The 144,179-nt window shown below is 43.5% G+C and overlaps 8 protein-coding genes across 9 annotated transcripts; 3 read left to right on the forward strand and 5 right to left on the reverse strand.

Moving 5' to 3' along the window:
- The first annotated feature begins 15,037 nt into the window (after window positions 1-15,037).
- Window positions 15,038-19,043, forward strand: LOC136472817 (uncharacterized). The gene is made up of 11 exons (XM_066470522.1): window positions 15,038-15,332; window positions 15,444-15,611; window positions 15,725-15,799; window positions 15,895-15,947; window positions 16,076-16,226; window positions 16,486-16,596; window positions 17,027-17,153; window positions 17,296-17,396; window positions 17,703-17,841; window positions 18,230-18,282; window positions 18,480-19,043. The coding sequence occupies exons 1-11, from the start codon at window positions 15,171-15,173 to the stop codon at window positions 18,555-18,557; spliced, it is 1,218 nt and encodes a 405-aa protein (XP_066326619.1). The 5' UTR covers window positions 15,038-15,170; the 3' UTR covers window positions 18,558-19,043.
- Window positions 19,044-19,601: 558 nt separating this feature from the next.
- On the forward strand, window positions 19,602-21,552 carry LOC136472818 (large ribosomal subunit protein eL31-like). Its single transcript, XM_066470523.1, has 2 exons — window positions 19,602-19,750; window positions 20,988-21,552. The coding sequence occupies exons 1-2, from the start codon at window positions 19,662-19,664 to the stop codon at window positions 21,265-21,267; spliced, it is 369 nt and encodes a 122-aa protein (XP_066326620.1). The 5' UTR covers window positions 19,602-19,661; the 3' UTR covers window positions 21,268-21,552.
- A 478-nt stretch (window positions 21,553-22,030) lies between these two features.
- On the reverse strand, window positions 22,031-26,901 carry LOC136476860 (uncharacterized). 2 transcript variants are annotated; one of them, XM_066474830.1, is made up of 8 exons: window positions 26,658-26,901; window positions 24,357-25,153; window positions 23,971-24,265; window positions 23,582-23,788; window positions 23,317-23,490; window positions 22,938-23,126; window positions 22,724-22,837; window positions 22,031-22,629 (listed from the first exon to the last, which is right to left on the reverse strand). In XM_066474830.1, exons 2-8 carry the CDS (start codon window positions 25,118-25,120, stop codon window positions 22,288-22,290), a joined length of 2,085 nt encoding a protein of 694 aa, XP_066330927.1. In that variant the 5' UTR covers window positions 25,121-25,153; window positions 26,658-26,901; the 3' UTR covers window positions 22,031-22,287. The 2 variants fall into 2 exon arrangements, with proteins under 2 accessions (XP_066330927.1, XP_066330929.1); XM_066474832.1 differs by lacking the exon at window positions 26,658-26,901 and adding an exon at window positions 25,513-25,797.
- Window positions 26,902-39,124: 12,223 nt separating this feature from the next.
- On the reverse strand, window positions 39,125-39,848 carry LOC136472821 (uncharacterized). The gene has a single exon (XM_066470525.1). It carries the CDS (start codon window positions 39,750-39,752, stop codon window positions 39,387-39,389), a length of 366 nt encoding a protein of 121 aa, XP_066326622.1. The 5' UTR covers window positions 39,753-39,848; the 3' UTR covers window positions 39,125-39,386.
- Window positions 39,849-43,265: 3,417 nt separating this feature from the next.
- Window positions 43,266-44,906, reverse strand: LOC136472819 (DNA damage-repair/toleration protein DRT100-like). Its single transcript, XM_066470524.1, has one exon. The coding sequence runs from the start codon at window positions 44,850-44,852 to the stop codon at window positions 43,707-43,709; it is 1,146 nt and encodes a 381-aa protein (XP_066326621.1). The 5' UTR covers window positions 44,853-44,906; the 3' UTR covers window positions 43,266-43,706.
- A 14,040-nt stretch (window positions 44,907-58,946) lies between these two features.
- On the forward strand, window positions 58,947-60,322 carry LOC136472822 (protein ALP1-like). Its single transcript, XM_066470526.1, has one exon. The coding sequence runs from the start codon at window positions 59,160-59,162 to the stop codon at window positions 60,195-60,197; it is 1,038 nt and encodes a 345-aa protein (XP_066326623.1). The 5' UTR covers window positions 58,947-59,159; the 3' UTR covers window positions 60,198-60,322.
- A 1,534-nt stretch (window positions 60,323-61,856) lies between these two features.
- LOC136469509 (uncharacterized) lies at window positions 61,857-73,276 on the reverse strand. The gene is made up of 4 exons (XM_066467677.1): window positions 73,253-73,276; window positions 64,558-65,166; window positions 62,499-62,900; window positions 61,857-62,420 (listed from the first exon to the last, which is right to left on the reverse strand). The coding sequence occupies exons 1-4, from the start codon at window positions 73,274-73,276 to the stop codon at window positions 61,857-61,859; spliced, it is 1,599 nt and encodes a 532-aa protein (XP_066323774.1).
- An 8,556-nt stretch (window positions 73,277-81,832) lies between these two features.
- Window positions 81,833-87,038, reverse strand: LOC136469510 (classical arabinogalactan protein 9-like). The gene is made up of 4 exons (XM_066467678.1): window positions 86,334-87,038; window positions 82,520-82,639; window positions 82,080-82,121; window positions 81,833-81,877 (listed from the first exon to the last, which is right to left on the reverse strand). Exons 1-4 carry the CDS (start codon window positions 87,036-87,038, stop codon window positions 81,833-81,835), a joined length of 912 nt encoding a protein of 303 aa, XP_066323775.1.
- Between the last annotated feature and the right edge of the window lie 57,141 nt (window positions 87,039-144,179).

Below are 144,179 nucleotides of genomic sequence, written 5' to 3' on the forward strand. Positions count from 1 at the left end.
TGCAAGCCAAGCTAGAAGGCATGAAGATCAAGGAAGTAGCTCTCAAGGCCAACAAATTAAGCAATCAAGGCATCTCCAACAAGGTAAAGGGCAGCAAGCAAGCATCAACAAGTCAACCCAAGGAAATCAAGTCAACTCCATAAAATGATGATCCAAGTTCATCCTCAAGTGAAGATGAAGATGATGGGGCTGATTATATGAAGATTGATGACATGGCTTTGTTCATGAAGAGCTATCACAAGGGGTTGAAAAAGAATGGGTACAAAATAGTGCAAAGAAGGTTCCCAAATAAGAAGAAGAGGACTTGCTACAATTGTGGCAGCACAGAGCACTTCATTGCTAAGTGTCCTTATGATAAGAAAGAGAACAAATATAAGAAGGACAACAATGAGGGTAGGCATGAGTACAAAAAGAGATACAAGCAAATGGGAGAGGCACACATTGGGCATGAGTAGGACTCAACTAAAGAGTCAAGTGAAGAGGATGTGAAGATTGCAACCGTGGCTATTCAAAAGTCATCCTCTACATCAAGGCTCTTCAACAACATGTCCGATGATGATGACCACCGCTCCACTCACGTTTGTCTTATGACAAAGGGTGAGAAGGTAAATCGAAAAGCTAAATCTCCTCCACCTCCTAGTGACATCTCTAGTAGTGAACTTAGTGATTCTAGCGATGATGATACTAGTGATGTTGAGAAATATGTTAAGTTGACCAAAAAGTTAGATTCTAAAACCAAGCTCTTCATCATGAATCTAATGGAGGAACTAGAAAGTGTCAAAGTTGAGCTAGCCGATAGAGATGATTATCTTGAGGAAACCGAAAAGATGTATATTGGCTACAAGGAAGCTCTTGAGTTAGAGAGAAGTGAGGTAAACTCTTTGAATAAGGCCTTGGCCAAAGAACAAAGAGAACATGCTCTCACAAAGAAGACAAATATTGCACTCAATGACAAGTATTGTGTCTTAGTTGAAAAGCACAACAAACTTGAGAAGCAATATAACCTTCTATGCGAGAGCACCCTACTTCCCTCCAACACAAATGACATTTCTATTTTCTCCACTAGCTAAGGGTGTGGAAAATGCTATAATCTTGACTTAAAAGTTTATTCCACTAACCTTGCAAACTTGAAGGTCATGAAAAAGGAGATTGCTAGGCTCAATGCTATGTTAGGAAAAAGGGGCATGGAAGGTAAGAAACCTACTGGTGGAAAAGGAGAAAAACCAAAGAAGACACAATACAAAGATGGAAGAAATCCACGCATCAAAGATGGGCTTAGGCATACTCATGGAGGTAAAACTAATGGGAGAAAGGTAATAAATAGATATGAGTGTGTTTAGTTCATGAGCAAAGGGCAGGAAGGTACAGATAGGTCTGCACAGAAGGTGGCACAAGGCCAGCCCAGAGCAGCACCGCGGCCTATGGGCAGCAGTGCTGCTGTGAAGGGCAGCAGTGCCGCTCCCCACAGAAAAGGGAAGACCACCTCCTACTCCTCTGCTCATGACAAGCCCAAGAAGAAGGTGTCACTTCCAGAGCAGGTTGTTCAAAAACCAAAGAAATCTATTTAGGTCACTCCAAATAGATATTCTTATCAACCAAAGGCAAAATCACCTCCTCAATGTTTGGATTCTAACTTTGTTTTGCAGCACAACAGCAAGGGGGAGGTGTTTGCCAAGTTTATTGGCAATGGTCAAAATGTTTATCATAATGCTTCTATTTGGGTTTCTAAAGTTCTTGTGACTAACATGCAAGGCCCCAAGAATATTTGGGGACCTAAGACTAGGAACTAAACTTGTGTTGTAGGAATACTCCTCCAGTGGGTTAAGTTGGGTGCTTGACAGTGGCTATACAAATCATATGACCGGAGAAATGAGTATGTTCTCATCATATTCCCCAACTACAAATTCAGATGAAAATATCATATTTGGTGATAATTCAAAAGGGGTGTGATTGGACTTGGTAAAGTAGTTATTACACTTGATCATTCAATTACAAATGTCTTACATGTTGATTCCTTGAAGTATAATCTATTGTCTGTCTCTCAATTATGTGAGATGGGCTACAATTGTCTCTTCACGGATAAGGGTGTGGAAGTCTCTAAGAGGGAGGATTCCTCAATTGTCTTTACGGGTCACCTTAAGAACAAGCTTTACTTAGTTGATTTCAGCAAAAGTAAAGCTAAGCTTGAGACCTGTTTAGTGGCAAAATCTAGCATAGGTTGGCTATGGCATCACCGACTGGCTCATGTCGGGATGAGGAACTTGGCCAAACTCCTAAAAGATAACCACATTCTTGGACTAACCAATATTCAATTTGAAAAAGACAGGATTTGTAGTGCTTGCCAAGCTAGAAAGCAAGTAGGTGTACCACACCCACCAAAGAGCATCATGACTATCACACAACCACTGGAGTTGATTCACATGGATCTCTTTGGACCGGTCGCCTACATAAGCATCAGGGGGTAACAAATATGGTCTAGTTATTGTTGATGATTATTTCCGTTTCACTTGGGTGTTCTTTGTTTATGATAAGTTCTAGGTGCAAGAAAAAGTCAAAATATTTATGAGAAGGTCACAAAGGGAGTTCAGCCTTTCTATCAAGAAGATAAGAAGTGACAATGGGACCGAATTCAAGAACACTCTAGTTGAAGAGTTTCTTGATGGTGAGGGCATCAAGCATGAGTTTTCAACTCCTTACACCCCTCAACAAAATGGTGTAGTAGAGAGGAAGAACCGTACACTTCTTGATATGTCAAGGACAATGCTAGATGAATACAAGACGTCAGACCTCTTTTGGAGTGATGCCGTCAACACCGCTTGCCATGCCATCAACCGTCTCTACTTACACAAGAAACTCAAGAAGACTTCATATGAGCTTCTAATCGGGAATAAACCAAAGGTGTCATACTTTAGAGTGTTTTGGTGCAAGTGTTTTATACTTAACAAAAGACCAAAAACCTCTAAATTTGCACCTAAAGTTGATGAAGGAATTCTTCTTGGCTATGGATCAAATGAGCATGCCTATCATGTCTTCAACAAAACCATGGGAAGATTTGAAGTCACGGTAGATGTGACATTTGATGAATCTAATGGCTCCCAAGTGGAGCAAGTTGATTCAAGTATTGTAGGAAAAGAGGATCCACCATGTGAGGCAATCAAGCAAATGGCTATCGGCGACATTAGGCCACAAGAAGATTAAGCCACTGATGATGAGGATCCCCAAGCAGTTGCTGCACAAATTTCCACTGATGTACTTCATCGACAAGGGCAGCACTCACCTGCTGAACATCAGTAGGGCAGCAGTGTCACCCCTAAGGGCGGCAGTGCCGCCCCATCCACCATAGTGTGGCAGAACCACCTAACGTAATGCCTTACAGGAGTGCTCGTCTTCCATTAGACACTAAGCACTCGAGGGAGAACACTAAATTACTCGGTTCCGTCGGACACACCCCAGGGGAGAACCCGAAAATCCACATTTTTGCCATCAGGATCACAAATGAGAGAATAAAGCTTACATCATTCGTAACCATTTCTTACATCACTTTTAATACAACGTCAGCGTATAATATCTATTAATATAATAGTGGAATGAAATCATATTATTAGAGTTGTAAACAATTTAATTGAACAGCGGAATATAAACATGTGATCAGAGTTACAGCGGAAATAAACCTCTATTAATGACATGATGAAGTATTGATATATAAACTACGACAATAGATTATTAAACTTCCATTTATAAAAGCATTTGGCGAGAGTTATAAATAAAAACTACGATCGCAGCGTAAAGGAAATCCTCTCTGAGCCCACTAGGAGGAATCCACACACAAGAGTCAGCTTTAGCATCCACCTGTCACCTGCAATAGGGGGAATAAAACCCTGAGTACTCAATTGTACTCAGCAAGACTTACCCGATAGGAGAAAAGAAAAGACTCCAAGTATATGCAAAGCTATTTGGCTTGTGGGTTCATTGCATTTGCAGGAAGCATTACTAAACGTGAGTCCTTATATTCGGTTTTTATTAAAAGCCGCATTGGTTTATTAACTAACCATTCTATGTAAGCACCTGTGCTACTTTCAAGCAGGTGGTAAGCAATCAGATTTCCTTTGTCCATCTTTCATTTTTCATCTTTCAGTTCTTACTACGATGCTAAACCGTAGACAAGCCGTACCGGATAGCCCGGCGATTCGCGAATCAATGCCCCCAGCTGGGTACCCTGAAAACACATACCCCGCTTATACCCTAGGCACAAGCAGGACCAACCCGTCACTCTCCTGTCCCGGGTGTCTAGGTCCCCGTCCAAACTGGGACTCCAAGCCCCCGCCTCTGAGTCCCAGACTCAGTGCGGTGCAAGGACCTCCTCCACCAAAAACAAACCCTGACAGTCGGTCTAGAAAGAGCCAGATCCGCGACAAGAGAGCAACAAGTCTTCCAAGCACCCATACACAAGTATGTGCTCGAGATAATAAGTCTGTGACCTGCCTAGAGTCATATGCACGATCGGTCCTTAATCGACTAGACAGGGAAAACGGTGTAACCAAGCTATGACCCGCCTCCGCAGCGACACAACTTCTTACACCCACCAATACCCAAACCATATCCCTACCCGATCACCATTTTCCTTTCCACCATTTTGTATATTCCAAGTGATAATCATATAGTAACATATTTCCTATATCTCACGAGTGACAGGCAATCACTCAACTTCTGCCGGAGTCCTATAGCATAGCAATCTACACGATCCTGTCATACTAGTAAAACTCATAGGATAAAGATATATATGTAGGTGGGTTTCATTCAACTCCTTAAAACTTAATGCACATATATAATTTAAACTGCAGAAAAGTAGAGGTTGTGCACCGGGGCTTGCCTGGGTAAAATATAATCAGAAGTTAGCTTTCCATCATGGCGACATGATTTCCAAAAGCACCATTCCTCCAGCAACTCCCGACGACTCCATGATCCATCGATGTCCCTATCATGATATGCAATGTAATGAAATGCAAGGGTATGATCAACTGACTGCAATCGTGACTCATATAAATTCGCTCTACGTCTCTCAAGTGAACAAGCTAGTTCTAATGCCGACCGTACTTAGGCTACATATCAATGTTGTCGCATAAGACGTTATTTCTCAACAATTCTTTTAGTTATATAAACCAACGTTGTTTCTTCATTCCTTCTATCTGATATACTATATTCGGATTAGGACCTCATTGTCTATCTAGCAACTAATTATTGCTAGAAATCTACTGTCGAATTTTCAGAGTTAACGCTATTACCAATTTACCTGAGAAATTCCTACAAGTTCATCTTGTACAATATTAAGCATTTTTAAAATAATTATATAGCTCCCAAAAATATTACCAAACTATGTGAACAAAAAATACTAACAGGTAGAGCATGATGTTAGGAGACTAATGACACTGGTTTCATCATTTTTGGACACCCACACAATTTTACATTGATTTTTCCAAGTTTGTTACCGAAATTAATTAACACATGTTTCATAAAACTAAATAGCTAGCGGCCAGCTATTCGGCCCAGCGGTCAAGGTGGCCTAGGTGGCACGGCCTGCGTGGCCCAGGCGTAGCACAGCGGGTGGCCCAGCGCAGGCAGCCCAGCAAGGCGCGGCTCGCTAGCGGCCCAGTAAACCAAGCACGGACGCGCGGCCTAGAAGAAACCAGGCCGGCCCAGGCGCAGGCAACCGGCCGAACGCGTGGTCAGCGGTAAAACCGGCCCAACGCACGGCCTGCCCGATAGTCCTAGCGATTAAGCAGAAACAACCCTGTGCTTCTCCTTATTTAGTACACTACTATTCATATGGGTCACATAATTTGCAAAAAGAACCCTGCAACTACTTGTTTCTTACCCCTGGGTCCCTTTCTTCATCTCCAAAACAGAGCACGGACGGGAATCGATCCGCCGGCCCAATCGGCGGCTCACCGGCGGTGGAGGAGACACGAGGCGGCACGGGGAAATGCCAGCGGCTCCGGCCGTAGTGGGGCAGCGCGGTGAGGTGGAGCTGCGCGGACACCAAGGTGCCGAGCGGGCACGGCATGGCGGCGACTGGCGCATCCAAGGCGGGCACGGCGGAGGAGGAAGAGGAGAGCTATGGCGGTGGTGTGGGGCAACGCGGTCAACAGCAGGAGACCTAGCCGGGGAAGATGTCCGGCCATGGCAGGGCACCCGCGTGAGGCAGCAGCAGCGAGAGGATTGGCGAGGCGGCCAGGTGACGCGGGTGGCCAGATGCAGCACGGCAGCTGCGGGACCGAGGGGCGCCTGGGGGGTGAGCGGTCGAAGGCAGGTGGGGATGGCCTCATGGGCGCGACAGCCGAGGAGCAGAGCGGCAGTTCCAGCGCGGGGAAAGCCGGCACCTGTGCAGAGAGCTCGGGCGTGGACGCTGCAGGGAGGAAGAAGGAGAGGCGCCGATGCCTCATGGGCCCAGGCGCGCAAAGAAAAGGTGCCGTGGTGCTACGGTGACCGCGAGCAGGGAAAAAGGAAGAGGAGCACAGGAGAAACCAACGACGGCGGACTCGGCCAAAGCCGGTGCTGTGGGCACGCGCGTGCGCCCAGGCAGCGAAGAGCGAATCGGCACACGAGGAGGAGGAGCAGCGCTCGCGGCCGGCGCATGGATTTCGCCGTGGAGAGAAAGAGGAGAGGGGGTGGGGAAAAGCAGCGCTCGGCCAAAATCAGAATGACTGGACTGAAGTTCTTGGCTGGGGCGCTCGGCTTGGAAGAGAAGAGTTGAGACCGAGACAGACAGGCACACGAGGCAGGGCGTGGGCTGTCGGGAAAGAAAGGTGGCCATGTATCCGACAACGGAGGCAGGCAGGACTTGGCGCGATGCACATGGAAATGGAGGGGTCAATGCGAGCAGTGCCCTCCGATGGCTCTAGCGGGACAAGCAGGGCAGGGGCATCCCATCGCCATTGATACCGGGCCCCAGGGGCCAAGCGGCTGGAACAGTGACCGACACGATTTTTAAAACGTCGACCAAAGCCAAACAAGTAAGACAACTTATTATATGTTTCCTATTAGGATCTCATTAGCATGTTTTCACCTAACATGAACTCACCTACAATGTTCGTTTAGTTTTTCTTAACCGCAAAAGCGACTCACGTAAGGTTTGTTTTATCATTGCATGTGAGTTTAAAATTTAAAATCCATGGAACTCATGTTGATAATTTCTCTTAAGCCTATATCGCGGTGCTAAGTAAACTCGTAACACCAGAGGTGTTACACATAGCAACAGCTGCTTCAACTCCTACTCCACCACTTCAAGGGCTCAACCTGGAACCTATTTTCGAACAAGAAGAGACTGAAGGTATAGAAGAAGAACAAGGAGGTGTTGAGCATCTAAGGCTACGTCAAACTATACAATGGAATCACCCCGTTGACAACATTCTTGGGAGCATTCGAAAGAGGGTAACAACTCGCTCACATTTAGCAAATTTTTGTCAATATTACTCGTTTGTTTCCTCTTTGGAACCCCTCAAGGTAGAACAAGCACTTGGAGATCTGGATTGGGTCATGGCCATGCAAGAAGAGCTCAACAACTTCGAGAGAAACCAAGTGTGGAACTTGGTGGAAAGGCCCAATACCAATGTCATTGGTACCAAGTGGGTCTTCCGCAACAAGCAAGATGAAAATGGCATGGTGACAAGGAACAAGGCAAGATTGGTGGCCCAAGGCTTCACTCAAGTAGAGGGCTTGGACTTTGAAGAAACATATGCACTGGTGGCAAGACTTGAAGCAATTCGAATGCTTCTAGCCTTTGCTGCCCATCATGACTTTAAGATGTACCAAATAGATGTCAAGAGTGCATTCCTCAATGACCCAATACAAGAGTTGGTGTATGTGGAGCAGCCACCGGGGTTTGAAGATCCTAAGTTCCCAAACCATGTCTATAAACTCCAAAAGGCGCTCTATGGGCTTAAGCAAGCACCAAGAGCATGGTATGAATGCCTTAAGGAATTCTTGCTCAAACAAGGCTTTGAAATAGGCAAAGCCGACCCTACACTCTTTACTCACAAAGTTGAAAATGATATATTTATGTGCCAAATATATGTCAATGACATAATATTTGGTAGTACTAATCATGTGTATTGTGATGAGTTTAGTAGAACTATGACTAAGAGATTTGAGATGTCCATGATGGGTGAGTTGAAGTTCTTCCTTGGATTTCAAATCAAGCAAATGAAGGAAGAGACATTCATTAGCCAAACCAAGTACACCCATGATATGTTTAACAAGTTTGACATGGTGAATGCCAAGCCTATCAAAACTCCCATGCCAATTAATAGACATCTTGATCTAAATGAAGAAGGGAAAGCCATCGACATCAAGGTATGTCGTTCCATGATTGGCTCTTTACTTTACTTATGTGTATCTAGGCCGGACATAATGCTTAGTGTGTGCATGTGTGCTAGATTTCAAGCTAACGTGAAAGAGTGCCATTTAGTGGTTGTTAAGAGAATCTTGAGATATTTAGTACACACTCCTAACCTTGGCTTGTGGTATCCCAAAGGCTCCAAGTTTAATCTACTTGGCTATTCAGATTCCGATTATGTCGGTTGCAAGATAGATAGAAAAAGCACTTTAGGGACATGTCAATTCCTTGGATGGTTCCTAGTGTCTTGGAATTCTAAGAAGCAAAATTGTGTAGCCCTCTCCACCGCTGAGGCCGAGTATGTTGCAGCCAGTGGATGTTGTGCTCAACTACTTTGGATAAAGCAAACCCTTCTTGATTTCGGATGTCAATTTACCAAAATTCCACTCTTGTGTGACAATGAAAGTGCCATAAAGCTTGCAAACAATCTCGTAAGCCACTCAAGAACCAAACACATAGACATCCAACATCATTTCTTGAGAGACCACAAAACCAAAGGAGATATCGAAATTCGTCATGTGAGCATCAAAAAACAACTAGCCGATATCTTCACTAAGCCTCTCGATGAGTCAAGATTTTGTGCTTTGCATAGTGAGCTAAATATACTTGATTCTTATAACATGGTTTGAAATATGGCATACCTCTGTTTGACAACCTAGCAATATAGGAAAATGTTTTAAAAAGATATTACATTGTGTTTCAAAATCACTTTAAAAAGGCCAACTAAGTGTCATGACCATTGTCTATATTGTTGATTGCTTACTGGTCATGATATTTAGAGAATATATATCCATATCTGAGGTTAAGAAGGTCATAAAGTTTTAGCGTAATCCCTGCAAAATTGGTAGGGCGGCAGTGCCGCCTATTATGGCCGGCAGTCCCGCTCTCTGAAAACTGGGCCGTTTTCAGCCAATTTTGGCTGGGTCGCGAGGCTCATTTTCTTCTACTTATTCCTTCTCTAGCCCCCGATGCAACTCTCTCCTTCTCTCCTAGCCGACGCTGACGCCTGTGCTTCTCTCTTCCTCTCTCACAAGCACATGCCGCCGCCGTTCTTCATAGACTGCCACCCTGGTAGTGCCGCCCCTGCAGCCGGCCGAGACTCTTCTTCACTGGTCACTGCAGGAGGCTCCTGGCCGAGCCATTTCTTCTCTTCTCCCTCCACTCCAATGGTTTGGAAGCAAGGTGAAACCCTAACCCCTACTCGATCTATGCAATGTGAAACTTTTGGTCATGGATTTCAGTTTCTAGGGGGAGTATGAAGGATTTAGAAAGGTTTTTGATGGTTAAATCAAGTTGATTTTGGATTTCACCGATTGGATGATTTTGGGGAGAGCGGCAATGCCACCCTTGGGACCATTAATGGCACCCCTCGTAGATTCTAACTGCTATACTCAATTTCATATAGCCGATGAAGTTTAGAATGGATTGGATTCACTTATCAAAAATTGTTTTAAAAGTTTTTCATACTCAATCTTTCAAATCCATGGCTAGGGTTTCATGTGTTCTCTGTTTAGACTGTGGTTCTGAAATTGTGATGATGAATAGACACTGTTGGAAATAGGATTTAACCAGAACGAGAAAATTAAAGATGAAATAGTGAAGCTACTGAGGGCGGCAGTGCCGGCCTCAGGGGGCGGCAGTGCTGCCCTACCATGCTGATTTCAAATCCAGCACAGTTTCCTATGTCATCTTCAAAGTTCTTTTTCTTGTTAAAACCTGCTTGCAGCTATGTCTAACTCATTATCTTATATAGTTTCTTATTAAGTCTCATTTATATTGCATAGATGGATCGAGGTAAAAGGAAGGTGTTGACAACTAAGCAAAAGGTCAAGAGAGGCAGGGGACAGGCGAGTTATACTCCCAGAGACAAAGATCTTGATGAAGACCTTGCTGAAAAGGAAAACATTCAGAGGATAGGAAGAACTATTCGTGCGTGGCCTGATTCTCCTTTGCACATTTCAGAGTTTGATAGCAGCTACATGAGAAATAACACCGATAGGTTCTATCTCATTCCTCCCCAAAACAGTGATGATCATAGAGTTGTTGATTATTCCATGAGTTGGAAGAAGACAGGTGAAGCTAGAGAGATTGATCCCTACTCTTCTGACAGATCAAGTGGTATTGATTATAGATTTTGGAATACTTTCCAATCTGATTTTTATGCTACAGCCATTCTATCTAAGTCCAAGGGCAAGATTAGCAAGATGCAGTACATTGACTTTGGTGACTTAGAGAGCAAGGATGATCATCAGTTTGCTACTGCAATCAAGACCTGTGACCGCTTTGAGATGACAGACATCATGAGTTTCAGGTATGACTAGAACAGGGAGATTCTTGCTCAATTCCATGCTACTTACTATTGGAACAGGGAAGTGGATGAGCTTCATTGGATGACTGATGGGCGACATTATCGTATTGATTTTGTCACCTTCTGTCGAATTCTTGGTTTTAGACACATCCACAGGGCATATGAGAGGATACATAATGAGCATCGTTTTGAGCCAATGGAAGTAAGTTTCATGTGGGAAGATCAAAATCTTGCAGTTCCTGATTGGTCAAGAACAAAGCTCAAGAGTTTTTATTACATCATGAACAATCTCTTTAGGATCACTCTCAACCCTAAAGACAATGCAACAGATTTGAATGGCTATATCACTAATGTGCTATCTAGGTTTCCCAATAGTGAGAAATTTAATGTTTCAAGGTTTATTTGGGTTGAGCTTGCATATGCCATGGATGATGGGAGGAGATCTTTGCCATCCTTACCTCATGTTTATGATTGAGAGAGTGACTGGCATGTGGTTTCCTAAGGATTGTGAGCATACTATTTATAAGATAAAAAAGACCTATGGTGGTTTAGGGAGACTTGGCTCAGCTACTCAGCACACTAGTTCTAGAGGACTTGGAGATAGTGGGGCAGCAGGCGTTTATCCATCTAGAGCTGAACACAGAGATATTTCTGAGCCATCCAAGGCTAGGGAACAAAAGAAGAAGTCAAAGTGGGGAAAGATGAGTGCATAGATGAAAGCAATTTTTGCTCAGTGTATATATGCTTCACAGACTGCTTATGAGGATCGAATGGAGAACAGAGAAGCAGTGAGGCATGCTAGGGAGATGGCAGGGCTGCCACCACTTCCACCAGTGTAGCCACCACCTTAGTTTCCTAACTTGCCTCGCCTTTCTTCTTCTGATGAGGAGCAGGATCAGGTAGATGAGCACCATGATGAGTAGCCAGAAGATCAGCAGTATGGGCACTCATATGAGCCATTTAGTCAGTACTATGGGTACCCACAGGGGCAGCATTTTGAGGAGCTCCCAAGGCAGGAGGACCTTGGTGTAGAGATTCACCCTATAGAGGCCGATCCACAGGTTCAGGCAGCTTTGCTTTGCACTTATTCCAGGAGACTGCGTCCTTCGATGGATCAGCCAGTGCCTTCTACATCAGCTAGGGCAGTACCTCCGTGATGTTCAGCATGCTTCACTTCGCACACCCACGTCGTCGGACATGCCCGCGTCGACTCCGACAGTGATGAGTGATCTCTCTTCTTCTTCTTCTCTTTTTGGTATTTGATGCCAAAGGGGGAGAAAATTAAAGGGATCAATAGTTTTTCGACGCTATATGATTCTTTGCTACTACGCTTATGTTCAGATCCGATGAGAGTAGTTGTCAGGTTGTGAGTTTGAGAGTCGCTCAAAACTCTATTTTATGAAATTATGCTACTTTGTGACTTTATTTGCTTTGGATATGGACATGTATTCATGGTTACTGTTTTTAGCTCATCATATTATGAGATTAAATTGTTTTATATATATATGATCTACTGTAGAAATCTGTTTGCTACCTGACTGACATAGTTAGGACGACAGTGCCGCCCTATTAGGCCGGTAGTGCCGCCCTCTGCGGTATCAGCCAGAATCGTGTGTGCTTAAACTGATATAACCTGTCATATGCATCATGTTTATTCCCGTGACACTTTGTTCAGCACCTCACAGCAAGCATGGATGTAGGGGAAGGTTCCCATCGCACCTAAAATGTGAATCATGGCCTTTTATGTCAGTTTGAGAATTTAAATCTCTATTCATAGATTTAGGGAGAGGCTCCTACATCCATGATTCAAAAATCTTAGTTTAGATTTTATATCATATGTAAGCTCTAACTAGGTTGTCATCAATTACCAAAAAGGGGGAGATTGTAAGTGCAATCAAGCCCTATTGTGGGTTTTGGCATTGATAACGACCAAATTAGAGGACTAATAAGGTTTATCGAGATGACAAGCAGGGAATCAAAGAATGAGGATGATGTACATGTTACAGGTGTCCTAATTAAGAAAGGTGGCTAGACCTAGCTCAAAAGAGGTTTAAATTCTTTTATGTTTTAAATTTGAGTTTAGGAAAAGCCGTACTATTAAGAGGGATTTTAGGACAGTTGGTCAACTGTTGAACCAGATGCTCAAATTCACAGATCTACATCATCTTACCTAGTCAAAACAGCCAACCAAATTTTAGATTATGTTACCTATTTTGGCTAGGGTAGCAGTGCCGCCCTGTTAAGAGCGGTAGTGTCGCCCTTAACCGACCGTTGGGCTCGGGGGGTATTTATACCCCTCAGGCCCGGCCCACAACGGTTATCTTCCTCACTGAGTCACTCTGCTTGAAAATAGATAGAACCAAAGCTCATCCCTCTCCTCTATTGTTGCTCCTCCATCCCTCAAGTAAATCCTTGATTCCAAACATCAAAACTTGAGAGAAAAGGCAGCAAAACTCGATTGGAGAGTAGATCCACTGATTCCCAAAGTCTAAGAGCATTTGGTTCATGTTTGGCCGACGGTTCTAGGGTTTGTTACTCTTCGAGCTTGCTCCTAGCCGGCTAGGCATCGCCCTTGTGCTTGCCAACTTGTGTGGCAGTCTTGGAAGGTTTGTAACCTCATTCGAAAGCTAAGAAATCACCCCTCACTTCAAGAGTTCACTCTCTTGATTTTAGAACAAGGGTAAGGCGAGCCTTTGTGGCAAGCTCAAGCCTTTTGTGGCTTTCTCAATAACGTGGACTTAGACAAACCTTAGTGGTGAGCTGAACCACGGGATAATTCTTGTATCTTGCGTGCTTCATCTTGATTATACTTGCTGTTTACTTTGTTGCTAGCTATTATTAGGGTTTAGTTGCTCGATTTACATTTGTGTGAAGTTTCTGTGGTATCTAGTCTTTGAACTAGATCTTGAAGTTATATTGCAGGATTAAGCAGCTAGTGGGGTCAGGTTTATATCTGTTAAATCTCAACTGTGTTAGATTAATTTCTGTAGAGCGACAGTGCTGCCCTGTAAGGCCGGCAGTGCCGCCCTCTGTTCTAACAGAGTTTTGAGTTAAATTTTTACAGGCCTATTCACCCCCCTCTAGGACTTCTTTGTCTTCCTGTAGATCCTACAATACTAAATCGCCAACAGGCTATTTTCATCAATCTAGAACTACAACAGGTTCTCATTATGCAACGATATATCCAACAGGCTAATTTCAGCAAACAAGACTCTAATGTTACAGAACCTAGTGAACACTTCAGTTGCTACAATAATTCATCGATCTATAACAGAGCATGCAACCCAATTCATGCCTTGAAATCTATAGCAGAGCATCGATCTACAACAGAGCATGCATCCTAAAAACAAAGTAGGCACCATACCTTGGGGGGCCTCTACGGACGGCTGTTGGCGGGCCTCTACGGCCGTCGGTGGGGGGCTGCGACCGGTGGGGGATCTTCGGCGACGTGGGGCAGCGGCCGGCATTGGGGCTTCTGCGGCAGGTGGCGGGACTCGTGCAGACGTGGAGGGAGGCGGAGCTAGGCGGCCGGGCGGGGGATCTCCGGTGTCGGGGCTTCTATGGCCAGCATCGAGGCTTCTGCGGCAGGCGGCGGTCCTCGCACAGACGTGATGGGAGGCGGAGCTTCTGCGGCCGGGTGGGGGACCTCCAGCGTCAGGGCTTCGGCGGCCAGCGTCGGGGCTTCTGCGGCAGGCGGCGGGCCTCGTGCAGACGTGGCGGGAGGCGAAAACCCTAACGGGCGGTCTCGCGAGAAGAGGACAGAGGGAGGCTCGGTACGGGGAAAATGAGATGCGCGGGTGGGGGGGACTTAGAGAATAAAAGTGAAACGTTCTTCTGTATAACCAGTGGCACTGGTGGATAATTACCCACCAACTCTATGAGGAGGTTCAAAAGAGAGGGTTCTGAAGCAACAAAAGAGGTGCTCCAAAACTCCACCTCTATTTGCACTACAGCTCCATAAAAGTTAGCAGCTCCATGGAGTTTTAGAGTTGGGGTATTTGGCTGGATTTTTTGATGGAGTTACTGGAGTTTAGGAGTGGAGCCATGTCAAACAGGGCCTTACTATGCATTTGAACATTGATGTCAGAAAACTCTGGTCTGGGCCTATTTTGGGTTCGGCCCATCCACGTGGGCGGGCGGGCGATCCGTTTGTTTCCTTCCTCAATTCAGCTCTCTTTTTTTTTTTGGCTGACAGCGGCCACCGCCCATCATCGTCCTCTCAATTCTCATCGGTGATCGGCTCATAGCACTCCACTCGACCTTTTTTTTACAAGACCACTCCACTCGACCTTGCATAAATGCATAGCTGCATCGCATTGGATTTGGTTTGGTTTTGAGTGGAGCAAGTTCGTTTTGGCGGGTAGCGTTGCAGTGGCAGGCGAGCACAGAGGGGATCGGAGAGCATCAATTCCATCCACCTTGCCGGGGTGAGTTGGCCAAGAAGGCCGGCAGCAAGAAAGAGGAGGGGAGATGGTGCCCTGCGCCCAGCAGCTGCAGCTGCCCACCGCTCCTCTCCACACTCTCCGTCAAGCGGGCAGGATTCCGCTTCGTCGTCCGCATCGCCGCAGCGGCCGTACCATCGCCGCCATGATCTCCGCCTCCGCCTCCTCCGGCACCCCCAACCCCGTCGTGGTACGGTGCTGATTCCCTTCCCTTCCCATAAGGCTAGGTTCCGTCCTCCTCTTCCTCCGTCTCGGCCTCAGTCCCTCCTGCTCCTCTCCCGTTTGCAATGTGCTTCTGCAGCTCGGGTGCGGCGGCATCTCCGTCGACTACCTGGCCACGGTGGCGTCCTTCCCCAACCCCGACGATAAGATCCGAAGCCTCGCCCTCAAGGTGCAGGGGGGCGGCAACACTGGCAACGCGCTCACTGCAGCTGCACGCCTCGGCCTCCGTCCCAGGATCATCTCCAAGGTTCATTCTTGATTTCCCTCTCCCTTCCCTTCAACTGGATGCAGCTAGTCAACGCATCACCTTGCTCTAATGCATAAAATAACCCATCCATCCATCCATTCCGTCGGGATCAGGTAGCCAACGATGCTCAAGGAAGAAGCATCCTCAACGAGCTCCAATCTGATGGCGTCGACACATCCTACATCCTGGTGCGAATTGCTATCCCTCAACGATTCAGTGCCAATCACTCCGGTGCTAATATCACTGTCCTCAAGAATGCTGCATCCATTCATTTTTTTTTCAGGTGGCAGAGAACGGGAATTCACCATTCAGCTACATAATAGTTGATGAGCAGACGTGAGTTCACTTGACAAGCTCCCTCTCTTGTGAACGTCCCCTACTTTTCATCCTGGAACAGGGATGCCTTTTTATTTAGCCCAATTATCTTACTGAATTATATTCGAACATCCCCTTTTGACTTTCAGGAAAACTCGTACATGTATACACACTCCTGGTTCTCCGCCCATGGTACCAGAAGAGCTCACAAAGGCAAACTTGTCGTCCGCTTTAGATGGCGCGGACATCGTCTACTTCGATGTACGATTGCATGACACTGCTTTGCTTGTTGCAGAAGAGGTAATTTCTTCCAGGCACAATCCCTCTTAGTGCACAAGAACAAAACAAAATATAGTCCCCTATTTCTGTAGTTTTGATTGCAAATAGCTTATAATAAATAGATATGGCTTGGAATAGGAAAGTTGTTTTTATTTTCTCCATGTTGTCAGCCTACAACTTCTGTTGCATTAATGCCATGCATAAGCCTTTTTATGGTTCGTTTTCTCCTTTCTGTACTGCTACTGAGACTGACCTGTGTTTATGGAACAATCCAGTGCAGGCAAGTCAAAGAAAAATCCCTATTTTAGTTGATGCTGAAAGAAAGAGGGAAGGGCTGGACGAGCTTCTTAATTTTGCATCTTATGTTGTATGCTCGGCAAAGTTTCCTCAGGTAAGCTGTTGGATTGCATAAGAGCATAAGTGCATAATCCTGCTCAAGACATGCCCAGTTTACTGTTGTCAAGTTTTACTATAAATACATTGTTTTTTTACTAGCTTCTCCTTGTAGCAATGAAAACCACTTACATTTCCTCTGGCTGAGGCAAGAATTTTCTTTATATACTTCTCATGGTGTATGGCCCGCTTTCATATTATTTATGATGCAAAAGTGTGTTGGCTTTGCTTTACTGTAATCTAGCTTAGAGTGGTAACTGTAGTTGGATTAGCATAATTAAATCAGGTGGTTGGCAACAAAATTTCATTGTGCTGGATATTTTGGAATTCACTAAGGCTTTGGCCTTTGGCATATGTTTACCACTTTCAGTTCTCTGGTATCTTGTTGATTAGTGATTACATTCTTTCCACCTGATCTAAATTTGTAGGCTTGGATAGGAGCCTCATCAACACCTGTTGCTTTAGTATCCATGCTTTCAAGGTTACCAAACATCAAATTTGTTATTGTAACTCTGGGGGAGAAAGGTTGCTTAATGCTTGAGAGAAGCATGACAGGTTAGTTTACCGTAGCTCTATGTGTTAATGTTAGTTAAGTATATTAGATATGACAAGGATACAGGGGATTATGTATTCTATCATCAAAGGATCCAGTGATATTTTTTTTCTTCTTTTTTGGAAAAACACACACATGTTGCAGATGCTTCTGAAGCAGGGGAAATAGATGCAGAGGCTTTATTCGAATCACTAGAGAAGAAAGTTGACCGGAGTTCCAATATACCAAAATGCATTGCTTCCAAGGTATGATGCCTTACAAGTTACAATGCATATGGGCTGGGTGTATTTTTCCACATATAGCTACATTCCTCTATCATCTTGAACTATATCTAGAAATATAATCACAGGGTTGGAGCTGCAATACACTTTTTTGGTTTCAAAATTAAAATTGAAATAAGGGGCATCACCGCATCAAAATCTCTGCTTCTAGACTAGCACATCTTTTGGAGTATATCAGTGGCAATCTGTATGAAATTATTGAGTCATTATGCTCACAATTTTGAATAGTATTTTCCTAATCCATTTCTTTATGCTTCTGTTTGTTTTCAGCCAAACTTGAGAATACGCGCAGATGGAGTAGGCTCGATAAGTGGCAGGTTACTTCTAGGTACTGCTGAAGTTATACCACCTGGTGAACTTGTAGATACAACTGGTGCGGGAGATGCATTCATTGGAGCAGTTCTATATGGTCAGTGTGCGACGTTCCTTTTCGACGCCACATATGACTACAAAAACTGGTTCTTCTGTTTATTGCTTCTATTTTGTTGGTGAAGCTAGTCAACTTCCTTTTTTGAAATCAGTTGTGTCAAGCGAAGCAATTAGTTTCCTTTGTTATGCCGATATAATGGTCTGTACCAAAGTTGTTGAAGTTCTGGTTACATAATGCTCTTTCCATTAACCTAGTAACTACTGATGACTACAATACCAAAACAAATACAGTACACGACCTGCTTGCATCTGATTGTTGTTTCTTTGTGATCTCAACCAGAAGCACTTTGTTTAGTTATAAATTTGATTACTGAGTCAGTTTTGAAATGTTTACTACGTGGACTAATTGTTTTGTTCTTTTGGACTAGGTTTATGCACTGGCATGCCACCAGAGAGGATGCTGCCTTTTGCTGCACAAGTGGTAAGACACTTTTTATTAATGTAGTCTCTGTTGATCAAACTAGTTAAAGAAGGAAGTTGCCACTAGTAATTGCGCATTGCAATGCATGGCTGCTGCTTACTTTGGTCTTGTTGACTCTCAAATTTGATGCCCCCTGGTGATGTGATCATGTCCGAACAATTCTCTTATAAATCAAAGTGTTTGTGCAAAATATGCAGGCTGGTTGCGGTTGCAGAGGTTTGGGGGCTCGAAGCAGCCTTCCCCATCGCACAGATCCGCGCCTGGCTGGCTATTGATCTGAATTCAGCAGGACTGCATCCTGTTTGACCACCTGCCTGCACCCCGTCCAATGGTTCTGAATATTCCAATAGGATCGGATACAATAAGATGCATAGCTTGTAAGAAAGCAGATTGCAGCAGTAGCTATTAGCAGCACATCAAGACTATGTTAAAAGCCCCTGAAAACTAGAGGTTTATTTCCTTTGTTTACCCATATGTTATTATTTTGCGGAAGATTATGTTGTTCCTGAGCCCTGATTTGATTTATAGTCATATATATACTGCCCATTTGGTGGTTAGGATCCTAGTGTGGAGCCATCTGACACAATAGCATGATGGATGCTAGAGTAGTTCGGAAGCTAGTTCACATGTTTCCTAACTTTGATGTATGCCATGTAATGTACTGTCCAAGAGTTAGCATCAACTACATCAGTTTGCCTCAAGGCTGTTGTGTTTGGCTCGAGGATTTTCCATAGCCTGTTTCACATACTGTAACCAACGATTGAGTTGAGCTGGGTTATTGTTGCATCTTCCATTAAGGGCTTGTAAACTGGTAGTGGATCTCATGCATTGAATTGCATTCTCGAGACAAGTTTAACAAATAACTTTGGATATAAATCTCTACAGTTGGGGCTCACCTGCTTTTTTTAAGGTTCAAAAAAAAGGTGAATTGTCAAAAATGATACAAAATTCTGATTGTCACGAGGTCTGCCCTAATAAAAGTTAAAGGTTGAGTTATGAAAATGATACAAAATTGATTGTCACGAGATCTAGAATTTTCAAAAAAAATATATTAAATTTTCTACCAATAAATTTTCCACCCAAATCTTCTTTCGCAAACCCATGTTCAGGCTTTTGCATGGTTGGCCCAGTACCGATAAGGAGGTGGCATTTAAGCCACATACAGCCCACGCGCCCCAATCTTTCACCCGGCCCACGCGGCCCGAGCAATGGACACATGAATGGGCTGGCAGCCTGGCACACCACCCAGCCCATGTAGCCACGTCGTTCTGCGTGCAGCTCATATAAAAGCACCCCCGTATCCGGTAGGGTTTACTTCTCGCGCCGCCGCGGAACACCACCCAGCCGAATCCCCCACCCGTACCCGGAGCAGAGGAGAGATGGCGGAGAGGAAGGGAGGAGCGGCCAGGAAGGAGGAGGTGGTCACCAGGGAGTACACCATCAACCTCCACAAGCGCCTCCACGGCTGGTACCTCTCCTCCCTCTCGCCACCTTGCTGCGCGCTGCACACTGTTCTCGCTGCGAAATCCGGCTCGCTCGCGAGATTTCGTTTCTCTGCAGATAGTATTTATTTTCGTTCTGCTGCAGATAGTATTTAGGTGCGGTAGCAGGTGGTGTTTTTCTATTCGATACTACTCGTAGACAAGATCTCTCGGTTCCGCAGTTCCTGGGGCTCAACTAGTGTATGTTCTATGCGATCAGTTATATTCTCTTCGTACTTTGCATATGACCACGAGGAGATGAAACAATTCGACAACGTTGCCTGCTTGCTTTGTATTTTTTATAGTGGCACTTGTTTGATATTTTCTTCATTTCATTTGCTAATTACTTGAAAGGTAAATGTAATAAGCATCTAGCACCGCCCATTTTTTCCATTAAGAATTGCAAAATTTGCTACCAGTTAGGAATTGATGGACCTGTCTTAAGAAGATATAGCCTGTATATGCTCAATTAACATTCTTATAAGGGGCCGTTTGGATCCTTTCATTTGGAGGAATTGAAATCTACTTAATAAATTAGACTATTTGGCTTGGAATTTGACATTCCACCACTTTCCAAAGTTCACATATAAGCCTATCTTAAATTCATAGGGTGGGAGATGGAAATTGATTCTATAGATCATCATTCTATGTTTCTACTTTGCAACTTTTTGCAACTTATAACACACTCTTCAACTTGCTCCCCTAAGGTAGAAATGCAACACATAAGTATCTCTCTCGTATAGCCAACAATAATACACAAATATAACCATATTAGCTTAATTAATATGTGTCTAAATTATGATTATTAAAATGAATTCAATTCCAAGGATCCTAAGGTAAAATTTTAGTGACTGTTGGGTGCTTCTATACCATGCAAGGCTTAGAAGCCTCAGGAGACTGCATTCATTGATTTTTGGCATTGTCTGCATGAGTATAGACTCAAATAACCAAGCATGAATTGAAAGTTGGCTGCTTTGATTGCTTGTTCAGCTTATTTGTCTAGAATCAAAATCATTTGGATCCAATGTGTCCGTATATTGTTCCATTTCATTTCAGTTGCTGAATGCCTATCCAAGTGTCTTCTTATATCTGAATGGCCTCTTCTTATTTCTGCTTAACCTTGTACTGTTATTGGAACTGAAGGTATTACTGTTATTGGAACTGAACGTTACTGAATGCCATGGTCCCACTTTCTTCTTACCAACATTTTCGTCTGTTTGGCAGCACATTCAAGAAGAAGGCACCCAATGCCGTCAAGGAGATCAGGAAGTTTGCGCAGAAGGCTATGGGCACCACCGACGTCAGGATTGATGTGAAGCTCAACAAGCACATCTGGAGCAGCGGAATCAGGAGCGTGCCACGGAGGGTTCGTGTGAGGATTGCCCGCAAGAGGAACGACGAGGAGGATGCCAAGGAGGAACTCTACTCCCTTGTCACCGTTGCTGAGATCCCTGCCGAGGGCTTGAAAGGACTGGGAACCAAGGTCATTGACGAAGCGGATTAAGCTATCACATTCTCTACATCTTTAGAGAGCTCTTAGTTTGTATTTGCAACAGCAAACCTTTTGTATCCAAAGAAGTTTTGTGCTCTGGTACTGTGATCGACATCACAAAGTTGTCTATTTCCTCAATCGAATTACATGGCTAGTTCTTTCGTTTGTGCTTTACATTCTCAGTTGTGTTCCTTGGATATATGTAAATCGTGAGTATGGTTTAGCAACTTCGTGGCATGGAATCTCCCATTTCAATGACAGGGTGACTTGTAATCTCCCATTTAAATGAAGGGTGAATTCTCTTTTTAGCTGAAACATATGTCCGACAAGCTTGACTAAATTGTTGAGCTTTGTTGTGAAAGATTGAGGAACATTTGTTCACTAGTATTTGTGATGGGAATGCTAACTGATCAGCCATCACAATCCAGGTGGCAGCTGGCTGCAAATGTTGTGGGGTATTGGTTGAGGGAGAAGACACCTGCATTGAGAATTTGATCAGGTCACTATGTATGATCAAACGCCAAGCTCCACATCAAGTTGCATTGAACTTAATGGATCGGCGCAATCCAATCCAAAGTAGCATCTGCAGATGGGGAGTCACCGTCGGCGGCCGCCGTCCGACTGCGATTGGTTTCCGTTGGCCCGTCACCATACACTGATATGTTAAGAATAGTGGAGACAGCTCAAAGGTAAGTGTCTCGAGTGCCCATCAAATTGTTAGGTGAAGAGAATGTCATATATCATTATACAATTGTAGCTCAATACTGCATTAGTATCTTTGCCGACACCCTACAGGCCTACACAACAGTGGCCTGGTAAACATACTTTCATTTCACAAACTTGCACCGTCCATAGTGTTATTCGTATGTATCTGAGTTTTGCTGCTATACTACAAAAGAGCTACATATATAGGATTGTGGGAATGTACTGTACAAGAAAGTGTTGCATTTTACTGTAAAGAATGCTGAAGGGCCTTCTTTTGCTCTCATGGGGCAGCTGTAGAAGAGATTTTAGGTTTTACAGGTTTATCCATCACCGTTGCTCCAACCATACTTCTCTTAGGAGTGTGTATCTTGTATTCTCCATAGAAACTCCTCTCTGAGAACTGAAATGTGCGAAACCATTTGATGGTGAAGGCGGAGCGCTCCTGTCGATTAGGGATGCAAGGGGAGAATCCAGGTCATCAAGGTCGTCATCACTGGTATACCCTCTTCTCTGCACCATTGAGGCTTTCCTGTCCAGCTTTGCACCACCTCCTATGTCTGCCACTTTCTCTGCCGCATCCAACGTTGAAGGTGCACGGTACACTATAGGAGCAGCGATGCATGGAAACACATTGATCACATCTTTGTTGGTGTGACGCTCCAGCAAGCTCTGCATAGCATAAGTATGTATCAATGCATTTGAGTGATATTGTCAGCAAGATAATATGTGTAAGGCTGGAGTTGAAAACGAGAGTGGAACAAACCTCAGAATTCAGCTCTTCTAAGACCGTGCTAGGAACCGCATCAGGGCAAAACTCATCTGGGGTGAAGTTGCACAGGATTCTTGTCACTAATTGAAGGCCAATTGAAGGGCAGACCTAAGAAAGACATTAAAAGGTTAACCACGGCAGAATTGATGGTTACATAACAAGAGGAAACAGTATAATAATTTGCCGGTTGCTATGCACAAACACTGACCTCTTTCCTGATAGATTTTTCAAGAAGCATGTCCTTTGGGAGCATCAGGAGATCACTTAGTTCATTAAGCAGTTGAAATGATTTTGTTTCAGCTCTGCCTCTTCTTTCATCTTCAACATCTCCTATGTCATCAGAATCATCATCATCTATGCCAAGCTTATCTGTCAGCCATCTGGACCAGTTTCCAATCTGCATAGTCACTTTATTTCATATAAATTCGTTGTTTGAGGTGAGATGTAATAGCAAGATCCAATAGCATTTGTATCTAGTATTGTTCCTTAGCAAGCTACATCCTGACAAACAACTCATAACAATTACAAAAAAAGAAAGAAAAGGAAATGGTAGTAACGCACAAAAAGCGAGTGAATCAGGCACGTACAGAGTTCTTCAGCTGCGCGCCTGACCCAAAGCTTAGATCACCAGCTGGAATTGGTAGGACTTTTGGGTCAACAATTGGGTCAGATATAGGGTCTGTTGGTATCTCACTTGCTGATTCACGAAGGATGGCATTAAACATGGCAACATCCAAACGGGCTACACATTGTTCCATCACCTAATAATGAAGAACCCGTTTAGTTCAGAAATATATTTGCAGTAACAAAAAAATGCTTATTCTTTCAAATTAAGGATGTTAAAAAAAATACCAGTTTTGCTAATACTGGTAAACAGCCACACTCATGTCCACCAGCACGAAGGGGGCACATTCTGCTGAATGCATCATGAAATGCAGCTTTCCACAGGTTAACAGAAAAGGTGCCCTGCTGCTGATCACCCAAAGCAGGACCTAACACTCTACCAGCCTTTGGAGTTGATGAGCCTTCCGCCCGTTTTTGCATGTGAGGAGTTAGTGCCTGGAAGAGAAACATCCTTAAGAAAACTGACAGCATGAAGAATGAGAACATATTCAGATAACACGTAGGCCATAAGAGACAGTGACTTTTTTTTTCTTAAAAAAAAACACCAGACTAGGACAGGATGTTCCCAGCTTCATGAAAGTGTCAGTCAGAATGTATTGTCTAAGACAGACACTTACCTGCCACCATACTGTCTCAACAATGCGAGAAAATATCCAAGATTCGATCTTCTCTAATGCAGCCAAAAGTGTACTTGTTTCCTGCCAATCATCTGGCATCTGCATTGCAGCAAGTTTGTCTTGCTTGCCATTGGAGTTGTTTCTCCACAGCGTTGTCATAGATTTCCCATCAAGTTTTTTGGCACCACCATTCATGTTCATAGTCGTCATGGATGGAGTAAATTGATGTGAAATGCCAAAAGTTTGTACAATTATCTCCCTGAGGACAACTGTGTTGGACAGCCAGAATATCAGCCTATAACAAGAGTAGTTTGTTAGTTAGAGGATTTTGTTTGGGTATTGTTGTGCTGGAGCTAAAATTCAGATTAAGTGTAGCTAAGTTATACCTCGAAGCATCATTGCTACTGGACTTTGTAACAAGAACGAGACCAGAAGCAATGCTTTTAGCTACTGAAGCTCTCTTATCTTCAGACCAAAACTTGGATGCATGGATATATAGCCTAGAAAGACGCCGAGCTGGGGTGTGCAACTTATGTGCTGAACTTCCATGCTCGGGCACTACAGAGTACAGGGAAACTTCAAGAGCAGCAATTTCACGAAGTTCCTGTTCCAACTTGTCAATTTTCAACACTAATTCCCCATTGCCTTGACCTACAACTGATTTTCCATGATCAACTACCTTGTCTTCGATATCAGGAATTTCATCATCAGTACCAGTACTCTGATCACAGTGTGGAGCTTCATCTAACACATCGATCTCCTTGGCCTCCTCGGTGCCTTTATCATCAACAGTTCCAGCATCACTGATTATATCATCTGTTTCCTCGGACAATTCTGACGGAGGGCGGGAAGGAATTCTTGTAATTTCTGGTTTTCTAACTTCAACAGCCTTAGCAGCACTAACTGTTTTCTTTTGTTTCTGAGACTTGTTCTGTACATTGTTTAATCCTTTATGTTGCAGCTTGTTTTGAGGTTGACGGCTGGCGCTGCTTTTTGTCGTTCTGGGGCTGTTATCTTTTGTCTCCTTTTTACTGAGCTTCCTTGGAACCCGAGACTCACCTTGTGATGAAAAGGAGTCTCTAGTAGGTACATAATCTGATCCAATCCCCTTCTTCTCATCTCTTCCCTGCCCATTATCTTTTGCGCCCATTTCAGGTACTTCAAATTGTTAGAAACTTGATGCCTACAGAAATAACAAGCACAGATGGTTAAATTGTTCTAGCAACTTTTGCAAACTGATCAGCCTTGCAAGCATGTTCAAATAAATATAATGCTGATGACACTTGGATCAGAATTAAGAAGAAACAGGAGATCCAGAAAAGGTGCTCATGCTAAAAGGAGAAACCTTCATCTCATTAAAGAAAAATGTGACCAACCAAGGAGAATCAGGTGGTTTTTTTATTAAGAAGAAAATAGGTACCTAAATTCTAGTTGAAGAGGACTCAAACCTGGGTGGTTGGGTGCATGACCACACCTCCAACCCAACCAGTTAAGAAGATTGACGATGGACACACTAAGAAGTAAAGAAGTGAGAATGCACACCTTAAAAGCGTGGTTATTAATCGTGAAGTGTGAAGATAACCGATCTGAACTCAGATCAAGCTCACTCTTGCTTCCATAAGATTGAACTCTTGGAACCTTATCAAGGTGCTGACTGCCTAAGGAGGACACGACTGCTAAGAGTTCTATTGGAATCCCATCTATGTAAGGTACTTGAACAAGATTGAGCGGCACTTTGGTGATCCAAGCAGCTCTACAAAATTTAGTGCTAGCTAATGAACAGTAAGATCATCGAATTCAAAAGCTTATCTTAAACATGACTACCAATCAAAATTGCCAAAAGATGGTTACCATAGTAGAGATACGATAAAGTGGAAAGTGATTAAATTCCCACCTAAATAGGAAAACGCACCACCAAACCACTCTAGTAGGAGTAAAGACAGTAGCATCAGAGAAAAATTGCCAAACATGCATCAGAAGCCACTCCCTAGACCTTCTTTCCCACACCAATCATGAAACAATAACAGCTGCCGGAAATCACCAATCACAACCCAAAGCGGGGTAGGCTGGCCCAGGGCAGGGCCTCCTATAGCGGCAAGGAACAGGCAATTCAATACTCCGAGTACACGAGCAACTTAAAAGTAGGAGAACAATCCTTCATAAATGCGGACGGAACAGCATCACCAATCCAACCAGACCGCCGCCACGAAATTCTATGGCCGCAACCACCTTGCCGGTCGTATGGGAGCGGATCCGAAGAAGGGAATAGTAGCAAGGCAACAAGGAAGCACCGAGGCACCTCGGCTAGGCGCCGGGATTCAGAAATGCGGATCGCGGACTAGCGCCCGTCAAGCGTGATCGTGTCCCTACGCGCTTGATCCGTCGCTTGAAAAAAAAAAACTCAGGAGACAAACAGATCATCAATGCTGCTGTCGCGGAACACACAAAGGTCCCCAACTCAGGTGGAGTGGCAGAGCTGCCGGTAGAATCCCTCCCCGGAATCGAGAACCGAAGCAAGGGAAAACTTCGAAACAAGTTCAAATCCAGGGCGAGGCAGTCACCGCGGCGTAACAGAGATCCGGCGGAGGCTTCCGTTCCGCAGGGACAGGGCTCCTCCACACATAACAAGGGAGAACGAAACCGCTGAGGGGAGCAGTGGGGGAGAGAAGCGAAGAGCAGCGCCTCACCGTCTCCGCGTCGGCCGGCTAGGCGCAATCACCAGCAGCAGACACCAACAAGTCGCCAACCGCCGCGTGATCCAATGCGGAAGCGAGGGCGCGCGAGCAGCAGGCCGCCGCCGTGGGAGGCGATGCCGACGCCCGCGGCTGGCCGGCGCGCTTCGGTTCGCGGCTGCCCGTGCGGCGTGCGGAGGGGAGATCGTGGTGGGCGGGGTGGGAGAGCGGGCGGTTGCTCCTCTGCTCTCTGCTCTGCTTAAATCCAGCGTCAGGGAGGCGAGTGCGTTGTGTGTGTATTTTCTTTTTTTCTTTTTTCTTTTTCCGGTTTGGGACTTGGCCTGGTCCGGTCACCGCGTGGTGAGATGCACGCCGGCAAGTGGGCCCTCTATTTTATTTATTTATCTTCAAGTGGACCCTCTTGGCTGTATCGTTGCCCTCTTCGCCGTCCGAATTTGATTTTACATGTAATTCTTTTTCTTTTCAGGTTATTTTTTGAAAGCATCTTTTCAGGTTTTGGCTTTGAGTTTTTGGCAAGTCATATTGTCGTGTGATGGTTTCCGTATGTTTTCTTTCTTAGAATTTCTTTTTTGTCATTTGGCGAAGTGACACGTCCACAACGACATTTACGGCCACGACCATGACCACGCTATGGAATTAGTTATTTTTATATATCCTCTAATTAATTGTGCGCAAGTAATATTTAACATGTGGTAAATCATATTTTGTGTAGAAAACTCCTCATTAGAACTTAGAAGTATGAAAACTTACATTACCACCAATACCATTGCAAAATTTTGTCTTCCTTATCTAGGACCGCTTCAAGTTTTTTTTCCTATCTAGCATTTTTGTCAGATTTTAGAGTATATCCTGTTAGGATTCCGTTAAGTATATATTATTTTGACCAAAATACTCTTATGGTAAGACTCTATCTTAGAAAAGTTAAATCTTTTTTATATAACGCCAGATAAAAATAATTTTTATATGAAAATTATAGCTATCGACGAAATCTACAATAGTTTCGAGTTTTCCATTTGAGGTCATCAAGATGTTCAAAAAATAATATACCTTTTCAATAGCATATTAATCACGTACCAGAGCATGTCGCCTTAGAAAAATTATATCATTCTTGTATGGTGTCGTGTAAAGATATTTTTTATATTAAAATTATAGCTCCTAACGAGATCTATAACTTTTCAGTTTTATTTTTTTATTTGAGGTAATTAAGATGCTAAAAAATTGATATAAATTTTCAGCAGTATATTAATCGACTCGTCTTCTTAGAAAAATAATATCTTTCTTATATAGTGTTAGATAAAGATACTTTTTCTATGAATATTGTAGCTTTCGATAAGATCTATAACTTTCTAGTTTTGAGTTTTTTTATTTAAATTCATTTAAATTTAAAAAAAATGCTATAAACTTTAACTAGCTTTTAATTGTGTAATGGGGCTTGCTATAAGCACTAGTACGCGATGAAAAATTATATTATTTTTTAGCTTCTTAACGATCTCATATGAAAAAACTCAAAAATAAAAAGTATAATTAGTCATACACAGACATAATATTAACAACTCATTAAATTGTTGTTAAGTGTGGAGACAATGCCAAATAACAATATGGGCAAACGTGTTTTTACATGGCGCACTTAACGTTATGATGGACTGAAATGCTAGGTAGGGCACTACAACTTAAAATTCAGTGCTATCGAAGGAAGATGAAGTTTTCATAGTTCTAAGAGAGAATTTTCTCTATTTTTTTTAAAGTTAAATTTTCTCTATTTTGTGTGCACGGCTATCTCCGCCTGCTTGTTCATGTTCTTGTTCCTCTTTTTTTTTCCATTTTCGTTCTCTTAAACTTTTTTCCTCTCTTTGTAGTTTCTCTAGATCAAGTATAAATGCCTCCTCAAACGGATTCATACACCGTCTTTATGGGAGGCACGTGGTACTCATCATCGAATCGGCGTGTCGTTTATATAACTTTTGGCCCCTCCACATTGTCCATGTCTTTGTAAGTGATATCATCTTTAATTTGCCACGGTATTTTAAAAACCAACCTATACAAGATTATTACATAATGAATAACCACAAAAGAACAAAGAAGCTGTCCTTCGTCAATCTCGACTGGGTCCTACACTTCTTTGTCGCCACCTTTGATTATCATATCATCCTCCTCTTTTAAATATTCCTTTGAACCTTTATTCTTCTTCCAAAGTTTCTCAGTCGGGGCATCACTTTCTTCCTGAATCCTTCCTTACACACATGCAACATGCACCAAATATTTCCACTCAAAGCATTCGTTCGTTTATGCTCTGTTGTTGATTACAGATCCTTTTTGTTCAGGGTGTGCGTACGTATATTTGTAGAAATAAATGTACACGCGTGTATGTAAACGTCTACGTTTGTACTTGGTTAAAAAAAACAAGTCGTACTTAGATGATGCACCGGAAGACATTCCCTGCAAACGTGCCCAGCTCTGCTCACCTAATTACCTAAGACGATCTATGTTTCTCTTCTCCCACTTGCTCCTGTCTTGACCTCACGAAACACGACATATTCTCACACCGTCGCACGCCGCTCGTTGTCTTGTCTGGCACGGCGTTGACAATATGACTCACTTGAAAACCTGGGTTTCTTGATCCCTGTAGTATGTGCTGTGCTAGCTGCAGACTTCAGAGATCAACATCTCAGGCCGTGTTTAGTTGAAAAAAAAGTTCCAAAAAAGTGTTACAGTATCCATCACATCGAATCTTGTGATACATGCATGGAGCATTAAATATAGATGAAAAAAAACTAATTACACAGTTTTGTGGAAAATTGCGAGACGAACGTTTTGAACCTAATTAGTCCATGATTGAACACTAATTACCAAATAAAAACAAAAGTGCTATAGTAGCCAAATTCCAACTTTCCCCTGAACTAAACAAGGGCTCAGCACCCCGTAGAAATCTGCATTCTTGATCCACTGTATAAATTGGGAGAAAGTGGAGCTAGCTCTGTTGGTCGAGCGTGTAGATATATACCTAGGTTCAAGTTCTCGCTGAGTGCCTATTTTCTTCTTATTAATAGTAATAATGTTAATTAATATTATAAAATTTCTCATAGGTTGCTCAAGTTTTTTTACAATATAAGTTAGAGGTATCTAGCAAAATATATCATCTCATATAGAAAAAAAGGTTACGTATTATGAGAATGTTTTTATAATTGGGCTTGTTTGGATACATATGGCTAATTACTAGTTGGGGCTAAAAATTAGCCTAAATTAGCTATAACTGGTTAGCTAGTTGGCTAACAATTAGTTGAACATTTGGCTAAAAAATTAGCCCTCCTGATTGATGCACTAGAGCTAATTTTAACTAATTTTTAGCTGACTAGCAATTAGCTCTGATATCCCAATAGGCTCATGGTATTGTGTGTTAGTCTTATATTTTTTTTAAAATATTTTGAAGAGTAGTCGTAGGTAAAATTGTTTGACTTAGGACAGACAATCTAGATGCATTATATTTTTATCTCACAAAATAACTACAATTGTTTGTAGTTCCTAAAAAAACTTTATCGTTTGTACATAATCACTCAGTATGGCGTCTCCGGTCTCCACATGGCAATTGGCATGGCCTCTGTCTCCCTATAAACGCTAGGGGTGGAGCTGGACAACACTAGTACACTATTGTTATCATCACTCACTCCATGTTCCATGCTACCCTTGTGCAGCAAACATGCGTGCTCCATTGGCACCCTATCAAGAACCGAAGATCCCCAATCATGTCGCCGAAAGAAACCAAACAAAAGAACGTATTCTCACTTATGCTGTTGTGCAAATGAAAAAAAAAACAAGAATAAAAAAGCAACCCTTCCCCTTTCCTTCTCCAAGCATCTTTCATTTCATTTTATATATACATTGCATATAATAAAAAGAGTGGTGACCTGACTCCGATGCGACCAAAGTGGCAAAAGTGCCGTGCCGGATGCAACCGGGAGAAGCTGTCGGTGGTGGTACAAGCCACCGGCCACCTCCGGTAGCCGTGGTGCGTATCACAGAATTTGGCTCATGTTCGAGTGCTGAGACCGATCGACCAATCACCATTCTGCCCACGGCGAGCCGCCGGCCGGCCGGCAGCCACGGGCGCAACTGGGACATGGCAAGCCGGCCTTGCCTTGGCCTTGTTCTCTCGTCCAAAGTTGCAACAGCCCGTTCGTTTGGCCGTGGCTTATCGTAAACGATCGTAAATTTCCAGCCGGAACAGTATTTTTCTCTCACACAAACCAGTCAACGGTATTTTTTTACGAACCAGCAACGATACGAACCAGCCAACCGAACAGGCTGTTGAGTTTATGACGAAAACGAGCTCTCGAGAAACAAGTTCATGCCCAATTAAACAAAGCGGCCAAGCCATCGTGTCTCGTTAAGGACGTAAGGTCAGGACGTAAGGTCGCCAGCCACCGGCAATGCTGCTCAGAGTCGACCGGATTGCGCCACGTGGGCCCCTGCAAATAGACCATTTTCTATGCTTCCTGTGCCAACAAACCCCACACGATAGATCGTCTATCGCTGACGGTCGGTGAGAGGGCCTTTTCAGTTCTCATTATCATAGTCTGAAAACATGGCATCCATCCATCCATCCTGACCAAAGATTGAGGCCTTTGGAAAAAGCATTGTTTAGACGCTTGGAATCGTATGTGCACTGAGCAAGCACTGAAATGGTGGTGTCTGGTGAATGGATGCACTTACAAGTTACTACCACAGAAACTTCGTGCCCAAACAGCTCGCCAGTGATGATCAGCCATGTCGCTGGATACAAAGACAGCAACAGGAGTAGGTAACTGGGTACTGACTGACCTGGAGTCACGTTTCAGTAACGTTTGGAAGGTGAAGGCAAACGCACGGGCTGACAAGGCCACCGCACCACACATGACACATGCACCTGCGCAAACGCAACAGCAGAATGATGGTTAGGAAAGCAATGTTTCGTTTACCTCCATCTGGGATGAGCAGAGACGAGCTATAGTACTATACATACCCGCTGGAGCAGCATCATTACAAGATCGAGGAGTGAGTGCTGTAGGATGGGGGGACGAGATTCAAAGGAAAGTGCAACTGTACAAGTAACACGTAAGAAGATGGAACAGCATGACGGATAGTAATGATTCTAACCACCCTTTAGTTTCAAGTATAGGTTACTTTGATAATACATGACCAGCCAACGGTCAAGTGACCCAGTAGCAGTAGGCAGTAAACCGAGAACTGTCATCATATCTGCACCTACGCATGCATTTTGCAGGATACATCGCATCACAGTTGAAACCTGAAAGATTAAGATCATGATCTATTTTGAAAACAACCCTGTAACCTGCATTTAGAGACTGTCCCTGAAGACAACATCGCTTAAACTGAAAGACAATAAACTTCACTTACATCCTGAAAAGGGTAGGAGATTAGCAACCAGTGAAATCAACTCAACTCAGCCTGTAGTTTAGCCTATGTGAACTATCCCTCGACGGCACCATGGCAACTACAGTCCTCCATCCAACTCCATCATTAGGTCATATATTAATGTCCGACACTTCTAAAGCATGGCCAACCATGCGTTAGACCAGCCGCACGGCTGCTCCGGCTTGGCTTGCTCCCTTCTTCCTCCCCGGCGTGTGGCTCTTCCTCCTCGCCTCCGGCTAGCAGCTCCCTCGACCCCGCCCTCCTCCTCGCGTGCGCGGTCGTCGTCTTCTCCCTCTCCGGCGCCCCTCGCCCCCGCCGCTGCCCACCGTCCCACCACGGTGCGCTACGCGGAGCTCCGGCAAAACCTAGTGCGCCCGCAACAACCACCTTCTTCCCCTTCCCCCTCCCGCCGCCACCATGGCCATGAGTGCCCCCGCCCCGACCTAGCCCGCCCGCCTCTCACCGCCGCTAGGACCCTAAAGCCTCCCTCCCGCCGTCCCCACCGCCTGCCCGGCCTACCTCCCCTGAACCCCTTCTCTTCTAAGCCCGCCGGAGTTGGGGAAGAAGGGGGTAGGTCGGGCGCCTGGGTGGACGCCGCCGGAGTTGGGGAAGAAGGGGGCAGGGTGGGCGTTAGGGTTGGAGAAGGGGACATGGGGAGGGAGATGGGGGAGGTGGTCGTACGATGCGCCGAAAAGACGTGCGGCCGGTATGAAGTCTTTACCATTAATATCGCAGCTTGGTTCATTACTTTCGGCTACAAGCAATAAGCTTGTGACATAAGTTGCCCATATCCAAGTTTAGAAATTAGACACCAATGTGCCTTATAATGATGTAACAAATATCTAATAAAAATCTTTTAAAAAAAATAAAGATCTAACAAAGATCTTTTAAAAAAACAAATATCTGATGAAAAAAGAACAACGGCTCTTTATAAAGAGCACATGCCCTAGCTTCCAATATCTCCAAAGGTTAAAATTTGTATCCAACTACTCGCAAGAATATAGATGTGTATAGACCAACAAAAACTTTATCTCATTGAAGCTTTCTAAACATTCACAACGATAAATCTACATCAAAGTGACAAATAAGCCACCCCATAGGCTAAGGTTACTGGGCTGGAACGTTGAGAAAAACATACTAATAAAAGTGACAGGTCTTTATTTGTTAGACCAAACGTATTGTGAAATCAACTCTCAACAGTTACCTAGCAAGTATTGTGGATAAGAACTGCTAATGAGCAATGCGTAAATACAATCACTTAGTATATGACTTAAAAAATTATTGTTATGATAAGCTGCTTGTTACCTAACAGAATGTAAGCAAATAAAAGAGTCCTTATCATCAATTTCATTTAACAATTAGTCACATCTGCATGTTATGCTAAGGAATTCTCCAATACCGAGGCTGTGATTGTATTCGTCACAAACCACCCCAGCCTTCAACCATTTGAGGATAGGATGAAGCAGATGACAATTCTAACAAATATATTAGATCAACTTGTCAGCCTCACGCCTTTTATCAGTTTGAACAATCATATCAAAAGGTTTTTTTTTGAAAGGATTCAAACTCATAGGCCTTTGTTTGAGACTTTCTCATGCAAAGTAGACAAAATAATTGTTTACTATCTCCTCGCCCACATAAGATTTGAAAGTAGTAAGAACCAAACAGTAGTTTTCCTCATCTACATGAATGAAACTGGTGCTATATTTTGTTACCATTATCAAATCAATTGATATGTCAAATGCAACCGTCATAACAGAGCGTGATGCTTTTAAATACAATCCACGATAATCGTCTGCATCCATAATCTAGATATATGTAAACAAACAAATGACAAAATAGATTTAGATAGATACATAAAATAGTAAAATGCAACAATATTAAGAAGTAATAATTAACTTCGGTTATGGTTGTCGTTTGTGAAAGTCGTTGGTGATAGTCTCGGTGATCACCGCTGGTTTTGAAGTCGGTGGTGGTATTGTTTATCACCGTCGGATCAGCGTTCTATCCGGCGGTGTTGTCGTTTATCTTCACCTCTGCGTCGGAGTTCAATCGAGCGACAATCGGTCGCATACCACTGCCGGTTTGGCAAACGATCCGGTGCTGATGACGAAAACATCAATATCGGTTGGGTGTACCATCCAGCGGCGATGAATGAGACATCAACGTCGGTCCAGGTTATGATCCAGTGTAGATGTAAGTACCAGTACCGCTGGTCGGCGTTCGATCCAACGGTGTCGATGGCACTATCAACGTCGGTCTGGCGTACTATCCAGTGGTGATGTCCTGTCCATCACCACCGTGCTTGTGTTTGATCCGTTCTATTGTCTGTCACCGCTGGTGTTACATTTTTTTACGGTGTTGTCACTATCATCACCACCGGTTGTTTTCATATCACCGAAAATTTGGATAGGCCATCAGTGATATTGTATTTTTCATAATACAATTGTAATATATCATAATAGTAACACAAATATTATTCGGATGAGACCAGAGCCAGGTCATATATATACACAATGTATCAAAATATACATCACTGCCAAGACAGTTCCATAAAACAAATCCAACCACAATGACATATGTTTGAGAACACAAACAAAGAAATCGGCATTACAAGGTGAAGAAGATTAGCACCTTCATTAGATAAGGCAATGGTCTCCATTCGGATTCACGACTTGGTCCATAATGAAACTGGCACGGTTCTCTTGCAACTCAGATATATATCTCTCCAAATAATCGGTTAACTCCTGTTGTACTTGACCTTAATTTCTACAACACAAGAAAAAGGTGAAACACAGTTAAGATATGTATTGCTAGCTATACACTCAAAATTAAGTCGCTTGTCAATTGACTATAAAGGGAAACAAGTTGTGGGCCAGAGTAGTCATATCTTGGATGAGGGTGTGCATGTAATTCATGACAAACTGCATTAATTCAGCCCAAGGGCTGCATTGCGATCAAATCGGTCTCAAGTATAGTGAACACAAAATTTCAAAACGGTCGATATTTTCTTGCTCTTTTTATTGTACTTCTCAAAGACATGTGACAAGCACAAGCTCATGAGAGTGACATATAGGTCCGTTCGCTGATCTGAAACTTGGCTGAAACTGGCTAGTTCTGTGAGAGAGAAACACTGTTTGGCTGGTTTGGTGAACAGTAAATTGTGAGGGGGAGCAGCCGGCCGGCTGATCTTTCCAGACCAGCGAACGGCCCCATAATGATCAAAGCTAACAATAATATAATATTTTGCCCAATATGGGAGTAGTAGCTTGTCTTACTTGTTCAGCGTGACAAGTAATGGATATGCTCTAGCGGTCTCCTTCGAGAGTCGAAAACGGTGAGAGTGCATTTCTCTAGGTTGAAGTAAAAAAGGATATAATGGTTGCCACATTCACAACGTCCTGATGAGAATTAGGCTCAACCATTAAATATGTAGTGAACTAGAAAATTAGGCATTTACAACACACTTGGAGCTATAGGCTAGAAGTATGGTGGATTTCGTTTGTTGGGCAAGCAAGCCCTTTCTCAAATCTGTGGCGCTATATATTGTCATGTATTGTCTTCTCATTGTACATCACTGGGTTTAAGAAACCCTTATGTTTAATCCTTCCCAGCCTGCATGTGCATACCTCTATCCAATAAAACAATTGTGTAGTTAGACATTCACCTCCGTGTTGTAAAATAATGCATTTATTAGCGAAACTGACATGGTCCACAATTTGATATGACTGCCAAGGGTGAACTTTTGGTAAAATTGATACAATTCCTTAAACTCAATCGATGACACCAATTGGCTCCACGGGTTGTCCCACATTGTCCTTGACTAACCATTGCCGCCTGCACAACTCAGGCTATAAGATTCTTCCCCAAAAGAGTTGTCTCATCTATGAATATGCCTTGTCTTTTTACTCGAGGTTGAGGAATGATAACAGCAACCCTTAGCCGCTACTATTTCGTTCGAAGTGTCAATCACACCATCATCGTTCCAACCATTTCCTCAATGACGAGAACTGTACCAGGTAAATCATCTCTTTGGCTGTGTTTAGTTCGTGAATTTTGAGAATTTGGCTACTGTAGCACTTTCGTTTTTATTTGGCAATTATTGTTCAATCATGGACTAATTAAGCCCTGTTTGATTTCCATAAGTTAGGTGACTGAAAACCAGTGACTTATAAGTCATGCCTGTTTGGTCGTAGATGACTTATAAGTTCATTAAAGGTGTGGGCCCCATACGAAAAAGGATGACTTATAAGTTTTAAGCAGGGGTGAACCAACTTAAAACTTATAAGCAGGGGTGACTTATAAGTTGGTGATGTTTGGCAAAATAAGTCATTTTTTTCACTTTTTAACTTATAAGTGGTGACTTATTTGGAACCAAACAGGCCCTTAGGCTCAAAACGTTCGTCTCGCAATTTCCAACCAAACTATGCAATTAGTTTTTTTTTCGTCTACATTTAATGTTACATGCACGTATCGCAAGATTCGATGTGATGGCTACTGTAGCACTTTTTGGAAAGTTTTTGGGAACTAAACAAGCACTTTATTTGGTTGTATAAGTCCTAATAAAAAACAGTAAATCATCCCTTTATGTGGTTGTATAAGTCCTAATAAAAAACAATGGTGCGAACTCATTATTCAAACAGAGCTTCATCAATGAATTCAATGGCAACAGTACACACCATTTCCTCCAGAGTAGGAGGCTCCCACGCACAAATTTCAATTTTTTTTTCCAAATGCGGCAACCCTATTTCCATTATAGCATAAGGAAAATTTAAAAGATTGTTCAGATCAGGAAAACAGAAAGAAAGAACCAAAGGAAAAGACTTAAACGAACAAGTACTGCAATGGACCATACAACTCTAGAAAATACCAGCTACATTTACTTTAAGTTTGTGCAACCCAAATTAACAATGCGAGAACATTCACAATATTCCAAAAAGAAATTAAAATCAAATGCACAATGAGCAAACCTAATTTTATTTACATTCAGAGCTCACTGTGCGGGATGGTGAGCGGGTAGCCGGACGCGAGCGGCACGAGGTTGAGCCAGTGGATGGGACGACAGCCAGCAAGAGGGAGGTCGACGGCCATCGCCCGTGATGGCGGGCAGCAAGAGGGAGGGAGACACATAGCGGGTGGGTGTGGTACCTAGCGCGCCTAGCTAGATAGCGATTCAAGCAGGTTAGGAGGCAATTAGATGATAAACATGAGGGTGACACCTAGTGCCCAGGCAAACCTTGCTTCTTTAAACAGTGCAAGTGACATGCTACAGCTCAAATTTAACCTAAGGAGAGGAGGAGGGGGATATAGAGAACAGTTTTCTAAGGTAGCGTTTGGTTGGGAGTCAAGGTGGAATAGGACGGTCCTGTCTCTGATTTCGGGGATGGGATGACTTCATTTTCTGTTTGGTTGACGAGGGACATGATTGACCTATTTTGTGTTTGGTTCAGAGACATAAAAAGTGGGATGAGCTACCGACAAGTGGGACCTATTTGTAAGTTTTTTTTTCTTTTTTTTAATCTTTTTCCTTCTCTTCTCCTTGTCTCTTCCTCTCTCTCTCCTTATCTCTTCCTCCCGCCGCCCGCCCCATGCCTCTTCCGTCCTCCGCCCCGAGCTCGGCCGCCCACCGCCATGGGTCTCCTCTGCCCCGAGCTCGGCAGCGAGCCACTGAGCGCTTCCTCCGCCGGTGAGCTCAGCCACATGGCACAAGGCCGGATCCCGCCCACGCGCTCGCAGGGTTGGCCCACGCGGTGGCGCCGAACCTCGCTCACTCTTCCTCTTCCTCCCCCTGCTCCGCCGGGCCTACGCGCGTCGCCGCCTCTTCCTCGCCCGCGCGGCATGGCTTGCGGCAGAGATGAACCACGCGGCATGGCCGGCGTCGGAGCTCACCCACATGCGCCACCTCTCGCTGCCCACACTCGTCTTCCCCGTCGTGGCTCATCCCAGAGAGGACGACTCCGTCCGTCCAAAAAAACAGGGACGGGAGTCACGGCATCAACTGAGAATATTCCCAAGTGGGACGAAGGTTGGACAACCTCACCTCTCAACCAAACAGCTCCAAAGTAGGATCACCCCACTCCCATCCCACCCCATGCCACCGACCAAACACCACCTAAATTTGTGTATCCCAGTCAAAATTGTTGCCTTTCTTTTAGTGAAGTTATTGCACCTGGTCACCACTCACCAGCAGCTGCATTGCCAGCAACCGAACACACAATGTTCCTGTAAACAAAATCTAACATCAAAACTGGAACTGTTGCTGTAAACTGGCAAGCCCTTGCCCTTTCTTAGTTGCATAGCTTATTTTAAGATCCTCAACCATTCTTGTTCGAATTGGAGAGCCACATTTACCTTGGCCACCTGAAGCCACTTTCCAGTGAGACATGTTTATATCTAGCACTCAAAATCTTCATTCTAAAATAGCATGATTATAAATCCTTGATAATATCACAACATTGAGTCCTAAATTAGGGCATCGTTCCCATAGTTTAACACATGTCCTTTTCACAAATTTTGAGCATATCCAATTTCAGAAAAACACGAGGAAGTAATGCCCTATAGTGAGTTAAAGACCCATACTGAAGTTTAGCATTCGTCATCGACACACCCTAGCGCAATCCAAACTTCCAACTACATCCAGAGCTAAGGCCATATTCAACAGAAGATAGTTCAAACTTCATATGATCGTCTAAATTTGATCATCCATTGTAGAAACTCCTGAGTTTGGAGGATTACATCCATACAAACATGGTTCAAGCACAGCAATAGATTATATTCATTCTAATCACATGTAGTACTGTAGAATTGCATTTCATATCTGCATTTTAACTGCCAATGGCAGATTTTTTTTCATTTTTGAAACGTAGTACATAAACTATGGTACCTTGCTAAGTTGTTAGCATTGCACCTCAGTAACAAAATAACTTTGCCATGTCTCATTAGGAAGAACCAATCCCAAAACATCTCATTTTACCTACTAACAATTCATTCTGTTAAGGAAAGGCGGAAAGCATTTGGACCAAATACTAGGGGGTGCATGATACACCTAAGTATAGCCATGAACAATTTCAGTGCAATAAGCAACACAGGTGCAAACCATCCATAGTGTATAGCATGTTCGCCATCATGCAACAATTAACAAAGATTATACAGTGTAAGTTATCCAGTGAAACAGCAACAAGGATACAGTGTTCAATCTGATGTCCATCAATTTCTGGAATCTCATGACAAACATCTCAGTACAGACTGCCTTATTAAACCGACACAAGCATGAAATCAGAAAAATCTAGAGTTCAGCGTGATCTGACCAGCGGATCACTCGGCATCGGCGTCACCGCCGCCGGGGACAGCGGCGAGCTCCTGCTGCTGAAGGCGCTCGAGCGCCTTCTCGTGCGCCCAGGTCTCGATTGTGAGGTCGGGCTTGGCGTTGAGGCCGACGCCGAGGATGACGACGGTGAGGAAGGAGGTGATGTAGCAGGGCAGCTCCCAGTCCTCCCACTTCCGCGACTCCCCCGGCGGCGGCGGCGGGCGGTTGAAGAGGTACCCCTTGGGCCGCTCCTCGTGGCCCGGCGTCGTCCACCGCCCCGCGCCCTCGCCGCCACCGCGCACGCGGGATGCGGAGCGGAGCCGCGCGCGTAGCATGCCTCCCGCCGCCGCCGCGGCCGTCGAGATCGCCCGCATCGATGCCGCCGGTGGAGCGCGTCGCCTGCGAGATTGGGGAATGGAGAAGCTGTGCTGTGGGAGTGGGAGACGGAGACGGGGGAGGAGAAAGGCTGGAGCTGGACTGGACTGGGCTGCACTGGGAGCTTGAAGACGTGAGCTTTAGGAACGAATTGGGCTGGGCCGATATGAAATGGGCTACCGATTTCAGCATTTCAGTAGAGTTCAGAAGAAAAAAGAAACATGGTCACTCGTTTAAAAATGTTTGTTGTTTTAATTTTCTACAAAAATTGAAATTTTATAACTACGGTAAAATTTGTAAAAAAAATATATTAGTAACATTTCCTTAAAATAAATGCATATCAGGATATATTCCATGATTGATTTAACAAACTAATTTAATGCTATAGTATATAGCTGCGCAGGAGTTATGATGTCTAAAATTTGTAACCTTTGGTCAACTATTTATCTACAAATATTCAGATATACTCATTGGTGATTGGCATTTTAAAGTATTTTTGTAGTTTTGTCTGCAGTAACACGCAGTGTAATTATACTCACGAAATCAGCAGTCAAAGTATAAACCGTTAAAGACCATGCCAAGCTAAACCCCATCTTATACTTGAAATAGAGGGAGTATAGTGTGTGTAATAACTCCGGCAACGGTGGTCCATAGCAAGCATGTCTTGGCTCTACCACTGAAGAGAGTAAATGATGTTACAAAGAAAAAAACTGTCCTGAACCGCAAGAAAGCGGAAGAAAGCAAATGCATGTACCCACGGTGCTACACCGTATTCAGTCTGATGACCGTGCTGTTGGTCGTTGAGACCTGCCTGGAATTGGAGTGTGTTTGATGGGAGGTGATTCCTGATCTTCCGTTGATGATAACTATCGTTTTAGGTGGAGCACGACACACCGATCCGGCTTCAGATCGAAAGACCTGAACCCTGCAATTTTAGTACCATAACTCCTCTGGTTATCAACCGTGTCACCAATCCGGTTGACCTCGCCAGGAAGGCTAATCCCTACCTGCGAAATGAAGAACACAAGCAAGAACTCGAAAGCACGCAGCTCAAAGTATGGGACAACTGCAGATGTATGATTAAGTTCTCAAAGTGGGGTCTCACAAACCGATGAACGGCAATTGTCAATTGATAGAATGATCTAAGCAAAATCCAAAACCTAACGACGGCGGCGACGAATGATTCTAAATGTCTTAGGGTCGTCGTCTACTCTGGACGCACCCCCTTAACGAGCTCAAAGACGATGCACGGCCCATTGGACCAAATACGGTGACGCAGACGTCAACTTGTTTCGACGATTTCCGTTGATTCTGAAGGGATTTTGATGTGGGACCACTTCCATTGGTTTCCGTATCAAATTATCTTTCCATCCATATGTGGATTGTCGAAAACGGAGTCCAGATGTATTCTGGATGACCAGTTTATGGTAGACTGGTACTAGAGGCCGAGGTAGATTCAAAGTCATGTTGGACCGGGTCTCCGGCTTGTGTTGGACGTCCTTGTTGGTCATCTTTGCCTCATCTCTTTCTCCAAGTTTCTCATGATTCTCTCCAATATTCCTAAGAAATATAATATCATTAGGTAGTAGTCTATTCTTAAAAGTATAAAAATGATCATTTAAGAATGAGCTTATCTCTAAATTTAGTTGGCTTATTTGAGCTCGGGCCATTGGACCTTGTATGTTGTTAGAGGATCAGCGGATGTATTCGAAGAAATGATGTCCTTCTCAGTGTTGGTGGAGTAGGTGGCAGCATTTTTGCAATTAATGAGCTGAGCATGTGCTTAATGGCGAGCGGACAAGGGCAGGGCAACGAGGCGGGGGAAAGACTGCCTATGGCTGTGGCCCGGCCCCGAAACAGGGCCTGATAATTGGAGATGAACGTGTAATGACGCACGGACACGACAAACTCTTTTATACCCCCGTAAATTAAGCCGGCACGCAAATTATGCATGACTAGTAGTATTCATCTAAAGGTTATTTTACGATAAAAATCCCTTAGTGCAAATGGTATAAATATTTTGGTCCGTATCCGACTTCTAACTCGTTTGGAGGAGTTACACTTTTATACCTGAGTTCGATTCGGATATACAGAACCCGGCACTAGATACTAGCTCCCGGACATCCACACAAAAGCGTGTATCTGGGCGCCCACGTCATCTTCGTCACGCGCGCTTGCGGAACAGGCTGCGCCTACCGCTCTTTCCCCTGGTCCCCTCCTCTCTCTCCACGGCCGTGAGTCTGGACATCCGTGCGTTCGCTGCTCCTTCCCCTTAACTCCCTCCTCTATCTCTAGGCGGGCGGCACCCGAGAACCAGCATGAGGACAAGCACGGCCGTCCGCAAGATCCTAGGTGTGCTGCTCGCCCTGACCACCAGCCCACGGCTCGCCGCACCCATCCCTCGCCGCCTAGGTTGTGCCCCCCAGGACTCTCTACCTCTAAAACATAAAACACTTGGATGCAAAATACTACTGAAGCAGATGAAACATTTGGAACACACAATTGCAACATGTGTGTGAAACATATGCAACATCTAGATAAAACACTTGCAAATTGCAACATGAAAACACTTATTGCAACATAAGACAGAAACATTTCGAGTAAACTCTTGCAACATAGGTGTGAAACATATGTAATATCTAGATAAAAAACGCTTGCAACATACGTCTGAAACAGATGAAACATCTTGAACAAACTCTAGCAACATGCCTCTAAAACACTTGCAATATATACAACATCCATACGAAACACCTGCAACATACATCTGAAACACTTGAAACATATATTTTTAACATGTGGGAGGGGAGGACGGAGCCGGTTGATTCCGGCCTCGGGGCATGAGCACCACCAACACGCCCTGAGCTCAGGGGCTCCCTTGGCTCGGGCGGGGACCGACATGAGGTGCGCGACGGCACCACGAGCACCAGCAGAGGCAGCGCGACGGCGAGCGGTGCGGGTGGGTGCGCAGCAGGTGGGACTGCAGGAGCAAGGAGCGAGAGGCGCTGGTGGGCGCGCGCGATGGGCAGGAGCGAGAAGTGAACAACACAGGGTGGGCACGTGCGGGGAGATGGCTGTGGCGGCAATGCAGAGTGGGGCGGACGGACAGCAGCATGGCACCGTGAAATGTGCGATGGGTGAGCAAAGTTGTAGACATTTTTGAGATACAGAAGTGGGAGACGTAAAGAGAATGAGGCCAGCATGATGGGCCGTGCAGCCCAGGAAGGCGGCGTCCGATCGGATGGACAACCTCCACCCTAAGCATTACCGTGTTTGTATTCGTTACTCAAATTGAATATATATGATTTCAATATATATTTATTTATATATTTATTCAACTAAGCTAACAGTATATTTATATGCGTATCTAACCGTTTACATCCCACGTGGAATGCATTGCCGCCGCCGGCCCCATTTGATCTCCCAAATCCCAATGCACGTTGCTAGCATGTGCTGATGTCAAGCATAGCACAATCTCACAGACAGTACTTGGTTAATCTACTACTGATGATACTGATAGTTGACAGTTGTCCCATCCACTATTTACAACTCAAAGGCATGCAAATTCAGCTCAGCATTATCCACTCAGCTTCACATACAATTTTTTTTTTGAAACAACCCAAGCTCTTTTTAAAATAAAAGAAAAGAAGATAAGGAAAAAAAGAGGAAGGGATCCGAGGAAAGACAAGCATTCTTCTTTTCCTCACGTCATCACGCACACCACCACAACGCGAAATTATCATCATCTATACCACTACCACCCAAACCTATACGATTAACCTGCAGGAGTGCAGGTTATATTAACGAAGCATCACGTACGTATACATGCGCCCGCGCACGGACGTGCTAGAAAGTTCGTTACGCGTCGTGCATGCACATACGGTACACCACGTACCTCACACACTACTAGCTGTACGTGGGGTAGCACGGTAACAAAGCTAGGGACCGTATGAGCGTCACGTGCACTTGCCGAGCGGGCCGCCGCAGAGGCAGCTGTTGCTGGCGAACGACGCGGCGTCGAGGTGGTCGAACGGCGCGCCGGCGGGGATGGTGCCGCACAGCCGGTTGTGGCTGAGGTCCAGGTGGCCCACGTACGCGGCCGAGGCCAGCGACCGCGGCACGCCGCCGGTGAACCGGTTCCGCGACAGGTCCAGCAGCATGAAGTAGGACTGCGGCGTGAACGCGTCGGGGATGCCGCCGCCCAGCGCGTTCCGGCTCAGGTTCAGCATCCCGAGCCCGCTGTTCGCCAGCAGGCTCGCCCGGACGCCGCCCGACAGCCGGTTCCCGCCGAGGTACAGCGACGTCAGCACGTTGCCGCCATTCCCGGCGGTCCCGGAGCCGCCGCAGCCCAGACCCTCGGGGATCGCACCCGTCAGCTGGTTCTCGGAGAGGTCGAGGTCGGCGAGACGGGGCATCGACGCCACCGACGCCGGCATGGGGCCCGACAGCCGGTTCCGTCCCAGGAGCGCGCGGCTGAGCATCCGGAGCCGCCCGAAGTCCGACGGGAGGCGGCCCGTGAGGCGGTTGATGGAGAGGTCGAGGTGCTTGAGCTCGGCGAGCGACGTGAGGGACGGCGGGATGCCGCCGGAGAGCAGGTTGTCGGCGAGGTTGAGCACGGCGAGGCGCGACAGCCCGCCGACGGGCGGGATGGCGCCCGTGAGGCGGTTCCCGGGGAGCTCGATGATGCGGAGGTACGGGAGCGACGTGGCGACGCAGGCCGGGATGGGCCCCGAGATCTGCTTCCAGTCCGCGAGCACCAGCGACGAGAGGCGGTCCAGGCGGCACACGGCGTCCGAGACGTACCCGGACATGAGCCCCGACGCCGGCCGCCCCGCGGGCGCCATCACCGCGTCGTCGGCCTCCCCGCGGAGGGACAGGTCCGCGACGCGCCCCGTGGTCGGGTCGCACGCCACGCCGTACCAGCCGGCGCAGCAGTCCGTGCCCGTCCACGTCGAGAACACGCCCAGCCGCTCCTCCGACAGCGCCGCGCGGATCGACAGCAGCGCGTCGCGGTCCGACGCCGAGCATGCGGACGCGGCCGCCGGGGCCAGCAAGGCGGCCAGGGCGACTAGAAGCGCCGCGGCGGTGGCCGGAGATGCCATTGCGTGCTTTGCGTTGCTTTGGGCCTTTGGCGGCAGTGGACGACAGTGCTCAGTGACGAGCTTCTCAAAGAGGTTTAGTAAAGGCTGGCAGGTGGCAGAGTGTGGCATCTGGCATGCATTGACGGTTTTGCCCTCCCGTAAGCGCGTTCGTTACCGTTTTGAGCTAGTGGGGGGGGGGGGGGGGGGGGGGCAAGGGTGTCTGCGGGGCACGTGCATGGCAGTGCAGCTACCGCCACCGGCGGCGAGGCGCCTTTACCTCTCGTTGCCAAATTTGTGCCTCTGCGAGGTGCGTCACTGTGCTGGCAGCTCAACGCAGTGGCTTTCTCTCTTCCCGCTGTGGAAGTGAGGAGTGATGAAGACGGGCCCGGGCAAATGATGGCACGATCTGCCCGCACCAAACTTGATTGAATGCTGCAGCCGTCTGGATCTCGACCGGGCGGAGGATCCGTCGCCGGAGCTGATCATGGCGTCCACGCCGCGCCCCCTCCTCCACCCCTCGGGCCTCGGCCGATCAAATCCATCGCGCGTGATGGCGACGAGGCGGCGATGGTGGCGCCCCATGCAGACCAGGATCGCGCCGGCGTCGACCGTGCGTGAGGAGTCCAGGACCACGTGGCCGCCTCGTGGTCCGTAGGCACACCGACTGCTGTGGCGTTTGCCTTGCACCACCAAATTGTTTTTAGATGGTACTCTTAGAAAATCACCTCTATCTATATTTTTTAATATTATTAAAGAGCCAAAATTTCTCTTCACCTATTTTTCATCAACCTCCTCCTACCTACCGGATAGTGGAGAGTTAGATAAAAAAATACTCACGTCTAGCGATGATAAATATAAAGTCAAATTTCAAAATGTATTGAGTTGCAGCATACATATCTCGTATACGTGACCCCGACTCATGATCAGCGCTCATACGAGTTAGAACAACTCGCATCTAGTGATGATACGGAGTCTAATTCCTATGTTAGGGTTCCATTGCAACGTACATGCACGTTTGCTAGTTTAGGACAAAGAGTAACGTAGCTAACGATTTATCTCTAAAAATTCATTTTCTGAGGTGACTCCGTTAAAAAACCGATCATAGAGATACATCTATTTTATGGCCTATTCGGAACGCAGGAATTTCATACGAATTCGATAGGAATTTCACATAAATCAGTTTAATTTTATAAAAAAAAATACATGAACAGAAAAAAAAAAAAAACTCGTGTCCCAAACAGGCCCTAAAGGGCGGTCGTCCAAGAACCATTTTCGAAAACCACATTTTTAGGTACAGTTCTGTTAAGACGACCGCCCATAAAAATATGAGATTTTTACGGGTGGTATTAAGAGAATCTTATTTAAAAATAATTTATATGGATGATTTTCTTAGTGAACCTCCGGTGAAAAATACTCTTCGGTGGATGACTCCATTCTTGAGCTCACTAGGAGGCGAAAAAATTTCAAAATTAGAAGGGACATGTTTTGCCCTTAGAACCTTTAAAGAAGTTAGCTTTAAGACACCATCCCTAATGTCTTTTAAAAGTTTACTCATACATCTCTTTGCTTAATTATGGTTTCCATCTAGAGAGGTATGCTGTTCATTTTCAATTTTGTATTAGTTTGTGCCATTTTTTTGCGCTCAATTTACTTGTATGGAGTAGGCTCAGATGAATCTCTAATTATTTCCAAAGATTCTTTCTTCTTATAGGATTATACAAGATTGTCCATAATGGAGATATTTCTAGATCTAGATCTGCATGTAACCATGCATGGATAGGGGAGAGAGTAAGAGAGATGTGTTTTTTTTTAACGAAAATTAGGTAGCGTGCCCGTGCGTTGCTACGGAACAACTAAATCTTTTGTACTAAAAACACATGGATCGCACGATAAGATAATAATACTGTTAAATTAAATACTGACGTCAAAGTGACATTTAATTCAAAAAGCAAAGTTCGTGAAATTAACACAGTCACGGAGAGTGCGACGTCGCAGGCTCACAAACTCTACTGTATAGATTTTTTTCGTGATACGGCTAAGATAATATTTTATATCAGCAAAAAGAATTCTACGATATTAATTTCTTTCATGCGCTAATAAATCCATGAATAAGTTCCGCTGCATCTCCATATAATCATGTACACATATGTTCGAGTATATATGCAAATAGGTTCGTGCCCGTGCGTTGCTACGGGACAGCTAAACTTTTGTACTTAAAAACACACGGATCGCACGATAAGATAACAATACTGTAAAAGTATATGACCGACGTTAAAGTGACATTTAATCAAAAAGCTAAGTTCGTGAAATTTACACAGTCATAGAGAGTGTGGCGCGTGGCTCACAAACTCTACTATGTAGATCTTTTCGTGATGCGGCTAAGATCATTTTTATACCGGCAGGAAAATATTTTCGATATCCATTTCTTTCATGCGCCAACAAATCCACGAATAAGTTTCACCACATCTCCATATCATCCTGTACACGGCGCTGGCAAGCGAATTAGCCGCAACTTATGTAATTAGTTTTATAGTTAGCTCATGTTTAGTCCTCCTAATTGATATCTAAAAATTCAATGTGACAGGGACTAAAGTTTAGTCCTAGGATCCAAACACCCCTGACTCTCGACTCCTGCTGGCTGCTCACTTGCACTACCATACCTATGTATCTGCATGTATATACTCTAATGCCAGAACGTCTAAGATGGTCTTTATTGTCTACCCTTTAAAAATATCATAACTTTAAGGTTGCCATTTGTGTATGCTGTATGATTGGGATGTTTTACACTAATCCATAAGGGTGTCCATAAGAGTCGAAATTTTTGATGCAATTATGATGTCTAAGCTTATCAATCAGACAGAGAGGAACTTAATTGTTAAAATATTTTTAACACTGCTTTCATATACTTCTTTTGTCCCAAAATAGAATTCATTCTCGCTTCCTGAGAAGTTAACTTTTTTTTTAACTTCGACCAATTATATATAAAAAATATTAATATTTATAATGCATAATTAGTATCATTACATAGAACATTAAATATATTTTTATAATAAACTTATTTAGAGATATAAATGTTGCACGTATTTTTTACAAACCTAGTCAAAGTTGAGAAAGTTTGACCTGCACGCATCCCATAACAACTTATATTTTTGGGTAGAGGAAGTATATGCTAATGGGAGTAGTCAACTGAAAGTGGTGATGAACACAACAATACTTTCATATTATATGCTAATGGGAGCACGAAGAAACGCAGGAGAATGGACCTATATACTAATGGTGGGAATATTCGTTTAGAAAATTATAGAAGGTTCACCAGTCTCACCATGTATAACCAACACATCTTTTATTTGGCACCACTGATGTTTCATTCCATGCATGATTATTGTTTCCTTCCATGCATGATTATTGTTTCCTTCTATGCATGTGGCCTCAGGTGATCGATTTGTTTCCTTCAGAGCAGGCGGGGATCGCAGGGATGACAATTTCTTTTTCTATGCGCCTTTTCTTTTCTTGCTCGCCTGTTGGACAGCGTGGAAGGTGGGATCGATCGCATGGGGTGGCAAACGGACGAACCAAAGCAATTGTCGCACCAAAACGGTGTCCACACTTTGTTCTTTTTAGTTGTAGGAGATAAAGTGTTTGTAAATGTAAATTTATATATAGATCTATATGTCTAGTTAAATGATTTTATAAATCAATTTATGGCCTTAAATTGAAATAATATTTTGATCTAATTATATTTTTTTTATTAAGGCTCACTAATGAATAGATCAAGGATGTACACGAAACGAAGGCATGATGTTTCTTTTATCCAAGAGGTGAACAAATTTCTTGAAGCCGTCAAAAAGCATCCGTTTATTAAGCAGACAAAGGGTATATTTGTCCATGCTATGACTGCCGGAACCACATAGTATAACAAGATTCAAATATGACTACCGGTCCACAATTACTTTAGAGTACTATAGCACATCTCTACTATACTCGGTACCTCAAATTCTTTTGTAGTATATGTTAATATGCTGAAATACATGTTAGATGAGAAAGGCGCTTGAAGATGAGTTCATTGATCTGAGAGAATCAAATGATGGCCATGACACCACACCTATTTGTTATGTTTAGTGTTCTTAGTATATTCATCGGATCGGGATACTTAGCACAGTAATAGAGCATTCGGATTTCACAGAGAGATTGAGAGATGGGTGATAGGTGCCAAACCGTCAAATGCCGTAGTTGTTGAAGCTCCGGCCGGGGTTTCGTTGACGGACGCCATCTGCGCGCCGGCAGCGACGGTCGGTGGAGAGGGAGTCGGCGCTGTGGAGTCCTCGATGGCGGCGTGAGCGTCGGGTGACGTTGCCGGCGTCGGTGGTACTTCCCGTCGCTGGCAGCGCCCCTACTTTCGATCGGGTCTAGGGTTTAGGATGTCGGTGGGGTGACTGGCGGCACGGTGAACCTCGTGTCGCGAGCCCCGGCCCCCACCTTACTTTATAGCGCTGTGCGACGGGGGGCCACCAACCATATAGGGTTGGGCGCCCCCGATCAGGGCGTGAGGACAAGGCAACCGGTGGGAGATCAATACTAACACTATTGTCTCCAAGGCAATCCTGAAGCTTCTGCCGATCCAGACAACACTGCTGATCTTAACTATCATTCATCGGTTCCTGGCTTTTATCGGGACAGTCTGCTTGGTATTCTTCACGTATATGTGTGAGTCGTACTACAATGAATCAGAGGCACCGTGGAGATAGGAACAAATAAAGAGTCACTATTTACTGGTTTGTGTGGAAACAATTAAAGTGTACCAATTGAACTATTCACCTTAGCATCTCATAAACTAATTTCACATATCTGTGCTAGAAATTCCCAACTCTGAATATTATGCCATCTATACTCGATACTCCACCTTGCTAGTGGTTCATCGATAACTAGGAATGAAAATGGATGGAAAACCCTCTTAACCGTTTTTGTTTCCGTATTTGAACCGGAAATCAGGAATATGGATTCATTCTTGATAATCTTCTAGAATAGGGGGTGCTCCACTGTGAATGAGACCATTCATTCTTGACAACCTTCTAGAATATTTTGGACCTAGAAGGAGTCTAATTTTCCATATATCATGGTAAAGTTATGAAATATCATGTACTATATAGTTTTGAATAGTACAACAACATAATACAAGGATAATGAAGAGTCCTAGAATATATTGAAACAACACAAGAGCTATTGAGTTCTATAAATAGGGGGCTCCCCTCACCTTTGTCATATCTTGGCATAGAGTCTCTTATGATCCAAAATCGAGTAGCACATCAAGGCTGCCATGACATATTCCCTTTTCTAAAAAAAGTGTCACCATGCTAAGGTGGCAAGAGTAGTAAGTGGGTCTTAGTGTTACCATGCTAAGGTAGAACAATACTCCAGTAAGTGTGAATATCTTGTTAAAATCATGTTCAGTAGTGAACATAGGGTCGAGTTGTCTTTTAGAAAGTCAATCTCCATATTACTATAGTTAGAAATCATTGGTAACAAGCTAGTTAAAATGTTAGTCATCTTTTGTATAAGAGAACAATAACAAGTTGTTGGTAACAAGTTAATTAAAATGTTAGTAGTCTAGGCATCCTTAGTAGTCTAATTATTTTCAAATTCTAGATTCCAACTATTCTTATACACTCTTGAATACTGATTCTTAGGTTTCAATTATTTTTGCCCGAGTTGGTGACAACGATTCCGGCAAAAGAAAAAATGACAACCAATGCAGAAATCCTACAGTTCCAAGTTATTTTCAGCTGAGACTGCGATGACGATCCAGCCGATAGAGACCACTAATATGTAGAATTCATGACTTAATTAATTATAGTTAGTGAACTCTCTCACATGGGCATTCGAAGAGAAGAGATTTATGAAGAATCAGAAAGTTGTTACGTTAAAACTGTAACTCTAAGTTATTCTAGTGGCTAGTGGGCAAAAATCAGAGCGAGGTCTTGGATGATATGTGAATAAATAGAGATTTATCTTTTATTGTAATCAGCTCTGGACCATTTTGCTCAGATGAGAGGTGTACTAAACTTTGAAAGTCAATGAATTTAATTAGCAATTTTTTTATTAAGGTGATACATATTGGTTTGGGTATTTACCCATTTGGTGTTGACTTGATCCAATATGATACATCCCAAGTTCTCTAGGGTGAACAACCTATAAAAATTCTCTACAAAAACACTAGAGTAAATGGTTAGTGACCTAAATGCCGAAAATCAATTTTGCTCTAGCTCTATAAGGGTTGCAAGCCACCTATACCAACAATTCTAGTTTCTATGATCTCTAGGCACACACAAAGGCTATGTCACTACTCTTACACTAGTTGAGCTAGTTAACAACTAACAAGAGACTAAACAAACTTCTCAACTAACTAGCAATAGAGCTACACTACTCAAACTAACTCTACAACAACTAAGAAAGCAAGTAATGCAAAGGAGAGGTAGGGTGATTATACCGCACGTGGCAAGAGATGATCAATCACAATATGAATGTCAAATGAGCACCGGGAGACACATGATTTTTTATCACGAGGTTCACGTGCTTGCTGGTATGCTAGTCTCCCAGTTGTGTCGACCATACACTTGGTGGTTCACGAGCTATTGACGGTAGTTACCGACCATTATAAACATCAATATAACCTGAGATAATGCATGAAAATGATTACCGACATAGACTTAGGGGTTTAAACTGACAATTTTCCATGAGTTTTGGTGAATCTATGTTTTCAGCAGGGTTTAATCAGAAAACCAACAAGGGGAACTTAAACGTCAAAGGAAAAATCAGAATTCCGCCGTGAAACCAACTCCAGAATGTTCTAGGGACTCTAGAAGCCACGTCACCGAAGCGGAAGCCGAGAGGCTACCAAGTGGGTGAAAGCTCTAGTTTGGTTTTGGTTAATTGATGAAACCCTAAGTGCTAGCCTAGTGTATAAAAGTGATTATGAGATAGGTAGCACTACTCCAAGTGATGAAGCAATGGTGAAGATCATGATGATGGTGATGGCATGGTGATGATCTAATACTTGAACTTGGAAAAGAAGAAAGAGAAAAACAAAAGGCTCAAGGCAAAGGTATAAATAGTAGGAGCCATTTTGTTTTAGTGATCGAGACACTTAGTGAGTGTGATCACATTTAGGATCGATAGCCATACTATTAAGAGGGGTGAAACTCGTATCGAAATGCAATTATCAAAGTGCCACTAGATGTTCTAACTCATTGCATATGCATTTAGGATCTAGTGGAGTGCTAACACCCTTGAAAACACTTGTGAAAATATACTAACACATGTACACATGGTGATACACTTGGTGGTTGGCACATTTGAGGAAGGGTTAGAAACTTCACCGATGGAGTGTCCGCCCGTAGAGTGCGGACAGTCCGAATGGTGCCACCGATGCACTATACAGAAAAGACAGAGGTCACTATAAGTGATCTGGACGCTGGTCTCGGTAGGATCGACGCGTCCAGTCAGTGGAAGCGTGAAGAAGCATGGCGTCGGTCTTCGACCAGACGCTGGGTCACTTAGTGACCGGACACTGATGAGGGTGCGTCCGGTCCTGCTAACATGGCAGCACACAGAGGAGTACATCGAGTGACCTGGACAGCTGGGTGAGTCCGGTCAGGCATCATGATTTTTCGCTTCTAGATGCTTACTAGAAACGACCATACGCTGAGGTCCAGCGTCCGGATCACTTTGAGCAGCGCGTCTGGTCACTACTTAAATGTACTGATGACCATTGAAATCAGGACGACCAGCATTTGAATCAAGGGACACGTGGCGTGCATCGCACGATCCGGACGCTGAGGGCCAGCGTCCGATCACCCCGTGTTCAGTGCAGTGAGGAGCCCAACGGCTCTATTCGTGGGGGCTCCCTATTTAAGCCCCACTGACTAGCTCAAGCTTACTCTCTTGGCTATTTGCATTGACATAGCAACCTTATGAGCTTAGCCAAAGCCCTTCCCACTCATCTTCATCATTGATTCATCATCTTTGTGAGATTGGGAGAGAATCAAGTGCATTGCTTGAGTGATTGCATCTAGAGGCACTTGGTGTTCATGTTTTTCTTGTGGGATTCGCTTGTTGCTCTTGGTGGTTGTCACCACCTAGACTGGCTTGGAAGCAGCGGAGGAGGATTGGCACGAGTTGATGATTGTTCAGTGGCCATCTCTGGTGATTGTGAGGGGATTTGTACCTCCCCCGACGGAGCACCAAAAGGTAACTCTAGTGGATTGCTCGTGTCATTGAGTTATGTCACTTGTGGGTAGGTTCTTGCGGTGTCCAATTGTGTGGATGAGGTTCATGCAACACCTCTTAGCCTGCCGAACCACCAAGTGTTGGTCGACACAATGGAGACTAGCGTGCCAGAAAGCACGTGAACCTCGGGAGAAAAATTGGTTGTCTCTTGCCATTTGGTATTCTCCCAGTGATTGATTTAGTATTGATCTTGTGATTGGTTCACTCCTCTACACGGCAGTATAATCACTCTACTCACTCATTTATATTCTTGCAAACTAGTTATAGCAAGCTCTTTAGTGTAATTAGAATTGAGAGCTTGCTTTGTTGTTTTAAGTTCATCTAGTGGAGCTCTTTAGTGTAGCAAGTGTGAGAGCTCTTAGTGAGTAGTAACATAGTAAATTATGTGTCTAGTGATCATAGCAACTAGAATTATTGGATAGGTGGCTTGCAACCATTGTAGAGCTAGAGCAAGTTTGCATTTCATTATTTGTCATACTAATCAGGGGCCCACCTGTTAGCCTCGTCGCTATGTCGGTTTTCCACCGCCTCCTAGGATGCATCTAAACCATTGCTTAAGTCGGTTTGATCCAAGGGCTCACGTTGTATCCTCAGTGATATATAATCCAGCCCCCTCCCTCCAGGGAGAATCAAGTCATCAGATCATAAGTTAGGGCTAGACAGAAAACTAGGGTTTCCAGAGATTAGAGATTAGAGCTCCTAGTTCTTCAAGTTTCTAGTATAGATTAGCTAGCAAGGTTCAAGAAGAGTGTGGGACTATTGCTCAGGATTTCGGATCTACCATCTAGAGACTAGGTATAGCCATTGTATCTCTATATTTATGACTTTGTGCTACTTTAATATTATTATATTGCTATTTATTATGTTCTTAGTTTGCTCTAGTTGCATGCTTGATATAGTTATGATTAATGATGAGTTTATGCACATGTTCACAAAGCGCTTAGCTCATTATGCATGTGAGTTAAGTGGTCGACACTATGTAAGCATGGTGCTTAGATATTGTTTGCCTACGGATGCCCTCTGCACTCTGGGTCATAGTGGTAGATCGCGGAATGTGACACTCCCATTGAGTCCTTTGTAGTCCACTCCCTATTTGTAGAGCACGTAGAACGTGATTGCGAAGGTAGACAAGCTCTATTCTTGATCTTCCTTAGTAATATTCCTTATGCATAGATCTAGAGTTAGTTATACTATAGATGAGAGTGTATATATTAGGGTGTACAAAAGACTTAGTAGATAAGTAATGACTTAGGAATCTTTTGCTCTTAACGAATCTCCTGCTTAGCTGTACTACATTTTATGAGTCTCTAATTCTATCTCTGGAATACCACTATTACCTTACACTTATTATTTATTTACCCTTTGACTTACCCCTGCCATAGCATGAGAGTGATTATTATCATAAGTATACACATTTGTCAATATCTCTATGCCAACACCACTCCATAAGCTCCTCCCTATGGTAAAAATATAAATAACGATACCTGATATACTTTCGGGTGAAATGCGACAATGGTATATTATCTGTGCGCTTGCGGATACTTTAATATATATATTTTTCTCTGAAGTTTATAAGTGTCATTAATAATTACCAACCACACATTTCTGACATTATGCTAGGGATGACAACCTAGTAACAAGTGATGCTAAGAAATGCCAACATGAGCTAATTGGCACCACGCCAAGCCCTTCACTAGGGCACCGCAAGAACCTACCCAAAGTGAGGGTAACTCAAAGACACGAGCAATCTAATAGAGTACCTTTTGTCTTTCCTCCGGAGAAAGGTCAAGAACCCCTCACAATCATGATCGGGATGGCAAAAACAATCTCCACCTCGTGCCAATCACCGCAAGCTGCTCTAAGCCATCTAGGTGGCGGCAACCACCAAGAGTAATAAGAAAACAACAGCCACAACGATCCCCAAGTGCCACTAGATACAACCACTCAAGCCAATGCACTTTGGATCACTCCCAATCTCACTATGATGATGAATCAATGATGGAGATGAGTGGGAGGTGTTTGTTTTAGCTCACAAGGATGTATTACTAATGAAAATGTGCAAGAGAGTGAGCTAGAGTCGACGCAAGTCGATCTATTTATAGAGCCCTCTTTTCTCAAAGAGCCGTTAGGCTCACGCAGACATGACCGAATGCACTAAACAGACTCTGGCCAGAGTCGGTCGGCTGATGGACGCCACATGTCCCTCCTTTGAACTTCGCACGTTCATCTCCAACGGTCACTTAACGTTCACGCGCAGGGTTAAGTTGTGACCGGACGCGAAACTCAAACGACTGGACTCACCAGCACCTAGCGTCTGACCCAATCCAGAGAGGGTCTAGAGCGCGTTTTTCATGACTGGACGCGTCCAGTCGTAGGTGACCGAACTTGCCACAGTGTCCAGTCCTATCAGTTGTTCGCCCTAGCACCACCACATCATGACTGGACCCGGTGAACAGTTCCACCAGCGGGTCTGGTCACCTTCGCAAGACAGGGATCGATCGAGGACATAGAGCCGTGCCCTCTTTGGATGCCATGACCGGACGCTGCGGCCAGCGACCGGATGCGCCAAGCGCAGAGTCCGGTCCTACACCACAGAGCCGCACCACCCTAGGGTTAGGCACCAGACTCTGACCCTCAGGGTCCAGTCCCTCCTGACCCGGAGTCCGGTCATCTTGAACTCCACCTTCTCAACTCCAAACATTTCACTCTTGCTTCCAAGTTGCTAACCACAAAGTGTCTCACCATAGTGTGCACGTGTGTTAGCATTTTCCAAAGAATTTTTCAAGGGTTAATTTATTAGCACACTAGGTCCTAATGCATATGCAATTATGACTTCACCTAGTGGCACTTGATAACCGCTTAGCCATGATTTTCCCCTCTTCATAGTACGACTATCTATCCTAAACACACTCACACCCTCTATGGTGTCTTGAGTGCCAAAAAACCTATTTGATACATTTTCCTTGATCAACACTTGGTTTTTGTTTTTCTCTTTCTTCTTTTCCAAGTTGGAGCACTTGATAATCTCTTTTGGTCATCACTACCACCTTGATTACCATCATCTAGCTCCATTGCTTGGATGTACCAACCTAGCTCACATTCACACTTAATGACATAGGTTAGTACTTAATTAGGTTTCATCAATTAGCCAAAACCAAACTAGGGCTTTCACTCGTGGACTCTACTTTTCCTTTGAGACCCAAACTTATACATCCATAATATGCAAGTCTCCAAATTCTCTGAGTCTTGTAGACTCTTCTTCTCTCCAAATGCTCCGAGTCCCTCTACTTTTCCTTTGAGACCCAAACTTATACATCCCTAATATGCAAGTCTCCACATTCTCCGAGTCCCGGGGACTCTACTTTTCTTTTTAAGACCCAAACTTTTGTCTGGTGTTCAACATGTTTGAGATGATTTCCTTCGACATACAAATTGGTACGTTTGAGATGATTTCCTTAGCCACCCAAATTGGTTTGGTCTGTTTCTTCTTGTCTTGCTTGTTGACTTTGTGAGCTACCACTTTGTTGGCTTTCTTGTCGAATAGGAATGGAGTGCTCTTCTTGTCAACTTTGATTGTGTTGGAGAGATGACTTGTTTTCTTCTAGAACCCTTTCTTCTTCTCTCCTCCTTACTCACTTTGCACCCACAGTACTTTGTGGCTTCTTGATGACATGAGTTGCAAGTCACGGTTGATCCCTCACCAAGCTTGTTCACCACCTTGGGATGGTTATATTGTTGAGTTTGGACTTGCTTCTTCTAGCCTTTCATTGTGATAAAGTTCACTACCACGGCTTCTTTGCCGAGTGTCCCAGACTTTGCCGAGTGTTTTTTATCGGATACTCGGTAAAGAGGCTGTTTGCCGAGTGCCAGAGAGAAAGCACTCGGCAAACAACTGGCACTCGGTAAAGAGGTGGTTTGCCGAGTGCCGAGCACTCGACAAACAATAACACTCGGCAAAAAAAAGTTGAATCCGGTAGTGGTTCTCGAAGAGACGACCTATTTCTTGCCTTATAGCACCTTATTTTCCATAGAAATAACTTCATCATTGTATGGTTCTATAACCACACTGTTAACACAACACTTGTCGTCGGAGCTGATCATGACGTCCACGGCCCGGCCCTTGCCCGACCGATCAAATCCATTGTGCATGATGGCGACGAGGCGGCGATGGTGGCGCCCCATGCAGCCAGGATCGCTGGTGTCGACCCTACGTGAGGACGACTCCAGGACCACACAGTGACACAGAGCCGTCTCGTCGTCGTCCGTCGGCACACCGACCCGCCGGACACCGCAGTGGCCCTTGGCGAGCGAGGCAGCGGCGGTGCGCTCGGCACACATGCACGGCATGTGGCGTGGGTGTGGCCTTCTCGTCGCTGTGCTGTGCATCAGTGCATGGATAGATGATGACTTGATGCTGCTGCGCGTCGCGTCGGAGGATGGCCAGCCGCCGGGCGCGGGGCGGCACACGTAACCGCGCACATGGATGGGGCTAGGTAGCTCACCGCACGTTGCATGTCCATAACCTTGACGGGAACCCACGGAGCTTTCGGAGGCTCGATCGCTACCTCACACACATGGTGTGGGTCTGTCACGAAAAAATAACACAGCAGAGGAAGATTAGCTAATTGCGTGCCGGGAGCAGGGTCTCCAGCCCACCATGTAAATTGGGCCCCTATATTTTTCATTTGCAGGCTGGTCTGCAAAATATAGGGACCCAAATTTGCTTCCAACTCCAGCCCAAGACCCTACCGCTCCAGCTCCCAAGCAGGCCCCCGCGCCGCGCACCCGCCGCAGGCGGCTGTGCCGCCAGGACCATTGCCTCCATCGTCCTCGACTCCGCCGAGTCCTCCTTCACGGCCTCCTGTGCACGGCAGGACTGCTGCTCTGACAGCCTCTCCACGGCGTCCGAGGCGTCAGCGCTAGCGGCGGCGTGCGACGACGCGGCGGAGGACGCCATCGTCGTGCGGGGCATCCGCTCCGACCGGCTCCTCTTCGACCCAGGTGCGTCGGCCACCAACTCCATCCTCGAAGAGAAGTCCGCCGCCGCCGCCGCCTCGGCCTCGGCGGGCCCGCGCCCCCTCGACCTCCGTTCTCCGTGGCGGCGTGAAGGTCATCCGCCATCTGCCCTCGCCCCTCCCGTCATCGGTGCTGTTCTTGGCTGGCGGCATTTCTTGGCTGGCGGCAGCAGTAGCAGCACATTATGGAGTCGCCCCAGCCCCCAGCCCCTGCTTCACAGTGAGTCAGTGTGAGTGCTTGATTTCTTTGTTGTTTACTTGGATCTTGATTGAAATCAAAAGAAAGGGAATACGCAGAAAGTTTAGTGATGAAGTATAGGCAGAGCTAGCAGATCACTTTATGCAAAAAATTTCATGGACACATTGCCTTCGATGCTCTAATATGATGGACATGTTATATGAAAACTAGTGTATCTGTTTGATTCCTGTAGAGAAGAGAGGATGGCAATCATGCCATGTACCTGTTTCATTCATCGTTTCTAGCATTACATCATGTTTTCTCACATGTATGCTTTATTTGTTTGCTGAGTAGAGCAAGCTCTTTTGGTTTTGATCCAGAAATTGGCCTGAACAAACAGAGCTTGCAAACATCTGCTAATCTTATTCTTTCCTCTAAACTGTACTGCTTGTTGCCGTCTAGGTCCTTTTCTTCTTCATGTTTGCAAACAGAGCTTTAACTATACTACTTAGTTGACAGCCTTGATCCCATTCTTTGTCTAAAAATGTGGATAACATCATTATATCCCTGACATTTTCCCTTTTTTTGTTGCTATGGCAGATGTCAAGGTTTGGAACTAGAGTTCGTCGACGGTGGGATGAAGAGGACGAATCTGATGTTGACGACCTCTTCATCATTGCTGGTCTTCTTGAGGGCTCCAAGAGAAACAAGCGCAAGAAAAAGTTTCGTGGGTCGTTGCTGGGTCGCCGCAAAGTGCCACGGGACATTTCGGGAGGTCACAATCGCATCTACCTGGACTACTTCGTGGACCAGTGTGTATACAGTGAGAGACATTTCAGAAGGAGGTTTCGGATGTCCAGGTCGCTCTTTCTGCGGATAGTGGATGCAGTGAAGTCTCATGATGACTATTTCCGTCAGAAGCCCGATGCCATCGGAACTCTTGGCGCCTCTCCCATACAGAAGGTTGTTGCCGCCGTTCGGATGCTTGCCTACGGTATTTCGGCCGACTTTTTGGATGAGTATGTGAGGATGGGAGAGAGCACCATCATTGAGTGTCTGAAGCATTTTGTGAAGGCTGTCGTCGATGTCTTTGGTGAAGAATACTTGAGGGCCCCCAATGCCCAGGACACAGCCAAGCTGTTGGCAATTAATAGTGCAAGAGGGTTCCCAGGTATGCTTGGTTCCGTTGATTGCATGCATTGGAAATGGGACAAGTGCCCAGTAGGTTGGAGAGGAGCATATGAAGGGAAAGAAGATGGGCCGACCATGATCCTTGAGGCCGTTGCATCACAAGATCTATGGATTTGGCATGCATTCTTCGGCCTTCCAGGTTCACTAAATGATATCAACGTTTTGCGCCGCTCTCCACTCTTCCAAAGTCTGACTTCTGGGACGGCGCCACAAGTGGAATACATGGTCAATGGAAACAAGTACACAATGGGGTACTATCTTGCCGATGGGATATACCCAGCCTGGGCAACGTTTGTCAAAGCTTTTCAAAGACCACAGGGCAACAAGAAAATCCACTTCACAATGGCTCAAGAAGCAGCGAGGAAAGATGTCGAAAGAGCGTTTGGGGTACTCCAAGCTCGATTTGCAATAGTGCGGGGTCCTGCAAGAATGTGGCACAAGGAAGATCTATGGTACATAATGCAAGCTTGTGTAATCTTGCACAACATGATAATTGAGGATGAGCGAGATGAGGAAGATGACTTTAACTACCATCAGGAGGGTATCCCTGTGTTGCAACCTGTGGACTACCAACGCCGTAATCCTCTTGTGCTAGAGGACTTCCTGAAGATACACGACGAGATTGAGGATAGGTCTTCACATGAGCGACTTCGTGATGACCTTGTAGAGCACTTGTGGGCAATTCATAGTTCTAGGTAGTTAGCTGAAATTGTAGAATATATCCACCTATGTGAATTGCACAAGTGTGAATTGTAGAATATATCCACCTATCCATTTTCTCCTGTTCAGTTTGTTTATTTCTGATAATGCAGCTCTGTGCTAGTCTGTTTATTTATTTCTGATAATGCATTAAAATTGAGCCATGGCATGAATCTACAGTGTGATTATGGAGTGTTCTGTTGTCCAGCTTTCTGATAATACAGTTTCACGGGGCGTTGCCGGGTCGCCGCAAAGCGCCACGGGACATTCATAGTTCTAGGTAGTTAGACTAAATTATGTAATATGGAGTGACATTTGGCAATGTCCTTCAAATATCTGGAAAATTATGTAATATGTAGTTTCATATTGTGTTACCATTCATACTTGTATGAAAGAATTATGTCTGTAGTTTCTGGAACTTATTACTGCACGTGTGCTTCTTTTCTGGAACTTATTACTGCAAGTGTACTGTTTAGATAAGCAGCTGCTAATCTCTGAACATGTAATCTGTACTCAAGCTTCTTGACTCATGTAATTTGTGTTTGGTTTCTTGAGAGATTGGCTATCACTCTTGATATGAATTGCAGAAACTGATGAATACTGACCATGTTCTTGTGCCATACTGACTGTATCACTTGGATAGTGCCATACTGATGAGAAGCTGTTATTTCTGAGATGGAATTGGTGTCGAAGACTAATGCATTCTGTGGAGATGAGAAGCTGTTATTTCTGTTGCCGTAGCAAGTAGCAACTAATAAATGGCTATGCTTCTGGACATCTAACGTCTGTTGCTTTCACTGGATGAAACAACAGTGCTCGTGCTCATTTTCTTAAAGAAGTGGTAGTTATAAACTGACTTGGCAGCCTGTAGCACATGTCCACATATCACAAATATGAGTATTTCAAGTACATAAAAAGTAGTTACCTGAAGCTCTGATCAGATATTTGGATATATCAGTGATACAGTAGTAGCGTCTGAAAGCAAAAAAAAAAGAACATATGTTCCAGAGCCTTGGCGCATCGTCACGGTATGCATGATGGATTATCAAATGTGTACAGAACTACAAATATGTTATGTATGCATGTGAGAAATAAAAAAATTCAAACTTAAGCTTATTGAGTTCAAAGACTACTAGAAAAATAAAATACTTAACAAAAGAGTGAGTAAAAATCAATATAAAAAAGGTCCAGAAAAATAAAAAAATAACCAAAGAAAGAAAATATCAGAAAAGAAAATCCAACATCTGTAATTCTAAAAACCCTGCTTTGAAATTAAAAAAGAAAACACGAGAGCAGAATTTCACATAGAAAATAGAGAAATTAACATGCATGCGCATGGCTGAACATATTACACATTCATGAAATATTTATAAGTGAACTAGAATCATTGATTCAACACTGACCATCCAAGTAAAAACAGCACACACCAGACTTCGCTCAATCCCACTAACAGAAACAAATCCCACTAACAGAAACCAAATCTTTGAAGGAACTAACATTTCCTGATTGCAGTGCATATAGCATCTCTGATAACACATATAGCATCTCTGATAGCATAGCATATACTGAACAATACTGATTGCAGTGCCATTGATAATGATAACAGTAGCATAAGAAAACTACCACTACCAGATATAAGTGACTCCACTCTCACCAAACCTACACTCCACTCTCACCACTAGCTGTCTCGCCTACACTAGCACTCATCGCCTTCACAATCTTCGCTCTCTTCGCCTTCACGTATGCCCTTTGATCATCGTCCATGGTGGTCAAATCACAAAACATAATTTTTTGTTCCTGCTCCCACTGCAGCCGCTCCTCCTCCATCTGAAGCCTGCGTTGCTCAAGCATCATATCCTTCTCCCACCTTTCTTTCTTCATCATATGTTCCTCGGTCTTCATTACCAACAAATTTTGCATCATATCCTTGTACTCGTCATCTCCTTCATTTTTTTTCAGCTTGTCTTTGGATTGCTTTCTACCCGGAGGTCGGGCTTTCTTGGCAGAAGGGATTGAGGAGCTTTCTTGGCCTTGGGCGGTTGACTCATCGTCCTCTTGTTCACTTCCTACCGGGAAGTTGAGCTCTCTGGACTTGGCCGGCTTCTTGTTGCCTTCAAGCGTTGATTCGAACTTCTGAGTGTGCCTCAACGTGAGCCAACAATGTTCGAATTGACAATTTTTGCCGTTCGCTTTTCTGGCATACCTTGCTTGGGCTTCCAGCAGCTGCAGCAAAGATCAAGTGCATGATTAGATATATAGCAATGACAAGATATGGGATGAACCAAGTGCAAGATCAATTACATGCTCTTGGTATGGAATGCCGCTTGGATGACGACGCTCGACCTCCTCGTAGTAGCCTTGGAATTTCATGCACTCCTTTAGTATGATCCCAAAGCGATGCTCGAGTGAATTGGGAGTCCTATCGGACTCAAAGTCCCTGTTCCTGTGGAAATCATTTGCGATCCTCTCCCAATAAGTTTTTCCTGGCTGCTGATTCCCTATGATAGGGTCATTGCTGATATGAATCCAAGATTTGCAAAGTTGGATATCTTCAAGATTAGTGTAGTTGCTGCCTCGCTTGGATTTGCCGCCAGTACTTGGAGTGGCATCCTGCTGCCTCAACAATTCCAAATCATCATCCACTTCCTGTGTCAATATATTTGTGAAATATCCACTTCCTGCTGCACTTGAAGCCCTTGGTTGCTGCAAAGAAATATACAGAAATATGAGTGTTGATTCAGATTCAGCTATTAGAACAATCTTAAGAGCGTAGAACTGCAAGGCTTGTTACGTTAGGAGAAAAGAAAAGACGCGATAGGTTTGGTTTAGCCCGTGAAAGCACAGCGGTACGGTTCAGGTTCAGCTCAGCTCCATCGACCACCACAGGGACATGGCGATGGTCCGCCGCCGACACGCCTGCCTGAACAGAACTGAACTAGTGCTGTGTGTTCGTGTTCGCTCTACCTGCTGGAAAGCTACGACTACGGTGCACCGCTGTGCCTGTGGCCCGACCTGCTTAAAGCAGTTGCAGCGTGTCCCTGCAGCCTGTTTAGACGTGACAAAGGCGATCTCACAAGGATGGCCCGGTGTAGCGGCACCAATAAAACTTGTGCCTGACATTACATCGTCACAGCGAGGCACATGCATGTTGTCAAAGACAAGAGTAGAAAGCGAGCCAGATTATATAATAAAATAAACAAAGTCATACTATTATTAAAGATTAATTAAAGTAACACCAGCTCATCGATTAAGATTTCATACTGATCGAGTATTGTCAAAGGGAGATGGATGGATCGATCGATCCTGCTGGGCTCTGCAAAGGCGACGGAAGGAATCGAAAGGAGGAAGAGAGGAACACGCGATCAGGCCGGCCTTGCCTTCCTGAGTCCTGATCAAGCGGAACCAAAGGCAAAGCAAAGCAGCGAGCGAAAGGGCTCCCATGTCCTTATCAACCAAGGCTTCAAGCTTTTGCTCGCCGCGCCGCAGAAAGGAGATGGATGGATCGATCGATCCCCGGCCAAGTGCATGCTGCGGCGTCTGCGGCTGGCCTTTGCATCATTCACAGGGCAGGGCAGGGCAGCGCGTCTGTATTGCAGTGCGCCACGATGCGTCTGTGGGAGAACTAGCTAACCAGTTCAAGCCCTACTACCTTTATGTATAGCAACCTGTTTTACAAGAATGCCCTAATTACCTTTATGTATAGCAACCTGTTTTACAAGAATGCCCTAATTACCTTAACTGAACCAAGTAAAATGGCATACAATTGCACATGACTATGATGAAGGCAAGTATGTAATAGATTGCAAAGAAACTTCAGAAGCCCAAAGTTCAAACTTGTGATACTTATACTGAAACTCATCACAATGGCATACAAGCAACAAGCCACAACATCTAGTGTCTAGAGGTAAACTCAACTATTTAATTCACAATAAATGCCTAAACACCATGATGGAACTCTAGTGCCAGAGTACTCCTCCTATGACAGTGGAGTATTAAATTGGAACCCTCTGTAGCATTGCAAATGTGCAGATCCCCAAGATCAGACATAATGAAAATCCAAGATTATGCAGTAGAGGCAGCTCTTAGGTAAAGATTATCATATCTGAATCTAGTGCAGCTACAGCTTTGCATCTGAATCAAAAAGAATATACAACTGCTACTGCTATAAACCAGGTGGGTTTATGTTTAACCCTAGAAAAGAAAGGCTAAACTAGGACTTGTTGGATTGTTGATATGTCAACTACTATGTGTTCAGATTAGATACCCAAGACAAATTGGCTATCAATATTGACGCAAGCTCTCTTGGGAATGAATCAGAACTTCAGAAGGCTCTCTTGGGAATGAAATTAGCACAACTCACCGAGTAGTCAGGCGTCCAATGGTTGGGGCTGAAGTCGTCGCCGGCAACCTCATAGACGTGTGCTGGTGATGTTGTGGTGCTGCCGGCGTCCCAGGTGGCGGCGTGAGGCTCCGTGAAGGTCAACGCGCGAGGGCCGAGTAGAGGCTGGTCGTTGGGGAACCGGCGAGGTAAGCCGCTGCCGCCACTGCCGGGAGAAGGCATCCTGCCGCTGTCCGCCGCCGGGAGAAGGGCCTTCTTGTCGACGAGGCAGGTTGGCAGTGAGGGGAATCGAGGCAGATTGGCGATGAGGAGCGACGAAGGAACGACGTTTCGTGGCAGCAGCCGGACGGGGAGGCAGCGCGCCTCCGGAGAAACCCGGCGCCGCCATTTGCGGCTCCCCGCGCTGCCACAAGCCCACGCGATGCCCGCGCGACGCGCGAGCGTGGCTGCAGCCCCGCGACAGGCTCCACGCGGCGCGGTGCTCCTGGGGTGGACGGGGGCGCTCGCGATGCCGTGCCGAGGTAGAGTCCGGGAGGGGAGGAGGCTCGCGGCTCGCGGCAGGAGCAGCACGGCGGCTCCCGAGCGGCGGCGGGGAAGACGATTCGGGGGAGGAATAGGAGGGCCTGTTTTCTAGGGGACCCGAAACTAAATTTTGACAGCTCTCCTAAAATGGGAGCCCAAGTAGGAGCTGCATTGGAGTGGATTTTTTTGGATCAAGTCCCTAAATTTGGAATAGGGACATGTTTAGGAAGGTGGGCTGGAGTTGCTCTCAGCGAGGGGTTAAAATCAGACCGTGAACGAATGGCCACGTGGCAGAGTCAATGCGGCGGTGGAATGGGTCAGCGTGGGGACCGGGGGCACAGCGCGCCGGCACAGTGGGCCACTCGCGCTCACGTGTTCCGCGGGCCCAGAATTAAGGGTCGGCGCCCAAACTTGGGATGCAAGGGAAGGGGGTACCCTCAATCAATGCGCTAATCTAATCCCAACAAGACTTGCCTACGTACGTGCTACTGCCTACTACTTTTGGATTGTAGGATTTTTACAGGATTTTTGAAGGGTGCCATTCCTAAGAAAAGGGAGCATGTGGGTGTGTTTGGGACAAGGGAAAGGAGATTTTCGTTCCGGAGGAAAGGAAACGAGCAACGTGCATTTCACAGCAAAAAAAAAAAGCATCCTGTTAGAACTAATGGAAATCATGCTGGCCCCGTTCGCGTGTTCTTAAATCCGGCTTGATCCGCTTCTTTTTTTATTCGGAACAGTGTTTTTCTCTCACAAATTCTTCTAACATTCCTCAAAACCATCAAAATTCCTCCAGAATTCCTCCCAGCGAACAGGCCCGCTAGCGCTTATCACGGCTGCATGCGCCCTTGTACTAGTGAGAGCGGACAAAAGAAGATAAGAACATCCAGGAGAGAGAATGGATGTAGTTAATGAGTAGAGAGTACAGCTGCTAAAGTAAAAGATGGATGTAGTTAATGAATTAAATAATAATATGCGAGACAACCTATGTGTCCTGAATAATCACTTTAGAATGCAACAATTGTTAGAACTAATTTATTGTTTAGGGACATGAGATGATTCAACCATATTCCTACTATCAAAATAGCTCAAATTATCAATTCCTGTGTTTTAGAATCTTGTAGTTTTTTACTTTTCACTCCACTCTATTCCTGCGGCTATTCCTCCGTTTTGTATTCCTTTGTTTCAAACAGACCTTAATTTTTTTACCGTAAAACGCAGGGACCTGTTGGCTTGTCTTATAATCCGTACTTTTCAACTTGTTTTTTTTTTCAGCAGGCTCAGTGTTTTTCTCTCGCAACAAATCAGCCGGAACAGTGTTTCGGCTTGTTTTTTTCAGCGAAGCGAACGGGGTGAAAGAAACCTGAGGTCCTGACTCCTGAGCGATGGCAATGCATGGGCTGATGCGCAGAAGCCTGGCGCTGGCGGTAGATGAGAATGAGATGCTGAGATGCATGCAGGACAGCAGGAGGGAGAGGGACCGGACCATCCTTTGCTAAAGCTGGAAGACCACGAGCTGGGTTGCATTCGAGCCCGCCATTACTCGTAGCTTCTTTGCTTGCTTTCCTTTTTTTCTTTTTCTTTTGCTGGCAAATTTGCTCGTAGCTTTGGAACGCGTTTCTTTAGTGATGATGCGGTCACATGAAGCAATCTGCTAGTAGTATCATCACTCCGTCAGCACCGTCACCTGACCAAGTTGCATTGCACGTGCGAGACACTGCCAGCAGATCATGAGCATCCACCTCGGGACCAACGGCGATCTTTGATGGGCTCTATGACATGCTGCTGCTGAACCTGAGCGTCTGGACTGAAATCCGTCTCTGGACTGGACGGGCATTGGCGATCGAACACGAAGCCTGCAAGGTGATCCAGCCAAACTCTCAAATCAGCCCCGTGCTATCATCAACATGATGAAGATGGACATTGGCGGGAAACGCTTGCTGGGCCCAACCAACTGATGGTCTACCTGCCGCACGGGCTACAATACCCCTGCAGGACTTGAACGGGCCAGGCCCATGGATCGGACTGTGCGCCCTATCCTTTGGGTCTGGTTCCATTCACTACCAGAAAAATGATTTTTTTCTTGGTGGCCACGAATTTCCTTGAGAGACCAAATCAAACCGGCAAGTAATATATGTTTCCATGGCGGTGATAGTAATAATCCACAAAAAAACTGTATATTCCTTGACGGGTGGTGAAAACATCTAAGAAAATTGCGCTTTTTCTTGACCGTTTCACTAGGCCTGCAAGGAAATTGGACATTTTCCTGTTTGTTTCGCTAGTCCCCTGTGGAAATTTGACATTTCCTTGAGGGTTTTCAAGTTACCTTGGCGATTGGCACCCAGGAAAAAAATCCATAAGTATTCAAATTTAAATATGACATGCTCATTACACTTACACACACACACACACACACACACACACACACACACACACACACACACACACACACATATATATATATATATATATATATAGAACTACTATCCTGTAGCTGGCTACAAAATAACTTATTCTGTAGCCACTTTGAGTTACGATAATTACTATGTTAATTTACGAGATTATAGTAACTCCTTACTAAGTGGTTTAATATAACGTTATGGTAAATATCCCCCGTGTGTTATAGTAACCCAACTATCGTAAATATATATTGCCATTACGGTAAATTAGTATATAAAATTATGGTAAATGGAGGTGGCTACAGAATAACTTATTCTGTAGCCGGCTACAGGATAGCCTCTCCCTATATATATATATATATATATATATATATATATATATATATATATATAGAACTACTATCCTGTAGCTGGCTACAGAATAACTTATTCTGTAGCCACCTTGAGTTATGATAATTACTATATTAATTTACGAGATTATAGTAACTCCTTACTAAGTGGTTTAATATAACGTTATGGTAAATATCCCCATGTGTTATAGTAACCCAACTATCGTAAATATGTATTGATATTATGGTAAATTAGTATATAAAATTATAGTAAATGGAGGTGGCTACAGAATAACTTATTTTGTAGTCGGCTACTGAATATCCCTATATATATATATATATATATATATATATATATATATATATATATATATATATATATATATATATATATATATATATATATATATATATAGAACTACTACCCTATAGCCAGCTACAAAATAACTTATTCTGTAGCCACTTTGAGTTACGATAATTACTATGTTAATTTACGAGATTATAGTAACTCCTTACTAAGTGGTTTACTATAACGTTATTGTAAATATCCCCATGTGTTATAGTAACCCAACTATCATAAATATATATTGACATTATCGTAAAATAGTATATAAAATTATCATAAATGGAGGTGGCTACAGAATAACTTATTTTGTAGCCGGCTACTGAATATACTCTCCTATATATATATATATATATATATATATATATATATATATATATATATATATATGTGTGTGTGTGTGTGTGTGTGTGTGTGTGTGTGTGTGTGTGTGTGTGTGTAAGTGTTTGTGTCATGTTAAGGTTTAGTGTTTATGTCTTGTTATGTTCACTAACACACAAATGGCATTTAAACTTGTTAACTTCCTATATCACATAGAAGCATATATGGCATACTTGTTTTAGCTTAATAAACATATAATCTGACATATATATATCTTTTAGTGTCTATGTATCTCTAAGGTAAGTGTTTATGCATGTCTTGTTAAGTTCACTAACACATACATGACATTTAAACCTTGTTCGCTTAAACACATATGATACTTAAACCTATTCACTTAAACACAGCAGACATATATGACACCTAAACTTGTTGTGTTCACTTAAACATATACGAAACCTAATTAAACTTGTTCATTTAAGTATACATGACATGTTTGCTACATTTAATTAAACATATATGAAACTCAAATGTTTTTATATTTTAGAATCTAGTTTTCATAATGGATTAAAACATCTTAAATTGGCGGAAGAAGTTTGAAAGTGGTAAATATTTCATTCCTCTTATGTGTATAAATCTTGTTAATTATATGCATTTACATATATATAGCACTTTGTTTAGTCTGGTTAAATTATTTGTATGCTCAATAATGAATGGATATAATTCTATATGTAATAAAAATGTGTAAACAAACATTTATAAATGATTTGTATGCCTTATAGTTTATTCTATTATCTTATGTAAAAACAAATATTATGTTAATAGGCATTATAAAAAGTCACAAGTAGCAGATATTAAAAAACAAACACTAAGATTATTATAGCCCAAATATGGTCTTGGGCTAGAAATATGCTTTAGGCAGTGATGTCGATCCAACGACCGAGCTTATGCCTACCTAAGCTAAACTCAGTATTAGGCTTGATCGACACGATCAAATAAAACTTTAAGATTTGAAATTTCAAACCACAGTGTCTAGTCGTAAATACATGCTGAGGCATAGAAATTAGTGTGTTCAGTCGTAAATACTTGTCTCCGGGCATAGAAAACACTATGTCATAAATACCTTCATCATCGGCATGCATAGATATACAAAAGATGTGCTCTTCTTTCGGAAAAGATTGAAATTTGAATCATCGACAGTTGGTGTGGTCTTGTTCAGTACAACTGTGATAAAAGAAATGGTGTTGCAATAGTATAAAAATCAATGACCATGGTTGTATAGAAACACAAAGTTGGCACCACTGGTTGTCTAGACCAAATTAAAGAGATGTGCTTGCTTTGGGTACATAGACTTACACCATGAGAGGTGCATATATAGTACAATTTAGTTATTTTTCATTTTTAGGGGGCATGTGCACCCCCTAAGCACAATGTAGCTTCGCCCCAACTGATGACAACTGAGGGGGAGGAGTAGGGGGAGAGCCCTACTAGACGACACTCTCTACCAAACCTATACATTTCTTACGTCCCACGAGAAGATCCATTATTATGGCATCAAGACAATAAATATCAGCCTTGTATGTGATTACTCCATCCAACAACTCTGGTGCTATATATCTATTGTAGATAAAAAAAAGATGTAAACCAAAATGTTGGATTTCTAGAGGACTTAGAAGCCTACAATGTTCCACCTATCTATTTAGTAATAGCATGAATTTTTGATCTTCTTGAAACCACCTTGATAGACCAAAGTCCACGATTTTTGGCACAATCTAATGATTTAATAGTATATTTTGCGGTTAAGATCCCTATGAATAATATGGTGCACATGGTGTAGATATTCTACGCCCTCACAAATACCCTTTATTATCTATTATCGTGTGTTCTATTGGAACCTGCAAGATTTGTCTATGGAAAATATGCAATTGTCAATTAATTTAAGAAAACAAGAGAGCAAAGAAGTTAGGGTATACATATGGTTGATCATACCCTTAATATACTTGTGGAGGCTCCCATTAGGCAGGTACTTGGAGCAAATCAGCAATTGTTGATTTGTGTCAATCTTTTGTGCATCGTGGGCATCTAGAAACCCCAATATATTTTGGTGCCTGGCTTCTTCCATACACCTAATCGCATTATTAAAATCCCTCTGTTGAATCTGATAGTGTTTGTCATTGAATCTGATAATGTTCGTTGTCATTAATTTCTGAACTGTCAAAAAGCTTCTTTACAGCAACAATCTCGTAAAGCCCTTCTCTGCAGATGATATCGCTGATTACTTATGATGATCAGGTAATTTCAAAGCGGAGGCAGCTAAAGACTATTACATTCACTTATTAGCAGTGGCAGTGACAGGGGGTACAGGGTGCGAGAGGGGGGGGGCAATTGCCCCCGCCCCTCCAAAAAGGAAAATCATATTTCTAGCTTTACCACTAGTTATTAGTTATCACCTTGTATACTGTCGCATATCCTAGGGCTCTAGACATCGTGTTTTACACCTGAAAAATCTGGCAAAACTAACTAAATTTAGTTGTCACTGGTGATAGATTAATGTGGCTACATCTATATATGGACCCCATGTCAAAATTGGTGTGACTTGGTGTGATACTTAAAGTAGACTAATGTGGCTACAATACACATGGACCACACGTCAAAACCGACTCTATAAGTCTACAACTAAACCTTGCATCCACATTTAAATTTTTTTGTTGAAATTAACTTTTGAATATGACTTGGGACTAAATCAACATGAGAGTCCTACATTAAAAGTCAAATTTTAGAGTAAAAAAATCAATTGGCATAATATATATCTGCAACATGTGGTACACCTAATCCGATTCAACCCACTAAACCTATAAACCTACATCACATAATGAACCTAGGATAAACCTACATAATCTACAAAATAACTAGGATAAGCATGTTTAACCAATATATGAACCCACTAAGGCTCGGTCTATCAAAATTTTCTAGGATTATCAACACAATTACACCTATTAGAAGGATGTCCACTCAAGAACCCATCTCACTAGACATGTTTGAACTCAGCTCACTAAGGGCAGTCCCAATAAATCCCCAATCATGGAGATCACAATCTTCTAGGCCGAGCAAAACTTCTGAAGCCTCCTGCATGGGGTTCCACCCTCCTTTTCGCATCCAAATAAAATCTCATTAAAGTCCCTACTACAAATTAAAGCCATGAGACGTCATATTCCTCCTTCAGATTACAAAGATTTCCCAAGGTAATAAATAGCGTATAGCGGGTAGGTAGCGGATTGGCGTCGAGGTAGCGGATTGCGGATAGTGGGTGATATTCACTACTACAGAAAGTCAATTCACCGCTGGGACCTTCACCAATGATTTTGAGATAACCGACAATGATACGTATCACCGCCGGCTTATGACCTATGGACCCCTCCTAGCTGAATAACCGACGGTGATGAAGGCTTTCACCGTCAGGTGGACATATGATCCGGCGGTGAACAAAATGCCGGGCATCTCCACCGTATCATACGTCGAACCGGCTGTGCAACGCTTACCACCGCCGGTCGTTGATCCAATGCATGATGCGCGAACAACACGTCCGAGATAACAAATTTTCCCCGCCTGTGCCAGGATTGATGGGCCCTACACCGTAAGATCCGGCGGTGACGCTTACGTAACACCGTTGGTTCATCGTATGGTCCGGTGGTGGAAATCACAATAATTGAAGACGTCTTCCCACCCTTTCATGTCGGCGGTGATAAGAAAGTTTTACCGCCATTTTGTTCGGGCACTGAATACCATAATCTATGATCCGACGGAAAAACTTAGAATCACCACTGGCTGTCCAATTAACCCGACGGTGATAAAGGGCTGCAAGAGCAATGAAAACCCCATTTCCCTTCTCTTCTTCTTCACTCCCTATTTCCCTCCTCTTCTTCTTCATTCGGTTAACTTTTCTTCAGCCGTGGCTCCTCCCACCATTTTTGGGGACCGCCAAGCTAGTGAAGTTGTTGATTTTCGAAGGATGTTCTATATTGGATGGTATGTAATTAACAACTCTTTTTGTGTAGCTACCTTAGTTTGATCATGTGGTTAAATTGTGACAAAAAATCATCCTTCTTCATTTTAGAGTGCTTCTCTTGATTTTGGAGGTGGCTTCTCTGATTCTTGATTGTTGTGCGCATACCAAATTACCCTACAGTTAGTATGTATCCTATAGTTTTGATTGTATTAAATTGAATGACACATTAGTTAGTTCAACCTATGTCGATTAGTAAAGTTGCATTGTGTTAATCACAGATGGATCGTGTGGATGGATGTACTTGCTGCCCTATTCGTGGAAGGCATTGACTCTTTTGTGAATGCGACCCCTGTGGTTAAATTGTGATAAAAAATCACCCTTCTTCCTAAGGGAGTGCTTATTGATTTCTTCTGATTGATGATTGTTGCGTGCACACCAGATTACCCTACAGTACGGTCAGATTGTATCCTCTAGTTTGCTTGTATTAAATTGAATGACTATAGTTGACCTATGTCACTAAAATTGTGTTATTCATAGATGGATCGTGGGTGGATGTACTTGGAAACTATGAGTTCTCCATTCGTGGAAGGCATTGACACTTTTGTGAAAGCCACCAAGGCGTATGTAGGAAATAATGTTGCGAGTAGCAAAGGATGCATACACTGCCCATGTGTTGATTGCAAGAATGAAAAGGCATTTAGGATCTGCGATGTTGAGCAGATATGATATCATCTGCTAACTAGGGGTTTCATGAAAAACTATAAGGTTTCGAACATGCATGGTGAGGAGGGTGGCAACTTACCTGAGGAAATTGTCCAAGGACCATTGCTAGAGACTACAACGAATGAAACCTTACAGCAAATCGTCCATGAAACAGTTGATGAAACCGTGCAGGAAACTGTCCATGAACCAGTGAGTGAAATCGTGTAGGAAACCATCAATGAAACAGGTCATGACACTTTGCTAGATACTGAAGTGCTTGATGCTCTAGACAAGATGATACGTGATGGGGAGCCAGAGTTCCTTGATGCAAGAAATTTGAAGAAGTTGGAGCAAATGAGAAAGGATGCAAAAACACCGTTGTTCGATGGTTCTTCTATGACCAAGTTAGAAGCTAACCTTTTGCTACTTGAGATGAAATCAAGGAATGGACCGTCGGACAAAGGATTCAATGATTTGCTAACTCATTTGAAGAGCAAGATGCTTCCACGGCCAAATGAGTTGTCGGAGAACACATATCAGGTGAAGCAAATGATCTGTCCATTGGGGCTAGAAGTACAAAAGATTCATGCGTGCTACAATGATTGCATATTGTACCATGGCAAATATGTAGAGTTGGATTAGTGTTCGGTGTGCGAACTCTCACGCTACAAGTCTGAGGACTGTCCTGAGGCGATGACAATCATTGACCGGAACAAAAGACCACCCAAGAAGGTTGTGTGGTATTTCCCTATAATTCCACACCTGAAGAGATTATTTGCGAGTGAAAAAATAACAGAGCTAATGAGGTGGCATGCCGAAAAGCGCGTGAATGATGGAAAGCTCAGACACCCAGCCAATGGATCACAGTGGAGGGCTATTGATTCTAGATACAAGATATTTAAAAGAGAAATAAGGAACGTAAGGTTTGGGTTGAGTACTAATGGGATGAATCCTTTCAACATGGTCAGCACCAATCACAGCACCTAGCCCATGACTCTATGCATATACAACCTTTCACCTTGGTTGTGTATGAAGCGCACCTACATTATGATGCTATTAGTGATCCAAGGGCCACACTAACCTGGCAATAATATTGATGTCTACCTACAACCAGTGGTGGATGAGCTAATGGAAATGTGAAGAACAAAGGTCAAGGTGTGGGACGAGTATAAGAAAGAACACTTTTATCTGAGAGCGTTGCTATTTGTAACAATCAGTGACCTACCGGGCCTTGGTTGCTTGTCTGGACAAGTTATGGAAGGACACAAAGGATGTGTGGTTTGCATGGAGGACACAGATGCTAAATGGATGAAGAACAGTAAAAAGATGGTGTACATGGGTCATCGTCGGTTCCTAAGCCTGGATCATCTATACCGCAAGAACAAGAAATCCTTTTGTGGCATAACTAAGGATCGCTAGGCTCCTCGCACTCTAACTGCGAAGGATATCTTAACAAAAGTGAACAAACTAAAAGTCGTCCTTGGAAAGGGCAAATGAAGCAAACAGGCACCGAGTTCCTCTATGTTCAAAAAGGAATCGATATTCTGGGATCTTCCTTATTGGCGGTTCTTGGATGTTCGCCACGCACTTGATGGGATGCACATCACTAAAAACATGACCGAAAGCCTGCTCGGCACCTTAATGGAGGCAAAGGGCAAGGGGAAAGATTCACTTAACACTTGTTTGGACCTGCAAGAATTAGAAGTGAGGCCGGAGCTACATCCTGAACTTAAACCTGATGGGACACAAAAAATTCCAATAGACTCATGGACCTTGGGAACAGAGGAGAAAAAGAAGCTCTTAAGTTTCTTCCATGAACTCAAAGTGCCTATTGGCTACTACTCAAACATCAGGAGGCTAGCGAACATGAAAGATTTGAAATTCAACATGTACTTAATGAAGGCACACGATTGCCATGTTATCATGACACAACTGTTGCCAATTGCAATTAGGGGTGTCCTACCGGAGAAGCTGCGTGACCCGATCATAAAGTTGTGCTCATTCTTCAATAATCTCACACAAGGTTATAGATCCGGCTACACTTGACAAGCTAGAGAAAGACATGCACCATACTTTGAGTAGGTTGGAGATGCATTTGCCACCGACATTTTTTGATATGTCTGTACATATCATATCACATCTCGTTCAGTAAATAAGAGCACTTGGTCTGCTGTTCTTGCACCAGATGTTTTCTTTTGAGAGGTTAATGAGCGTCCTGAGGAAGTGTGTCCGGAACAGGTACAGGCCCCGAAGGGTGCATGGTGGAAGGATGGTCGGCAGAGGAGACAATTGAGTTCTGCACATACTATTTGGGTCTAAATCGAATTGGTGTTCCTGTGTCTCGGCATGAGGGAAGGCTACTGTCACACCCCAAAATTTCCATTTTGGGATGTGACTAGAAAACACTAAACAAAATAAATGATTTAATAAATTTTCCTAAAATTAACTAAGATTTAGAAAGTTTGTTATTATTTTGTTAAATAAAAATAGCTTTATAAAACTCTTCCTAATTAAATTTTCCATATGGGTGTTGTATTCATGCTGGTTGCATTGATTTACTTGAGTGAAAAATGAGTTAGAAAATTTGATTAAGCCTCGAATAAGTTTTGTCCTATTTACAAAATTTTAAAACAAATTTCAAACTTATTTTTGTCAAATCAAGTTTCAAAACACTCATTTATTTATGATAACAAAAACTTTAAATTTTGTTTTGCATCAAATCTCTTCATTGCCCAATCTTTATTCTATTTCTAATAAAGATCATCAAATCTAACCCAATATTTTTTCTTTACAAGAAAATCCTTGGCCTTTTGTCCTTTCTTTCCTTTTTCCCCTTGAGCCTCTTTCCCTTTTCACGTGTTTTAATCGATGCATGAAAGAAATAGCCATGCCATATGTCATCACGTATCAAATTAGCAAGTTGACCAAAAACTCTACTCCTACCTTCTTATATTTGTTTTCTTTAATCTGGTCCACAGCAACCCATCAGGACAGCCCACGCAAGCTCCTCTATCCATCTCACTTGCAACCTGGCCCCACATGTCATCTCTCACCTTCAGCTCCTACGTTCCTCTTTGTGCAGACTGCAGGTGCAGAAGCCGAGCCCTGAGCACGCCCGGCCATGGCCGAATTTTTTATATTTTAGCCCTTTTTTGAAAGTTTCTCACAAATAGACCCCTGGAGGAAAGATTTTAGAATATGAACCCTTAGCTCTGCGCCATTGATGCTAGCGCTGAGCTAACACGTCTCGGTGCCAGCGTCCCTAGTGCCGAGCTCCTAGGCTCGAAGTGAACGTGGAAGGTGACATGGCAAGAAGCTCGGTGCCAGTCACTCTGCCGCCGAGCTCGGCGCCATAGATCTTGGCACCGAGCTCGGCACCAGAGTGACTAGCGCTGAACTTCCTGCCATTTAACCCCGGCCCAACCTTCATGCCCGAGCGTTCTTCCTCTTCTTTCTCCTTCCTCTCGGGTTTTTTCTCTCCCCACTTCACCCTACCTCACAAATCGGCATATTGGACCTTGGAAACTTTTATTTGATCCGTAGATCTTCAAGAGCAAGGTATCCTCGCTCCCCTCCTAGTTTTTTTCTCATCGATTCGGTATATATTAGTCGGATTTTTCAACCTAAGAATCGTCATGACTTAGGGTTTCATTCTATCCCTCAATATATGTATTATACAACCGTAGGATGATGCCAAGGCGTGGAAAAGCTAGCAAACCTAGGCGCATGTAGTTATGTTATGGGTTTATTATTGTGCATCAAATGAAAAACCCTAGGTTTAGGGCTTAATGTTAATTGCTTTCGGTTCTTAGAACGAAATTGGTTGTATTGTAGTTATGGTTCGCATTGACATTTATTTGTGATGTTTTGAGTTTTGTTTGTTAAATTACATCTATTTTGTTAGATGCAAGAAATGTTTCGGGAGGAGTTTTGGCGAAAATGGGGTCGTCCTCGAGAATTATACCCCGATGCGTCTAGCAAAGATGCCTCCGCCCCTCCTGACCTCCCTGTCCCTAACTGTGACTGTGGTTTCCCGGCCCATGTTTTTCAATTGAAACATCCGGACATAGCGGCGCGTTGCTTCTACACATGCAGTTGTTTTAATGTAAAAAATATTTCCACTATCCTTTTTCTGTATTTGTGTAAGTATGCTACTAATATTTTGTTGGAATCTCATTGTGTAGGACCATGAGAGGTGCTTTTTCTTTCAGTGGATCGATGGTGTAGATAAGTTTGATCCTAGGTACCTCCTTTTCAACTATTGGTTTAGAGGGAGACATCCACGTGAGCACTTCAAGCGGTGGGTTCCACCCCCTAACCCTCCACCAATGATGGCTAAGGAGAAGCACCTAGCTGTAGTTAGACGACTCGAGGAACCTCCTCTGTGCAATTATGGAGATCGGGCTGTGATAAACCCTGAGAATACATTGGAGTTTGTGTGTCCAAACAAGCATGAAGTAAGTGCAAAGTGTATGTGTTGAAATGTTGAGCTATATGTGTTCATGTACTAATGTCTACTTATTTAGGTGTTTTCAATGGCGAAATGTCGTTTCAAGGAGTGGTTGTATGGTCCTAAGAACCAATGGCTGGAAGAACCACGAAAGGTTAAGGAAAAGAAGAAAGAAAGGGTAATTTACAAAGCACCTCTTGTCATATGCGAATGTGGTGTTAAATCCAACTATGGCCTAGTCCCTTCAGAGCTTGGAATAGGCCATTATTGTGGCCATATGGTTGAGTATGATGAGGTTGGTTATTTTTGTGGTAAACATGAAATCATATTTTGTTTCTTTTGCTAAGACATATATGATATAATTTTTCATTTGAATAGAGCACTAGGAAATGCAGGTGGGAATGTTATGATGGTCAAGCTAAGTTCTTGGATGAACTAAAGAAGAGGTAAGTAATTGCATGGAAGAGGGGATATGGACCTGACTATGTCAACCTATTCGTTAAACATCACAAAGAAAAGATGCGTGAGTTTGCTAGACAACGCGGTATTTGTAACCCGATCGATGTTGGGCTTAACAAATGGGGATTGGAGAGATGTATGATGTTAGAGGAGGAGAGGGCAAGGAATGAGGCAAGGGAGGAGACACAGAGTACAGATGCAGGTACTTGAACGAGCATGTTGTTGCATTATGTGCCAGTGAGTGCTTGAAAGCATTTTTTTTCATTACCTGATTTTAAATGTAATATAATCGCGTTGCTAACTGATTGCATTTTATACATGAAGGGATTGGTTGCAGCGAGGAACATGCCACAGAGCTGGCTCATGCAAGGTATGAGGAGAAGTTAGATGAGCATAGATCACGAGTTGGTCGTACCGTTCAATCACCGATTGTGTTGTCTGATGAGGGGGACGAGGATGAGGACGACACTGGCAGACTGAGTGAGCTCATTGCTCTAGTAGAGGTGGGCTTGCAGGTGGCGCAGGAGGCTAAGGACGATACTAGCAGACTATGCGAGCTCATCGCTCTAGCAGAGGTAGGGTTGCAGGCGGAGGAGGCTGAGGAAGACACTGGCAGACTGAGCGAGCTCATCGGTCTAGCAGAGGATGATGATTACACGTTCTTCACTCAGGCCGCAGCAACTGCAGATGAAGCGAAGGCTGCTTACTACAGGCGATAGGCAGGTCAGAGCAATGTAGGTGAGCCTAGCCATAGCAATAGTGTTGTAGTAGAGGACTGGTACTCGGATGATGAGTTGCTTACTCAGTATGTTTCAGACTGAGGATTTGAAAGTGTATTTGCCCCTATGTCTACTGTCGGCACGTACTTCTAGTATTATTATGTTGTTTAATGTGGCATAGTATTGAACTTTTCATTATGTGGTTGTTTTCATTATTTATGGTCTCAATATTCTGCTTAATGTTACGGACATATTGAAATGTGAACACGTGCTGCAAATAAAACCTAACGACGTACGACATTATATAATTCAACACACAAAACACATGAAATGGCATGTGAGAACATGTACTGAACCTGGGTATAGAGTTTTCCTTCGACTAAACCTAACATGCCTTAGGTAATTAAACCAAACAACAAACACATAGATGTGGCATATGAATAAGAGAAAGTCATCCTAGTAGTGTGGCCACATCACAAATTATGTTGCATCTTCTCCATAGTAGCCTCCCATTGTTGTTGTTGGTGGTGGCGGGGATGACGGGGGAGGCCCCTTGTTCTTGTGGTTAGGGTAGGTGCAATATGGATCATTGCAGAGTGCCTCTTGTGAATCGGCACCATTGTTGTTGTTGTCATGTCCGTCATCCTTGTAACCGCTGCTAACTTCCCTTTCTAGACCAAAGATACGGTCCTACAGGTAGTAGATGTATTCCGCATGTAGATAAATAGGTCGAGGATCAACCCACCTAGTGAACCCATAGTTTTGTTTGGCCAAGGAAGACTACAATAAGTATGTCGTGTAAGTTATATAGAAGAGGAACATATTGAAGAAACAAATAGTAATAGAAATTACCCATGCTCGCGGGCATTTGAAGAAATAACGACCTCCATCTATTCCCTCGGTGAACATCTACACTAGGCAGTCCTCACCATGCATGCATTTTGGCCACTCTTCTTTCCTTTCATCGTATCCTCTCAGTGGTGTCTCTTTGGTGAAATCACTTTTGCTCTCAACTGGGAACCTCTCATAAAGAGCTTCCTCAAAGAAATCAGGACAAAGAGGACCCTCCCACCTAATGGTAGTTCCCTTCCCCTTTCCTCTCCCTCTGGATGACCCTCTAGACATTGGTACTGCAATGAAAGAAAATACTGAGGAGTGTTCTTCTTTCTTGTTGTGTGTGTGAATGAGAGGGAGTGAGTGGTTATTTATAGGTTGAGAGGAGGAATGGAGGCCTCTCAATGTGCCATGTCAGCGATCCGTGTGCCTCTTCACCTCAGCCCTTGGATCAAATAGTCATAAGATGGATGGTGGAGATAGAGTGGAGTTGTGCTTCCTTGCATGCCAGTACTATGTCAGTGAAGTGATAAATCACTACTGTCCTTATATCTGAAAAGTCTATTTTTATTGTCTGAAAAGCATAGATTAATTCACTGTTGCTTGGTAACCCAAGATTCATCTACAAAGTGTATGTATGATACGTTTAGATTATACACATTCTAATAAATTTACATTTAATCTGTGTACTACATTTGTGCCTTTTTAGCAGTGTAGTATGATTAATGATTGATGGAAAAAATTTGCAAGAGTTTCCCTTATTTTAGGAGCATCCACAGTTACAAACAGAGACATCATTATATATTCCAAACATTTAATCATCCAAGGAGCATAATGCAACCACAACGAACATCACAACCAACATAATATGTCCTACACAGTCCAAATAGTCCACAATGTCCGTACAGTCCCAAATAGTTACAGAAAAGTAAATACAAAATCCATAATAGTGCATACTAACAACTACCACATCCCTCACTGCCTCCTACTCTTGCCCTTACCCTTGTGACCGAGAGCGCTCATACCTAGAGTGTAAGGGTCACGCGGATGGCGTCGCCTAGTGCCTAGAGGCGGTGTAGGATGAGTCAAGGGAGCATCATGGAGCTGAGAGGGGCCAAGCTCCTCGTGCCTCTTGTCCACGTCATCGTCGTCGTCTTCCTCATCCTCGTCCCTATCCCCTATAGCTGCTTGGCTAGAGGAACCCAAGCCTCCTCTGCCTATGAAAGGAATGTACACGTCTTGCGTTGTGTCTGTCCTACAACCACAACGACCAGCCACACGGCGTAGACGACGTGACAGCCTCTGTTGTACAAAATTATGTTAACTGAAAGAATCTAATGTATTAATGATATGTTTGAAAGAATATTTTTAATCTTACATCCAGGAAGCTAACCATGTAGTCATCCGTGACTCTTGGCCGAATGCGCTCAATCTCTTCAACTAAGCATTTGAGTGTATTGCCCTGCAACAAAGTTCTCAGTAATAATACTTCTAAACAAATAGCAATAGGTTTTGTTTTCTTTTGTACAAGAATCTAACGTATTATAAGGGTGATACGGCTTGAAGGTGGCACTAACTAAAATAGATAACTCCTAATGTCGGTCCAAGAACGCCTAATGTACTGTTGTGCAACTTAATGTAGAAAAATAAGGCAATTGGCTTACCACTCTGTCCAAGATCGGTCCTGCCTCCACCTGCCTTCCTGCATGAGTCGATTGGTCATACGCCGTGTCTTCATTATCAGAGGACTCAATGTCGGCATAGTCATCTTCTATCCACTATACCCTCAGCCTGCAACATGTCGCACGCTGGTACCAAGCTTGGTACCGCCTGAACTCACGATTTGTGTGTGGCTCATTGTTGTCGTCCATGTTGTCGTGCATCTCCTCCCATTGCTCAATGAAGGACTGGTGGTGCTTCTCCTAGTCAAAAATCTTCTTGTTCTTATGACGATCCAACCTGCATGTATGTCATTATTACTTGAATCCATGTACTTGTCACCATATTAACAGAAATGGATCATCATGAGACTTTTGAAATATCAAAACACTTACTTGTGTAAGTCAACGCCAGTCGAGAATGGAGCCATAGGCCAAAGCTGTCTCACTCCAAATTGGCATGCAACCCTATCTGGCAAGTGAAACTCAATAGCATAGAAGCATATTAGAGGGCACCTCATCCTATAGAAGTCATCGTCGAACCCACAAACATTGCTCAGCTAAAAAGGAAGTGCGCCCTTTCCACCGTACGTCTCCCACTCCACCTGCAACATGTCCAAACAAGATGTTAGATGGTATACTAATCCTTTTCAAACCAGCATGGAAAATAAAATTTACTTACACTAGACGCCATCAGCGTGTCTAGCTTATTTGTGAACTCAATGTACGCCCGGTCTAACCTCGCGTACGGAACCCTGACCTAGTCCCAAAGGTACGCCCACATTGGCTGCCGACTTGGAGGCTAACCTTGGAACCACTCACGATGAGCCAGAACCTCTGGATGGCCAACTGGAAGATGAGTCCACATCCACAGCTATAATAGGTACACGCATCCACCAAGTGACACGTTGGACAAAGACCAATGACACCCCTCATACAGCTGCCAGTATAGAAAACACAAGACTACAGAGCCCCAGCTGTAGTGACACGCCTAGTCCTAGTCACTGAGGCAGTGGACCCACATCCAGGACGCACTATCACCCATGGCATCAGGGAAGAGAACATAGGCAAATAGGTGTAGGATCCACGCCCTGCAGTAGTACCCAACTATCTCCTCATCTACCTCCTCGGGGCACTATGTAAACTCTTCCCGTAGCCAGGAGATGAGAACTCCAGAAGTGTGATCCCCTTGCTCGCCAAGCTCATGCCCAAGGAAGGCCTCCACTCGTGCTCTCTAGCCCTCTAACCTGCACTGCCCGGTGACTGAGTTGCTGTGAATCCTTAGGCCTAGCATCTTCTAACAGTCCTAGAGCGTGACTGTCATCTCCCCGAAAGGTAGGTGGAAGCTGTGAGTCTTTGGCCGCCACCTATATTTAAGACAAAGCAAGATTACTTGTCAAAAAGGCAATCGCATGAATAAATGGCCATGAATGGAGGCAATGATTCAATTTAATACCTGTCAACCAACGTAGTTGTGGCCGCTGAGTTGAACTTGGGCAACCCACGATGAACCTAAGAAGAGATGACATCCAGGCCAGCTCTTTACAGGAAAGGAGTGTACCTATCGTCGTACCGCATGTCCAAGAACCCACTGTGGGTTCTAGGATGAAGGAGCGGAAGGTCCTGCATCGAATAAAACATAGTCTCATGTTACTTCATGAACACATATACGCTCACCATATTTTGAACAAAACTTATAGATTATTACCTGCCCCAGCGCTATGAGACGTCCTCGGTGGGTCGCCTCATACGTCGGGTCGAGCAGGTGGAATTGCGCCATCCTACAAAAAAAGTGAATGAATTAGAATTTCAATATACAATGAAACATGAACTTAGAAATGTATAAGTAATTGACACAAATACAGGCATAAATTGAGACATACATAATTAATTAAATGAATACGACAAATATAAAATAATAAAATCAACCAATAGTCGCACCTCACTAATCTACCAATGGCAACTTCATAAATTATGGCCAAGTCTATCGCACTTGCCACGCTCGTACTGCTCGGGGTCAGTAACAAATGGAGTTCCTCTCCCATGCCTCATTCTTCTGGGTATCTGATCTATAACCGTCCTGTGCCTCATCCTCTGCCTTGATCCACGCTTGTTCCAACGGTAAGCTAGATCCACAATATACTTTGGCCCATCAGATGGAGGCCACTCTCTAGGGTCCTGGAAAGGCACGAAGCGGGGGCTCCATGTGTGCACAAGCGTGTCGACACTAAACTCGTGAGATATCCTCCTCTCGATATTATAGTTGCGATGCATAGCTGCTACCACCAAATGAGAACATAGAAAGTGGTACTGCCTTTGTTTACCACAAGTGCATTTGAAATCTTGGAGGACAACCACATGGATCCTCGACTCTCAGACCTCACCATCGGACATTGTACCTCCCCTATGCTCGACCTAATAAGTCCCTGTGGCATGGTCAAAGCATGTAACCTCATGTGTGTCAGCCCTTTCTGTTGCCTTCTCTAGGTGTGTCTTTGGTTTCGGAGCCCATATCTCTCCATCACTCCGCAACTGTAATGCATGGGCGTGTCTATCGTTGAACCAGGCAACAAGCTTATAGAAGGTGAATTGAATGATTGCATTCATGGGCATACCATGTATCCCCAATAGCAACTTATTGAATGACTCCGCCATGTTGCTGCACTGAAACTTGTACCTCCATCCACTGGCGTCGTGAGCTCTCGTCCATTTCTCCAAATCCCTCATCAAACTTGTCAGCCATTGTCTACCTTATGCATTTGATGCGGTTCTGACCTGCTCCAACTTTTCCTAAAAGTACTTGTCCTCAAGCTGTCAAGTAGCCTCCTAGAACAGATCAAAGTTACCCTTCACACCATCCTTCCAGAGTAGATTCTCGGCAAGATGCCGAGTACACCAATGATGGTGCAAAGGTGCATACCCCTCTATCTGCTCTCGCATGGCATTAAGTATGCACTGGTGCCTATCAGATATGATGCCAACCTCCCTACTAGGCCTAACCACGTGTATTCGGACTAGCCTCAAGAACCATCGCCAACTGTCATTGTTCTCCTTCTCAACCAAAGCAAATGCCAAATGAACCAACTTGTTGTTCATGTCACAGGATATGGCTATAAGAAGTGTGCCCTGGTATTTGCCAATCAAGAATGTATCATTAATGGAGAAGATGGGACGACAGTGCCTAAAGGCCTCGACACACTGAGGGAAGCACTAGAAAGCATGAAAGAATATCTGCCTCCTATCCTTTCATGCATTTGGTTTTGGGATGTACTCATAATGCATGCCTGGATTCACCGCTTTGATTGCATTGAAAAGAACTAGTAGCTGCTCATACCCATCCTCCCAGTCCCCATATATCATCTTCCATGCTCGATGCTTAGCCCTCCATGCTTTACCATAAGTTATCACATAACCTCCATACAATGCCTCAACGGTCCTGATAATTGTCCTCACCTTCATGTTGGGTTCTCCCTGCAAAATTCCCATCAACCGCTTAGCAATGTGGGTAGATGTCAACTGCCGATGCCTTAGTGTTAGCTCATGGTTAGCACAATTGTGTGGCCTGACAACTTTTGTGATCTTCTATTTTTTGGTGACCTGTTGCTTCCTTGCACAAACCCTCCATGGGCAGCATTCTTTGTCACACACAATTGTGTAACGGCACTCCGCATATGAATGCAATACCTTGAAAGGTCTCTTTCATATCACTACAAAAGCCTGCAACCACCTCTTCAATGCAGGGAGGTCATTGAACACTCTCCCATTCTCAATTACCATGTTAGGACCGGCCTCAGGAGCTTTTAGGAGCTCATCATCACGTCCTTCTACAAACGCCTGATCAAAATGAGCAAGATCGCTGAACTCGTGAACTCTAGGATCACGACGGCCGGGAAAGATACGCCTCAGCATCTCAACATCACTCTCTATTAGCTCTCCAACAGGGCGATCATCATCAAAATCAAGAGTCCTAGTCATCTCATATGGCTTTGAATCATGCATAATTTCAACACTATTGGAGCCATGGAATCCATCTCCAAAGTGCACTTGCACAGCAACAGGGGGCACATCCACATTCTCAGGAATGTCTCCTGCAACATAAGTAGAGAAATGAGGAAATAATGAAAGAAATAGATGTAAGGAATGGGGTAAGCTCCTAAAAACCATGCGGTTAAGACACTTACTCAGATGATTCTGTGTCAAAGGGATCTCATGGGGAGGATCTGCCATGGAAACATGAGTCTAACAACCATCTCCAACTACCGCATTGGGGGCAGATTGAGCATCGAGAACCATAGGTGCAATCTCCACATGCATATAAGGTTCTAGAACAGGAGGGTCAATGTGTGCCTGCTGATCCATTACTGGGGAAAACCCATGAGGGATGGGATCAACTAACACCCAATGCACAACCACGTCCAAACATTGCAGCTAGCTGTTCATAGCCGATCTCACATAGTTCTCCCACCAATCCGCACAACAAATTAAGATCATTCGCCTGAGGATGTTGGGATGAGAACCTAGGTGCAGTACACCATCAACTGCAATGCCATCATCTCCAAGGCAATGCAGCTCCTCCCAAGCCCTTGCAACCATCTCACAAAATAAAGGCCTATCATTGAATAGCACAGGCATGCGTTGCATGTCAACAAACTCAACATATCCATAGCGATCGCTTTCAACGGTGCCTCCATAATATATGGTCACTAGGTTGTCCATCTAGTTCAAACACGTAACGAAACACATGTCCTTTAGTCCAAACTAGATGATAGATAGTACCTAACAAGTACTTTCTAACTTCAAACTAAGTAAATAAGATAATAACTACGTATATATATACAGTGTACTCACTAAATAGCTAGATCATATTTAGTTAACTAAACATGTAACTATATATCTAAGTAGCTATCTAACTATATCTATGTACCAATGTATCTATGTTTCTATCTATCTACATATATATCTCACTAGATCACTAAATAAATCAACTACCTGAGTCATAACATTAACTAGTAAATAACAAATGCCAACTAAGTAGGTACATTGCATATTCATAATTTTTACCTTTCCAACGACTGATCCATGGACGTCGACGGAGTCATAGCGGACGATGGGCGTGGGTGAGGCCGACGATCTAGGTCGGCAGTGGCACGGCTGGCCGCTGCAGGTGGCAGGGCCGGCGGTGGTGTGGCCGACGACAGCGGTGGCGCGCGGTGGGCGTGGGATGCCTAGGGCTCCGCGCGGTGAGTCTGGCTCAATGGGCATGGGAGGCACGGCGGCCATGGCTGAAGCTGATGGTGGTGGGCAGCAAGGTAGGGTGAGGCCAAGGTGAGGAGAGGGCACAGCGTGGGTGTAGGAATCAGCGAGGAGACCGGGGCATGGGCGGAGGGGCACTGGCCGTGGCGCGGTGGCAGCAGCGTGGCACGGGTGGCCAGCCATGGGCAATGATGTGGCATGGGGGGGCGGCATGCCCGTGGGGCTCGGTGCTCCTGCACGCCGAGGCACGGCGGCCACAGGGCGCGGTGCTTCTACATGCCGAGGCACGGTGGCCGCGGGGCATGGGCTGTCCATGGCGGCATGGTGTGGGGCGGGCTCGGGGCGGCCGTGGTGGTGCTCGGCGGGCTTAGGGCATGGGTGCGGGCGCGGGCACGGCGCGACATGGGCGAGGGTGGCCGGTGGAGGCGTGTGCGGCGGCGGCGGCGAAGCTCGGCTCTGCTCTGCTAGGGCAAGAGAGGGAGAGGAAGAGAGGAAGTGAGGGGTGGGGCCCATAGGTAATAAAGGCTCGACGCCAGTCACTCTAGCGCCGAGCTTGGTGCCAAGATCTATGGCACCGAGCTCGGCGCCAGAGTGACTAGCGCCAAGCTTCCTACCGTGTCACCTTCTACGTTCGCTTCGAGCCTAGGAGCTCGACGCTAGGGACGCTGGCACCGAGACATGTTAGCTCGGTGCCAGCATCAATGGCGCCGAACTAATGGTCCATATTCTAAAATCTTTTCTCCAGAGGTCTATTTATGAAAAACTTAAAAAAGGCTAAAATGTAAAAAATTCGCCTATAAAAGTCGCCAGTAGTAACAGCCTCCATCACTTCTCCGTTACCCCTCTTCACTCCCTCCCACAATAACTCCTCTCAATTGCTCCAGTAACCGTGCGCCATTGATGGCATTTACCGAGCTCCATCCCAGGCCTTCTGCTCCGGTCTCCGCCCTATAAAAGCAGGTCTATGGCCTCGCACGCGGACGCCTCCACCACTTAGCCTCTCCGCTTGGCCTCTCACCCTCCCTAGCCACACCAGCGCTGCCGACCTCCACATCCATCGCCATGGCCGAGCTGAGGTGGAGCTCTTTCATCTCCCTGCCTGAGCCACCTCCGGCCTCAATTTCTCCTTCTCTGGCATAGCAGAGACACCGCAAGATCACTCCACTGCTCCTCACTATCAATCCGCATCCCGGTGCCGTCTACCCATGCTCACCGAAGCTCACCGCCGCTCTCTATCCTCACGCGGGTAGCCGCCCTAGCTCCCCCGCACCGATGATGAACACCACTGGCGTGATCGCTGTAGCCACCTCATCCTGTGTTGTCACTCATCGGAGTTCCCCAGCCACCAGAGCATCGTCCCTGGCAAGCCTCGATGCCCCTGCTCCATCACCGATGGGCATAGAGGTGCAACGCACGACAACTACCATGACCAGCACCCTTTCCGGCATCATGGGCCTCACCGGTGAGTTCGCCGTGGGCCTCTCTTCCTTCTCTACCGCCTGCCGGTGCCCCACAGTCACCGGAGCATCGATCCCGGCCACGGCCCACGAGTCCACGTCGTGCTTGTGTGGTGCCCATGCCCACACCTCGAGCGGCAGCCTAAGGAGGAAGATGCCTTCTTCACCGCCTGATCTGAACTAGACGGTTCAGATGGCATGTTGACCCAAGGTCAGCAAGTCAACCATGCGCCATGTCATCGCCCTCCATCTAATCACCGTGTGCCACGTCGTCAGCTGACCAGTCAACAAGCCTAGTGAGCATCTTTATTCATTCTACCCCTTGTAGTTTCCTAGAATCCTACTACTATTCATTGAGTCTTGTATATCTTCCGACCTAGCTCTTGTAATCTACCCATAACTCCGTTTCGGCCCTGACAGTAGTGTTTTTCTTACAAAATGATATATGCATATGTAACTATTTTATTTGCTGATATCATAAGTGCCTTTAAGGGTGTAAAAATGTTTATAAAGATGTTTTAATATATTTGCCTTTAATAAAATTATTTGAGAGAAATGTATATAAATTCTTGCAAACATGTTAATATGTGTTATTTATTTATAAAACTTAAGAAAATTTTAAATGCCTTTTGTTTTGTGAAAACAATTACAAAATATTTTAATCTGTTTTGCCTTTATAAAATTACTATCATACGATTTATGTACTTAGTTTTTATAAAATTGTTAATGATGCCATAATATTTTATTTGTGGTGTCATTAATGTGTTTTAATCGATAAAATAATTCTAAAAATGACAAAAAACATTTTTAGCATTTATAAAATATGTTTTGTGGTCCAAATATGTACACTTTGGACCCATCTTTGAAAAGTAATTACAACTAAGTACTTTTAGTTATTATAAATAAATTTCCAAAACTTCAAAAGCTTATAACTTTGTAACCGTAGCTCCGTTTTAGTTGGTTCTTGCGCTCACGAGTTCGCAACGATGAGTAGTACATGTTAGTTATCTTTATAGTATGCTTTTGTAATGATTGGTGTACTGTTTATAGGTTCTTGTGATGCTTGTACCAGTTGTTTGCTAACGATAGAAGTGGAGCTACATGAGGAGCATATTTGAGAAATGGAACTATCGGCATGTGTTTTGGAAGGCAAGTGTAACATGAGTACCCTTGTTACCGAATAACCTTATATTCACATTTCATGTGCATGTGTCTAATTTGATAAACCCTTAAGGACTTTACCTAGAACTATTGTACCCTGCATTCCTTGATTACCTTTGGGTTTATACATATGGGTAGTTGCTTAGTCTACAATCACCAAACTATATAATGTTAATCTTGACTAATGGATTATGGAATCAATGTTAAAATGATGCTTTTCAGCAACATGGACACAAGGGGGCTAGAGCATTGGGCCTTTTTAGGTGCTCTAGTCTGCCCTCCGTAAGGACTGAATCTTAAAGCGACAATCTAGGACTTATAGTATAGCCACGAGAACTACATGGCTCTGGTCTTAGCATAGTATCTTGATCTGTTCTAGTTCGTCAGCAGCTTACCAAAAGAGCAAGAGGGGGGCACTAGTTGGTATGTTTCTTTTCCTGCCAGGGTGTGTACTATGCCGTGACCATGAGTGCCACTCTTGGAGGAGGGCTGCATACGGCTAGATGGCTGAAACTTTAGCGGCTGCTACTTATTAGAACGACTGGTGAAATGTTTCGTAGTGATCCCTACCAACTTACCTTAGAAGTGAGTCAAGAGGCTGATCACCTCGGGCAAAGGGCAATCACGGCTCGTGGTGAAAGTGTACAAACTCTGCAGATTATAAAACTGATATATCAGCAGTGCTCACGAACACGAGTGGCCTGGATCCTTTTTGAGATAGATGGTTCTATGGATGGTTTGGGATATGATCAACCTTGATGTTAAATATACTTTCACCTTGGGAGCTTAAGCATAACCTTGCAACATAGGTTTAACAAATAAAATATGACCAACTAAAAGTGCTTACCGGAGTTCAGCCGTGTCTAGCCTTTTGAGCCTTGCATCCCCCTTATGTTATACTTGTTGAGTATGGTGCGCTCACACTTGCTTTACAATCAACAAAAAATCCTAGATGGGTACTAGATGGTGGATCAAGTGAAGAGTTTCTTGTAGGGTCCATGAGTACTTGGCGAGTGTTTCCCCCAGTCAACCGTCCCTATGGAGTATGTAGACCCAAAGAGAAGATTAACAGTAGTTTCTGCTATGCTTTGTAATAGATGTAAGTCTTGTTGTAACTATGTTTCGATATGTAATAAAGCATTGTCTTTGATAATCTCCATATTTGTTGCTATATGTGTCATGTGGACATCCTGGGCACACATATAGTTAGTGCTTGGTATTCTTCAGAAAAATGGTTGCGACAGCTACATGGCAGGGGGATGATTGGGGTAAGGTCAAAACATGTTGAGGTTGATGCTTTCTGGCAAGCTCATTTCACCATCCTTCGCCAAGCAAGCATAGTTTCTCCCTATATCGAGGAGCACAAGGCAGAACTATGAGCTGCAAACAGTGCCATGTCAAACACATGGCTGGCAAAGCAACACATAGAAACTTTGGTCCATGGTTAAAGGAGAAATTTTTGGGTCAACAAACTAATTCAAAGGATCTTTATCACTTGGCGATGGGACCATCCTTGACAATGTTGATGTGCGAAGGATATTACATAAATGGGTAGACATTCTACACGAGAAAACAAGATGCCAAGAGCACCAACCAAAATAGTGGTGTCCAAATCAAAGCTTATGACAACAAAAATCATGCATAGACATACTGTGGATTCATAGAAGAGATCTGGGAGCTAGACTATGGATTAGAGGAACTGAAGATCATTCTTTTCTGGTGCAAGTGGGTAAAAGTATCAAAGGGCGTCATGACGGACAAGTATGGTACGTGTACCATAGATTTCAAGCATCTTGCCTACCTAGATGAGCCTTTCATTTTTGTGAAAGATGTAGTCCAAGTATTCTATGGAAAAAACCTAGGTGATGGAAGCGGTGGGCATGTGGTGCTTCAAGGTAAAAGGAAGATCGTTGGTGTCAAAGATACAAACAAGGAAGAAGGGAATGGCTATCGAGACATGCCTGCTCTTGGTCTAGATGTGGATCTCCCCCTGTTTGTGGAGGGCGACGAACCAGCTTACATGAGAAGCGATCATAACAAAGTCACCTACGTCAAGTAAATGTACCTAAATGTGAATGTAACATTTGAGTTGGATAAAAATTGTACCTGTAGTTTGAAACATTTTAGTTTTAAACAATTATGCGTGCAATTTGATCATATGTCACTGGTTCTCACATGGTTTAGTCAATCTATGTATCATAAGGTGTACATGTGCTGGGTGTTCTGATGTGTATCATACGGTGAACACTTTAGTTTTCAACACTTTGCCATCTCAGTGGGGGTTTCATGGCTCAGTTTCTAACACATCAATATTTTGGAAATAGTGTAGAAGAGTTTCTTCGCTATGAAACTCTCTCTATTCCCATGAAACTTTCTTTATCTCTCTCTTCATCAATATGGTGCCACATCAGCATATTTAATGCCATGAAACTTTGATGAAACCCCCGTTGAGCCTGGCCATATCATATGGTGTGCATGTGCCCGCCAGATATGCGAATCATATGGAGGAGAGTAGGCAAAACAACATAGAGAAAACTTTGTACATGTGCTCAATCACGTGCACACTTATGCAAATCATATGGTGTGCGTACGGGTGTCCTTTGATCCGCTAGATATAATGCATTGTTTCCAAGAAAATGAAACTTAAAGGACCAACCATTGTACATATAGTCTATTATTAATTCGTCTTAAGTTACGGGGCACTACAAATAATATTGAAACAAAAGAACAGAAAAGCAAAAGCAAAAGCAACAGAAAATCAAAAGCTAACTACATATAGATTCTTATCACCATATCCCATGCGAACAACTCAAATTCTTGGGAAAGCCTGCAGTCCTCGCTGCAAAACATAGCCCTTGACGTCATCTTCATTGCGCCATCGCTCGTGACCCGCGTGGGTGATCACGCAAATCACACATTTTGACGGTTCCTTCCCCGCTCACGTCTTGAGGTGGGGCTATTTAAGCAAAGGTAAGGCGAGCCTCTAAAGCGCACTCTAATCCCAACCTTCTTCATCCCTTACCATCAGACAACTAGAGAAACCCTCCAGTCGCTCGTAGTCTCCTGTCACCATGGCTACCCTAGTCCTCCATCGACTCCAGTGCCGCTGGGAGAAGGCATTCAAGACTAGCTTCCGCCATCACCTAGGCGTGGCTATGTCCACTCGTCCTGTGTGTTAGAGGATGTTTCATGAAGATAGGGAGGAATGCCTCCATGGTACGGTCCCGCTACTAATCGCCATCCACGGTTAGAGCATGCGAAATCAAAACCATGGAGGGCCTAGCCAGACCTGTCAAAGACCTTGTCAGTCCTTATCAGTGTGGCAGTCAAAGGGCTTCTACCACAGCACAAAAGTTTGTCATTGGCTCTAGTCCCTGTGTATCAATTCGGCACGGGTGTTCCTCTCTCCTGTGGTCTATGGAGTAATCGGTTGAGGGAATAGATGGCCTTGATGTTCTGCTTCTTCTCATCCTCCCACTGCTCCTAGGGGGATGTTAGAGGAAGTTTTGCGAGGTTGTTCCCCATCTCGATTCTCCTATGCTGTCAGGTATGGGTTACCCCCCATACGTGTAAGGTCTTTGTTATTGTACATGTGGTAGTATTGTTGAATTTATCAATAAAGAGTTCCTTTAACGACTTTATTGTTGAATGTTTGACTCAGTTCTAGTTTATTTCCTACTTAATCTAACATTTTTCTAGTTACAATCTCACTGTGATAGGTCTAGGTAAATAGCCATATCAAACTATGAACATATGTGCAATTAGTTCAAAATTAAAATGGCACTGGTTATCACAGTAAGTAATGGAATCTATTCACCAACCAATCTAACTGCCCTTGTATTCATGCGCACCTACTTTGGTCCGCTAGATATTGCGCGTACCGCTATAGATGAGGATGAAATATGCCATGGAATCAAATGTGCTAGGGAATCAAATGGATGCTCTGCCTTGTCTTACCCGCTGCGTCGCCCTTGACCTGCGAAGGTGACCACTCAAGTCACGGAGTTCACTGTTTCCTTCCCCGCTCACGAGACGTGGGTCATAGGGAATCAAGTGTGGTAGGGAATCAAGTGTGCGCAATTAGATCAGAGAACACTGGTTTCCGTAGTATCTCACGATGATCGGTCTTGGTAAACAACCGTATCAAACTATGAACATATGTGCAATTAGATCAAAATTAAAATGGCACTGGTTATGTACCTTCCATCTTCACCCTTAGCGAGGTGCTCTACCTTCCATCTTTGAACCCTCACGGTCAAGGGATGCATATTTGCTTCTTGACCATGAGAGGACAAAGATGGAATATAAAGCACCTAATCTTGGAACCTTAGTTGATTGATGACCTATCGAGTATGGAGGCGCTGAAGAGGAGAACACCTTAATAATTGTAGATGTTTTGTATCTGGAAAGGAGATCTGTAATCATCAAGGTGCTCTGCTATTAAGCACCTTGCACCATGAGCACAGACGAGGAAGAGTGTATCTATTTTGTATCTATTCTAAAAGATTGAAGGAGGAAGAGTGTGTGGAATGAGCCCAAGAGGTGCATCCAGACCCAGCTTAAATAAGCCAACCTTGAAGATGGAGAAGTAGAAAGGAGTAGTAGATCCGTGATAGGAGTATACACATACACATACACCTCATCTTCCTCGCTGCCATGGAATCAAATGTGTTAGGGAATCAAATGGATGCTCTGCCTCATCTTCCCCGCTACGTCGCCCGTGACCCATGTAGGTGACTGCTCAAGTCATGGAGTTCACTGTTTCCTTCCTCGCTCACAAGACGTGGGTCGCAGGGAATCAAGTGTGGCAGGGAATCAACATATATGGTGCCATATTGTGCCATTTCCCAATAACGCATACATTTTTCAATAAACAAGGCGTATCAAATTGTCATCGGTTTAGGTAAGTAGGCGTACCAAACAGTGCACATGTGTGGTATTAGATCAAACGACACTAGTTCTCCTAGTAACTAACGGTGACTTTTTGAGCATTCGGCGTATCATAAGTTTACATGTGCGAGGGTATTTGGGTAATGGAATCTTCACCAAGCACTCCGACTTCCCATGTACTCATGCGCACCTCCTTTGGTCCACCAGATATTGCACGTACCGCTATAGATGAGGATGAAATATGCCATGGAATCAAATGTGCTAGAGAATCAAACGCCTTGTCTTCCCCGCTGCGTCGCCCGTGACCCACGTAGGTGACTGCTCGAGTCACGGAGTTCACTATTTCCTTCCCCACTTGAGAGACTTGGGGCTTTTTAAGGCAAGCTAAGGGCAGCCTCGCAAGCTCACTCCAAACCTTCTTCCTCCCTTAGCATGAGACAAACTAGAGAAAACCTTGAGTTGCACGTATAGTATCATGTCGCAATGGCTTTGCTTGTCCTCCATCGACTCCGGTGTCACTAGGAGAAGGCCTTCAAGATCGGCCTGCGCCAACACCTAGGCGTAGCTATGTCCGCTCATCCTCGGTGTTAGTGGAAGTTTCACTAAGACAAAGAGGAATGCTTCCATGGTCTGTCACCGCTGCTGATCGTAGTATGCGGTTAGAGCTTGTAGGGTCAAAACCATGGAGTGCACCGGTGGTGGACCTCGGCGAGTGGGGTATTCTACAATGTTGTTCCTGTGACAAGTGGTTGTCATGAAACCAAAATGTACCCTGCTCATCCTAGCGCATCAACTCATCGGCTTGGCCATCATTTTGCGTCGATTGTTCCTCTCTCCCGCTTGGTTTCTAGTGCGGGTTGGTCTCCTCATGGCCCCTTCTGCTTCTAGTGGGGTGTTAGTGGAAGCTTCGTGAGGATGCTCCCCACCGTAGGGCTGAGTTGCAGTCGGGTATAAAGAAATCCCTAACTCGATAGGTCTTTGTTATTGTACATCTTGTAGTCTTTGAATGAAATGCAATTTATCAATATTATTGTGTGATGTTCCACTCGGTTTGAGTCTATTTTGTACTAAATTGGCTTATGGATTTGGACTTAGTAATCCTTGTACTAATGGTGACTAAGTCCTCTCAGCGGTGGAAAATAAAAAACAAAGAGGCAGCAAAACACAAGATTACATCTAAGCATGAGAGTACATAATTCAGCGGTAAACATATATTACAAGTCTTGTGGAATTAATAATTTAGTTATCAAAATATAAGCACTCCCAATGCAGAAACTACCATAGTTTCTATGGACATTAATTGTACTACCACCTAAGCATGTTGCTGATGTGGCAAGGTAGTTATTGAAGAGAGAGAGCAAAAATCATAGAAACTGGGTAAACCAAGTCTACACGAGAACCAAGATATGAAGGGATATCATTGGTAGAGAATGGAGAGAGAATGTACGTGATTGGATAAAAAATTCATACAAATATCAACGTGGTCGCTATGAGCATGAGCATGTAGTACGGTGGGCGAGTGCCTATAGTACTCTGCAATATGATATGGTGATGAAGTGCTAATTCATCAGAGTATTATCCGGTATGAGCTTCACTCAATTCACATTGGAGGCCTTGTTTGGATGCACATGTATTCATCTCAATCAACATGTGTTCAAATGGATTACAGTGCAATTGAACTAAGTTTCATTCCAATCCACTCCAACACATGCATTGAAGTAGATACACATGCATCCAAACAAGGCCGGAATGAATGTTTTGATTCCTTTGGCATCATCGTTGTCTTTGCTTTCCACAATTCCACATTGCTTTGCACATAATGTAGTTCTTATAGCCACATTGTCCTTGACTCATACATGTTGGATATAGTATGTTTCATTGGAGAATAAGGCATTCAATCCAAGTTGAATTGTACAAGCAAGTTGAATTGGTCGTGTCCCACTGCTCGTTACATGACGAACAAAGATGGTGCAATAAGTTGAATTTACCAAGATTGTATGCAAAACGTCCTCCGAACATTCATCATTGCTTCACCATTGTATTCACCGTTTCACTTTCCCAATGCGTACGTATGGTGATCGTGTCGTCCTACTTTAGATTGCTTTGACAAAGTGATCCAATGCTGCTATACAGTGAAAGACATATAATACGGCTTGCAAGCGCATTGTATGACAACGGTGGCGGTGGGGACAATAGTGATGAGGTCGTGTGTGGCAGAACCGCCTAAAATAACATGCTTTCGGAGGCGCTCGTCTTCCACTTGACACTAAACACCCCAAAAGTTAGCTACATTGGATAGTTTTGTTGAGCACACCCCATGGGAGAAATAATCAATACACGTTTTACCTCCAGAATCCAATAATGAGTATGAGCTTACAATACTTAGTCCATTTCATACAACAAGAGTTCTTGGAAATTATTTATTACAATACCAGGGTTCAGAGTGCGAGAATTAAACAGCGGAATAAAAATAAACATCTAGTGGAAATGATACAAGGATCCGTCTGTGCCTACTAAAGGAATCCTCCACACAAGAGCTACTCCTCAAGCTGCACCTGCAATAGGGTAAAATAAACCTTGAGTACATAATATACTCGCAAGACTTACCCGACTAGTAGGAATAATTTCTCGACTCCAAGGGAGTATGATAGACAATATGAGTTTGTTGTTTTCTTTTTGTTTGTGAAAAGCATTACTAGAAGTACGTCCTTAAGATCAAGTTTAATTAACAGTCATGATTACTTCATTAGCTAACCATTCTAGGTAAGCACCTATTCTACTTTCAAGCAATGGTTGAGCAATCAGAACCATTTTACCATCTTTCATATTCCAGTTCTTACTACAGTGCTAGACCATTTTACCATCTTTCATATTCCAGTTCTCATGGAAACAACGATTCGTGAACCAATGTATCCTAGCTGGGTACCCTGAAACACATGCCCCATTTGTACCCTAGGCACAAATAAGACCAACCCATTCCACTCCTGTCATGGGGTCCAGGTCCCCATCCAAACTTGGACTCCAAGCCCCCACACTTGAGACCCAGTCTCAATATGGTGCTTAGACCTCCACCTTTCCCTGCCTCCTATCAGTCAGTCTAGAAAGAGGTGGAACTCATGACAAGAGCGCAACGAGCCTTCCCGCTCCCATAAGCAAGTATATGCTCAGGATAATAAGTCTGTGGCCTAACTACCATCCACATCAACGGATGGTCCTCAATCGACATAGATAGGGAAAATAGTGTAATCAAGCCAAGCCCCATGGCCATGGGACACAACTCATTACACCCACCAATACCCATACTATATCCCTGCTCGGTCTCCATTTTCCTTTCATCATTTTTATCATGAGAGTAATTATAATAACAACCTATTGTGCGTAATGGTGGTATCAAGATGGTGTTACTCAAGGAAGTGAAGAAGATCTAAAGTTGAAGTATCCCTCTCTTCTTTGCTCTTCTTCTCCGAATCTCGGGGACGAGATTCATCTTAAGGGGGGTAGAATTGTAACACCCTAAAATTAGCTACTTTCTAAAAAGAGGAAAACGATTTCTGTTAATTGTTTTGTGCTCATAAAAACATAGGTAAAAGAAACTTTCTTTAAATTAAATCCAACATAAGGGTAGCAACATGTTTGCGCATATATGTAGTTGCATTGGTACTTTTGTGATGAGTGGGTTGGAAAATAAATTCAAATCTCAATCTTCAAAATATTATTTTCAAGTAGTGGTTTAAAAAGAAATTGAAAACTTGCAAAAACAAAAGTTAGATAAGATGCTTTGTTTTCAAAATCTAAAGGCTTGGAAAAGGTTTTAAGACACGTTAGAACGATGCCTCTCTTTCCGGGAAACTTTCCGACCTTTTTCGAGATTAAATTCCTATTTCTTGAAGCTTTGTCTTTTTCCTTGATCAATCCAAAAGTTTTTTCCGGGAGCTAAAACCACTTTGGTTGTGTTCCTTATCCTTTCATCTATCCCTAGGAATTTTTATAGATTTTTTCGGAGCTCAGAGATATTTTTTAGAGCCTAAATAGTAATTCTTGATTTTCTGTAATTATTTTAACTCCGAAAATCAATAATTGCTAAAATATCTCGACTTTCCAAAATATATATATATGCCGGCATAGCCCTCAACGCGAGGATTCTAGAAGTACAGCCCGTTTTTCGAGCCGCCACTCGTAGCCCCGCAGATCGGACGCCGAAGTTCTCCAAAGCTAGGTTTCCGGCGAACTCTTCGGCGAGCTTTTCCGGTCAAACCGTCATGTTCTGGCATCAACCACCACCACCACAAGGTAGATCTCATCGTTCTCTATACCGTAGTGTATCCCTTTTATCAAATCCATCACCGTTTCACCCTTTCCCGTTCTTTTCTCTTTCTCCGGTGACGTCTCCGACGAACTCACCATGGAAGCTGGTCTTGTTACTGTCTGCAGGTCCGCTCGGCCCCTCCTCCCGGCCATGCGCAGCCACCCCCGCCCCCTCGGACCCATAGCGCCAGCACCCCGTGCCCCAGCCCCTGCCCTGCGCAGGAGTAGCAGGTGCTGCTTGGGCATGGTAGGCCGCCGCCGGTCCCTGCATGGTCGTGCAGACCAGCCCGGCTCCACGTGCCCTGATCCACCGCGGTCTGGCGCCTCCGGCCAGCCGGCTGCTGTAGCAGGCCGAGGTCCCTCTCTCCCCCTCTGCGAACAGCAGCAGCAAATTTCCAAGGCTGCCATGCCACGTCCGTGAGTTTGAAGAAGGCAAGGAAGAAGATGATGCAAATTACAGAATTGTCACTGGTTCGTTTATTCCCCGCAGTTTAATCGTTTTAGCTCCGTTTTAGTTCGTTCTAGTTGCGTTAGTTTCGTGTCATGGAGATCTATGTAGTAGAATTATTAGTGTTCATATCACATGTTTATGAATTTATTTTATTAAAATATTAATTATGTCTATAATTAATTAATCGCTGATTAATTAAAGTCGATTTAGATTTTTAATTTTGATTCGATTGTCCGAGTTTCATCGCAATGGGTGATATGTGTTCATGACAATGTGTTCCATGTTACCTTATTACGCTTTTATAATTAAATATTAAAATGATTAAGTACGCGTGCAAATAGTTTTACAATTAAGTAATATATGTTTTATATCTCGGCAATTCATGTATAATATTAATATGATTAATTGTTGATATTAATATTCTTTTCAATTATAAGTTTGGTTAGTTTAAACCCGTTGTATATATGATAAACTTGTATAGATGCTCTCACATACATTTTACTGTTGCAAAGTTTAAGTTTAACTTGCTTAATCTACCTGGCAACATTTATAAATAAAACATGATTACTCTAACTCAGTTTCTAAATTAAAATATAATTTGACTAAGGCTACGTGTTAGCAGTGACGTTTAACATGTCTCATATCTCAAAATTTTATAAGTTAAATGTTAATTTGTTTAATGGTTATGCAACTGGGTTTATAATTAAAAGCAACTTAGGTGAATACATCAGTCTTTCATAAATCATTATCATTATGATTAATATCGACATTAATACATTTTTAATTTATAGCATGCTTAGTTCAACTTCAACACATGATGCTTTCGTATGGCTTTTGTCACATGTCCTTTAATCTTTCTAGTTAAATGTTTAAATGACTTAAATGATATGAGATATTTTTATAAATAAAATATAATTAGCTTTAACTCAACTTTTCAAATTGAATACGTTCTGAGTAACCTGAGTGGGTACTACTCACATAGTTTTTCTTAATTAACATGAATCAAGCTCGTAAATGTTTCTTTTGTAATATATATAAAACTGTTCGGTAGTTGTTTCTTCTTAACGATAGTTTTGTTATCGGCGTGTTCTACGTAGTGGCGTTAGTGGTTTTATACTACGCTCTTTCTTAAGTAATGAATCAAGTTGATTAATGAAAATATTTACATGTGTTTCTACAGTTAAAATAAGTTAAATGGATAGGTTTTATTTTCCATTGTACTGAAAATCCTTCGATAGTCGCTTTTTCGTTGAATCGCATATAGCGTGTCTTTTGCGTTTGTGTGTTCGTAGCGATACGTCGTTTTGCTTATTTTATTGATTGATGTACTGTTCTCATATATTCTTGTTTGTATGCCATGTATGGATGTTTGTGTGGTGATAGGTGAGGTTTACGTGGTGATTAAGAAGCAGTTCTCTAAAGACTAGAAGCTGAGAATTGAAAGCAGAAGATTGAAAGTGGAATACTAAAGGCTTTTGAGCGTATTGCTTTGGAGGAAAAGCAAGTTAAGGCAAGTATAGCATGGGACCATCCTTGTTACCTATTCATATTTAATCACTAAATTCATATTGCATGTGTCTCCCTTGTTGCCAATAAGGATATCCTAGATATTTGATATCTTGTACCTTGAAACCTTTGAGACATTGCATTGGGTAGTTTTTGCTAGTGCTTAACTAAACCATGATCTTGTAACTTGACTAATGATATATGCAATAAACATTAAAATATGACTTTTTAGCAACATGGAAATAGGGGGCTGGAGTGTTTAGCTACTTTCTAAATGCTTCAGATTCCTCTCCCTAAGAACTTATCTATAAGCGATCATCCGGGACTTACAGTACAGCTATGAGGGCTATATGGCTCTGGCTTTAGCTCAGTATGAGGACCTTTTCTAGCTTGTTAGTGGTTACCTTTATGGCACATGAGGGTATGTTTCCTTTTTTGCTAGGTTGTGTGTATCGTACTGCGATGCCCACGCGTGCCACTCCTAGAGATGTGCCACATACGCCTAGCGGCCCTAACTTGTTAGACGAACCTTTGAAAGGCTTCACATGAACCCTGCTGACCTTCCTTGGTAGTGGGTCAAGAGGCTGATCACCTCGGGCGAAAGGGTAAATCATGACTTACAGTGAAAGTGTACAAACTCTGTAGAGTATAAAACTATTATAACAGCCGTGCTCACGGTCACGAGCGGCCTTGGACCCTTATGGAATAGAGATGATCACTAATGGATAATGATGATGCTAATAATTAACTGTTTATGCTATACATTATTCATGTTTACCCGATCATGTGTTTATGGGAATGATAAATTCTTTGCCACTCAATTGCTTAAAAAGATGATCTATTAAAGCTAATCGCAGTAAACCAGTGTCAGCCCTTTTAAGCCTCATGAACCCTATGATATAATTGTTAAGTACGACATGTACTTATGCTTGTTTTACTTTTCTATACTTTGGATAAAAATCCTAGATGGGTACCAGATTGCTAGTCTAGAGGAGTTAGACTTGTGGTCAACCAGTCAGTTGTCCCTATGGATTTGGAGTCTTCGCCAGAAGATTGGAGTCAACTTTCCGCTATCTAAACTCTGAGGTTATTTTCCTTTTACTAATACGTTATGTAATAAGTATTGTCTCTTGATATTACCCTAATTTGTGGCTATATGTGAGATTTGACTTTCTGGGCTCATATATAGTGTGTATCTGGTTTTGTCTTTAAAACTGGGTGCTACACTCATGCTATCGAAAACCTAAGCATAGCAGCTACTCGAACCTACACTAGTAAGACTCATATGATAGATATATCTATGCATGTGGTTTCCATAAAATTCATGTAACATAAATGCACATCACATATATACATATAGTGATTATAAAAAATAAGGGTTATGCACCGGGGCTTGCCTTGGACAGGCGTGGTGTCAGTCGAGTGAGTTGGTGGTGGCTTTGGGACCACCTCCCTCACAAGGACCTCCCCCTCATATTCCTCAACGATCTCCTCGAACTCACGATCATCTGTGGTCACTATCTCCACCAACTCATTCTCTACATGCATGCGATAATGATGCAATCATTTAGCATTTAGGCAACAACAACTCTTAAAATAAGAATACGCATACCAAGCTACTAAGCTAGCTCTAATGACTAAGATACTAAGCTAACTATCTTCTTCATCAAGCAAAGTGTTGGGTTCAACTAACAAACACGTAGCTTTGTAATTTAAGGGTATATCTTTAGTTCTACTAAGGATTTAATGTATATTGAAACAAAGAGCACTTAACTACCCTAATGCTTAGTCTATTCGAAGGCAACAAAAAATTATAGTGAGCACATAATAATACAATGAAGCTACTATAAAAATTTCAGGGCTAAAGTTACCACCAATTTACCACAAAAATTCCTACAATGATTAACTTAATAATATTAAGCATTCTCAAACGATTTAAAAGCTCCTAGTATCAACACATATAAGTATGAACTAAATACACCAATAGATAGACCATAATTTTAGGAACCTAACAAAATTTGTTTCATAATTTTTGGACACCTACATAAGTTTATATTAATTACCAAAGATCAGCTCAAAAATTAAATTAGAAAACCATTACTAATTTCCTAGGGAAAAGAAAAATGAATCTCCCGTGCGGCCAACACGTGCGCGCACACAGCGGCCCGCTGAAGCGGCCCATGTGACGCCGACCCGCACACGAGATGGCCCGCGATGGGGGAATCCTGCATGAGCTAGCGCTTTTGCAAAATAGACCTCGCACTTCTCCCAAATTATAACTAAGTCCTAATGCTATTTCCCCTCTCTTAAACCTTCTCACTTAACCCCCTAGCTTTCCTAGAATTCCAACGCGTGCACCCTCGGTGACTCAACGCATGGCAGCGCGGTGGGCGGTGACACAGCGCGGCCGCACCGGCCACCTAGGACCTACATCGACTCTCCTAACGGGTCGGTCACCATCTCCAACCCGAGCGGCTACGCTAAGTGGCAGTGCAAGGTGACATGACTTGCTAGGGAAAGCTGTAGTGGTGCATGGCCATCCGCAACGGTGATGCCACTGTTCCAGCAAGCTAGGGCAGCTACAGACCTAATTAGTTAGTGCACGAGCATCAGGAGGCTACCGTGGACCAGGCCGAGGTGACGATTGGAGCGGAGGATGATGGAGAAGGGCTAGCCACATGTGGCCGAGCCATGCAGTGGTGCACCATGGCGGCATGGTCACGTCAGCGACAATGGGGAGGCGGTAGAGGTTCGGCTATGGCGCGCAGGGTGAAGAAGGGATGAAGGCGAATCTAGTGGTGCACAAGAATTGGCTCGGGGTGCAGTGATGGAGGGCTGCCCTCGGCCATGGCCGAGCGCGGCCTTATCGGCATGACGGTGGGGAAAGTTCCAAATTGGAGCTTGGTCGTGCATGATTCAAGGCTGGGTGGGATCAGGCAGCGAGTGGACTTGATGATAAAGCTATGGATGCGCTGAATTGAATGGAGGTGATCGCTCGATGCTTAACTCAACATCGGTAGTAGAGAGAGAGAGAGAGAGATAGGCGCGATAGGTGGGGCTCAGCTTAGGCTCGCCTTGGTGAGACGCGATCGGCGAGATTGTGGAGGCATGTGCGCAGACACTACAGACAAGTGTGCACATCCATGACCTGCATGGCCCGCATGACACAGCGCCATAAATGGCAAGGCGACGACGAGCTCAGGCCACGTGCGCGTGGTAGTGGCAGCCTCGTACTAGGCTAGTAGTGGCGTAGAGGTGTAGAGAGAAGCGTGGATGTGACGGTGAGGCGATGGCACCGGTTATGGCTGCATCACGGTGAGGGGCGGGTTGGCAGCATGGCAGGGTCAGCGACAGTACCGCTTGGCTACGCAAGCAGTAGCGGTGGCTCTGCACGCTAGAGGCCAGTGGTGGCTAGGCCACAGCTAGGCCAGAGTAGCTACGGCCAGCCATGCATGGCAGCGCACGCGTGACCAACGCGTGACGCTGTGCGGCCGGGCATGGTGATTGCGCTCACCCGGCAAACTAGCCCGAGAACGTGTTGTGAACGAATTTTAAAGCATCTATAAAAACTAAACGGTTGTTCTAGGAATCAAACCGCCTTCACCATGCTCTAGAGGGCTTATCAAGCTACCAATTTGAACTAAAACACGACACCACTTCTTAACTCAATTTCACAAAATAAATTCCCAAACATGGCATTGTCTTGCTGTCTTGAATTTTGAGCAGAAGATTGAAAGTGGAATACTAAAGGCTTTTGAGCGTATTGCTTTGGAGGAAAAGCAAGTTAAGGCAAGTATAGCATGGGACCATCCTTGTTACCTATTCATATTTAATCACTAAATTCATATTGCATGTGTCTCCCTTGTTGCCAATAAGGATATCCTAGATATTTGATATCTTGTACCTTGAAACCTTTGAGACATTGCATTGGGTAGTTTTTGCTAGTGCTTAACTAAACCATGATCTTGTAACTTGACTAATGATATATGCAATAAACATTAAATATGACTTTTTAGCAACATGGAAATAGGGGGCTGGAGTGTTTAGCTACTTTCTAAATGCTTCAGATTCCTCTCCCTAAGAACTTATCTATAAGCGATCATCCGGGACTTACAGTACAGCTATGAGGGCTATATGGCTCTGGCTTTAGCTCAGTATGAGGACCTTTTCTAGCTTGTTAGTGGTTACCTTTATGGCACATGAGGGTATGTTTCCTTTTTTGCTAGGTTGTGTGTATCGTACTGCGATGCCCACGCGTGCCACTCCTAGAGATGTGCCACATACGCCTAGCGGCCCTAACTTGTTAGACGAACCTTTGAAAGGCTTCACATGAACCCTGCTGACCTTCCTTGGTAGTGGGTCAAGAGGCTGATCACCTCGGGCGAAAGGGTAAATCATGACTTACAGTGAAAGTGTACAAACTCTGTAGAGTATAAAACTATTATAACAGCCGTGCTCACGGTCACGAGCGGCCTTGGACCCTTATGGAATAGAGATGATCACTAATGGATAATGATGATGCTAATAATTAACTGTTTATGCTATACATTATTCATGTTTACCCGATCATGTGTTTATGGGAATGATAAATTCTTTGCCACTCAATTGCTTAAAAAGATGATCTATTAAAGCTAATCGCAGTAAACCAGTGTCAGCCCTTTTAAGCCTCATGAACCCTATGATATAATTGTTAAGTACGACATGTACTTATGCTTGTTTTACTTTTCTATACTTTGGATAAAAATCCTAGATGGGTACCAGATTGCTAGTCTAGAGGAGTTAGACTTGTGGTCAACCAGTCAGTTGTCCCTATGGATTTGGAGTCTTCGCCAGAAGATTGGAGTCAACTTTCCGCTATCTAAACTCTGAGGTTATTTTCCTTTTACTAATACGTTATGTAATAAGTATTGTCTCTTGATATTACCCTAATTTGTGGCTATATGTGAGATTTGACTTTCTGGGCTCATATATAGTGTGTATCTGGTTTTGTCTTTAAAACTGGGTGCTACACTCATGCTATCGAAAACCTAAGCATAGCAGCTACTCGAACCTACACTAGTAAGACTCATATGATAGATATATCTATGCATGTGGTTTCCATAAAATTCATGTAACATAAATGCACATCACATATATACATATAGTGATTATAAAAAATAAGGGTTATGCACCGGGGCTTGCCTTGGACAGGCGTGGTGTCAGTCGAGTGAGTTGGTGGTGGCTTTGGGACCACCTCCCTCACAAGGACCTCCCCCTCATATTCCTCAACGATCTCCTCGAACTCACGATCATCTGTGGTCACTATCTCCACCAACTCATTCTCTACATGCATGCGATAATGATGCAATCATTTAGCATTTAGGCAACAACAACTCTTAAAATAAGAATACGCATACCAAGCTACTAAGCTAGCTCTAATGACTAAGATACTAAGCTAACTATCTTCTTCATCAAGCAAAGTGTTGGGTTCAACTAACAAACACGTAGCTTTGTAATTTAAGGGTATATCTTTAGTTCTACTAAGGATTTAATGTATATTGAAACAAAGAGCACTTAACTACCCTAATGCTTAGTCTATTCGAAGGCAACAAAAAATTATAGTGAGCACATAATAATACAATGAAGCTACTATAAAAATTTCAGGGCTAAAGTTACCACCAATTTACCACAAAAATTCCTACAATGATTAACTTAATAATATTAAGCATTCTCAAACGATTTAAAAGCTCCTAGTATCAACACATATAAGTATGAACTAAATACACCAATAGATAGACCATAATTTTAGGAACCTAACAAAATTTGTTTCATAATTTTTGGACACCTACATAAGTTTATATTAATTACCAAAGATCAGCTCAAAAATTAAATTAGAAAACCATTACTAATTTCCTAGGGAAAAGAAAAATGAATCTCCCGTGCGGCCAACACGTGCGCGCACACAGCGGCCCGCTGAAGCGGCCCATGTGACGCCGACCCGCACACGAGATGGCCCGCGATGGGGGAATCCTGCATGAGCTAGCGCTTTTGCAAAATAGACCTCGCACTTCTCCCAAATTATAACTAAGTCCTAATGCTATTTCCCCTCTCTTAAACCTTCTCACTTAACCCCCTAGCTTTCCTAGAATTCCAACGCGTGCACCCTCGGTGACTCAACGCATGGCAGCGCGGTGGGCGGTGACACAGCGCGGCCGCACCGGCCACCTAGGACCTACATCGACTCTCCTAACGGGTCGGTCACCATCTCCAACCCGAGCGGCTACGCTAAGTGGCAGTGCAAGGTGACATGACTTGCTAGGGAAAGCTGTAGTGGTGCATGGCCATCCGCAACGGTGATGCCACTGTTCCAGCAAGCTAGGGCAGCTACAGACCTAATTAGTTAGCACGCGATCATCAAGAGACTACCATGGACTAGGCCGAGGTGATGATTGGAGCTAAGGATGATGGAGAAGGGCTGGCCACATGCGGCCGAGCCATGTGGTGGCGCACCATGGCAGCACGATTGTGTCAGCGATGATGGGGAGGCGGTAGAGGTTCGGCTATGGCATGTAGGGCAAAGTAGGGATGAAGGCGAATCTAGTGGTGCACAAGAATTGGCTCGGGGTGAAGTGATGGAGGGCTACCCTCAGCCATGGCCGAGCACGGCCTTATCAGCACAACGGTGGTGAAAGTTCCAAATTGGAGCTTGGTTGTGCACGATTAAAGGCTAGGTGGGGTCAAGCAGTGAGAGGACTTGATGATCAAGCCATGGATGCGCTGAATTGAATGGAGGTGATCGCTCGATGCTTAACTCAATGGCGGTAATAGAGAAAGAGAGACGGGGCATGACAGGTGGGCTTAGCTCGGGCTCGCCTTGGTGAGACACGATCGGCATGATTGTGGAGGCATGTGCGCAGACACTACAGACAAGTGTGCACATCCATGACCTGCATGGCCCGCATGACACAGCGCCATAAATGGCAAGGCGACGACGAGCTCGGCCACGTGCGCGTGGTAGTGGCAGCCTCGTACTAGGCTAGTAGTGTGCGTAGAGGTGTAGAGAGAAGCGTGGATGTGACGGTGAGGCGATGGCACCGGTTATGGCTGCATCACGGTGAGGGGCGGGTTGGCAGCATGGCAGGGTCAGCGACAGTACCGCTTGGCTACGCAAGCAGTAGCGGTGGCTCTGCACGCTAGAGGCCAGTGGTGGCTAGGCCACAGCTAGGCCAGAGTAGCTACGGCCAGCCATGCATGGCAGCGCACGCGTGACCAACGCGTGACGCTGTGCGGCCGGGCATGGTGATTGCGCTCACCCGGCAAACTAGCCCGAGAACGTGTTGTGAACGAATTTTAAAGCATCTATAAAAACTAAACGGTTGTTCTAGGAATCAAACCGCCTTCACCATGCTCTAGAGGGCTTATCAAGCTACCAATTTCGAACTAAAACACGACACCACTTCTTAACTCAATTTCACAAAATAAATTCCCAAACATGGCATTGTCTTGCTGTCTTGAATTTTGATTCCAAGTTTCATTTCTAGGCTATCAAAATGTTAGCTAGTGATGTTATTTTTCTACAGCAAGGATTTCATTGTCATCTACAAAGTTCATATTCCAAACTTTATTTAAATGCCACATATATGTTCTATAGTGTTTTTGTTCAATAAAAATTGGTTTTAAACCCTACTTGATATACATGGGTTATGGAATAGCCTCTCATTTAGCATTTTATTGATCATCTTAGGTTCCAAAAATTTTATCCACACATTCCATCACATGCATTATCACATAAACATGATGCTCATGACATGGTTTAGTAATTTGTTTAGGGCGTAACACCGAGGGTATTACACCGTGCCCTCCAGCAAAGAGGCACAAGAAGGAATGTGGATCCTCTGGCACCAAGGATTAGAATTAGTTTAGTATAGCTAGTCCTACTGTGCAGTCTAATCTAGTAAGTTAGTTTTAATTAGTTAAAAATGAAGTAGTTATGTTTGGTACTTTTGTGCAGTCTAATCTAGTAAGTTAGTTCGAAATGCAGTCTAATCTAGTAAGCTAGGAGGGAAAAAACAAATCCCCAATCAGTGTCTTAACTTCGTGGATCAGTGGCTTAGCATTTTGGAAAGACCTTAATGTAGTTGCTAGAAGGGGAAAAATTCTCAATCTAGTAAGTTTTGTGTAATTACTTGGTAATCTAATACCAATGTGTGCTACTTTTGTAATCTAGTAGCTTGGAGCTTTTGGAAAGAATGAAATTAAGACATATCTGAGAACAGTGTGTTGAATTCATGGATTCGTTAATGTTAATGGCTTGGATTTTCTGGAACAAACGAAATCAAGTCATCTTTGACAGCAAAGTTCTCTTTTATTAACTCATGGCTAAAGCAAAGATTGTAATTGAACTGATCTTTTTTGTTTGCTTCTTTGTCTCTTAACCCCCCTTATTTTCCCCTTTTTGTAATTAGGCATGTTTGGTTCCTATACATAGTCTACCACAACTAACCTTAGCCAAGTGTGGCAAGCCACAAAAAGTGTGGCTAGCAAATTGGTTGCCACACTTTGCCATGCCTAAGGGAATCTTGCCACACTTATTTACTCTATGGCATGTGGAGCCCAAAAGAATCATGCCTAACCTTAGTTTAAAACCAACAATTGCCAACTTGGTTAAACTTGGCTAAGGTGAAATGTGGCAAAGTGTGGCTAGCAACCAAACAGGAAAGTTCAGTAGGGGCGCAAGCCCCTCCTGTTTACTAAAAACAAACAAACAAACAAACTTCTCTTGGAAGCTATCGTTCCACAGGGATCCATATATCCTTCAACACACTTTTTGGCCGTGAGATTACATCAATCCTTCAACACAACACATTGAACATTAACAAACAACACACTCTGAGAGAGATTCACAAATATAGTAAAGATAGGGGGAGCAAACAAATAAATGACATTGTATGGGGATCAATTAAAATTTGAAGCACACAAGTAGGGGGAGCAAGCTCATAAACTTGTTTGTTGCATTTGTATGTGCATTTACATTGTTTGTTTGCATGGCATAAGTTTTAAATTCCCTATCTATGCTTGTGTGGTGTATGCTAAAGTATAGAAAATGATTGATGAAATGAAAACTAGCATGCATAGGAACAATAACTAGACTCGTGCTTATCATGTAAAAACTAGACCCTTTCATATAATGTTGATCTCATGGGGTTTTCTAGTTTTTGTGAATGTCTAGTTACTAATGGTGCTAAGGATGATGTATGTTGGCAACTCCGATTGGTATCACGCTTCAAAGGTCCATCCTTTACACGTTAGCATCATTTGGTAGTCATTACTCTCCCACACTTTCTATCTATGCATATGTGCAAGCTTTCAAATCCAAACTCTTAGCACATATGTAGGGGCAGCTAATGCTACCAATTTGGGTTGATGAAACTTGTCCATAATCTTTACACAAGGTAATATGCTTGGGCAAGCAACATGAATCCAAGAAAATTTCATTGAATATCTTTGTAAATAGGTTGTCATCAATTACCAAAAAGGGAGAGATTGAAAACCCTAGTTTGGTTTTGGATAATTGATGAAACCTAGCACTAACCTTTGTCATGAGCGATGATATGAGCTAGGTTGGTGCAATACAAGTGATTGAGCAAGGTGAGGTCCATGGAGATGAAGATGGACTTGTGTTGATGATGATCAAGCTCTAACTTAGAAAAGAAGAAAGATATGTTTTTGTTTTGCACTCAAGACACCATAGAGGGTGTGAGTGACTTAGGATCGTTAGCCATACTATAAAGAGGGGAAATCTTTGGCTAAACGGTTTATCGAGTGCCACTAGGTGACATGACTTTTGCATATGCATTTAGGAACCTAGTGTGCTAACCTTGACCCTTGTAAAATGCTTTGAAAAATGCTAACACATATGCACACAAGTTCTACACTTTGTGGTTAGCAAGTTGGAAGCAAGGGCAAAGCGATTGTAGACTTAGAAAAAGAAAAATAGGAGAAGGTCCACGACCGAACACTGGCCACGGGGTGACTGGACTCACCCCGGTGCGTTCGGTCATTTATAGACGAGGCAACGTGGCTGGCCGAGAGCGGCAAGGCACGACCGGACGCTAGCCCTAGCTTGATCGACACGTCCGATAACATGTTGAAAGGTGGCAGCTTCGCGCAATTAGATGCGCAGGGCGCGAGTCAGGTAGCGCTGACGTATGGTGATGTAGGCTTTGTGTGCGTGTGCAGAGAAGAAGAAAGCCAACCAAACACTGGGGTGTGTCAGGTCGCTCTTGACCTGATGAGTCCGGTCAATAGAAATCGTCTCAGAGATCTTACTGGAAATGACCGAACCTTGAGTGGCACCAAGTCCGGTTGCTGCTCAGGCGCGTCTGGTCATAACTTAACTATTTGCATGCTCGGGTTTTGACCGTTGGAGATCAACAGCATGAGTTCAAAGTGATGACACATGACGCAGGATCCACGACTATGACTAGCTCTCTTTTGGGTGTTGCTTGCTCTCTAGATCAATCCTTTTGATTTGCTCCAACTAAGTATATCAAATGTTCCTTGGATTATCACTTCCATTTTAACCTTCCATGAACCACACTTGGTTTACCTACAAAAGATGGCAAGTCCCTACACTAGGGAGAAGTGACCTCTCTCCAAAGAACCATCTTTGACACTCACTTGAAATGAATTGATTGATTGATCCAAGTGATGGACTTAACTTGATGTGTAACCTTGAATCCTTCTTCTTTAAGTCCTTTTCTTTCTGCTTGTCTAAGTCCTTTTCTTTCTACAAAATGATCTCCAAATTATCACTAGAAGTTAAACTTCATCTTCATCTTGAGTTTGATCTTGATCTTCAAATTGAGTACCAAATATGTGCCAAGTATACTCCACAATCAAATGGCCTTGTACTCTTTGCTTGTCATGCTTCTAGATCAATCCAAAACCAAACTTAGGTACCTCAAACACTTATAAACATGTTTCCAACTTGAGGACCTTTCAATCAAAGTGACTCTTGATTAATTCAATAGTTCTCACTTTGCTAGCAGATTCTGTACCCTTCAAAGAAAAATACATATCTTCCAATGTACAAACTCAAATGCCATGAAATTTGGTGGAGATATGCTTCACTAAGTTATCTAGCAGCTGTAAAAAATTGGTCTTCATTTGACTTCTAGATTGCTACCAGATTTTCAATTCTTCCACTACTGCTATATGCTAAAAACTGCTGCACTATAACTGACAAAATCCACTCCAAACCCGAAGCATTTCTTATCCAATTCTCATGAAATTTTCACAGCCACTAATACCATAAGTCTAGAGCATGCATACCAAATTTCAAGACAATCAAAATAGATTTGTTCACTTAAACTCAGACTTGATCTTCAGCTAGCTCAGTTTTCCAAATATAGGACAGATTTCTTCACATGAGCTATTCTTGTTCAAATTAAATCAAACTTGAAACTAACTTATTTGAATACTTTCACAAGACTATAAATCCATTCAATCTACTTATTAAAAGTAATCTTATAAATTTATCCAACTCAAATCAATCCAAACTTGATTACTAATCAATTTATCCATTCAATCATCTCAGAGCAAGCAACATATGTATATTTATCCAATTCAACCAACTCATATGCACCCAAATGAATGAGATCAACTAGAGATATACCTTGGTTAGTTCATGATCATTCAATAGCAAGCTTCAACTCAAATATTTGCAAGCCACCTAACTATAGCCAATGAATCATCCACAACTTGACAAAATGCACTTGTATGTTGTAGCACTTGGACTTCACTCCATTTGACTTGGCATTGGGATAGGAATAGCACTAAGCTTCAATACTTGACTCAACATATGATGAACAATAAGAATTCCATTGAATCAAGCCTCCAATGTCATGATACCTACATATATTCATCCACTGTCTTGATGGTACCCAAACTAAGTTTGGGTCCTCTCAAGTTAGGTACAACATACTTAGGCATAGCCTTAGTATGAATAGTGGGATAGTTTTGTAATTAACAACCAATGAGGTATCATTGCCATCCTTCCTAAGCATAGAATCATCATCAATTGAAATAGGCTTAGGAGAGTTACCTAGGGGACATGAATGAGCCATGTGTCCTCTTTCCCTGATATGAGTAGCACTTTCCTCCTTGATTGAGCCTTTTCTTCATTGCTCATGTGGTACTTCTCATTGCCTTTCTTCTTCTTATTTGCTTGAGCCATCTTCTCAAGCTTGTTTGGACAACCCGAAGCTAGGTGGCCCAATATAGTCACAACTATGGCACTTGATGTGAGCAATCATCTTCATCTTTTCTTCTTTGTTCTTGCTTACTTTCTTTGTGTCTTGATGTCATCCTTGGACGCATTGCTCTTTCTCTTGCCTTTTCACCCCTTCTTTTTTCTTCTTCTTCATCATCAAGTCACCACCATCTTCATGGTTGATCTTGATTTGCTCTTGGGGTGTCTTCTCTTCTTGCTCAACTTGTGGCTTTGATTGAGGCTCTTCTTGTTGCCTCACCACTTGCTTGGTTGGGCACATAGAGGTGAGATGACCCCATGTGTGGCACTTGAAGCACTTGACATGCTTTAGCCTCTCTTCTTCCTTGTTCAACTTGAGCTTTTCTTCATTGGGGCAACCATTTGCAAGATGTCCCACTTCATGGCATTTGAAGCATATGAAATGAGATAGCTTCATTTGTTCTTGCTTCTTTATCTCTCTTTCATATCTTTTCTTGCCCCATCTTTTGCCTTTGATCTTGCTCTTGTTGAAGCCAATGCCACTCATGTCACCAAAGTTTCTTTGACTCTTCAACATATGCTCAAAGGTGAATTTAGAGTTGTCGCACCTCTCTAACTTGTTGCTCAAATCCTTTACTTCACTTTTGAGCTCAATGCTCTCCTTCAAAATGTTAGTCTCACAAGACATAGAAGTACAACAAGCGTCTAAATGTGAAGAACAAGGCATATCTAATAAATCATAGCATGAGGTGGATACATTCTTCTTGCCTACATCACAAGGGTTAGCAACATTATGTGATTGATCATTTGACCCTTGTGAAGAGCCCTCACTAGTTTTAATTTTTTCATTGGAAAGCTCTTTAGTGAGAAAAGCATGGTCTTGTACCAAGTTATCATGATCAACACTAAGTTCCTCATGAACCAATTTTAGCTCCTCATGTGAATAGGTAGTAACATAAAGTAGATGCTTTTGTTGTTCACATGTGTTCTTTAGAAAAGAGTTTTCATTTTTCAATTTCTTGGTTTCAGCCATCTCTTTTTCTAAAGCTTTGATCATGCAACCATATCTATCTAGAAGCTCCCCATATGAATCAAGATCAATCACATTTGCATTAGATACCTTAGTGTCACCTTGTGACATGAAGCAATGTGACGTATTTGGAGAGCTTAAGGAAACATCACTCTCATAGCCCGAGCATGATCCATCATCATCACCATCAATCTTGTCAAGTGGTCTTGTGGTAGAGGTATCATCATCATCACTTGACCATGAGGTGGAGTAATCTTCCACAATCACTAAATTGTGGTCATGCTCAACACGCTCATGTGCCTCCTCCTTGGGCTCATCATCATCATCATCATCATTGAAGACCGTCCCATATTTCTTGTTGAGATAACTCCAAATCTCATGGGCAGTTTTCATGTCAATGATCTCTCCGAATATGCTATCATCCAAAGATCTATACATGATGTCGATAGCTTGGGTGTCGAGATCTAGGCATTTTTCTTGTGCTTGAATTAGATTATTTTCATCCAACACATAAGAAAGGCCTACATCTACCATCCACCACGTTTGAGGGCTAATAAATTTAAAATTGCATATCATCCATTTTTTCCACCGTGCAAAGTGTGTGCCATAAAAATGTGTGGACAATCAACATCTAGCCCATAAGTCGCCATCCTCTCGGGTCGGTGAAGACCACAAATGAGAGACCTCGGCTCCGATACCACTTGTAGGGTCGAGATGGCGGACTAGAGGGGGGTGAATAGTCCTTTTTAAAATTAAAACGCACCGGCTAACCGAAACAAATGTGAAAATAAAACTAACGGTCTAGACAAGACTACACCCCTCTAAGTCTCAAGCACCTTAAAATGGTTCTAAACAGGCAACAAAGGTATCGGGCTAGCTAGAGCTCACCTAACAATTCTAGCTTGCAAGGTCACACAAACCTATGCAACTAGTACTTCAAGCAACCGGGGGAGCTCCTACACAACTAGTCATGCAAAGCGCACAAAGCTCCTAAGCTCACTAGCAATGTTCAATAACAAGGCTACTAATGCCAAATTAGAGAGCACAAATTACTTAGCTACATGAACTAAGCAATGTGACTAACAAGGTTACTCAAACCAAATTAGTCACGCAAGGGAGCTACTTCTATGCTACACAAGCAAGAAGGTAACTAGCAAGCTACACAAGCTAACTAATTACAAGAGCAACTACACAAGCACAATATATGAATATGTAAATACAAGCTTGTGTAAAGGGATTGCAAACCAATGGGATGAACAATGTTGACACAAAGATTTTTATCCCAAGGTTCACTTGGTTGCCACCAAGCTAGTCCCCGTTGAGACAACCTCCAAGGTTGCCGTCGGTCCTCTTGCTAGTGGTGACCCACAAGTCACACTCTCCCACATGGAGTGCTTACCACAAGCTCTAGCACTTTGACACGGCCGGACCACTTGTCGCCCTTCGCGTCTCGCTCTACTAGAGTTGCTCTTCGCGGCTCCCACAGGGTGAGCACAATACCCCTCACAATCTCTTCTCCGGAGCACCGCACAATCTTCTTTGCGTGCTTCGACTGAGACCACCACCAAGCCATCTAGGAGGTGGCAACCTCCAAGAGTAACAAGCACCACCGGCTTGCAACTCGATCACCTAGTGCCAATCGATGCAATCATTCAATGCAACGTACTAGAAATCGCTCACTTCATAATGGATTCGCACTTCTCGTAAGCACAAGTGAGTTAGAGGCTTCTCAAACTAAGCACACACAAGGGCAACACATCCCCAAGGTGCTCAACATCAGCCAAGACCGAGCTCCACCTCTATTTATAGCCCCCAAGCCAAATAGAGCCGTTGGAGCCAAGTAGCACATTTCTGCGCGGTCACCGGACAACAACGTGCGGGCACCGGACATAGGGTGGCGGTACCCAATGGTCAAATTGCATTGGCTATTTCAACTAGCCGTTGGTACCCTGGTACCGGACATAGGGGGGCGGTGCACCACCCTAGGGGTGGCGGTGCCCCCCAATGAGTTTCCCCCTCTCTGGAAAAAGGGGCGGTGCCACACTGCCATGGTCACCGGACAGTCTGGTGACCAAAACTTTCCCCAAATCAAATTCCACCACTTCAGGTTTGTATATCTATTCGTTAGCTTTCCAAAAAGTCCTAGATCATCAAAATTGGAGTTCGGAGCTAGGAGTTATGCCCGAAATACGAAAGGTTGTTGCTGCTGTTTTTGGGCACCGCCCTGGGGTGGCGGTGCCCTGTCCGGTGCACACCAAAAAGGGCGGTGACACCCTTTACAATGGCCGGAAGTTGGCTACAAGTTAGGTTGCAACTTCTGATCCCCGGACAACCAAAACCTTGCCATTTTCTTCTCCTTTTCAACTCTTAATTGATCCAAATTAACTCCAACACCTTCTCCTTTGCAAAAGTGCTAACATCATCAAGTGTCCACCATCTTGTGCATGTGTGTTAGCTTTTCACAAACATTTTCTAAAGGATTAGTCACTTAATTCACCACGCCACTCGATCCTAGCAACAATGCAAAGTTAGATCACTCGAGTGGCACTAGATGACCGATATGCAAACAAGTTTGCCCCTCTTGATAGTATGGCCATCTATCCTAAACCTAGTCATAAACTTCTCTACACACCTATGACTAGTGAAATGAAGTGCCCTATAGGTTTTACCTTTGCCTTGTGCATTCCATTCCATCTCCTCCGATGTTCATGCAACACATGCACCAACCTTGATCAACAAATGATATGATCCACTTCATATCATTACGTGACCATATTGGTTCATCGATCTTGACCTCACTTGCTCTTCACCATTGCCTTCGTCCATCAGCGCCAAGTCTTGCTCAAGCTTCATAGCCACATGATCCATCACTCCAAAGCCTCCAACTTGCTCTTCATGCTTACAACTGGCCCATCAAGCCAAGTCTTGTCTCGATCTTCTCCACCTTAGTCACATGACTCAATGTCATATCTCATATGCAATGAGCTCCTTCATCACATGTGTGAGCTTTGCAACATATCCAAACCATTTTCACCATCATGGCATGAGTTGCTCGCACAAGTGTACTTGTGGACTAATTACATGTGTATCTCACTCAAACACATATTAGTCCACCTAAGGTTGTCATTCAATTACTAAAACCAAACAAGGACCTTTCAATCTTCCCCTTTTTGGCAATTGATGACAACTCTACAAAGATATGAAAATTAAGCATTTTTGGATTCATGTTGCTTGCCCAAGCAATTTTACCACGTGTAAATGATTTTGGATAAGTACCACAAACCCGAATAGGTAGTATTAGCTCCCCCTACATATGTGCTATAGTGTTTGGTTTAAAGCTCGCACATATGCATATATTGGAATTGTTGGAGAGTAATTACTACCAATGATGCTAAGGTGTAAAGAATTAACCTTTGATGCGTGATACCAATCGGAGTGCACATTTTAACACCATCCTTAGCACCATGAGTAGCTAGACAACAAAAACACTAGAAACCCCATGAGATCAACATTATAAGCAAGGTTCTAGTTTTTGCTTGAAAAACACAAGTCTAGCTACCATCCTATGCATGCTAGTTATCAAATCATCAATCAAGTTCTATAACTAGCATACAACATACAAGCATGTATATCAAATTTAAAAACTTATGCAATGCAAGCAAACACTTGAATATGCACATATCAATGCAACCAATAAAATTCATAAGCTTGCTCCCCCTACTTGTGTGCTTCTCTTATCCAATAATTTTGAATATGCACATATCAAATGCAGCCAATCAAATTCATGAGCTTGCTCCCCCTACTTTTGTGCTTCTCTTATCCAAGAATTTTGATCCTTCTCCATTCTTCAATGTTGCTCCCTCTTTGTCCTTTTTCCATGTCCAACTTCTACTTCTCCCCATGATGCATTTACATATCTTTGAACTTCTCATTTGTCATCAATTTCCATAAAAGGTGTGCTTCTCATTGATGCAAAGGATTGCATTTGGGTAGATGGTTGACACTTGAATCTTAATTTTTGATGGACACTACCATATGTTGGAATGACACCACCATAGCCCTTGAGATCACCCATGTAGGATCTTTGGCCTTGATACCAATCGGTGGGGCACCTCCCCCTATGTCATAGCATGGGTCATCCAATTGATAAACTTAAACTCTTGTATGTGACGGAACTTGCTTCACTTGATTATGTAACACCCTAAAATTTGCTTCTTAGAAAATAGAGCAAAAATGGTTTAATTTTGAATTTTTGTGCTCACGAAACATAGGAAAAATAATATTTTTATTAAATTAAAATTCATCATAGGGTTTAGAACATGGTTGTGCATACATGCTGCTGCATTTGTATTTTTGTAATGAGTGGTTTTGATCCAAAACCAAAATGATTCAAATGCTTTTGAAACTAAATTTGAAAATGGCTTTGAAATAAAAGAAAAAAAGGAAAAGGAAAACTCGACCTCTTCCCTTTCTAGCCCAAATAGCCCACCGCCTATCCCTCTCTCTGATCCACCTCAGCTGGGACAGCCCAAGCAGCTTGGAAAGCTTCTTCTCTTCCCCGCTGCGGCCCAGCTTGTTTCCATCCCAGCAGCCCACGCAGGCGCTCTCACTCTGTTTGGCTGACAAACAGGCCCACTCCTTCACCCGCTGACACCTCGAGCCTACCGGTCAACCACTCATCGCTATCTTCCTCGCGCCATGGAGGAGCAGAACTCCGTCGTTGGAAATCCACCGCATCCAGATCATGGTTCTCTCGGATCGTAAGCTGAGCCGCCCTATAAGAATCCCAAGACCCTCCGCATCCCTGTTTCCTCTTCTCCGCCACTGCTAGCCCTAACTTCGCCTTGCGGGGCCGCACTTGGATGTTGTAGAGCAAAGCGCGTCCGCCCGCTGCTGCTGTCGACACTGTGCTCCGCTTCACCGCCATTTGTGACCCTTTACCGAGTTCCATGTAGAGGTGAAGAAGCTGCTGATTCCTTTTCCCTTTTCTCTTTTGATTTCCGTTGTTCAACCATCACTGTTGAACGTTGCAGCCTGCAGGAGGCACCGACCACCCCGGAGAGCTCCGTTCTATCTCCGTCCATTTTTGCCCGCTAAAACCTCCGCGGTGAGTTCACAGTCTTGCCCTCTTTCTCCCCGTGCTATTCCCATAGCGAACCGAGGCCTGAAACGCCATTTGGCAAAGCTCCAGTGCGCTCCAGTTCGCCAGCAATGGTGCCACTACATCCCACACCGATGCTGGCTGATCTAGCGGTGTTGTGCCTGACCCACAGGCCACAGCCGAGACGAGCACGCCAGCCCCTGCATCCCGCATCCCGGCGCGCACGCACGCGCGCAAATGCGCGACATCGCACTAGCAAGCCGAGCCAGCAGAGCAGCCATGCGTGCCTAGTTTTGCTCTTTCTAGCTTGATGACGTCATCATCACATCACCCACACATTATGGCCGTTTCTCCTACAATTAAAAAGACTAAAAGTAAGACTTTTTTGGTGCCGACTTTTTTTGGGGTCGCTCCTCCCTTCCAGCCATGTGATACCCCACGCGATAGAAAAAAAATTGTCATCCCTATGATCCCCGCCTGCTTTGAAGGAAACAAATCGATCACCTGAGGCCACATGCATGGAAGGAAACAATAATCATGCATGGAAGGAAACAATTGGCAAAGATCAAGCAAGACTCCTCCCTTCCGGCCATGCAATACCCCGCGCGATAGAAAAAGAAACTACCATCCCTGCGATCCCCGTCTGCTTTGAAGGAAACAAATCGATCACCTAAGGCCATATGCATGGAAGGAAACAATAATCATGCATGGAAAGAAATAATTGGCAAAGATCAAGCAAGACAACTCAATGAGGTTGGCCCTTAATTTTAGTGTTTCCGGCATGCAGACCTGAAATTAAAAAGTGGCTGCTCTTTGAGAACATCAATGGTGCCAAATAAAAAATGTGCAGGTTATACATGGTGAGACTGGTGAACCTTCTGCAATTTTCTAAACGAATATTCCCACCATTCGTATGTAGGTCCATTCCCCTACGTTTCTTCGTACTCCAATTAGCATATAATATGAAAGTATTGTTGTGTTCATCACGACTTCCAGTTGACTACTCCCATTAGCATATACTTCCTCTAACCCAAAATATAAGTCGTTATGGGATGTGTGCAGGTCAAACTTTCTCAACTTTGACTAGGTTTGTAAAAAAATACATGCAACATTTATATATCCAAATAAGTTTATTATGAAAATATATTCAATGGTCTATGTAATGATACTAATTATGTATTATAAATATTAATATTCTTTTATATATAATTGGCCAAAGTTAAAAAAATGACTTCTCAGGAAGCGAGAATTAATTCTATTTTGGGACAGAGAGAGTATATGAAAGCAGTGTTGAAAATATTTTAACAATCAAGTTCATCTCTGTCTGATTGGTAAGCTTAGACATCATAATGACATAAAAAATTTCAACTCTCATGGACACCCTCATGGATCAGTGCAAAGTATTCCAATCCTACAACATACACAAATGGCAATCTTAAAGTTATAATATTTTCAAAGGGTGGACAATAAAGACCATCTTAGATATTCTGGCATTAGAGTATATATGTGCAGACACATAGGCATGGTGGTGCAAGTGAGCAGTCGGTAGGAGTCGAGAGTTAGGGGGTGTTTGGATCCCAGGATTAAACTTTAGTCCCTGTCACATTAAATTTTTAGATATCAATTAGGAGGACTAAACATGAGCTAATTATAAAACTAATTACATAAGTTGTGGCTAATTCGCTTGCCAGCTCCGTGTACAGGATGGTATGGAGATGTGGTGGAACTTATTTGTGGATTTGTTGGCACACGAAAGAAATGGATATCGGAAATCTCTTCCTGCCGGTATAAAAAATAATTTTAGCCGTATCACAAAAAGATCTACACAGTAGAGTTTGTGAGCCTACGACGTCATGCTCTCTGTGACTGTGTAAATTTCATAAACTTAGCTTTTTGGATTAAATATCACTTTAACATCGGTCATATACTTTTACAGTATTGTTATCTTATCGTGCGATCCGTGTGTTTTTAGTACAAAAGTTTAGCTATCCCGTAGCAACGCACGGGCACGAACCTATTTACATATATACTTGAACCTGTGTGTACATGATTATATGGAGATGTAGTAGAACTTATTCATAGATTTATTGACGCATGAAAGAAATGGATATCGTAGAATTTTTTCTGTCGATATAAAATATTATCTTAGTCGTATCACGAAAAAGTCTATACAGTAGAGTTTGTGAGCCTGCGACGTCACGCTCTCCGTGACTGTGTTAATTTCACGAACTTTGCTTTTTGAATTAAATGTCACTTTGACGTCGGTATTTAATTTAACCGTATTGTTATCTTATCGTGCGATCCGTGTGTTTTTAGGACAAAAGATTTAGTTGTCCCGTAGCAACGCACGGGCACGCTATCTAGTTCTTATAGAAAAACAAATCCAGAAATACTATAGAAATACACCACTTACAATCAGTAATCGATCTCCACCGTTTCTTTGTTTTAATTCTGTTTTGACCCGTTCAAGTTGCGTTAGATCCATAACGACGAGATCTACGTGTTGCTAACAATGTTTAATATATCACTAGCTCTAGAATTTTATGGTTTAACTCCTAACTTGAATAATGAATATGCAACAAATATATAAATAAAATATGATTAAATTTACTTTAGTTTTCTAATTTGAAATATAATTTGACTTAATTCCAATTGGATATTTCTTTGAAATGTCTTATTTATACTTTTATGCAGTTAAAATAAATGAAGCTAGTAGTTTTCTTTATCTCCTATAAAGTAAATACTTCGGAAGACGTTTCTTTTGCACCACAGTTTCGATAAGCGTGCTTCTTTGCATCTGTGTGTTCATAGCAACGTGTCGAACATCTTTAAAACCTTTTCACTCGTTGTTGCATATGTTTGGTGTATTGTTCTAATTTAGTTCTATTATTTGCTTCGTGTATGATCGAATGGATGCTTGTGTGGTGTTCTATGATTAAGTCTAGTCGGTGGGCTTTGCGTTGGTGATCTAGAAGAAGTTGGTGATCAAGAAGGAAGAAGTTCTTTGAAGGCTAGGACAAGTTGAGAATCTAAATTTTTAAGGCAAGTGTAGCATGGGATCATCCTTGTTACCTATTCACTCTAATGTCACTTAATTCATATGCATGTGTCTACCTTGATTCCTATAAGGATATCCTAGCTTTTGTACCTTGTACCTTGACACCGTGGGATTATGCATTGTGTAGTACTTTGCTAGTGCTCAATTAAATAACCATGATCTGTAACTTGACTAATGGTATATGCAATAAATGTTAAAATATGATTTTTAGCAACATGGAATAAGGGGGCTAGAGCATTATTTTTATCCTGAGGTTCACTTGGTTGCCACCAAGCTAGTCCCCATTGAGACAACCTCTAAGGTTGCCGCCGGTCCTCTTGCTAGTGGTGACCCGCAAGTCACACTCTCTCACGTGGAGTGCTTACCACAAGCTCTAGCACTTTGACATGGCCGGACAACTATTCGCCCTTCGCGTCTCGCTCTACTAGGGTTGCGCTTTGTGGCTCCCGCAGGGTGATCACAATACCCCTCACAATCTCTTCTCTAGAGCACCGCACAATCTTCTTTGCGTGCTTTGATGGAGACCACCACCAAGTCGTCTAGGAGGTGGCAACCTTTAAGAGTAACAAGCACCACCAGGTTGCAACTAGATCACCTAGTGCCACTCGATGCAATCACTCAATGCAACGCACTAGAAATCGTTCACTTCGTAATGGATTCACACTTCTCGCAAGCATAAGTGAGTTAGAGACTTCTCAAACCAAGCACACACAACGACAACACATCCCCAAGGTGCTCAACATCAGTCAATCCCAAGGTCCATCTCTATTTATAGCCTCCAAGCCAAATAGAGCTGTTGGAGCCAAGTAGCACATTTCTGCGCAGTCACCGGACAACAACGTGCAGGCACCGGACACAGGGTGACGGTGCCCAATGGTTGAATTGCAATAGATATTTCAAATAGTCTTATGACCAAAACTTTCTCCAAATCAAATTCCACCACTTTAGGCTTGTAGAGCTATTCGCTAGCTTTCCCAAAAGTCCTATATCATCAAAATTGGAGTTCGAAGTTAGGAGTTATGCCTGAAATACGAAAGGTTGTTGTTGCTATTTTTGTGCACTGCCCCTGGCACCGCCCTAGGGTGGCGGTGCCCCGCTGTTGATAAAAGATGCTCGGTAGTCCTCCGAGGGGTATCCCACGAAGGTAGATTGATCGGCAGAGGTGCACGTAATCAAGAACAAGAAGGCAACAGAGACACAAGAGTTAGACAGGTTTGGGCCGTCAGCACGATGTAATACCCTACTCCTATGGTCTGTTGGTTTGTATTGGCTATCATATGATATTGCGTGTGTGATTGGATGTGGGATGGAGATGTCGACTAGGGGACCCCTGCCCCTCCTTATATACTCTGGAGGGGTAGGGTTACAAGGAAAGTATCCTAGTCGGTTAAATGGCAAGTATTAGATTACAATATATGTAGTATCTGATCAAATCTTCTAGATGTCTTGCAGTGTACGCCGAGCAGTGCCGTGCACCGCAAGTCTTGAATCTTATGGGCTAGACCATCCCTAACCATGTGGCCCATGTAGTCTGCCGTGGGTATCTAGCGTTATACCCCCCATAGCTAGTCTCCGAGTGCCTTGTATCCTTTGAGCAGCGTCGTCTTGAACAAGTCCGACCAGTTTGACATGAAGCCAACTAGTTTAACTGGTGATCCGAGCAGTGGAAGTCAAAGTCGACCAGTTTAACTGGTGACCTAGGTAGTGAAAATCAAAGCTGACCAGTTTAATTGGTGACCTAGGTGGTGAAAGTCAATGCCAATCAGTTTAATTGGTTAGGAGACCTCAGATTTAGCCAAGTAAGGCTTGCCAGAATGATGTAAGGGGCTCAAGATAAAATTTGAAAAATCTTCCCCTTAGGAGAAGTGTAGCCGCTTAGACTCCATCAATAAGGAGGGTAAATCAAGAAATAAGCACTACATTCACCGCTAGGTGAAGTGTAGCCACTTAGTCCCCGAGCCTGGCAGTAGGTGATGTGGTCACATAGTGCCAGGGTCCAGAAAGTAGAAGAAAGGCAGAAGACTAGCTGAGCAGGCAACCAGTCCATAGGCTGAGCCCTGAAAAGAAAAGCACACATTCACCGTAAGGTGAAGTGTGCCCACTTAGTCCCCGAGCCTGACAGTAGGTGACGTGGTCACGTGGTGCTAGGGTCAAAAACAATAGTAACCAAAAAAGTCCCCAGTATGGTGAGAGACTGAATCATAATGATGATGTAGTCCCCGAGCCATAAGTGGAAATCTCTGATAAATCAAGAAGGACCGATTACACAATCATGGAGAAAAAACCAGAGTAATGGTTGTATAGTAGAAATTACCGAGCCTTGATGACATTGTGGAGAAGTCGACAAATATTTGGTGTGTAGTACCGAGTTGCGTTGAAAAATGGGCGATATGGGCTGAAGTTGCGCGAAAGCCCAGATAATGGCCCATCACGCCGCTTTGGAGAATTCGAAAGGGCACAAATCAGCATGGTGCGATTTCCCAAAAACCCTTGAATGCCAAAAGTGGGTACGATTTCTTTATAACTGCATTGCTGCACTCCGCGCTCCCACCTTTGCCACTTCACCACTTCATCTTCCTCCTCAGCCTCACGCTCCCCCATTCGCATTCACACGTGCTCCGCCGCTAGGGCTAAAAAGCTTGTGAAAAAAGGCCAGATCCGATCCAGATCTAAGGGATGGCGCCGAAGAGGGGAGGTGGTAACGTGAAGAAGGTGGTCGTCGAGGCGAGCCGTGACAAGGAGTGGGTACCATCACTCATGGGGGAGACGGAGCTCAACGAGATAGTGGAGGCGGGCGTTCTTCCTGACCGTGTCACCGCCGGATGGCGTCCGACCGACGGTGAGCCCTATCCGATGCCACACACCGACAAACTTGTTGTATTCAAAGATTATTTCTAGTGTGGATTAGGACTTCTGGTACACCTTTCTTGCAGGATCTACTGGAGTATTGGGGAGTAAGCTTGTGTAATCTTCATCCGAACACTATTTTACACATTTCGGTGTTTATCCACTTCTATGAGGTTTATCTTGGCATTCTTCCCCATTTCAATCTCTTCTAACACCTTTTCTAGCTCAAGAAGAAAGGAGGAGCGGTTCCAAAGTGATTGACGGTGTGTATCTATAGCTCCGTGATGGGATGGTGGGTGAATACATTACTGTGCCGCTAAATACCTCACTGAAGGGGTGGAATGCCATGTGATTCTACATGAAGCAAAGTCATCCTACCATCCGATGCGACGTTGACCAGACTCTAGAGAATCAAAGGAGCTGGTCGAAGAAACCAACTAGTGCCGATATGGAGCAGGTGAAGGAGCTCCTCAAGCAAATAAGGGGCATGAAGATGAATGGAGTGGTGGTGGCGGTGAGCTTCATAGTGCGCCGCATCCAGCCCTGCAAGGAGAGGGCTCATCTAGGTTTTGACTTCAAGGGAGATACTGACGACACCTAGGAGAGGATGGAGAGACTGACGAAGGAGGCTATGCTACGCTGGGCCACTGAACTATTCACTCCAAACGTGCCATTCAGCATGCCAGGGCAGCCGAAAGCCTTCAACTGCATGAACCCACCTCCTCAAGTAAAAATCTTGACTGTTGTTCCTGGTGCTTTTTATCCCGTGTCGGCGCCGAGCAGTGGACTGATTCGCTTGTAGAAAGATCCATTTGCAGGAATGGGAGGTGTACTTCTCAGGCGTGCCGAGGAATGATTGACCAAAGGCAGTGGATGCCAGGCCGACCACTCAGCCAGAGGAAAGTGCCGTCAGTGCCTCGTCCGAATCCGGGGGTGGAAGTGCTGGTAAGAAGGAGAGTCCCCCTGGTATCAGAGAAAGTTCTAGGGAAAAGGGCGGTGGAAGATGAGCTAGCCCAAAAGAAGAGAAGAATGGTGGATGTAGCTCCCCGCAAGGGCGGTGCCCTATTCGGTGCACACCAGAAAGGGTGGTGACACCCTTTACAATGGCTGCAAGTTGGCTACAAGGTTGCAACTTCCGACCCCGGACAACCAAAACCTTGCCCTTTTCTTCTCCTTTTGAACTCTGAATTGATCCAAATCAACTCCAACTCCTTATCCTTTGCAAAAGTGCTAACACCATCAAGTGTCCACCATCTTGTGCATGTGTGTTAGCTTTTCACAAATATTTTCCAAAGGATTAGTGAAAGTGCATATAGCCCTTTAGTGAGTTTTGGATGATTGAATGACAACGTGATTAAAGAACTAACCTGTTTGCTAAGTATGGACAGGTAATAGGTTATCTCATAGGTACTTAATGAAAGCCAAAATGATGTGTTATTGTGTAAACAATCTAGTTCAAGCACAAGACAACAATGCAAATAGAATTCATGCAAAGGCTTATTTATTGTGGGATTTCCATGTTCTATGTGAAAGCAAGCTTGTAAGATTTAATTAATGAGACATAAGGGATTGCATATGGATTGGTCTCATATTTGAAGCTTGCTAAATTGAAATGAAAAAGATAATAATACATATGAATGAATGATTCAACACAAGATGTGACTTAATGGCTTGAGATGGTGAAGATAGCAAGGAAAGGCTTCGAGGTACTAAGCAAGGGTGAAGGGCAAGCGACGGCTTGGCGGCCGAAGAACCTAGCTAGGGTGAAGAAGAAAGTACTTGCATTTAGTTGAGGTACTAATCAAGCTAAGATGGTCATATTGATGTGAAGGATCAAATCTATATTGGACAAGTTGATTAAAGTGACTTGATGCATTTGGAGTTATTCATATTTGATGAATGGAATCAAGTCACATGCTCAAGATGGCTATGCTCAAGTGAAAAGTTCAATATTGACATGTTGGCACCCTCACTTGATGAAGATTGAAAGACACGGCATCAATTTAAAGAAGATCAACTCAAAAGGTTTAATTTCGTTTTTCTTTTGATCTTGAGTTAATAGGTATGCCGTACTATTAAGAGGGATGCAAGTTTAGGTGGTCTGAGGAAGATAGAGTGCTCAAGCATAATAATTAAATCAAAAGAGAGACACTCTAGCACTTCACGAGCACATAGAATAATTTTCTATGACTGTTCGGTGTCAGAAGTCCCGACGTAAGCCAGAACTCCCGACAGTCGGAAGTCATGACTCTTGCCGGAAGTGCTGACTCCCAGTCACTGCCTGTGCGATGACTGTGGACGTCGGAAGTCCCGACGTGAGTCGGAACTCCTGATAGTCGGAAGTCCCGACCCAATCCGGGAGTCCCGGCATCGATGGTTCTACTGACCTGCTGACTGTGCACGTCGGAAGTCCCGACGTGTGTCGGAAGTTTCGACCATCGGAAGTCCCGATGTTCGTCGGAAGTCCCGACGTTGGCTGTCTCGAGTGGACTTTGACCTCGCATGAACAGTGTTTTCTTCATACGTCGGAAGTCCCGAGATCTGCGTCGGAACTCCCGACGTAGATCTGAACGGTTAGATTTTGCCTTGGAGTATATATACCCCTCTCCTCATTTCTAACCGCATGCCCACTCATTTCATTGCAACGAACACTCAGCCAAAATAGCCCCCAAGCATTCTAGGCTCCCCTCTCTTCACTCCTTTGCCTCCAACTTCAATTCCTAAAGGGTTTGAGTGATTGGAGAGTGGATTGAGTGAGAAAAACACTTTGAGCAAGCTTGAGCACTTGATTTCTTCGTCAAGCCGGTTTGATTTGCATTTGTTACTCTTGGGGATTTTCCCCTAGCCGGCGAGGCGTCGCCCAAGAGCTTCCATCTTGTGGAAGAGCCTTGGGAAGTTTGTATTACCCTTGTTTTCTAGTGAAGAAACTCAAGTGACCTTTGTGGTATCCTTGAGTGAGGCAAGGAGGTGGAAGAGACTCCGACCAAAGTGGTCACCTCAACAACGAGGACGTAGGAGCTCCTTTGTGGGGCTGCCGAACCTCGGGATAAATTCTTGTCTCCCGCGTGCTTGTTGTTGTTGTGATTTGCTCGAAATTACTTGTATTTGGTTGTCTCCCTCTCTCTAGCTATTTCTTAGGGTTTGGGACTCGATCTACGGAGTGGTGGCTTATCAACAGTCAAGAGAGTGACCCAACACCTTACCTTACCACTAGGAAGTGGGTTTGTAAGTTATCGGCATCACAAAGTTCATTTTAGCACTTGTAGTTCATTTCCCGTAGGGGTCGGAAGTGCTGACAGTTTGCGTTGGAAGTTCTGACCCAAACTGTCAGGACTTCTGACACGTCGGAAGTTCTGACCCAAACGTCGGGACTTCTGACACGTCGGAAGTTCTGACCCAAACTAGTCGGGACTTCCGACATTAACTGACTAGTGCATTTTGATTCAACTCTTTGGTTGCCGTTGTTTGGCTCCCTAGGTTTATCTAGTATCTTTTATATACTTTGTGGCTAACTTGTGAGGGGTTGTATTACTTTGATTTGGAGTTTCTATTGTGGAAACTCCTATTACTAATCGTTTCCGCTTTTAAAGGTGTTGATTTTTCAGAAACGCCTATTCACCCCCCTCTAGGCGACATCCTAGATCCTTTCAATTGGTATCAGAGCGAGGTTCTCACCTAAAGCTTCACCGCCGTGAGAAAAGGATGTCGACGCCTATCGAGTTGGAGCCGATGCTTCTCCAAAATGATGGTTCAAACTTTCTATCTTGGTCAATTCATGTACTCAATGCTTTTAGAGATATTAGTCCTCTTGTTGAGCATATTGTGTTTGCAAGCATACCTCTTCCTATAGTTGATTGGAGCAACTATAAGAATTTATCGAAAGAGGAAGAAATATGCGTGCAACTCAATGCTCAAGCTATTAATATCATTTTGAGTACATTGAGTGTAGAGGTTCAAGATGAGGCAATATTCAATGGACAACCACCTCCTGAGAGTGCTCATCTCATTTGGACCAAACTCGTTGAGGTATATGGAAAATCCAAATGCGATGATGCACTTGAGGTCGAGTCAATGGAAAATATGTCCATTATGTCTTCATGCGGCGAAGAAGCCTCACAAGACCTCAAGAGCGTCGAGCCGGAGCAAGAGATGCAAGCCTGAGGTGACTGCGCTGTCTGCAAGCACATACCGGACGTGTTCGGTATCCCTGCCAAACGTGTCCGGTATGGCTGAGGTAGCCGGACAGCAGGCAGTCTATGATGATGAGGCTCAAGCTCGGTGGCGGCCAAGTGATGAGTCAACCTCAGTATCTCATGATACTCATCACTTGTGTCTCATGGCCAAGAAAAGCAAGAAGAAGGCTAGCAAGAAAGATCAAGCCAAGGAGATAGCACGAGTAGATGATCAAGAAGAGAGTGATATTGAAATTGAAGATAGCTACACTCTTGATCATCTAAGCAACAAAGACAAGCTCATTCTCATGAAGCTAGTTGAGAAGAATGATGAGCTAGAGGAAGAGAATGAGAAACAAGAGCAATCACTTCAAAATCAAGAAAAGTTTCTCATCTCCAAATTGCAAGAGCTAAAGGCCATAAATGAGAGGTATGAAAAATTATCAATTGAGCATGCTTTAGTTACTAACTCCTCTTCTAGTGTTTCACAACTAGAGAAGGAAAACTTTGAGCTCAAGGCAAAATTAGATGAACTCTCAAGCAAATATAATGTGCTACAAGCAAACTATGTTCATCTCAAGTGCTCTCATGAAGAATTAGTAGAATCAAGCATCATGCTTGAGGTGGCTCATGAGGTTGTGATTACAACGGTAAAATCATCTCAACCTCCTACTCACACACTCACTTGTACACAATCTCAATTGAATATTTCTTGTGCTAATGAGTGTGCTTCTCAAGCAAGCCAATCTTCGATTGAGCAAAAATTTATAGAAAACATAGAGCTCAAAGAAGAGGTGAAAAGATTAAAGAATGATGTGATTCAATTGAAGGGTAAGGAGAGAGCACAACCTTCTCAAGATAACCGTGTTAACATGGTGAAGAAGCTTGAGAAGGGTTCAAACCTTGCTTCCTCCAAATCCCAACAAAAGAATCACATTTCAAGCAAGGCCAACACAACCAAGAGCAAGAAACATGGAAAAAGACTATGCTGTGGTTGTGGAGTGAATGGACATGAGATTACCATGTGTCCACACAAGAGTTGGGCCGACAAGTGTGAAGTGGCCGATCAAACGGCCTCAAACAAGTTGGTGCAACCAAAGGAAAAGTGATGGACAAAGCACTTATCTCATGTGCAAGAAGTTGGGGCATCCAACCAAGAAATGCCCAATGCACAAGGAGGCAAGAAAGGAAGCCCAAGTTGCAACAAGAAGATGCTATGGATGCAATGAGATGGGCCACAAGGTTGATAGATGTCCATACAAGCAAAACAAGCATAAAGCAAACAAAGGTCGCATATGCTATGCTTGTAAAAGAAAGGGGCATCTAAGCTATGATTGCCCAAATGGTAACATCCCTAAGCCGAACACATTTGTTTATGATAATATGCTTAGGAAGACCACAAAAGGAGTTAGCACTAGCAAGGTGATGTGTTCACCACAAACTAGTACTAAGGCCATTTGGGTGCCTAAGCACTTGTTTACTAACCCAAAAGGACCCAACAAGAGTTGGGTACCAAAATATGCTTAGGTTGATAATATAGGTACTTGATGGTGAGATGAAAGCTTCGGGGTGGTTGAGCAAGCAAATTGAAAATATTCACTCAATCTATCAATCAATTCTTATCATAATCTCATATATGGTTGACCCGAAGATAAATCAATGACCATATCGTTTACTTCATCTCTACCATTGGTAACAAGTACCTAAAGACCTTATAGGATAGCCACTTTGTGTTTAGTGCTCAATGGCTCACAAATAAGCATATTTGTGAAATAATTAGAAGTGACTAATTAGTTTTATTTAATCATTATCATATTTGCCATGTGATGCTTTTAATGGCTCTCTAGTAGAGCAATGCATTTGTTCAGATGCAGGCATACAAGAAGTACTAGAGCTAAAATGAAGAATCACAAGCAGCGCTTCAATTGTTTTTGTCCTGCGCCTACCAGACATGTCTAGTATGGCCAGGGTAGAAAGGAAAAGTGTTTATGTTCTTCACATGCCGGACGTGTCTGGTATGTCTACCGGATGTGTCTGGTATGGTAGGAACCAGAGCACTAATTGGGATGCAATTGAGGTTTGATCCATATGATTTCATATATCCTTAATTTGCTCAGAAGCTTGTGATCTATCAAACCTAAGTGGGTTGTGAGTATGTCTCAACGAAATTTAAATATGGCAAATTACTTTGTGTTGGTCAAAATAGAAAATTGACTCCCAAATTCTTAAAAGAATAAAGTGCTTGTTGAAAGTCAGTCAAATTACTTGTGGTACTTATTTAGGGGGAGCTCAGTTTCTATTTTGCACCATTGTGGACTAACAAATTTATCTAGTATTATTTGTAGTCCTTTGGATGAAAATTGATTTCATATATGGTATGATTATTTGACAAGTGAGGTCAACATGATGTTGTCATGCCATGTATTATCTCAGTGGTGATATTGTGGGCTCAAGACAAAGGTATGTATTTACATACATGCATTGTAAGTGCATCTAAGGCCCTTTATATGCTAGTGTGTGCATTTGTGTGATATAGGATAGATGTTTTTCAAAATCCCTAACTAGCATGTGTAGGTGGTGTGGTTTTTGAAAAACATGTGGTTTTTGGGTCTTTGTGACCTAGTCATGTCATATTGTGATTATTGCTACCCTTGGTTGATTATTTGCCTAATCACATGTTACATGGTTCTCTCAAGTCCATAAAAATCCCTATGTCCGTCTAAAATCTCTCTCAAGTTTTTGAAAATCATAATTTTGCCAAATATTCGAAAAAGAGAAAATCAATTCTTGGCTAATTCATGTCCCCTAAGTGAGAATCCTAAGCCTATTTCAATTGATGCAAATATTATGCCTAGGAAGGTTTGTTATTGTACCTTATTGGTTAGTATTACAAAAATTCCGCTATTCATACTAAGGCTATGCCTAAGTATGTTGCGTCTAACATGAGAGGACCCAAACTAGTTTGGGTACCATCGAAAAGTGGATGATCGTTTGTAGGTACCATGGCATTGGAGATTTGATTCAATGAAATTATTATTGTTCATCTTATGTTGAGTCAAGTATTAAAACCTAGTGCAATTCTATCCCAATGCCAAGTCAAAATTGAGTGAAGTCCATATGCTATCAACATACAAGTGTCATATTTAAGTTATGGGAATTTATTGATATATTTGAATGCCTGCAAATAAGTGGAGTTGAAGCTTGCAAAGATGATCATAAGCTATCAAGGTATATCTCTTGTTGATCAAAGTTTATTTGGGTGCATATGAGTTAATTGAATTGGATATATATGCATATGTTGCTTGCTATGAGATGTTTGAATGGATTAAATGCTTAAGTAATCAAGTTTGAAGTTGGTTTGATTGGATATGTTCATAAGATTTCTTCTAGTAAGTGGTTTGAATGGACATATATCTTGTGAGAGTATTCAAACAAGTTGATTTCAAGTTTGGTTCAAATTGGAGAAAAATAGCTCAATTATTGAAATATGTCCAATATTGAAAATCTGAGGTAGCAGTGATCATAGACATGTTTGAGTAACCAAATCTATTTGTATTGGCTTGAAATTTGGTCTACATGCTCTACACTTATGGTATTAGTTGCTGTGCAAACTTCATGAGATTTGGATAAGTGATACTTCGGATTTGGAGTAGATTTTGTCAGCTATAGTGCAGCAGTTTTCAGCATGTAGCAGTGTGGAAAGATGTGAAATTTGGTAGCAAGATAGAAGTCAAAAGAAGCTCAAATTTTTACAGCTACTAGAAGACTTAGTGTGTCACATCTTCACCAAATTTCGTGGTTTTTGGATATGTACTTTGGGAGATATGATTTATTCTTTGAAGAGTACAGAATCTGTTAGGAAAGTAACAATTATTGGATTGATCAAAAGTCACTTAGATTCAAAGGTCCTCAAATTAGAATCATATCTATAAGTGATTGAAGTACCTATGTTTTGGTTTTGGTTTGAGATAGAAGTATGACAAATGATGAGTACAAGACAATTTGTTTGAAGAGTGTATCTGGTACACATTTGGTACTCAAGCTAGAGATCAAGACCAAGATCAAGATGAAGATGAAGTTTAAGTTCTAGTGATAATTGGAGATCTTTTGATAGAAACAAAAGGACTTAAACAAGTAGAAAGAAAAGGACTTAAAGAAGGATTCAAAGTTATTCATCAAATTAAGTCCAACAATACGGATCAATCAAACAAAATCTTTCAAGTGGATCAAGAGGTTTCCTTTCAAGTTATTTCAAGTGAGTATCAAGGATGATTCTTTGGACAAAGGTCACTTCGCTCTAGGCTTGGATGGCTAAAATTGAAGTGGTAATCTAAAGGGACATTTGAGGTACTTGGTTGAAGAAAATCAAGAGATTGGTCTAGAAAGCAAGCAACACTCAAAAGAGAACAAGTCATGAAATTTCAAGTGGTATCATGAAATTTCAAGTGGTATTACAAGTGGTGAATCTTTTAGTTCTCTCAAGCAAGCAATGATCAAAGAAGAAGCAAGCCAACCACAACAAGAAGAGTGCACTTGATCATTAGTGATTCTCAATTCATATGGGTGAAGAATAGGAATTCAAAGAATTGGTATCTATTGGTCTTCACCAAGCTTATAATTGAACTTCATGGTGCTATTGGAGAAATGAATTGAAATCTATATGACTATCTTCCTCTCCAATATAGCAAAGGTATCATTGTATTGTGCATGATCATTTTTCATCCCTTACTAGTATGCCGTTAGTACATATAGTACATGCTTATAGGATCATGCATTACAAATGAAAATTTTTAGACTCATAGAATACCACTATTGCTTGAATGATTATATAATCTAGTGGTTAGTGTATGAGTTGGTTCATGAGCTAGTAAACCCATGTACTTGATCTATTTTGAATTGCAAACAAGTGACAAGTACAACCTCTTTAAGATGACAAAGGGGGAGAGTTTAATACAAAGAGAGAGATTAGTACAAAGTTTGAACCTTAAGCACCCTTTGTGCTTTGTGTGACAGCTTGTAGCCCCTTTGTCCTTAGTATGTCATTGTTGGACCTTTGTGGTGATAGATGACAAAGGGGGAGAGAGACTGATTAAAGCTTCAGGATAGTCTCATTTGCTTATCTTTGTACCTGAAGATATGTACTACAGGCTGTCGTTTCTTGTTTTTGAGCTTCATTGTTGTATCTTGGATTTGAGATAGATTGTATCATGTGAGAGATGAGACTCACTTATGCTTTATCTATATATCTCTTGAGATATGATCTTTTTTATATATCGGTGGTTTCTAGACTTGAGAAAATGTGTAATGAGTGCTATGTGTGAATTACATCACTTATGCTTTATCTATGTATCTCTTGAGATATGATCTTTTTTATATATCGGTGGTTTCTAGACTTGAGAAAATGTGTAATGAGTGCTATGTGTGAATTACATGTGTTATATTTATTTTCATAAGGACTATGCATGCTAGAATGAAAATATTTGATGTGATGCCTTTATATTTATTCTTGTGTGATATATCTTGTCATATGCATCACGGTTTAACTTTGTCACACACATGCACCCCACGGATGCAATGATTTAGGGGGAGTCTCCTATATGTTTTAGTATGTGCAATTGACATTTGAGGTCATTTTGTGAATTCTAATCATAAGCACATATTAAGGGGAGCCTCTCATAAATCATTGAACCCAAAAGTTTAAATGTTTATATCATTTTGTAAGCTTTAATCAAGTTGTCATCAATCACCAAAAAGGGGGAGATTGAAAGTGCATATAGCCCTTTAGTGAGTTTTGGATGATTGAATGACAACATGATTAAAGAACTAACCTGTTTGCTAAGTATGGACAGGTAATAGGTTATCTCACAGGTACTTAATGAAAGCCAAAATGATGTGTTATTGTGTAAACAATCTAGTTCAAGCACAAGACAACAATGCAAATAGAATTCATGCAAAGGCTTATTTATTGTGGGATTTCCATGTTCTATGTGAAAGCAAGCTTGTAAGATTTAATTAATGAGACATAAGGGATTGCATATGGATTGGTCTCATATTTGAAGCTTGCTAAATTGAAATGAAAAAGATAATAATACATATGAATGAATGATTCAACACAAGATGTGACTTAATGGCTTGAGATGGTGAAGATAGCAAGGAAAGGCTTCGAGGTACTAAGCAAGGGTGAAGGGCAAGCGACGGCTTGGCGGCCAAAGAACCTAGCTAGGGTGAAGAAGAAAGTACTTGCATTTAGTTGAGGTACTAATCAAGCTAAGATGGTCATATTGATGTGAAGGATCAAATCTATATTGGACAAGTTGATTAAAGTGACTTGATGCATTTGGAGTTATTCATATTTGATGAATGGAATCAAGTCACATGCTCAAGATGGCTATGCTCAAGTGAAAAGTTCAATATTGACATGTTGGCACCCTCACTTGATGAAGATTGAAAGACACGGCATCAATTTAAAGAAGATCAACTCAAAAGGTTTAATTTCGTTTTTCTTTTGATCTTGAGTTAATAGGTATGCCATACTATTAAGAGGGATGCAAGTTTAGGTGGTCTGAGGAAGATAGAGTGCTCAAGCATAATAATTAAATCAAAAGAGAGACACTCTAGCACTTCACGAGCACATAGAATAATTTTCTATGACTGTTGGTGTCGGAAGTCCCGACGTAAGCCAGAACTCCCGACAGTCGGAAGTCATGACTCTTGCCGGAAGTGCTGACTCCCAGTCACTGCCTGTGCGATGACTGTGGACGTCGGAAGTCCCGACGTGAGTCGGAACTCCCGACAGTCGGAAGTCCTGACCTAATCCGGGAGTCCCGGCATCGATGGTTCTACTGACCTGCTGACTGTGCACGTCGGAAGTCCCGACGTGTGTCGGAAGTTCCGACCGTCGGAAGTCTCGACGTTCGTCGGAAGTCCCGACGTTGGCTGTCTCGAGTGGACTTTGACCTCGCATGAACAGTGTTTTCTTCATACGTCGGGAGTCCCGAGATCTGCGTCGGAACTCCCGACGTAGATCTGAACGGTTAGATTTTGCCTTGGAGTATATATACCCCTCTCCTCATTTCTAACCGCAGCCCACTCATTTCATTGCAATGAACACTTGGCCAAAATAGCCCCCAAGCATTCTAGGCTCCCCTCTCTTCTCTCCTTTGCTTCCAACTTTGATTCCCAAAGGGTTTGAGTGATTGGAGAGTGGATTGAGTGAGAAAAACACTTTGAGCAAGCTTGAGCACTTGATTTCTTCGTCAAGCCGGTTTGATTTGCATTTGTTACTCTTGGGGATTTTCCCTTAGCCGGCGAGGCGTCGCCCAAGAGCTTCCATCTTGTGGAAGAGCCTTGGGAAGTTTGTATTACCCTTGTTTTCTAGTGAAGAAACTCAAGTGACCTTTGTGGTATCCTTGAGTGAGGCAAGGAGGTGGAAGAGACTCCGACCAAAGTGGTCACCTCAACAACAAGGACGTAGGAGCTCCTTTGTGGGGCTACCGAACCTCGGGATAAATTCTTGTCTCCCGCATGCTTGTTGTTGTTGTGATTTGCTCGAAATTACTTGTATTTGGTTGTCTCCCTCTCTCTAGCTATTTCTTAGGGTTTGGGACTCGATCTATGGAGTGGTGGCTTATCAACATCAAGAGAGTGACCCAACACCTTACCTTACCACTAGGAAGTGGGTTTGTAAGTTATCGGCATCACAAAGTTCATTTTAGCACTTGTAGTTCATTTCCCGTAGGGGTCGGAAGTGATGACAGTTTGCGTTGGAAGTTCTGACCCAAACTGTCAGGACTTCTGACACGTCGGAAGTTCTGACCCAAACGTCGGGACTTCTGACACGTCAGAAGTTCTGACCCAAACTGTCGGGACTTCCGACATTAACTGACTAGTGCATTTTGATTCAACTCTTTGGTTGCCGTTGTTTGGCTCCCTAGGTTTATCTAGTATCTTTTATATACTTTGTGGCTAACTTGTGAGGGGTTGTATTACTTTGATTTGGAGTTTCCATTGTGGAAACTCCTATTACTAATCGTTTCCGCTTTTAAAGGTGTTGATTTTTCAGAAACGCCTATTCACCCCCCTCTAGGCGACATCCTAGATCCTTTCAATTAGTCACTTAATTCACCACGCCACTCGATCCTAGCAACGATGCAAAGTTAGATCACTCGTGTGGCACTAGATGACCAATATGCAAATAAGTTTGCCCCTCTTGATAGTATGGGCATATCTCCTAAACCCGGTCATAAACTTCTCTACACACCTATGACCGGTGAAATAAAGTGTCCACCATCTTATTTGCTTGAGCCATCTTCTCAAGCTTGTTTGGACAACCCGAAGCTAGGTGGCCCAATATGTCACAACTATGGCACTTGATGTGAGCAATCATCTTCATCTTTTCTTCTTTGTTCTTGCTTACTTTCTTTGCATCTTGATGCATCCTTGGATGCATTGCTCTTTCTCTTGCCTTTTCACCCCTTCTTTTTTCTTCTTCTTCATCATCAAGTCACCACCATCTTCATGGTTGATCTTGATTTACTCTTGGGGTGTCTTCTCTTCTTGCTCAACTTGTGGCTTTGATTGAGGCTCTTCTTGTTGCCTCACCACTTGCTTGGTTGGGCACATAGAGGTGAGATGACCCCATGTGTGGCACTTGAAGCACTTGACATGCTTTAGCCTCTCTTCTTCCTTGTTCAACTTGAGCTTTTCTTCATTAGGGCAACCATTTGCAAGATGTCCCACTTCATGGCATTTGAAGCATATGAAATGAGATAGCTTCTTTTGTTCTTGCTTCTTTATCTCTCTTTCATATCTTTTCTTGCCCCATCTTTTGCCTTTGATCTTGCTCTTGTTGAAGCCAATGCCACTCATGTCACCAAAGTTTCTTTGACTCTTCAACATATGCTCAAAGGTGAATTTAGAGTTGTCGCACCTCTCTAACTTGTTGCTCAAATTCTTCACTTCACTTTTGAGCTCAATGCTCTCCTTCAAAATGTTAGTCTCACAAGACATAGAAGTACAACAAGCGTCTAAATGTGAAGAACAAGGCATATCTAATAAATCATAGCATGAGGTGGATACATTCTTCTTGCCTACATCACAAGGGTTAGCAACATTATGTGATTGATCATTTGACCCTTGTGAAGAGCCCTCACTAGTTTTAATTTTTTCATTGGAAAGCTCTTTAGTGAGAAAAGCATGGTCTTGTACCAAGTTATCATGATCAACACTAAGTTCCTCATGAACCAATTTTAGCTCCTCATGTGAACAAGTAGTAACATAAAGTAGATGCTTTTGTTGTTCACATGTGTTCTTTAGAAAAGAGTTTTCATTTTTCAATTTCTTGGTTTCAGCCATCTCTTTTTCTAAAGCTTTGATCATGCAACCATATCTATCTAGAAGCTCCTCATATGAATCAAGATCAATCACATTTGCATTAGATACCTTAGTGTCACCTTGTGACATGAAGCAATGTGACGTATTTGGAGAGCTTAAGGAAACATCACTCTCATAGCCCGAGCATGATCCATCATCATCACCATCAATCTTGTCAAGTGGTCTTGTGGTAGAGTCATCATCATCATCACTTGACCATGAGGTGGAGTAATCTTCCACAATCACTAAATTGTGGTCATGCTCAACATGCTCATGTGCCTTCTCCTTGGGCTCATCATCATCATCATCATCATTGGAGACCGTCCCATATTTCTTGTTGAGATAACTCCAAATCTCATGGGCAGTTTTCATGTCAATGATCTCTCCGAATATGCTATCATCCAAAGATCTATACATGATGTCAATAGCTTGGGTGTCGAGATCTAGGTATTTTCTTGTGCTTGAATTAGATTATTTTCATCCAACACATAAGAAAGGCCTACATCTACCATCCACCATGTTTGAGGGCTAATAAATTTAAAATTGCATATCATCCATTTTTCCACCGTGCAAAGTGTGTGCCATAAAAAATGTGTGGACAATCAACATCTAGCCCATAAGTCGCCATCCTCTCGGGTCGGTGAAGACCACAAATGAGAGACCTCGGCTCCGATACCACTTGTAGGGTCAAGATGGTGGACTAGAGGGGGGTGAATAGTCCTTTTTAAAATTAAAATGCACCAGCTAACCGAAACAAATGTGAAAATAAAACTAACGGTCTAGACAAGACTACACCCCTCTAAGTCTCAAGCACCTTAAAAAGATTCTAAATAGGCAACAAAGGTGTCAGGCTAGCTAGAGCTCACCTAACAATTCTAGCTTGCAAGGTCACACAAACCTATGCAACTAGTACTTCAAGCAATCGGGGGAGCTCCTACACAACTAGTCATGCAAAGCACACAAAGCTCCTAAGCTCACTAGCAATGTTCAATAACAAGGCTACTAATGCCAAATTAGAGAGCACAAATTACTTAGCTACATGAACTAAGCAATGTGACTAACAAGGTTACTCAAACCAAATTAGTCACGCAAGGGAGCTACTTCTATGCTACACAAGCAAGAAGGTAACTAGCAAGCTACACAAGCTAACTAATTACAAGAGCAACTACACAAGCACAATGTATGAATATGTAAATACAAGCTTGTGTAAAGGGATTGCAAACCAATGGGATGAACAATGTTAACACAAAGATTTTTATCCCAAGGTTCACTTGGTTGCCACCAAGCTAGTCCCCGTTGAGACAACCTCCAAGGTTGCCGTCGGTCCTCTTGCTAGTGGTGACCCACAAGTCACACTCTCCCACACGGAGTGCTTACCACAAGCTCTAGCACTTTGACATGGCTGGACCACTTGTCGCCCTTTGCGTCTCGCTCTACTAGAGTTGCTCTTCGCGGCTCCCATGGGGTGAGCACAATACCCCTCACAATCTCTTCTCCGGAGCACCGCACAATCTTCTTTGCGTGCTTCGACTGAGACCACCACGAAGCCATCTAGGAGGTGGCAACCTCCAAGAGTAACAAGCATCACCGGCTTGCAACTCGATCACCTAGTGCCACTCGATGCAATCATTCAATGCAACGTACTAGAAATCGCTCACTTCATAATGGATTCACACTTCTCGCAAGCACAAGTGAGTTAGAGGCTTCTCAAACTAAGCACACACAAGGGCAACACATCCCCAAGGTGCTCAACATCAGCCAAGACCGAGCTCCACCTCTATTTATAGCCCCCAAGCCAAATAGAGCCGTTGGAGCCAAGTAGCACATTTCTGCGCGGTCACCGGACAACAACGTGCGGGCACCGGACATAGGGTGGCGGTACCCAATGGTCAAATTGCATTGGCTATTTCAACTAGCCGTTGGTACCCTGGTACCGGACATAGGGGGGCGGTGCACCACCCTAGGGGTGGCGGTGCCCCCCAATGAGTTTCCCCCTCTCTGGAAAAAGGGGCGGTGCCACACTGCCATGGTCACCGGACAGTCTGGTGACCAAAACTTTCCCCAAATCAAATTCCACCACTTCAGGTTTGTATATCTATTCGTTAGCTTTCCAAAAAGTCCTAGATCATCAAAATTGGAGTTCGGAGCTAGGAGTTATGCCCAAAATACGAAAGGTTGTTGCTGCTGTTTTTGGGCACCGCCCTGGGGTGGCGGTGCCCTGTCCGGTGCACACCAAAAAGGGCGGTGACACCCTTTACAATGGCCGGAAGTTGGCTACAAGTTAGGTTGCAACTTCTGATCCCCGGACAACCAAAACCTTGCCATTTTCTTCTCCTTTTCAACTCTTAATTGATCCAAATCAACTCCAACACCTTCTCCTTTGCAAAAGTGCTAACATCATCAAGTGTCCACCATCTTGTGCATGTGTGTTAGCTTTTCACAAACATTTTCTAAAGGATTAGTCACTTAATTCACCACGCCACTCGATCCTAGCAACAATGCAAAGTTAGATCACTCGAGTGGCACTAGATGACCGATATGCAAACAAGTTTGCCCCTCTTGATAGTATGGCCATCTATCCTAAACCTAGTCATAAACTTCTCTACACACCTATGACTAGTGAAATGAAGTGCCCTATAGGTTTTACCTTTGCCTTGTGCATTCCATTCCATCTCCTCCGATGTTCATGCAACACATGCACCAACCTTGATCAACAAATGATATGATCTACTTCATATCATCACGTGACCTTACTGGTTCATTGATCTTGACCTCACTTGCTCTTCACCGTTGCCTTCGTCCATCGGCGCCAAGTCTTGCTCAAGCTTCACCGCCACATGGTCCATCACTCCAAAGCCTCCAACTTGCCCTTCACACTTGTGAAAGGTCCTTGTTTGGTTTTGGTAATTGAGTGACAACTTAGGTGGACTAATTGTGTTTATGTGAGATACACAGGTGATTAGTCCACAGGTACATGTGTGTGAGCAACATATGCCATGAAGGTGAAAATGGCTTGGAGATGTTGCAAAGCTCACACATGTGATGATGAAGGAGCTTAAATGCACATGAGACATGACATTGAGTCATGTAATCAAGGTGGAGAAGATCAAGACAAGACTTGGCTTGATGGACCGGTTGCAAGCGTGAAGGGCAAGTCGAAGGCTTTGGAGTGATGGACCACGTGACGGTGAAGCTTGAGCAAGACTTGGCGCCGATGGACGATGGCAACGGCGAAGAGCAAGTAGAGTCAAGATCGATGAACCAATATGATCATATGATGATATGAAGTGGATCATATCATTGTTGATCGTGTTGGTGCATGTGTTGCATCAACATTGGAGGAGATGGAATGGAATGCGCAAGGCAAAGGTATAACCTAGGGCATTTCATTTCACCGGTCATAGGTGTGTAGAGAAGTTTATGACCGGGTTTAGGATAGATGGCCGTACTATCAAGAGGGGCAAACTTGTTTGCATATCGGTCATCTAGTGCCACTTGAGTGATCTAACTTTGCATTGTCGCTAGGATCGAGTGGCGTGGCAAGTTGAGTGGCTAACATCCTTTGGGAAATGATTGTGAAAATGCTAACACATATACACATGGTGGTGTACACTTGGTGGTGTTGGCACATTTACAAAGGCGGTGGTGTTTGCAGGGTTGAGATGGGTTTGGGTCCCTCTCAAAGGCAGTGGTGTACACTTGCTCGGCGGGATTCGGCGCTTTCGGGAAAATGGAATGTCTATTTTCTATTGCGCCGGATGCAAATTCTTGTGGTTAGCACACTTGAGCAAGGGTGAAGAGAATGGAGAAGATGCTGGCATCGGTCAACTGACCGGACGCTGGATCTGAATGCACCAGACGCTGGCATGCTGCATCCGGTTGCGCTGACGTGGAGTGTCGCAGTAACTGGAGTGTGACCGGACGCTGGCTGCGTCCGATCGCGTTCGACCGGACGTGTCCGGTCATGCTCAGGAGCTTACTGGAAACGACCAGACGCTGAGGGTCCAGCGTCCGGTCAGTTGAAGCTGGTGTGTCCGGTCAGGTCAAGTGACCGTTGGAACCGGGACACATGGTCGTCTGCGGGCGACCGGACGCTAAGGTCCAGCGTCCGGTCAACACGACCGGAGCGTCCGGTCGGCCCGACCGTTGTCCAGTGAAGGGATAACGGCTAGTTTAGCCCTTGGGGCTATAAATAGAAGTGGCCCTCGGCCATGGCTGGTGCTGAGCACCTCAAGAGACTTAGTGTCCATGCTTGTAAGTGCTTGGGAGCCCTCCATCACACATATACTTGATAGTGATCATTCGATTGTGTGAGTGAGCGATTCTAGTGCGATTGCATCGTGAGGTTGCATCGAGTGGCACTAGGTGATCGAGTTGCAAGCCGGTGGTGCTTGTTACTCTTGGAGGTTACCACCTCCTAGATGGCTTGGTGGTGGTCTCCGTCGAAGCGCGCAAGAAGCTTGTGTGGCGCTCCGGAGAAGTGCTTGTGAGGGGCATTGTGCTCGCCCCATGGGAGCCACGAAGAGCAACTCTAGTAAAGCGTGTCATTGAGCTACCCTCACTCAAGGGGTAGGTTCTTGCGGTGCCCGATGTGCGGGCTTAGCGGGTGATGCTAATTAGCCGCCGAACCACCAAGTGAGCGGTCGACATAACGGGGACTAGCGTGTTGGCAAACACGTGAACCTCAGGAGAAAAATCATCGTGTCAACCTTGTTCTTCCCGTTGGTTTGCATCCCCATTACATAAGCTTGCAATTACTTTTATACATATTAAGCTTGTGTAGTTGCTCTTGTAATTAGATAGCTTGTGTAGCTTGCTAATTACCTTCTTGCTTGTGTAGCATAGAAGTAGCTCCCTTGCGTGGCTAATTTGATTTGTGTAACCTTGTTAGTCACATTACTTAGTTTGTGTAGCTAAGTAATTGCGCTCTCTAATTTGGCATTGGTCGCCTTGTTATTGAGCCTTGCTAGTGAGCTTAGTTAGCTTTGTGCTTTTGCTTACTAGCAAGTGTAGGAGCTCCCTTGTTGCTTAAAGTACTAGCGGCATAGGTTTGTGTAACCTTGCTCCTAGAATTGTTTAGGAGAGCTCTAGCTAGCCCGGCACCTTTGTTGCATAATTAGTATCTTTGCAAGGTGATAGTGAACATATATAGTGGGGTGTAGTCTTGGCTAGACCGTTAGTTTAAATTCCGCATTTGTATCGGTTAGCCGACGCGATTAAGTTTTAGAAAAGACTATTCACCCCCCCTCTAGTCGCCATCTCGACCCTTCAGCTTGCAACTGGTCCATCAAGCCAAGTCTTATCTTGATCTTCTCCACCTTAGTCACATGACTCAATGTCATGTCTCATATGCATGAGCTCCTTCATCACATGTGTGAGCCATGCAACATATCCAAACTATTTTCACCGTCATGGCATGAGTTGCTCACACAAGTGTACTTGTGGACTAATTACCTGTGTATCTCACTCAAACACATATTAGTCCACCTAAGGTTGTCACTCAATTACCAAAACCAAACAAGGACCTTTCAACGAGTTGGTGATTGTTCGTGGCCATCTTCCGGTAATTGTGAGCGGTCTTGTGCCTTCCCCGGTGGAGAGCCAAAAGGTAACTCTAGTTGATTGCTCATGTCATTGAGTTACCTCACTTGTGGGTAGGTTCTTGTGGTGTCCAATTGTGTGGACGAGGTTCGTGCAACACCTCTTAGCCACCAAACCATCAAGTGTGGGTCGACACAATGGGGACTAGCGTGCCAGCAAGCACGTGAACTTCGGGAGAAAAATTGGTTGTCTCTTGCCCTTTGGTATTCTCCCGGTGATTGAATTGGTATTCATCTTATGATTGGTTCACTCCTCTACGTGGCGGTATAATCATCCTACTCACTCATTTACATTCCCACAAACTAGTTGTAGCAAGCTCTTTAATGTAGCTAGAATTGAGAGCTTGCTTTGTAGTTTAAGTTCATCTAGTGGAGCTCTTTAGTGTAGCAAGTTTGAGAGCTCTTAGTGAGTAGAAACATAGCCTCTTGTGTGTCTAGTTATCATAGCAACTAGAATTGTTGGATCGGTGGC

The sequence above is a fragment of the Miscanthus floridulus genome, chromosome 8, assembly GCF_019320115.1.
Source record: "Miscanthus floridulus cultivar M001 chromosome 8, ASM1932011v1, whole genome shotgun sequence".
In the NCBI taxonomy this organism is placed as follows: domain Eukaryota; kingdom Viridiplantae; phylum Streptophyta; class Magnoliopsida; order Poales; family Poaceae; genus Miscanthus; species Miscanthus floridulus.

Excerpts from the sequence above, each read along its gene's own strand:
- LOC136472817 (XM_066470522.1), top strand. The coding sequence starts at position 15,171 with ATGGTGCCCTGCGCCCAGCAGCTGCAGCTGCCCACCGCTCCTCTCCAC. Across the intron at positions 15,800-15,894 it reads TCGACACATCCTACATCCTG|GTGGCAGAGAACGGGAATTC; the intron begins GTGCGAATTGCT and ends TTTTTTTTTCAG. Across the intron at positions 16,227-16,485 it reads CTTTGCTTGTTGCAGAAGAG|GCAAGTCAAAGAAAAATCCC; the intron begins GTAATTTCTTCC and ends AATCCAGTGCAG.
- LOC136472818 (XM_066470523.1), top strand. The coding sequence starts at position 19,662 with ATGGCGGAGAGGAAGGGAGGAGCGGCCAGGAAGGAGGAGGTGGTCACC. Across the intron at positions 19,751-20,987 it reads CACAAGCGCCTCCACGGCTG|CACATTCAAGAAGAAGGCAC; the intron begins GTACCTCTCCTC and ends TCTGTTTGGCAG.
- LOC136469509 (XM_066467677.1), bottom strand. The coding sequence starts at position 73,276 with ATGGTCCTTGGACAATTTCCTCAG. Across the intron at positions 65,167-73,252 it reads TCCTTGGACAATTTCCTCAG|AAAACAGGCCCTCCTATTCC; the intron begins GTAAGTTGCCAC and ends CGGGTCCCCTAG. Across the intron at positions 62,901-64,557 it reads ATTGGACGCCTGACTACTCG|CAACCAAGGGCTTCAAGTGC; the intron begins GTGAGTTGTGCT and ends ATTTCTTTGCAG.
- LOC136472822 (XM_066470526.1), top strand. The coding sequence starts at position 59,160 with ATGTCCAGGTCGCTCTTTCTGCGGATAGTGGATGCAGTGAAGTCTCAT.
- LOC136476860 (XM_066474830.1), bottom strand. The coding sequence starts at position 25,120 with ATGGGCGCAAAAGATAATGGGCAGGGAAGAGATGAGAAGAAGGGGATT. Across the intron at positions 24,266-24,356 it reads AGTAGCAATGATGCTTCGAG|GCTGATATTCTGGCTGTCCA; the intron begins GTATAACTTAGC and ends CTCTTGTTATAG. Across the intron at positions 22,630-22,723 it reads TAGAAGAGCTGAATTCTGAG|AGCTTGCTGGAGCGTCACAC; the intron begins GTTTGTTCCACT and ends TATGCTATGCAG.
- LOC136472821 (XM_066470525.1), bottom strand. The coding sequence starts at position 39,752 with ATGCGGGCGATCTCGACGGCCGCGGCGGCGGCGGGAGGCATGCTACGC.
- LOC136469510 (XM_066467678.1), bottom strand. The coding sequence starts at position 87,038 with ATGGGCCCCACCCCTCACTTCCTCTCTTCCTCTCCCTCTCTTGCCCTA. Across the intron at positions 82,640-86,333 it reads ATGGATCAGTCGTTGGAAAG|GTGGCGGCCAAAGACTCACA; the intron begins GTAAAAATTATG and ends TCTTAAATATAG. Across the intron at positions 82,122-82,519 it reads TCAGTCACCGGGCAGTGCAG|TTGGCCATCCAGAGGTTCTG; the intron begins GTTAGAGGGCTA and ends CTCATCTTCCAG.
- LOC136472819 (XM_066470524.1), bottom strand. The coding sequence starts at position 44,852 with ATGGCATCTCCGGCCACCGCCGCGGCGCTTCTAGTCGCCCTGGCCGCC.